Source organism: Dermacentor andersoni, chromosome 10 (assembly GCF_023375885.2).
Source record: "Dermacentor andersoni chromosome 10, qqDerAnde1_hic_scaffold, whole genome shotgun sequence".
In the NCBI taxonomy this organism is placed as follows: Eukaryota; Metazoa; Arthropoda; class Arachnida; order Ixodida; family Ixodidae; genus Dermacentor; species Dermacentor andersoni.
This window is the reverse complement of record NC_092823.1, coordinates 47727975-47872153: the sequence shown is the minus strand read 5'-3', so window position 1 is coordinate 47872153 and position 144179 is coordinate 47727975. Positions and strand designations below refer to the sequence as shown.

Genomic DNA, 144179 nt, shown 5'->3' with positions numbered 1-144179 from the left:
GTGCTGAGGACGATAATATTTTGTGTTGCATTGGGGCAGACGATGTCATGGCGAGCTTGCTCGGACGTGAGTCCTGCCGCGGCGGCGATGGCCCGACCAAGCCGAGCGGAGCCCGTTTTCTGAACATCCAGACCACCCCTGGGGCGGGCGATAATCTTCCAGTGTTCCTTCGGGAGCTGAGGCATTCGCGACGACTTGATGATCTTGTGCTTTAGGCTAATGGGCTTTCTGCTGCCATTGAGACGCTCGCGGTGCCCCTGGCTGCTTGCCGCTTCACGGGTGCTGTCGCGACGAGAGACGCGCAGGGCGTTTTTCTTGACAGCGGCGGAGCGCCAGCCATGCTCCTCACCAAATTCTTCCGGCGGAAGATCGGCTCCATCCATTACAACAACCATTCCCTCTGCCATGACGAGGCGGGACTAACCCTGCCTGGCGAGCGCTGGTTAGGCCTTGCCGTCAGACTGAGGGGAGCGCGGCGTCACGGAAGAACAGCAGCTCGAAAAACCAACGAGAAGGCCACCCACCGTAGAAAAGTTGGTATCCGTGGGTTCCTCTTTTCCTTATGCATCCGTTGGTGCAGAAATCATAGAGATTGAGATGAATTTCTCAACGAAAATATCGAAGAAAGCAGGAGCCGGTATGGGCACGACCGCACTACTCGGCGTCTTCTTCTTCCTCCTTCATGTGTCGAAATAATGGTTTGATTATGAGACACGCCATATTGGAAGGGTTCGTTTTATATGGATTACCGGGTTCTTTTTACCGTCGAATTAATACGGTGGACATTCGCCCAAGCATGAATGGGTTATCGATACCTTTGTGCGAAAATTCAAAACTTTCAAATAACGAAGCGAATGTCCTATTCGACTCGGTCATGGAGTCGAATAGTTACTATTTCTAAATGCGAATATTCTTCGAATACTTTTCAAATGTTACAAACCGTCAACTGCATCCAATTAAACATACACCTAGAACAAAAGTACGGTAAAGTCTCAACTCCGCGACCATAAGGTAGACATAAAACATGAGAACTTCCGTAGTGGAGCAGGCTGAGTCGCTTACGTAGCCATTCGCTGCAGGCTATACAGCGATTATCCGCGCTCTTTGAAGGATTATGTGCATGCGAAAAACAACCTATTTACTCCTAATGCTCCACTTCTGCTTTAATAAGCATCGCTTCATAACGTAAGTACGTATATGTCATTACAAAGTATTGACAGATACTTGCTTACTTTAGGAATACAAGGATGTGAACATCGTTTTATGTTAACTCTGCTCACGGCTGCTCAATATTGGGAAACTATTATAGCGCTATACGGTTCGCGTCGCACACTATTCAATTAGTATTCGATTCGGCCTCAAAAATTCCTGTTCGCACACACCTAGTAACAACAAGAGTGCATGCGATACAAAATGAACATAGAAACATCCACAAGGCTCACAAAACGACGTAATCTGGAATTATCATGCTTTAAACAGCCCGACTGAACACGAACAAAGTGCAAGGAAGGCAACACCACACTACAGTTACTTCCAATTGTATTCTTAGCTTACAGAAGTCAGCAAAAATTATTCATGTGGTTTCTCTTCTGTCCTTAGTGGTACCAAAATTTGTTGTTTCCAACATAAAGGCTGGATAATCGCCTCGTTTAAAAACTTTGTAAACAAATTAAGCAGCTACCCTTTGAATTGTTTCTACAATTTCATTACCAGCAACTCTGTGAGGAACTCAAATGATAATGCAATATTGAAAATAAAGGTATAATGTGTGTTTTAAAAAAGAGTTAATGTAACAAAGATGTTCAGTCTCCTAACTCAAATTTTAAAAACCCTAACTAATTTCCAGGTTGGACAGGATATGCTGTCAATGTGAGGCGACCAGGTCAGACTAGAAGTTAAACTTATTAATAAGTACTTACAACTTCCTATACTTATAATCTGATTGAAACTTATCCTGTACAAGGAATTTAGGTTTCGTGATTTTTTCTGTAATACACATATGCCGTGTTTTGTCGATACCAATAAGCATATGCCATTCATCGGACCATTATGCCAGTCTATTTAAAGCGGCTTCCAGAAAGAGTTATTTGGTGACAGATCAAATGGTACTAAAATAACAGTCATATGCAAACCACTTGACGTACACACCTTAATGCACAACTACTACTACATGAAAATTTTAAATTTTAAATAGGAAGGGACCTAGCGCCGATCGCTGAGGTGTACGCCTGGAGTAACCTCTGAAAATCAAAGTTTTATGAATAGCCATTATTTTTAGCCTTCTCACTTATTAGATGACTATTGCTTGTAGCTTTAAGACAGGCATTGCGTAGTGCCTGCAAACGTCACTCTCTCACCCAGGTGTTTTCCGTGTACAAGTATTAAGTATTGTTATTCCACAAACTGGAGTGCACTTCCAGCATGTTAAAATTTGCGTGCACCGACAATTTTCCAAGATCATTTCGTCCAATTTACGTGATCTCCCTGTGTTATGTATATTGCTGTGCTCCACTATCTATTTCCAACTAGAACATAAAATTCAAAGTTGTTTCGGGGAAATCATTTCCAGTCGTACAAGCAAAATTCTTCAACTGGATCAAATTTTCGAAATCATGACTCCTAGCATATTGCTATAATATTGCTATAATATAGCTTGTAGGTTCAATATTGCGAAAATTAAAAACTATTTCTCATGTGCAGGTTGGGATGTGTTCACGATGGTCATAGCGCACCTTCACATCTACAAAATAGCCCTGGTGCGGAGTCGTGTCCCCGTTTTGGACCATATATTATGGCTGCAGACATGCTTCCAAACAGAGAGCTCCAAATCTCAACATGTACTGTACAGCAAGTTCTTGCTTTCATGAAGTAAGCGTGCGTAACAATCGCAAGAAATAGTAAAGAACAAAATGGGTAACACGGACAAAAAAACTCATCATTAGTAATCAATTGACCGTTTCACAGAATGGTAAGAAATATATTTCTCAAAGCAAGGAAAGAAGAAAGAACTTCGGCATATACTACTGGTGGTTTGGCACCCATTCTGAACACATAAACACTAGATCCTTCAATGAGCACAGAGACATAAACTCGAAACAAAATAATACATACCTATAATATATAATACATAATTTACTACATACAAATAATACATACAAGGGTTAAGCATGTTTAATGTAAGCCCGTATACGTTCTCTCAAGTAAAGAAGAAGGGAAAGAAACGGTAGGTAGCCTATCAATACAAACACGCGCACATTCAGTACCGTCCACAAGGGCTGGGCGATCGAAAGTTAAGATAAATAGATACAGCCAGTGGAAGCCAGAGGAAAAGGGTCACATCTTAGCATAGAAATTGCGATGGGTCGCAGCTGCTAGAACAGTGTCTCCCTTATTCTTCGTTTGAAATTCTTGCAACTTTTGTAAGACCTCAAAGACAGTCTATACATCATCACTTGGTTATATGACACCCATGCTGTGACTTCGACTAACCACCGATTCACGCGAACTGGATTCACTGCTTTTTTTGCACAGGTGGTATCTTTTGTGATTGCGGGCAAACTGGTCTTTATACAAAGTCTATGGGTGTATGCAAAATATTATCAAAAATACAGCATGAATAAACATCAACGTACCACATGGGCAAGGATAATCTCTAATAAATCATGCAGAAATATACATGATTTCATAAACGTGCTATATACTTGATACAATATATATCCGTTAGTAAATGCATGAAACAGACAGGAAAAATACTCCATTGTGCACTAGACGTCTCCACTACCTTAGAAACACGTTTATTGCTAGTTGGGCATAGGCGTCAGCCTAGGTATGTTTAGTTGCCCGAGAAAGCGTGCCTAACACGAGCATTAGAAATTTGTCAGTTCGTGTCACACAAGTTCCACAGGCTTCATAGAGAAGTATATATATATATATATATATATATATATATATATATATATATATATATAATATAAATCAATTGCTTAGCCAGTAATTTCATTCGGAAAGGGAGGGGGGCTCATGCTGCAGCTCGGCCTCTTTCTCATAGAATAACCCGAAATAACCGATATCCGTGCTTCCATATTTTCTATCTATTTATTAAGTACAGCAAGTATCACACGAACTCTAGGACTATATCAGTTTTAAATCAGCAAAGTAGTGGATGGCGCTGAATGTATACATGTAAAGGCCCTGAAATGAACCAGTAGAGGACAACATTTTATTCAAATTTTCTTAAGCTCCCTGCCTTTCTCTCATATGCATCTGTTTCTCTCTGTGTGTCATTCAAGAATGTTTGTTACATTTTTGTACACATGCAACGACCAGGGCAAAATATAAATGACGCTGTCCTTTGTTACAATATATTGCGCTGCAGCAGCTGTCACCGGTCTTGCATTTTGAGTAATTGCTCCGAAATTAGAGTCGCAACAGAGGGCCCAAATAAAAAGCAGGAGTTCTGCAAAATATATGAGGGCGAGGCAAATTAAAGTGACCCAAAGCGAATGTATGACAAACGGGGTACTTTATTTAAAAGTAGTCTCCATGAGCATTTACAAATTTGTCTCACACGCTAACATGTCGCGTAATTCTACTCTCGTAAAAGTCCTTGGGCTTCTTCAAAAAGACAGTAACTGAGTGTTTCATGTCATCATCCGACACGAATCTAGTTGCCTTGGGTTTTTTTTTTTTTTTTCAAATGCTCCAAAATGTTGAAGTCGCAAGGCAACAGGTCTGGGCTGTATGGCGGATGTTGCAGCTTTTCCCACTTGAACTTTGCCAGCCTTATATTAGCCACATCAGTGACGTGGGGACGGGCATTGTCGTGGAGCAAGATGACCCCACTCCTCATTTTTCTATGTTGTTTGTGCTTCATTGCCACACTTAGCAGATCCGGCGTTTCACAGTATCGGACACGATTGATAGCCTCTTTAGGTTTAGCAAATTCGATCAGCAATGGCTTCTGACGATCAAAAAGACAAGTCAACAACACCATTCTGGCGGAAATGACGGCCTTTGCTTTCTTTGGGGGTGGTGAATTCGAATGTTTCTACTCTGAGCTTTGGCTTCGTGTTTTAGGCTACTAGTAGCGCCACCATGATTCGTCCCCCATTAGAATTGCAGACGAAAAGTGGCCACCCTCATTGCGATACCGGATCAGATGAATCAAGGCAGTGTCGAACCACTCCGTCTTCTGGCTGTGGTTCGAGATCTTGGGCATTCATTGCGCACACAAGAGCCGATAACTGAGATATCCATGCATTATTTGTGACCCGAACCATGACTGTTATTCAAACGCCCTCCGAATTCGTCGGTGCTTATTTTCGTTTTTGTCTAATCCGTCTTTGCAGTTGTGTTAGGGGTGATGGCACGATGGCTCTGGCCCGTTCTTGGATCATCTTTGCTATTTTCACGTCATTCTTTGAACTATTTCCTCCAACGCTCCACGGTGGCAAATGAAATGCAATGTTCAACCTACACGGCAGCCATACGATGACTTATTTGTTTTGGGGAAACATCTTCAGCTGTCAAAACCTCACGACACCACGCTGTTCAACTTTTGGAGTGCCCATTATGTCACGCAACCATGCTCAACCCAGTGCATGAGACTACTAAAGAACCTTTATCCTGACACCTGCGTGTCACTTGTGTAAATGAGAGATGCCTGCGTGCTACGTGCATGCCTCGCACATAATGAACCGAACCATTAATGCGGGGAGTGGGTTGGCTCACTTTCACTTGACTCGCCCTCATACATTAGAAATGCGAAGATAGAACATAATATACAAATGCAAATATACAGCTTGATAAACGGCAAACAAGTGTCACTGAAAACAAAGTTCATTGCACGCATACACAAAAGCTCGCGATGAGATATTTATGTATACGTATAAGTGTACGTTTCTAAGAAAAAGTCGACGTATATAACACGTCAAACATGGCAAATAAACATGTTACGTAACCACAAATTCACAGATAACAGCCCCCCTCCCTCCACTCGCCCAGATAATTCCCGCGCGACTGGAGGAGGTACGCTTCCTCCCCCTTTTCTCCTTTGCTCAAACAAGACTGAGCCACCATCATCGGTTCACCCATACAATCCCTTCCTCCCTACTCTTTCACTCACACATGCAGCGTGCGGCACGCCGTCACGATGTTATCGCCCTTGGACTTTTTGCGGAACATGAGGGAAATGGCGACGGTAGGAATGCGCCTGCAGTGTCCATATCAGTGCTATCGCAATAATATAATAAGAGTATCCGGCAATCGAACAGTCCCGTGACCCACTACTTTCCACAAAAGAAATAACAAAATTAATGCGACAATTTGCTTCGCCGCAACAGTGCCTTTCTTTTCTTTGTGGGGCGGGGGCACAGAAATAAAAAAAAAACGCATGGAAAGCATCTTGGCGAGAATGGAACAGCTACTTTGGGCACCTAATGTGGCTACCGAATGAATTTCGCAGAAAACGCGAGACGCTTGGTCCGCAGAGAACCATACGCATACTGCTCGTGTCCTACACCGGTGTGACAAAAGTTTCCGGAGAGGTTGCGCTCAAGCCAACACGTTGCGATCCGTCGAGGTGCCGCACTGATGGCGGTTAGCGACAATGCATTATTTCTTTTTTTTAGTCGGCTAGCGAGAAAGCTTCCAAAGCTCTGCCAGGTGAAAATCCACACGGTCAGAGAACATTGAACGCGCATCGAAGTTCGCTGCGGGGTGGTCGGGGCAACCCGAGAAAAACGCTTATGCTCTGGGTGGTTCCGGCAGCCCGCAGGTAGCCAGATAAAAAAAATGTACAGGCTCATTGTGCGCTCGTGAATAAAAGTCAAAACAGAAAATCGAATGAGAACTTAGTTACCTTTGCTGGCTCAAGTGTCTTGACATAGATACTCTGGCGCCGGTAAAATGTTGATATTCTTTTCTGTGGCATGACGGCACAAATAAACCACCACAATGCCTCGTCTCATCGGACCTCGCTGCGTGCTTTCTCAACTTCTGTGATAATGAGTTGAGTTGGCTTGTCTCGTTGTACGCTCCAATGTACGACTGCAGAAGAGTCAATGCACCTTTGGCGTGAAATGTTTATAACAACATTAAACCTACCAAATTTTTGAATTCTAAATCTAAACTACGGCTTTGGAAATTTCAATGCACCTTCCGCCTCAAAAGGTTAAGAGACCTTTATGCCCATAAAGTTTCAGAATTGAAATCCGTGCGCTCCGTTGATTCCGCGTCCTCCGCGATATGCCGCGACGAGCCCATTCTATGAAAACGCCCTGGAAACTTTGTGCTCGTATGGGGCTCCGTGTGCTACGATATGCGACTCCTGGTGCATGGGCGTTATCGCGAAATCCAGCCCAATTTCGCAAGTTTCGGGCCGAAATGCCTTTCGAGCTTGAAAAGGAACTTCTAGACGAAATCGACACTGATTTCCGGGGCTGGGAATTGTTTTCGTCGCCGGCGTGTGAAAGTATGAAAAAATTTCAGGGGTAGGTGCTGAAGCACCATAAGCCCCCCCACCCCCACCGCCTGGCTATGCCCCTGATATGTATATTATAAAGGAGGTTTATTGGGGTTCGCAGCGACCGCCGGTTCTACGATGCACCGAGCACAGTCCCCGAGCTCGAGCTTCTGCTGCGCGCTTGATGCTGCCGATGCTGCTGACTGCGCGCACGTTCGTCATCTTCCTTACAATGGCCCCGCGGAAATAAATGAGCCATCCTGGCGACTTAGTTTTCGGGAAGGACGGTAGAATTGTGATACGGCTTGAGACGCTGAACGTGAACGACTTCGCGGTTACGACGTCGCATGTCGGACGGTGGCGTTAGCGGCTCAACCACGTAATTAACGGTTGATGTTCTCTCGAGAACGCGGTATGGACCGTCGTACTTCGGAAGGAGCTTTGAAGCGAGCCCAGGCGTGCGGTGTGGCACTAACAACCAGATGAGAGCGCCCGGGAGAAAAGTGGGAGTCGAGTTCTGGGCATCGTGAACGGCTTTTTGGCGGTGCTGGTCGTCCGAGGTGAATCGGCGGGCAAGCTGCCGACATTCCTCTGCTTGTCTGGCGGCTTCCGTGATCGGCAGGCATTCGGATGGGTCCGGCCGGTAGGGCAGAATGGTGTCAATGGTGTGCCAAGGATGACGGCCGTAAAGAAGGTAAAACGGTGAGAATCCGGTAGGGGCCTGAGTCGCGGTGTTGTAGGCGTAGGTGACAAACGGAAGAACTAGGTCCCAATTAGAGTGATCAGGTGAGAGATACATGGCGAGCATGTCACCAAGAGTTCGATTAAAGCGTTCCGTGGTACCGTTAGTCTGTGGGTGATAAACAGTGCATTTACGATGAACAATAGCGTATTCAGCAAGCAGTTGTTCGATGACTTCAGATAAGAAGGCACGGCCTCTATCGCTTAGAAGTTCACGTGGACCTCCATGACGAAGGAGAAATCGGCGAAGTAGGAAATTGGCGACCTCCTGCGCTGTAGCATTTGGTAGAGCAGCAGTCTCCGAATAACGGGTTAAGTGGTCTACCGCAACGATTATCCACCTGTTGCCGGCAGGAGTCAACGGAAGTGGCCCGTAGAGATCTATGCCCACGCGATCAAAGGGTCGGGATGGGCACTGTAAAGGCTGGAGTTCACCGGCGGAGTTGTGCGGTGGCGCTTTCCGGCGTTGGCACTCGTGACAAGAGCGGACGAACTTTCGAACGAAATTATACATTCCGCGCCAGTAATAGCGGTGTCGAAGTCTTTCGTAGGTCTTGAAGACTCCCGCATGGTCACACTGAGGGTCGACGTGGAACGAGGAGCAGAGCTCAGATCGCAAGATTCGCGGAATGACGAGTAACCAGGTGCGTCCCTCTGGGGCATAGGTGCGTTGATATAGTAGCTGGTCGCGAATCGCGAAATGAGGCACTTGGCGCCGAAGCGTGCGTGACGCTGGAACTTTCGACGTATCCGAGAGAAGGTCGAGCAGAGATGCAGTCCAGGGATCATTATGCTGTGCAGCACCGATAGGGTCAACATCCAGAGAGGATAATGTGCACTCGCAGGGGGAGTCGTGACTGGCCTTCGGGGGAAGCGGTGATCGGTATAGAGCGTCAGCGTCGGAGTGCTTTCGCCCGGAACGGTACACCACGCGGATGTCGTATTCTTGGATTCGCAATGCCCAGCGGGCAAGGCGGCCCGATGGATCTTTGAGCGTCGAGAGCCAACATAGTGCGTGGTGGTCGGTCACTACGTCAAAAGATCGGCCGTATAAATATGGGCGAAACTTGCCAAGCGCCCACACAATGGCCAAACACTCCTTTTCGGTAACGCTGTAATTGGTCTCCGCCTTGGTTAACGTGCGACTCGCGTATGCGACGACGTATTCTGGGTGGCCAGGTTGACGCTGTGCCAACACAGCGCCAAGGCCTACACCGCTTGCATCGATATGGATTTCGGTTGGCGCTTGTGGGTCAAAATGGCGAAGAATGGGTGGCGTCGTGAGAAGACGGCGCAAGGTTGTGAAGGCGTCGTCACACTCTGGAGACCATGATGAGATATCTCGGGCGCCACCAAGGAGTTGCGTGAGAGGCGATATAATTGACGCAGAGTTTTGAACGAATCGCCGGAAGTAAGAGCAGACGCCGATAAAACTGCGTAGCTCTTTCATAGTAGCAGTTTTTGGGAACGCAGTAACAGCACGTAGCTTCTTGGGATCCGGGCGAATGCCCTCGTTTGACACGACATGGCCTAAAATTGTTGTCTGACGAACAGCAAATTGACACTTCTTCAAGTGAAGTTGCAACCCGGCATTGGTCAAGCAAGTGAGTACGTGCTGGAGGCGGAGCAGGTGGGTTGGGAAATCAGGGGCGAACACTACAATGTCGTCAACATAGCAAAGACATATTTTCCATTTGAGGCCACGTATCACATTATCCATCATTCTTTCGAACGTAGCAGGCGCGTTGCAAAGTCCGAAAGGCATGACGGTGAATTCATACAAGCCGTCTGGTGTAACAAAGGCAGTTTTTGGGCGATCGGCCTCTGCCATCGGTACCTTCCAGTAGCCTGATCGCAAATCCAGCGAAGAAGAGAACTCGGCTCCCTGCAAACAGTCCAGAGCATCATCGATGCGTGGTAATGGGTAGACGTCCTTCAGCGTGATCTTGTTCAACCGTCGAAAGACAACACAGAAGCGGATGGAACCGTCTTTCTTTGTGACGAGCACCACGGGAGAGGCCCATGGGCTGTGGGAAGGTTGAATGACGCCTCGACGGAGCATGTCATCGACCTGGTCTGCAATGACGCGACGTTCCGTAGCGGACACGCGATATGGTCTTTGTCGCAGGGGTGAGTGAGTGCCAGTGTCGATATAATGCTTGACTGTCGATGCACGACCAAGGGAGGTTTGCGCAACGTCGAAAGAAAGGCGGAAGTGCTGAAGGATTGCGACAAGTTGAGATTGCTGCGAAGGCGTCAGATCTTCGGCGATGAATGGGCTGAACACACCAGTCGATGTTGAGTCTGGTACGGAGTGTGCACTCAGTTCATGGGCAGCAGTAGAAGACACTTCGTCGAGGACGGAGACAATTCGTGTGGAATCGACCGACTCGACGTAACCAAGGCATTCGCGGCGGAGCAGTGATAGCGGCGATGAAAGATGATTGTAAATGGGTATCGTGCTCACACCGGCGGCAAGGTCAAGAGCTGCAAAGTGCAAAGGAAGCGCTTTTCGGGTAACAAAGTGATGAGAGGGCATGAAGAAGACCGTCCCATCGGATATGGTACTACAGAAGACTGGTACGAATGCTGACGAGCACGGGGGGATACAGGTGTCTTCTGTCACGACAATTTTAGCGGCAGGATGAGCATCGACCGAGGCCAGGTCACCAAGGTGAAAAAGTTCAATCTCAGCCCGAGCGCAATTGATGATGGCATTGTGGCGTGAGAGAAAATCCCATCCTAGAATAACGGCGTGGGAGCACGATAAAAGAACTATAAATTCAATCGTGTACAAAACGTCCCGTGTGATCACACGGGCAGTACAAGCAGCGGTAGGGCGAATGGGTTGAGCACTCGCCGTTCGGAGCGACAATCCAGACAGAGACGTCGTCACTTTACGAAGCGAACGGCAAAACTTGGCATCCATAACTGAAATAGTGGCACCGGTATCGACTAAGGCGACTGTAGCGACATCTTCGATAAACACATCAATGACATTGGCAGGTAAAGGAGGAGGACTTCGGCATGTCGACACTTGCGCAGTTCTTGCCTCAGGAACTGCGTCGTCTAGTTTCCCTCTTCGTTAGAGACGGGTCGTCGACGCATAAGGGAAAGCGATCGACGACGTGGGGAGGGTGACCGGAGGCGTTCGAAGCGAGGACGGCGATCAGTCGGGGAGCGAGCTGGTGATTGGCCGAAGGGTTCGTAAGACGCATTTGCATCAGGCGGCACATAGGGCGCTCGGCGATCGGCGGCGGCAGAACCTTGCGACATGACCGGGACACCTACATGCGAAGCATATATGGCGATTGTCCGGCGTACGCCACGGGTTAGCGACGGCACTGGTGGTCCAGGGGACGGGAGGGGGAGGGTGGTGCACAGGCTGCTGGAAGCGACGCACGGGCACACTGCAAGGGGCCATTGCAGCAACCGTAGCATAAGTGACTGGTGTTGTCACGACATCCTGCTGGTGAACAGCCGGCAGTGCTTCCGCGACCTCTTCATGGATCACGTTACGGATATGAGACGGCAAAGTGCTGGCAGACTCCTGAGTGATGGACACCAGAGATAGCTGTCGTGCGACTTCTTCGCGGACGAAATCCTTGATTTGCGTTATCAGGGAGGCTTGTTCCGGGCCGGTGGTAAGGCTGCAGAGTGATGCCGCATTTGGTGTGGGATGTCGCCTTGTCAGAGCTCGCTGCTTACGCAATTCATCATAGCTCTGGCACAAGCTGATGACGTCGCCAACAGTGCGCGGGTCCTTGGCCAGAAGCATTTGGAACGCGTCATCGTCGATTCCCTTCATGACGTGCTTGATCTTTTCCGCTTCCGTCATGGCAGCGTTCACGCGCCTGCACAAATCGAGAACGTCTTCTATATCGCTGGTGAATGTCTCACCCGTGTCCTGTGCGCGTGTACGCAAACGCTGCTCGGCTCGGAGTTTCCTGACGGCGGCTCGGTCAAATACTTCTGTAATGGACGTCTTGAGCGCCGACCACGTTCGGATATCCCTTTCATGATTTCTGAACCAGAGACTGGCCACGCCCGCGAGGTAGAATGAGACGTAAGCCATCTTGTCCGAGTCATTCCATTTGTTGTGAACGCTCACGCGTTCGTAGGACGACAGCCACTCTTCAACGTCGTTGTCGTCGGTTCCGCTGAAGATGGGAGGCTCCCGCTGGCGAACGGTGCCAGCGCAATGGACGGGTGGCGACGGAAGAGTCTGCTGGTCGGCGTCCGGCATGGCGGAGGGTAGTGTCCGAGAACGGAGGTCCAGGATGGTAGAGTGGAGCGTTACCCCGCACGGCTCCACCACTTCTAAAGGAGGTTTATTGGGGTTCGCAGCGACCGCCGGTTCTACGATGCACCGAGCACAGTCCCCGAGCTCGAGCTTCTGCTGCGCGCTTGATGCTGCCGATGCTGCTGACTGCGCGCACGTTCGTCATCTTCCGTACAATATATATATATATATATATATATATATATATATATATATATATATATATATATATCATTTGTAGGCGGAATAATTTTATAAAATTACTTTTAGGTGAAGTCTTCATGGTAAGCGCAGTTTTTTTTACAAGTGATGTAAAAGACTGCGTGTGTACCATAATCCACTGGTCACTGAAATGCCATGTAAGCAGCTTCCAAATCGGTTGCCATTTTACCTTATGTTCTCGCCTTTGAGAAGTATCAGCTATTTGTATAGCGTACGATACAGCTGTTTTGAACATATATCAGGCATATGTATGAGAGATTGGGAAAGGTGTATACCACTGCCTTATGAGAAATCTTAAGATACGAAGATATGTGCTTTGCGAAATCTTGTTATTACGGCAGTGAAAATGGTTGCGCCCGTTTCGTTATCTCTCTTGAACACACGAGTATTGCAATTTCAGTAGTATGACATTATTGAAAGTTTTTATTCCGACAGTTTTTGAAGCAGCTATGTATAAATTACTGCGACGGTGAAAGAACTAAGTGTTACAAAGTTTGCATACATTAGGCGAGTCTCTCGTTTCAGGTCACACTAATAACGAATAATACTCAAAAATTGTTCTACGGTTGTGCAATGTAATTGAAGATAAGGTGATGCGCCGAACACCTGCACCAATCATGCGCTCGAAAGCAGCCAGAGGGGAGAACGGCGGCATAAAATGATCTACTAACCGAGTCTCTCGCAGCAGCTCAAATTGTCACGCAGTAGCGGCTCCTAAGAACGCCGGAAAACTGTGAATGACCAAACAAGCGTTGAGAAGGCGTACCTGTGTCCTCAAAAACAGCATACACCTAAAGAACAACGAGAGTGGTTAGCACAGTCGGCGATAATCAAAAATGTTATGCGCCAGTCAAGAGCGTCGGCTTTTATACATGAGTCATCGAAGGTGCCAGAGTAGTCACTAGTGCCCGGGTGTCTTCCAGAACGTTCTACACAATTAGCGTCGCATATGAAATTAGATTACGTAAGCTTCGGTGACCACAGACAGCAGATTGAGTGATTGAGCCATCGATAACATTCGACAACTTCCGATACATGTGGGCGCGTCCCGCGCTCAGCGATAACATATGTTTAGCGGTGAAAAGCGGTCACCCCAAGAAGATAAACAAATACGCATGTCAATGGAATGCTCTCAAAAAGCACCGTCTCTTTGCTACAAACAGGAGAGCGAAAAAAAGACACACTTATTACAGAAAAAGCAATAAACCAAGAAAGAAAGGAAGTCCAATGTTCAGCTATGCAGTGTCCCAAAGTTCGTTAGCTCTGGTAGAGCCGCTTAAGTCGCACAACATTGACTATTTCTTAATAGGAACGGCGCCGCTGTGATAGCGAAATGCCGTCTGGCACGACATCGTAATCGAGTGCGTCAATGCGTCGGATGATCTCGTGGCGTACTAAACTTGCTTCTAAAAATGTTTCTAAGCCCTCGTCGGTGTATGCGGGTCTAAACCAAAAACATGGTGGCAAGGCTCTTATTCCACGTACCATCGTCGAAGATTTCAGCACCGGCTATCGGTCGTCTGCTGATTCTTGATGTGCAGGCGGGCAAGCTATCGGGAGTCTTCGTATTGCTGGAGTATAGGCGCCGACGTCAATATTCTCTTCGTCGGTGACGTGCGGCAGCACAGCGTCGGCAGTTGTCATCGGGTTCCTTCCGTGAACTGGCTTGAATGGCGTCATTTAAGTTGTTTCTTGCACTGCCGTGTTATAAACGAAGGTTACATATGACAGGACCGCATCTCACTTCTTTTGCTCGACGTCGGCGTATATTGCTAGCATGTGGCGAGGGTCTTGTTCAGGCGCTCCCTAAGACCATTCGTCTGCGGGTATTAGGCAGTTTTCCACCTGTGACTTGTCTGGCACTATTACAGAATAGCTTAGGGGAGCTTTATTATAATGGTCGCTCTTCTGTCGGTGATGAGGACTTCTGGGGCAGCACGTCGCATCAGGATGTTATCGACCAAGAATTTTGCCACTTCGGATGGGCAACGAAGCGGGTGAGGTAGTCCGTCGACACGACAATTAATTTATTTCCAGATGTTGACGCGGGAAAGGGTCACAACAAATACATCCTGATCTGCTGAATGGTCGGCATGGCGGCTCGATAGTCTTTAGTAATTCCACTGGCCTTGTGAGTGGTGTCTTGCTGACAGGCTCGCCATGTCTTGGCGGATCGGGTGACGTCAGCGGTCAGGCGTGGCTACTAATACCTTTCCTATATCCTCGATATCGTCCGGGAGAAATTGACGTGCCCAGCAATCAGATCGTGATGTTGAGCATGCAGCACTTCCGAACCCAGTGCTGAGGGAACAAGGAGGTAATTGGCGCCGACTGGTGAGAAACTCTTCTTTACGTCTAGGTTGGTTTGGTGCGAAAACAAAGGCAATGCTAGCTTAAATGTTTCCTGGATAACGTGGGTGTTCCCTTCCTAATACTCGATGAGGCTTTTTAGCTGCAGGTCTGCTAAGTTCTGTTGAGTGAAATCTTCCGGGCTTATTAGTCCAAGGAAGGCGTCGTCATCCTGACCTATTAGGGGATTGACTGGCAGTCGACATCAGAGTGTTCTCGTCTGGACTTTTCGACTGCAGTGATGTGATGTTCTTGCAGCCTAAAACTCCACTACACCAGGTGCCCTGAATGGTCCTTTCATTTCGCTAGCCAACACAACGCGTGATCGTCTTTGGACACTTTGAACGGCCTGCCATATAGATAAGGGTGGAATTTTGCTGCAGCCCAAATGATGTCGTTTCCCACTTGAACTCGACATCACATTTACATGTGGCAGCAGCACAGCAATGCTTGAAATGTCCTTGACGAAGCGCCTGAAATAGGCACACATGCTAAGGAATCTACGCACTGCCTTATTGTCAACGGGCTGTTGGAACGCTGCGATGGCAGCTGTCTTCTGTGGGTCGGGGAGGACACCAGATTTGGTGATAACATGGTCAAGGAACAGAGGCTCATCGCAAGCGAAGCAGCAGTTTTCCGGCTTCAGACTGGGCCCTGGTGGCTTGTTGGCCTCTAGTACTATTGCCCGCCCACTGAGGTGGCTGTCAAAATTTCCGTCGAAAACTATGTCATTTAAGTAAACAAGACAGGTCTACCTCTTCAGTCCTGCTCACAGCATGTCCATCACGCGCTGGAACGTCGCAGGCACCGAGTACACTCCGAAGGGCATGACTTTGAACACATAGAAGCCATCTGGCGTGATGAAGGCGGCCTTCTCGCGATCTCTCTCAATGACCTCTATTTTCCAGTAGGCAGACTTGAGATCCATCGAGGGGAAGTATTTAGCGTTGCAAAGCCGATCCAGCGCGTCGTCTATCAGTGGGAGGGGGTATACGTTTTTCTTTGTGATCTTGTTCAGTAGACGATATTCGAAGCAGAAACGTAGGGATCCATCATTTTTCTTCACCTATAGTAGATGCCTATAGGAGATGCCCACGGGCTTTTCGATGGCTGGATGATGTCATCGGTCGCGCTCAATTTCATCGACTTGAAATTCTTGAAAGCTGCTTGAAATTGATCTTGTTTGATAGCTTTACGTTCTCAATTCGAAACTTTTTCAAGGTCTGGCAGACTGGTCGAACGCACTCTTCGCTTATTGTGCGATGCCTTGCAAGTGGTGTGTGTCGAATCGTCGAGGACGTCGAAAAGCAGTCTTTGTATCGTTGGAGAAGACTTCTGAGGTTGTTGTTGCCTACTTGGGGGGAAAGTTGGATTTATGTCGAAGCCTGGTTTGGGAAATATGGCTGTGCGGTTCATGCGCCAGTATACAAAGGACAAATGGATTTCAGTTTTCGCAATGTTGTCGGTGTATGTGATCATCATGCCCTTGTTGTTGTGACTGAACTCCAGGTTGAAGCTTCTTAGCATCTGTTTCGTTTTCCCTCCGTGCAGTCGAGCGGTCCCTGTTGCGACGCAACTTTCGTGGCCGAGTAGTAGACATTGCCCACCCACGATGAGGCGTTCTACGTCTGCGGCTGCTTCGCTGCCGACGGAAATGACAATGCTGGAGCGAGGTGGGATGCTGACTTGGTTCAAGTACACTTAAGGCACGCTGACTGGAAGGTCTCTCCGTCGGTATCGCTTGGTCAGTGCACAGCGTTATCGACTTCGGCGTCAGATCGATGATTGCGCCGTGTTGTTTCGGGAAATCTATGCCTAGAATTAGTTTCGTGACTAGTGTTCAAGGAAAACGAACGTGGTAGGGTAGGTTCGGTTATGACCTGAAATTCTTGCCATCCTGATTCCCGTCGGCGTTATGAGGTGTCCTCCAGCTGTCCAAATTTGAGGGCCGTCGCAAGCAGTCTTGACTTTCTTCAACTTGGATATGAATAATCCACTGACAACTGAGTAGTCGGCACCAGTGTCTACAAGCGCGGTCACTTCGTGGCCATCGAGAAGCACGTGAAGGTCCTTGGTTCTTTGTTTTGCGTTGCGGTTAGGTCAAAGCGTCGGATCACGGCTGCATTGAGTTGACCTGTGGCTGGTACTTGGTGTGATCAATTCGTCTTTCGTCGGCGTATTCTTGGCTCCCATGCTTTGTCGTGATGGCGCATTGTCGTTGCCGCATGGTCGAAATGGGTCTTGAAGCGTCAACGTCGGCGCCAGATGTTGTTCGTCATTTCCGGGTACAGCAACAGCACCTCCTTCGCTTGCTGCTTTTAGTTCCCCCAGACAGGGGCTTACGGACCGCTCCGGGCTGGGCCATTGTATAGTCGGCGATGTATAGTCGGTCACAGATGTGGCCCTGAAAACAGCGAATGGGACTGTCCTCGAGGGCTTTAACGAGTGGCTGCGAGGCAGTCGGCGATATCACGAGTGCGTTCACCTCACTGCGGGCGCACAGCGTTCACTCCATGACCTAGTAGTCCCATTTCGCGGTACGGGCACCAGCGGCATACGTGGTCCGCTTCTCTGCTATGGCAGCAGAGCGGGTGGCGGGCGGCAGAGCGCGAAATGGCTGTCTTCCTCGGGGTGTTTTGCTGGCCGACAAGTGGCCGACATAGGGACGATGGTCGATGAGCGGGCGTCGAACGGGAATGTTGACGTCGAAATGACGGCGACGCACTGTTCCAAGGAGCACAAGCGTCACTGTTTGGCTGATGTGGTGCCACTGTGGCGTGGTAACGACGCTCACTCTGTTTGGGGCAATAATACTTGGTGAATGGCGGTCGTAGAGGGAAGGAGGCTGTGCGGTTGTTATAACGGCCTGCAATGTGACTCATACGCCGGCATACAAAACAGATTGGCCAATTGTCTGCGGTTTGCCAATCGGCGGGGTTCCGTTAGCATGCAGGATACCGTGGACCAGTCGACGGATATGGAGCGTGATACAGCTGCGAAGCGCCAACGGCACATACACAATTAACTTCAAGATTAGCTAGTTTTTGGCGGAATATTACCTGCACAAATGATGCTGTAGGCAAGTTGTTCGAATCACTGGGGGTAGAAAAAGGGGCTGCAGGAGCCATGGCTTCAAGTGCTTGCCATACTGTCCACGAGAGGTCATCCGATGATGATGGCCGCTGCTCTCCTAGCCTACAGTTACAAGAGGACATCGCAGCTGTGTTCAGCAGGCGTGCAACCGGCGTTGCAATGCGGCGACCCTTGGCCTGCTCAAAGCATAGACACTGTTTTATGATGTACAGCACTCTCTCAGTTGAAAGCATCGTCAACGATCCCCTTAAGTACATACCCTACCTGGTCTGACTCGGCCACATTTTTGCCGGTCACATGGCATAGAGCCAGCACGTCCCGGATTCAAGGGACGTATGATTTTGTGGATGTCTGTGCATGGGTCACTAGTTCTTAGCGGGGCTCTACCACCAACCGGGACGGCCCAACACGGCCCTCATCTCTCTGCATGTGTCCCAGTCGTTAAGTTCTTCCTCATGGTCGTCATACCACACCTTCGCCTTACAGCGTACGTAGAAGACGACGTTAGCTAGCATAATCGTTGGATCCCATTTTATGTGGCCACTTATAAGCTCATACGTGTAAATGCAGTCTTCCATTTCGAGGTGGTTGGTGCCGCAGAACGTGCCTGGATCCCGTGGTTGAGCTAACACAAACATCGGGGTTGTAGGCCTTGTAGGCCGCGCCATGTCGGGTACTTCTTCGTCCGCCATGTTTTCCAGCCCGAGGGGACAATCGCGTAGCTCTGATTTTGGTACTCGCGGGTGGCCCCTAACTCCAACAATTAGTTGCGTTGCAGAAGTCACATATAAAATTTATTTACAATACTTATAAGAGAGACAACGACGCATAAACAAGATGGCTGTCGTGACGGATTCCACCTACACTCGTTAAATAGTTTCCTTGTGACTGGCACCACTCTTAGTTGCGCCTCAACAATAAGTTTTTTAGAGAATGCTGAATTTCTGGAAAACGGCTGTTCTCTATCGCATCGCATAATCGATCATTTCTTCAAAAATGCCTTTCCTCAAATTACTGCTTATTAAAAGCATGTGTAGGTTGTCTGTGACTTTACACTAGAATGCTATGTTCTCCGTGTGTAGCACCTTTCTCTTCTAGTGAAAGATGCATATCTTGAGAAACTCTCGCGAGGCATAATATGCGAATTCAGAATGGCCCCTAATTATGTGAGAAGGCATCTAGCACTATGTATATCATTAGGTGACGGGTATGTCAAGGTAAGTATCAATACTTACGTAACATAATTCCGTTTTTCTATCTACGCTCAATAATAAATACCATAACAGAGCGAAAAAAATGCAACTATGGACACGCCCGGCTGCAGTACTTCCGAACCACTTTTCTGCACCGGTCATTGTAAATGCACTTTTTCATCCTTTGCAAGGACTCTAGGTTGGGATTTTCGTATGCGCGTACGATGAAAGACAAGTTATTCATCCTGAAGGTGCTTCAAAAAGATGTGCTGCAATAAATTACGTTCTTTGTATTTGTAGAGTGAGAAACTAACCTAATGATTGTGTTTCTGGTGCTTTAGTTCATTACACAATGAAATATGTTGCATTTAATTCAATGCTGCTTTCACGGCACTTATAGGAGCGAACGAGGAACCTGCCTGCGCTCCGTAATAAACCGCCACAAGCGCCATATCGCTGAAAGCACAGTAAAAGCTGCTCTTCTAAACATCAATACATTTTGTAAGCGAATCGCACCGGCGGCAACGGCAAGTATATATCGCATCTTTCTCCAGCAGACTTTCTGCTGATGTTTAGATCAGGCCTCATATGATTGGAAATACTTAGATACTTATAGTAACAAAAATCTATCATTTTAGGTAATGGGAAAATGTTCAGTAGTTGTAACATCAGCGTAGAAATTATTTTTGAGCAAAAGCCAATAGTTGATGGTTAGGAAGTTCGAGCAGGGATAAAAGAAGCAAATACCGGTGAATGGCCAATGTACTAATATACAGTGGTTTTTGTTTTCAGTACATATACAGAACAAGTGTTTAGAGAAATTTATGCACGTCGTCCGTTTGCATAATGAATGAATGACTGAATTAATTATTACTTGTGGGGGCTTATGGGCCAAAATCACAACTTAATTATGAGGCACGTCGTAGTGGGAGACTCAAGAATAATTTTGACCACCATGGGATCTTTAACGTGCCCACAGTGCGTGGGTCGCGGGCGTTCTTGCATTTCGCCTCCATCTCAAACGCTTGTTCAATCTGCACTGGTTAAAAACAAATTAAATGAATGGAGGGAAAGGCTCACTTCTACGAAATGCAATAACGGGCGTAAGAGAACTGGAAAATAAATAAATAATGCTTTTCAATAATACCCAAGCGCGCATGTCGATTGTAAAAAGGCGAATTAGAAAAGAAAGGGTAGGCGCTTTATTTTCAATTACGGATTAAATTACGGAAGCTCGTTCCTAGCAGCCCTAAACAAATCCGCTAAGCTACAACGGCGGGTAACCGTTTATAGCCAAAAAAGGCTTTTGCAGTGGGGCTGTTAGAACCTCGCTGGGTTTCCCTTGACGTTCACAGCTTCGCCAAGATGGGGCAGAGTGAGCTGACAGAGAGTGTAAGAATAGCACCAGAGTATAAAAATAGCATCACGCAGCATAACGACCCGGCGAGGTGGGTGGAGCTAGGAGGGGGGAAAGTGCGGCGCGGCAGGGACACAGGTAGTGTGACGTCATTGCACTTTCCTCTTTCTCGCAGTGGAAAAAATATGTGTGTCTCTGCTATTGCAAATACCACACACAAGCGGAGCTGCAGGAAGCCCAGCAAAAGTTACGCGAAGTGTGCGGTTTGGCACTACATTACGGGCCTGCCCCCAGCGCCACTCGTCTCTGGTGTTAGGGATAAGAGAACCACTCCTAATGTTTTTAAATAAAACCTTTGTAGACCATATAAACCCTAAGAAAGCTTAGCTCGAACTGGCGACCGATGACAAACCAATAAACAGATAAAGACGCGCATAACTACTAGCATAACTGTCAAATGTTTGTTAACTTAAGAGCGCTTACCGACATATACAGCGTATTAAGCTCTTCAGGCCCACATCATCATCGCCTCACTGCGCAAAATAGAAAAAGCACTTGGGAAAGAAATTGTGTATATCCATGCACATTTTGAAGCCATGTGAAGCGAATTGTTAGGAAAGCGTGTGATTAAATTCTTTATTACTAACCGCGATGAACACATTTTTTATTTACTGTCATGTTATGCGACATGCAATGTCATATTATGTTTGTCTTTAAAAGCCATAAATGCCACAATTTTATTATCTACTGTTTATATGATGCACCTAAAAGGTTTACCGAAATGCATACTCAAAATCATGCTGATGCACAGTTTCAAGCTTACACGCGGCGATGTCACAAAGACCAAGGCGACGATAATTGTGAAGAGAAAAACTGTGATGACAAATATATGCGCACAAAAGTACGACACGTGTCAAGCAACATTTAGCAATTCTGTACCTCTTGTGTCACACTCAGACCTACCTGTTTTGGAGGATCAACCAAGACCGCGTTGACCCCCTTATCGATGTAAAGTCAGGAAATAAAAAAAAGAATTAGTCAAACAATCCGTTACATACTGCAACGTATGCCGTATGTAGGTGACACAGACAATGACGGCAGTTTTAACGGGATTTGTCTTGTAGTGGGCAGAATCTGGAGACGAAAACCGCTCTACTCTTGATCCCTTACACAGGACCTCTTTAAGATTAGTGTCCTCGTCCACTAGCGCTACTTCACTGTGACACTAAATATTTACACCATTGGTGTGCTTCAGAGATTCCTGTGAGCGAACAAGTCATGTTCAGCAACTTTATATAGTATTATTCTTTTAGTTAAGTGGAGCCGGGCACATACTTGTACAGCATATGGACTCATTCAATGGTGCTTTAATTCAGCGCTCATCTTAGCCTTGTAATGAATTATCATATATGTCCACTCAAATCCTTAAATACCCAACTGGCACCCACACCAGGAGAGGCGGGGGAAGGGGCATGGGGGAATAGGAGAAGAACATTATAGTTTAAAATTTTCGTGCGACATAGAGGTGCATTCATAAAGTATAGTCGGAAGTTCACAATTTTTTGCGCGTTTTCCTGAAACAGCTGAAGGAATTTTTCACAAAAATACCCGCCTGCCCGCCCCACTTGAAAAAGATCCAAGGCGTGTAACTATTGCTTTTGCCTTTGCGATGCGACATGACCGTACATATCCTCATTCTACTTTATTTTGTGTCTCTATACTGCGTTCCACTAGGTTACAACAGTCAGAACGTAAAACAAACAAAATCAACTGTCTCCCTCTGTTCTGAAGCACATTTAATAATACTCCATTGGCAAACCTAATCAACTTGTGAAGTTTTTTTACAAGCTATCCCGGTGGCTTCGAAAGAAGAGCGTCTGTGTTACAATACGATGCTTCTCTAGTATACCGCAGAAACATTGACAAGACGGATACTAAGGGATGGTGTGCAAGTCGAGCTTCATTATTGAGCTCTTTTATTTATTTATACCTCCTTCTCATAAAAATACGGAACCTTCTGCATTTGTAGCAGCAGGAACAGTAAAGTTTACTTCATATGGTGCGCAAAAATACACTACCAAAAATACAACGAATTTCGGAGAAACCTTGTGGCGTCTTATCGCTGCAATTGAATTGCGAGCCTTACTTTCGTAATTAGAACGGGGAATAGGGGGGAAAATTAGCATGTTGGTTATGAGGAACGCCTATATAACATCAGAATATTATGTGGATCACGTAACATTCATTCCAAGCACAAATGACCTTTTCTGTAGCTAACCAAACAGAACAGACATGCGCACAAAACACTAGACTGCTTCAAGCTTTCAAGAACGACAAATTCCGGTTATAACTGATAATACAAGCACAGACAATACTTCTGAGAAAGGAATGACAACTTGCACTCTAGCCCACACAATACGAATCAACTCTACAATAGCATACGACAAGTTCGTCGTACTCAAATGCCCTGAAAGCAACCAAACGTATATTCAGAAATTAACATTAATTGGGTGGCGCACATAGAATATGTCTGCTTACACTTATATTGTAAGTAAAGGCACATACTAATATTATTTCAGGATAGAATTTAAGCACAAGATTATCATTTTGTTTGTAATATTAGCAGACATTGAGTGCATGTAGTTGAGAAACGGACATAGGTTTTCCTTTTCAGTTATACACGCCGAACATTCGTGCCAGAATAATACGTTTTCTTCTCTTTAACTAATGAAGATGAAACCATTTATGAAACGTGTGACGCCGAATTGTTCTCTGTTGCCGCTTATATTTCTTCAACTTTTTCATAACGGATGGACTACCAGTTTTGTTACGCACCTAATCATCATAGTATACTAGCAAAATTATCAGTTTTTTATACTGCTGCGCAGAAGATTTCTGAGGCGACATATTTGCCTTGGCGCGAATCACAGATCTTGCTTTAATGAGCGATTCTATCGAACGGATATTTGCGAATTGTTTATGACAAATATCCCAAATTTGTTTGCTAGAGTTTGATTATTTGTGGTGCTGACGATGCATGCGCGGGAATTGCTGTGTGAAGCGGGCTATTTAGTGTCAAACCATGCCTATAGACGCACTGTCCGAAGCTGCAACAATGAAAAGTTGAGCAACAAATCGGCCTTCTTTTAGTTTTGTCGGTTCACGTTCCTTAAATTTCTTGTCTATTAAACTCTGTATACCCGCGCATGATATTACGACAATTGCAATTTACTTGTATCTTTTCTTTCTTCTAACGTGTCTCCTTTACGGTTTTAGGTATAACGAAAAATTCTAATAACCACCTGCCTCATAGAAATATTTCCTAAGCACGTGTAAAATGGCTATTCATGACACTTGCTGCAATTGTAAAATAGGAATCGAGTAGAAGTGGTAACTGCTTCACAGACATATTACGTTTAACACCACATTGACGATATGAAACCCTTGAGTAAACTACATTCTACATTGACTTTCCAATTAGCAGTTTACCAAAGCTGGCGTCAAAGATTTCCGAATAAACTTCCATGACTAAACTACCAAGGACGTTTCCTTGGTAGTTTCCTTGGTAGTCCAAACTACCATTACAAATGTAACGATGGTACGCGTAATGTGGTAACGCTATATGTAAACTTCACATTGTGCTCGTCAGCGGCGCTGCACAATGTGCTCCTGCAGGGCCTAAATGACGCTCTTGCCTGTATGACAACTTGTGCGCACACATTTTAATGCCTCGAGATGCAAAAGTGTCAGACGGTGCCACTATTGATGTTGCCTTTTCAGTAGAAAACAGAATGCATTCCTGTTAAAGAATACATGCACAATATTGTCGATCATCGACTGCAGGGTGTGGACCCGGACGATCTAAAAAGATGTGTCTTGGGTTGCAAATGGCGAGACGAATTTTACGAGCACTATGAATTTCGGTCTGCCCCCAACTACGCTCCTTGCGGCTTTGAAGAATCAAAGGTTACAAAGGTGAGACAACTGCAACAATTATTTTGCTATGGGCTTTATTTACTGCAATATAAAAGCGTTATTTCGCCTTACTCCTTCTTGCCCTTCATTTGTGGCTAGCTTTGAACAGTGTTTCGAAGGAAACAAACCTATCAACAGGAGAAAAAAAAAATTTTCTCCGATTTGAATATTCTCACTGATTTGTAAGCATAAATTATCCTGGCCAGCCAGTGAGGAAAAATTAACGTCAAAGCTTATAAAAGTCGCTAAAAGCGTTTCTGTAATATATCTAACCCTGTTGTTTTCCAATTACTGTCATCAGGCACCCTCCTAAACGTCTTAAAAACAGGGTCGTTCCTATCTACAAATAAGGTAACAGTATGTCACCCTTACGATATCGTCCCAAATCCATAACTAGTGTCTCTTGCAATATCATGGAACACGTCATATGCTCACACGTAATGAATTTCCTAGACAGTTACAACCTTTTCCATCCGTCCCAACACGGCTTCCGTAAAGCTCTGTCATGTGACATTCAATCAGCTACACATTCACATCTCAGTACTAACACTGTAACCGACATCATTTCTCTTGATTTTGCAAAAGAGATGTATAGCGTAGCTCGTGAACACTTGACATGACATGACCAGAACTTTATTTCAGTCCTGAGGGACTGAGGTCTCGGGGAGCCAAAGGTGAATGCTCCTGAAGATGAAGTCGGTTGCTCCACCTGAGATGGGACCGGGAGATGAAGTCCAGCTGCAATGTCGTGGGCCCTCTGGGCAGCCTGGAGCTGAATGTAGAGATTGTTGCGCTTGAGGGATTCCTCCCATTATTCTTTCGTGATGAGTGGAGAGGCGTTAAGGGCTGGGCACAGCGAGAGCACGTGCTCAAAATAGCATTACTCATGATCACATTTGGGGCACGACTGTCAATGGTCAGGGTCCATCCTGTTGTGGGTCCGAGAAGTGGGATAAGGACGGGTTTGCAGATGCCTGAGTGTGCTAACCTGAGGTTTGTTCAGTTTGGCGTGAGGGGGTGTAAATGTCCTCTGGCCCAGTCAGTATTGAAAAACAATTTCATGGAAAGTACATAATGGATCTTTGTTGATGTTGACCTCGTTCCAAGCCTGGCTACCCATGCCAGCACAGTACGTGAAATCGCGCGCTCACCAGTAGGCGTGCTCGTTAGGATTACATCCAAGCGGATTAATTGAGCTATCTAGATGGGCGGGGAACCATGAGATGTGGTATCTTCCTTCACTGCTCTCCCTAGCTCTTTCAAGTGCTTTGTTCACAATACTGTGCGCCTGCTTAGATATGAGGGCGGACGAGAAGGATCTAACCACCGTGCGCGAGTCCGAGAAGGCGATGTCGGGAACTTTTGAGCTTTGAAAAGCCAGAGCAATCGCTGATACATCCGCCATGTGGGCAAACTTCGTATAAACAGAGGCTGCATTGACCAGGTTGCCCCTCGCGTCTACCACCGAGATAGCGAACTTATCCCCACTGTCATATCTGGCAGCATCGACAAAGAGGACATCTAGTTTCTGCTGATTGACCTTTTTAAAGATGGGCTTCGCTCTCGCGAATGTTCTACCCTCGTTATGCACTGCGTGGATGTTTCGCCTGGAGGTGCCAACCATGATGCGAGTTCTGGTTTCCCAGGTCAAGCTAACTTTGGTCGCTGGTTCATGTCTTGGTTGGATTCCCTCTTCTTCTAAAATCTTAATCCCTGGCTTATTGGATGAAAGTCTGATTATCTGAGGCGCTGTGTGAGCTTCTATTAGCCCATCCATGGTGTTAGGGAGTCCTAGCTCCAGCAGCTTCTCAGTGCTTGGACTGCGGAAGGCCGAGCACGCGTTTTAGGCCGGTTCTGATTAGGGAGTCGAGTTTGGCCTTTTCCGCTTTACCTCAATTAAGGTATGGCGTGATGTAGATGACATGACTTAGGAAGAATGCCTGATAAGTTCTGAGCAAATTGTCCTCATTGAGGCCACCTCTTCGATTTGAGACGCGGGCTACAAGTCTTAGGACACTACTAGCCTGTCCAGTGAGCCTGTTGAGGGCCATCGAGTCACAGCCCTTGGCTTGAATGAGGAGACCTAGAATCTTGACCAAGTCCCTCCTTGGTATGGGATGCCCATTTTTAGTTCGAATTTCTATCGGCATCGGCAGAGTTCCTAGAGGCGCAAGGTTTCTGACCCCTCGTCTAGACTGGTGGTATAACACTAGCTCTGATTTAGCGGAGGAGAGTTCAAGGCCCTGTGTGAAAGAAAGTCTTTGGTAGCCTCCAACGCGCTTTGTAAGCAGTGTCCGAGCATGGCGAGCGATGTTCAGATTCTCTAGCAGATCTGCATACGTCTCGTCTGGCGGGACTGGATCACTTCTGCTTTTTCGAAAAAGGTCCCAGTCCACATACTCATATCTGGCGGGTGGTCTGGGTTTGACACGCAACAGAATTTCAAGTCTGTAATGGTCACTGCCTAGCCCCTCCTGGAGGTTGTCCCACGTGCATTCGATGCATCCGAGGAAGGTGAGATAGGGGGTCGTATCTCGAATGACCGAATTACTGGATGAGGTGGGGAGCCTTGGGTCTGTGACGAGTATTAAGCCGAGCTCTGCAGCGTTGAAGGATACGTTCGTCCCTTTTCCACTTTTGTAACCGTACTCCCAATCCGTATTGGGTGCGTTAATGTCACCCGCAGCAACGACAGATGCGCTTCTCGCCGCCGTAGACGTGATGCCTAGTAATTTTTTGAAGTATCTTCTCCTATCCGGTGGTGCGCTGTACACGTTGAGAATTAAAACGTTAGAACTGATTGTTCTGTTGGGTATAATCTCTATTAACTGGGCCTCGAGGCCCGCTTTGTACGCGGGCACTACACGCTCAACGAACGAGAAGTTCTTTCTTATTAGGGTAGCGATACCTCTGCCCTTGTCTCTCCTGTATGCTACCATTCGGTACTCCGAGAGGGAAATTTCTGCTGTAGATAGCGTTTCCTGTAACAATTTAACTTGCGGCTTGTCCGCAATAGACCTAATAAGCTGTCACGATGGGGCCTTGCGTCGCTGGAAACTTGCGCGGTTCCACTACCAGATTTACAGATAGTTGCTATTCGCGTTCGCCATTTTGCCTACTGAGAATGTTCAATTAGCCCTTTAGCCCCAACTTTGTGATTCGGGTTTGCCTGATTCTGCACTGTTGACACCGTAAGCCTGCCTCTGGCTTGTGCCTTGCGTCCCTCTAGTTGAGTTAATCTCGCCTCCATCTCGGAGAGCATTTCCATCATGTGTCCTAGGGTCTTTTCTACGGCAGCTAACTTGCCTCTGCTGTTTGTTTTGACAAGAGGGTCAACGGCGGTAGCTGTCGCTTCGATCTCAACCTCCTCGTCTATCTCGGTCATCGGTTCTGGGTTGGCAGCTTTACGCTTGGATTTGCCAGCAAGGAGACCTAAAGCTTTAATTTTATTCTCATCGCGGTTCGAGATTTGCCCTCGAATGCTATTTAAGGCCCCCTTGGGCTCTGCAAGTAGGCGCCTGAGCTGTTGATTTTCCACCACTAGTGATTGGATTTGGGGATCATTCACTTGCTCTGACTGTGCCTCAACACTTGCTCTTTTGGCCTTTGTAGTCTTCGTTCCCATCGAGGGCACTGTGCCGGAGGTCTTGACTTTCTCGGCCCATGTGGCCCGCTTCGCGTGCTGGGAGCGAGACCGGCACCGATATCTCGATCTGGATGCGCTCCCGCCATTCCCTGAGCCGGTCTGCTTCCTGGAGTGAGAGCACCCCCTCGATTTCGAGCGGGCACGCAGGTTCAAGCCACTATATGCTGACGTAGGTGTCACCGAGCTCTTTGCGTAGTAAATGCTTATGTCATCGCCGCTGGCCATCTGTGCTTTTCACACCATTTGTCGTCGCCTTCTGCGCCGACGCCTTACGATATATGGTATCTGGTAGCGTTGTTCGCATTTCCTATCTCAAGTGATATGTGGACCGCCGCATGTTTCACATTTGGGTGTGCATTGGTGTTCCTCCTCTTGCGACTCTGAAGGCTTAATTTTCCCACAGCCGCGGCACTTGTACTTTTCCTCTTCGCTATTGGGACACACGTCGGCTCAGTGATTCACGTGGCCACACGCGTAGCATGCATCCGCCTGCCGTTTGTAGAGAAAGCATGGAACGAGGGCCGCTCCACTTATGACCATGTTGGGCACTCGCGTGTCGTCGAAGAGTATAACAACTACTTGCGTGTTATCGATTCTTCTGACTTCTAATACCGTGGGGTTTCTTGGGTTCAGAATCATCATCTTAAGTGCTCCTTCGTCAAATGAAAGGTCGACGTTTCTTATTACACCTTTGCACGTGTCATCGGGGGCAGAGATGTAGGCTGACAGCTCAAAGGCACCGAATTTAGTATGCATGTTGCTGATTCTTTCATATGCTCTCGCGTTTTGATCGTGAGTGGTAGAGATAACCAAAATGTTCGGCATCTTCTTTGGGCACACGGTGTCCTCGGCAGTCTCCTGTTCTGTCAAGGCCGCCGCCATGGCCAGGGCTTGGGCGAGGAGTATGATATCCGTTTTGTAAACGTAGACCCCTCCCTTGGGGCGCACGATGATGTTGATTTGGTCCTTGGGTAATTTCGGTAGCCTCGAGGCTGCCGTTCCCTGCTTGCTTCATGAAACTTTTGGCAGCGAGTTGGTCGTGCATCTGCCAGCCAGCATACTCTTGGTGACATGTTGTCCGCCATATGACGGCATACTCTTTGGTTGTTTTCGCTTCTTGCCGAGGGCGGTCATTCTTCCCGCTTTATCGAGTTCCTCCGAGGTGATTTATATCCCCTCGACGACTATGGTCCCCGGCGTGGTTTCTGTTCGGCAATAATTCGCTTGGTACACAGGTCGTCCGCGCCGGCGGGGGTTTAGGCCTACGCCTCTCGCACTGCCACGCCGTAAATAGGCGTAGCCCGTTAGGGTTGGCGCTCTCGCGGTGTGGTCGGAGATTCAAGGTGTCACAAAAGGGTGAAAATCCACCCACCAATAAGAGTCCACTATCGGCGCATTCCTCGGAACTTGCCGCTTCATAAAAGGTATAGCTTCCTTGGGTCGCCTTCCCATAACAGCTAAAAACCTTGAAAAAGTGGGAGCCAATGTGGGCGCGTCCGCACTACTCTGCTCATTCTTCTTCTCAAGTGAACCTCCACCTTAATGTCTTAACATGGATAAACAAATTTCATGTAATCATTGCACATTTCCTCTGAAATTCGTATGTTTGCCGATGATCGCGCAGTCTGTCGAGCTATCACTAACCGTAATAACTACACCTATCTGCACAATTCCCTGAACAACATCACCGACTGGTGTGATCACGGGTTAATGTTCTTAAACACTAATGAATGCAAATCTACGTGAATTTCCTACGGCTGTAACTGGTGTCACTTTCCCTACACAATGACATCCCCACCGACACTGTGCTTTCAACAAAGGACATAGGCATTACGATCACGCATGAACTAACCGGTGGTCGCATGTGACTAACATCACATTATCAGCTAACGAAACCTTGGCATTTTTGAAACGCTACCTCCGCAATGCTCCTCAATGGGTAAACTTACTAGGCCGCAAGTCGAATGCGCATCACCTGTGTGACATCCTCCCCAGATCTACGTCAACAATGGATTAAAACCCATACACAATCGTGCCCTAAGATCCATTCACTCATCATACTCGTAATGTATTAGCGTTGCATCATTAAAATAGTTTGTGGTATGGATACGTTAGGGCACAGTCGCCTTATCGCGAGCTTATCCTCATTCCGTAAGTTCTACAGCACTTTTCTTCGCAACACGCCGTACCTTCCAGCATGTTCGTACATATCTCTATGCACAGGCCATCCACTAAATGTTGCTTGCCCTAGTGTACGGACTGTCACCGGATCCTCATTTTTTTTTCACCGCACATCCTAAGACTGGAACGGCCTTCCACACCATATCGCTGCCGTGACAACTTCATCTGCCATCATGGAAGAAGTAACAAGTGTTCAGTAAAATAATGTCGTGAACAAGCATTTTCGTCACGCCTGCTGCTGCCACGGTTGCTCCCGCGGGTTTTTACTGATGCCTAATAATGCAGAACTTGCTCGCGGTGTTGACGCCCTTCGACAAGAAATTGCAGAAATGCGTGAAAGTGTGCGCATGATAAACCAGATGCATGAAGAGTATAGGGGAAAATGTGACGCTGTGAGCGCGGAGAACAAGACGCTCACAAAAGAAAACGGAATTCTGGCTAAAAGGGTAGCGGACCTTGAGCAGTATTCTCGTACAAACAATGTCGAGATCAAGGGCGTGCCGAGCACACTGGGCGAGAACTATGTCTCTGTTCTGCGAAAAATCGGTGACAAGACTGGCTATTCTGTGGCACCATCTGACACAGACATTGTTCACCGCGTCCTTGCGAAGAAAGGATAAACACATAATTGCACGCTTCTGTGCCCGCACTAAAAAGCCTGAATTCTTAAGTAAAGCATAGAAAGCACGACTAAACACTACCACTCTCGGCTTCCCCGCCTGCAGAGACCAAGGTTTTCATTAACCACCCTTTCACACACGTCTGTTTTCTGAAGCCCTCGAACTAAAAAGATAGTACAATTAGAAACTCCTATGGACGGCCAACTGCCACATCAAAGCGTGAAAGACAGAAAGGAACCGTTTGTACGCCATTTCTAACGCATGTGACCTTTCGCTAATCGCCTTGTGGATGGGAAAATATGTTTTCATGTGTAATCAAGTAAATATTCCAGACAATGGACTATTCTTGAGAACTAAAACTTACAATAAATAACACCAGGCTCACCGATATATCACTGGTACACTCTAACATACTTAGCTTCTCAAAGAACTCAATTTCCAGTAAATGTTTGGATAGTATGGTGCAATTGTTATGTTTTGATGGCGCTGAAACGAATCCGCACACTGAACGAAAGTTACTCGAACAAATTCTGGCTGAAATTAAAGGGTTGAAGACATGTGACCGACCTAAAGGCAACAGTTGCTAAGGTTGAGACTGTTGTGCCTAGTATTCCTGAGCTAACTAAGAAAACAGAACAACCAGAAATAGAAAGTGCTAACTTACGTACGTGTTTGGATGGCATGCAGAAAAAAAGAAGTTCTCGAAAGCCGCAGTCGAAGCAATAACCTCATCCTAATGGGACTCTCAAAGATAAAAAAAATGAAACGGAGAAATAGAAAGGTGAAGTAGTTGGCAGAGCATTTCTAGAGAAGCTCAACGTTTCTGCTACGAGTGTTGAGTGCCTGCGCAGATTTGGAAAGTATTCTTCAGGCAAAACAAGGCCGATATTCCTGAGTCTTAATAATTTTGATGAAAGCAGGCTGTACTTCGGAGTGCTCGGAAACTTAAAGGGTCAGATGTTTCTATTATCGCAGAACACTCAAAGGATGTTATACAGAAGCGACGGAACCTTTGTAACAGTGCTCTGAGGGATAGGGAGAGCGGCCACACATTTATTCTCGTTTACAACAAGATGAAGATTGACGGCAACACTTACGCCTGGGATGACGTGAAGATGCAACGTTATGTTATGTAGTAGCGAAAGACAGACCCGAACGCAACTGCAACTAGTGCGTTAACATCTGACTGCCGTTGCCAGACGCAGAGGCTTCACTTGTTCAATATTAATTCCCATAGCCATTTAAACAAAAGCTTTGAACTGGAGTATGTTTTGACCGAGCACGGGTCCGATGAAGAGATAATGACGCAAACATGGCTTTAGTCCAAAGTTTATGATCAGGAAATCTGTCCGCTGAGGTACAAAGTGACAAGGAACGACCGTAGCAGCCGAGGTGGGGGTGTGGTGATTTTCATTGACAGCAGACTACGGTATACAGTGTTTGAGTACTTTTAAGATATAGAAACAGCGTGGTGTAAAATTCTTTTCGGGGTAAACGAAGTTGTTATCGGTGCAGTGTATCGCCCAACTGGGACAATTGCAGCAGCTGTCGAGGGACTGAATGATGTCATGCATTGTCTGGGTGTACAACACAAGCGCGTTATTGCAGCGTCTGATTTAAATGTTCTTGGAGTATTCCTCCGCACTACCTACCACCGCACTAATTGAAATGTTTTTCGCACAATCACCAAGTTGTCAATGAATTCACTCATGTCCAGCAAGCCAGCAAATCTGTCCTCGGCCTTATATTTCTGAGAGAAAACTTGTTCCTCCGGCCACACAAAGTTGAGGTTTCTTCTAGAATTTCTGATCATTCCATCGTTGGCATAACACTGACATTGCAGCAAAAAGGATATGCATCCAGACGTGTTTCGACTTACAGGGACTACAATGTGGCAGATGATACGGTTACACTTGACGAATTCGACATTTGTTTTTAACAGTTTAAGAAGCTTTGTCCAAGAAATTACGGATATAAACAATGGCTTGGCTAATATTCAGAGCCTTCGTACACAAATGCATAACGCAGTTGGTCCCCTTGAAGTTAAAAAAGAAACTTGTGCATAACCGCTGGATATCACACGAACTTATCCATTTGAAAGGGAAGATACAGCTATCCAAAAGAAGGTACAAATGTGTGCGTGATTTAGATCTGTTAGAACAGTATATTGAGCAAAAAAGATTTGAAGGACAAAATAAGAGTTTAAACAGAAGTATTTTGTTATTACAATGCCAAAGTTCCTTAAACACTCACCACAGAAGTTCTGAGGCATTCTTCAAAAGATAAAAAGGCAATCTCTGAGTGGAGTACAACTCGACATTATTACTAATGAAGATGATATTGCAAATGAGCTTACCACTTCCTTCTCCAGTGTCTTTACAACGGACAATGGCGAAGAAGACGACTTTCGCGCTTCTCTTTGCTTCTTTCCTCCAAGCGCACTCCAGCTTTCCGACGGAGGTATATTTAAGCTATTGCTCAATCTGAAACAATGCAAATCGTCTGGACCTGATGAAATTTCTAACGCGTTTTAATGAGGTATGCAGAGTAGATGACCAAATACCTATTAGTTATCTTTCAAAAATCACTGTCATCGGGGACTCTACCTGACGATTCGAAATTAAGTAAAATAATCCCAATACCAAAGGGCGGAGGTCTTCAATGTGTTTCCAACTACAGGCCTATAGCACTGACGTCAACAGCATGCAAGATTCTTGAACACGATGTCTCTAAACAAATAAGAGAATTTCTTACGAGCAAAAATTTTTTCAGTGAGTCTCAGCATGGTTTTCGTAGTGGCCTCTCGACAGTGACACAACTTGTGGAAACAAAGCATTTCACCTGTGAAGTGCCAGATCGAAGAGAACAAGTAGATATAATTTATCGATATTTTAAAAAGGCATTCGATATGGGCAGTCACAAAAATATTTATTGTAGTTTAGAGTCGTGTTAGGTAACTTCAAAGTTGTCCAATGGGTCGACGCCTTTCTAATCAATCGCCGACAGTTCGTTAGTGTTAAAGAAAGCCAGTCTACGATACGTGAGGCTGTCCCTGCAGTGCCGCAGGGCTCTGTGCTGGGAGCCCTGCTCTTCCTATTATACATCAATGACCTGATACCACACCCATTAATTTAAGCCAAATTATTTGCAGATGACTGCGTTATTTTCACTGAAGTAACCTTCGCAGCTCACTAACTTAAACTTAATTCTTACCTAGATCAAATGCATGAATTGTGTAGGAAATGACAAATGTCACTGAACCTGGAAAAACTGTATGCATGACAATATCGCACAAACACGCCCCTTTACAGTTCAACTACTCCCTATCGTGTACTCCACTAACTCGAGCGACCGAATACAAGTACGTGGGCGTAAGTGTTATTGCAAATATGAGTTGGACGACGAACATTGTCAATATAGTAGGCAAGGCAAATAAAACATTAGGATTTATTAGACGGACCTTCAAATAAGCACCCACAGAATCCAAATGTATCGTATACAAAATGATAGTTCGTCCTATAAAGGAATATGCATGCGAAGTCTGGGATCTGTACGACCAAAAGAATGCACTAAAATTAAAAGATGTGCAATGGCGTGCCTTAAGTTTCATTTTTCCAAATATCGAAGGCAAGACTAGGTGTCACCACTTTATGAAAAGGCAAACCTTTCTTTACTTAATATGCGAAGGAAACAGAAAAAGCTTAGCCTTTTTTACAGCAATATGATGGACATGGTGCTGGTAAACATGGAACGCTACATAACCGAGACATGGCTGAATAAACGTACACTCGCCAAATGAAAAAATTCAACACACGGATTGACGTTTCGGCGCCCAATACGGGTGCCTTGTTCACAATGAGCGAATGCATGGTGGTCTTTATTATATATGCGCCACGTCAAACCCTAGACTTCATAACCGAGACAACGTCGCGGGTAGTAAGGAATAAACATTCAAAGTACGTGAAAGAGGGTAGATTTTCTAAGGATTGTTTTAAATATTCTTTCTTTTTGCAAACTGCGAGACAATGGAATAAACTGTCGCAGAGAGTGGTAAGTACGACTGACGGCGAGCAGTGTCCGACTAACCTTCAACAATACTCTTCCTAGTGGCGCGTGATTTAGGTTTTTGGTACCTAATACTAATATACTAAGTGCCACAAGTTTATCCACTAAGTGTCATGAATTGTTCTCAATACTACTTGTGTATACCTTATCATACGCACTGCTGTACGTTTAGTTTTTATTGTTGTATAGCATGTAATATTTTATTGTACTCATTCCTATCTTGGCCCTGCAAAGGGCTGATGGTATGTTCAAATAAATAAATGAAACTATGTTAACATGAAATATTTCTTTTCTAATCTAAATAACCCTTTCACTATCATCTGCCTCTCGGAAATATGACTGACAAACGCTGGTAGTAAGCTGTTCGGTATTCCCGGGTACACAATGGAAGTATGTGTGCGTAAGCATGTTCGGTGTCGTGGTTGACAAATTCTCGTCCATGAAAACCAGCTACATCGTCGTCGCCATGATATCTTTCTATTGCACTAAGGCTGAATCTGTATTTCTGGAATTTGATAAACCTTTTCTTTCAGCTAACAGTAGAAGCACAATAATTGGATCAGTATATCGCTCGCCATCATCTTCTTCCGTTATTTTTTGTTACGGATTAAGCTATATATCTTGAACACCATTGCAAACGTCAACACAGTGTCGTTATCTTCGGTGACAAACATAGACATTACTAACTCCTCTGTATAGTCAATGCCCCAATTAAACGAACTGCTACGCAGGATATGGCCTAGTTTCTTAAATAACCCTACCCACCAGATGCCCTCTGTGCGGATCTCACTCTTTAATCGACCATGTATTATCAAACTTACACCAAAGGCAATGTGCTGGCGTAGTCACTATTCCCATAACGAACCACTATCACCTGTCCGTTCCAGTAAAATCCATCAACCCACCATACCAAATGAACATAAAAAGAGCTAACTTACTCACCTCTAAGCTCAACAATCAAACTGCAGAAATCAACTGGAACACAATTCTTTCTATTACCGGCCCAACCCTGGTATTCCAACAATTTAACAACGAAATTATAACCGTGTAATTGGAGTGTATGAACCTAACACAGGACAGGTTCTCAGCCCCTAGAATCATCTGGATAACAGCATCCCTCTTACGAAGTTATAATACACGTGATAAGGTCCATAAAAAAATGAAAACGCAAACCCTTTATTGTAACTTTAAAGTCGCGGTACATAATCTATTCTAATACGCTTACCAGGCTCTTCAAACAATCCAAGCGCTCGTACTTTGAGAAAGTGATTGTTAAACACACGAATAATATCCGCAAAACCTGGGATATCATTACGTCCTGTCTTCATCTGTCTTCACCAAGCCGCACACTAAACAAACTTAATACAGGGACAAGGGTGGTAAGGGAAGCCACTGATATTGCAAATGAATTCAATGCTTTTTTTCTTCCCTAGAGATGATTATTCACTAGACAGTATACAACAGCCTGTACTCAGGCAAACCCCCAATTCATTGTACTTGTAGCCTACATCGCCCAAAGAAGTTTCAGATGATTCAATCGCTAGTTCACGAACTACAGGTCTCGGGCTTCACGATTTACAATTTTGCAAAGTCAAATTATTATCATCCCATATCGCCGACGTACTGGCGCACATTATGAACTGCATGCTTGAAACAGGCGTTTTCCTTGGCGAATTACAACATGGTAAAATAACTCCTACATTCAAAGAAGGTGACAAAGAACTAATTTCAAACTGTCACCCAGTCTCCGTTCTATCCTCCTTTAGTAAAGTTATTGAGAAATTACTTGTAAACCGCAGAAGAAACTACTTTCACAAGTTTAATCTTCTCTCGCCAGAGCAAAACGGGTTTTGTAAAGGTTATTCGACTGAAATAGCTATAACATCATTCACTGACCAAATAAAGCGTGCCCTTGACAATGACCGTACTTTTGGCTCAGTTTTCGTGGACTTCAGTAAAACATTTGACATTATCTGTCATAATATTATTTCCTACAATTTAAGGGAAAACACGGGGAATGCGGGAGATAGAAATTGAAGACGATGAGCAAAACGAGAACAAGGTGAAAGCAGGAGCCAACGCTTCGACAAGTGGTCTTGTCTTCTTCAAGGCGACGTATGCTTTCCTCGCCACAGTATATATAGGCGGGGTTCTTCTAAAGGGCAGAGGGTGTAATGCGGGTGGGTGCGGCAACGAGGGAAGGTGTGTTAGCGCTTCGCATTGAGAATAAAGGAATGCTGTGCACAAGGCCAGCCCCCCCCCCCCGTCTGTAAACCACGTGTCAACGCACGTGTGTTAACCGGCGTGTCAACGGCGCCTGACACGCCGGCTGAATATGACAGGAGGAAAGGAAAGGAAAAAAAAGGATACGCCAAGAAACGAAACTCAGTGTTGTTGCCTATAGCTTGAAATTTAGCATAGCGAATAGATTCTAAAGCTCCCTTTGAAACGTTTATGCCTACTGGTTGCAATGTCTTGAACTTATAGATAAGGCATGATTCTCTGTGTTTTCTTTCTCGTTCAGAACCGAAATTTGACTGTAAGATGCAGAGTTTAAATTCATCAAAGTTATGACCTGGTTGGTTGAAATGCTCGGCGATGGCTTTGGGAAGCTTTTTAGCTGTATCCACGCGATTTTCGCTTAATCTGACGTTCATTGATGGTCCTGTTTCACCGATATATTGTTTCTTACAGAAGGAACATTCAAGCATATAAATCACATCCGAACTTGTTCAAATGAAGCTAGATTTTACTTCATGTGTATAACTATTGGTGGCGCTTTTAATTTTAACGTCACTTGGAAGGTGCTTGCAGAATTTGCACCTGGGGCGACAACATGATTTTATTACGGGGGAATGCTGTTGGCTGACTTTTGCGTGCACTAAGATGTATTTAAATTTTTGTTGCGGCAATAGCTTGGCACATCATCCGGGAACACTTTTCTCAGACGCCCGTTGCTTGATAGTATTGGGTAGTATTTTCGTAGGATGTTATCTATGTTTGGGAGTGCATTGGAATATTTTGTTATAAAGGCTGGTTGTCTGTCAGGTTCTGGTGTAGGCGGTTTCTTCGCTAATTCCTACTGTCTCTCCAGTCTTGGCGCAATATTATAAGCTCTATCGAGAGCAACCTGTGGATAGTTTCTTTCTTTGAGCGTCGTTTTGAGGTCACTTAGGTGGTGGATATAATCGTGGTCATCGCCGCAGAATATGTTTACTTCTTTAGCTTCTCCGACAAAAATTCCTTGCTTGCAGTGTCGCGGGTGATGACTCTGTTAATCTAAATATTACTGGCTATCGGTAGGCTTCTGGTAAAGTGTCGTTCTCAGTTTTCCGTTTTCTATGTAGACCGTCGTGTCCAGCAAGTTTATCGGACTAGGAGAGTGGTGAGCAGTTAATTTAATACTCGGGTGAAAGCGATTGAAATGGCTAATTAAGTCGGCTAAGGCGCTTGTGCCGTGTTCCGATATTATAAATATGTCATCAACAGAGGCGCAGCCAGAAATTTCGTTCGGGGGGAGGGGAGGGAACTTACGTTGCAGCTAGCTCGGCATCCTCCTTAAGAGGAAGCTTTAGCTCGGGTGCTCCTATCTAAGTACATCTAGAAGGGGAGTTCGTTTTTCCCACCCACCACTGCACCAAATTCACGAAGTTTGTTGCATTTAACAGAAAAACTTGGGGAGGGGGGGGATGAGTTGAAGTGACTGCTCGTTTCGAATTTTTCATTTAAGTCGTAAATTTTTTAATAAAGATTGGCCAAAATTCCAAATTTTCAGAAAACGAAACTATCACATTTTAAACTCTGTAACTCCACAATCAAAAATGTTGTCACAATTCTGTGAATTTCATCTAATAGCACATCTACAGGGGACAAAATTCATTTCCTACACATAAATCTGAAAGAAATTAGTATTATGGAAACACGGCTTTTGCAGAACCCTTGTACACAACGTAACCAATTCACGTAAGATATAAAACGAAATACTAAATGTGTCCGCTTTGACTGTTATAATAGATGCCGTCAACAAAACCGCGATATATGTTCTTGATGCAGAGCTGTTAGTTTGTAAACGTCGTGCTCCTATTTTTTTCGTACTTTCAAATTTTTCGAAATATTTTAAACAGAATTCAGCCCCTAAATTCAAGTTCCGCTTCCAACAGACACTACAATTTAACTTTGTCTCCCAAATGCGACAAATTTCATTAAAAGCGATCCAGAGGCTATCTCAGAAAAGCGTTTCTGCATTTTACATGTATTCGAATAGGCCGCATCGGAGTGGGACCTGAGCTAAAGATTCCTCTTAAACAATTTTTCGATGGATGAAATACGTGAATAATAATTTAATTGCCATTGCCGAAGATGCTACAAACGAATTCTTGAACGCTACGCACCGTAAAAACAAGTAAAATATATCATTCTTCATAAATGAATGTACTCGTATGTGCTAAAACATGTGTCCAAAATAACTGATATCAATGCTTCCACGTTTTTCTGTATTTAATAAGAAAATATCACACAAACTTTAGAGCTATATCAGTTCGAAACCAGCAAAGCCGTGCATGCCACTGATATGAAAAATGTAATGGCCATGAAATGAACAAGTTGAGCACAAATACGTTAATGGAACTTCGTCACTCAAGAACCATGTTTACATTCATGTACGCATGCAACAGCAAGTGCAAAATATCAATGACGCTGGCATTTGTTGCAATGTATTGCGCAGGCGCAGCTGTCACCGGTTGTGTATCGTGAGTAATTGAACCTAAATTATGACCGTAACAGAGAGCACGTGTAAAAAGCAGGAGTTCTGCAAAATATACGAGGGCGAGTCAAATGAAAGTGAGCCAATGCGAATATCTGACAAACGCGGTACTTTATTTAAAAGTAGTCTCCATGAGCGTTTAGAGATTTTTCCCCATTGACTAAGGAGTCGCGTGATTCCGGTCTCATAAAATTACTTGGGTTGCTGTGTCAAAAAGTCTGCACGAATGTGGTTACCTTGAGCTGTTTTTTTTTTTCGGTTGCCCCAAAATGTAGATGTCGCAAGGCAACAGGTCTGGCCTGTGTGGCGGATGTTGCAGCGTTTCCCACTTGAACGTTGCGAGTTTTGTATTAAATTCATCAGCGATGTGGGGACGGACATTTTCGTGGAACAAGATGACCCCATTCGTCAATTTTCCACATCGTTTTTACTTGATTGAAACGCGCAGCCGTTCAGGCGTTTCACAGTATCGGAAACAATTGATAGCCTCTCAAGACTTAGCAAATTCTATCCTTAATGGTCCCTGATGATCGCAAAAACAAAAGTCAACAACACCTGTCCGGCAGAGATGATGGAATTTGCTTTCTTCGGGCGTGGTGAATTCGAATGTTCTCATCGTAAGCTTTGCCGTCGTGTTTCAGGCTCGTAGTAGTGGCACCATTGTTCGTTCCCGATCACAATTGCAGACAAGTCGTCACTCTCATTGTGATACCGGATCAGATCAGTCAAGGTAGCGCCGAACTTCTTCGTCTTCTGGCGGTGGTTCAAAATCTTCGGCATCCATTGCCCACACAAAAGCCGATGACAGAGACGTTCATGAATTATGGCGTGAACCGAACAGTGAATTATGTTCAGACGCTCTGCCAGTTCATCGATGCTTATCCTCGGTTCTTGTCTCATCACCTCATCAACTTTGGCAATTTTGTTAAGGGTGAGTTCACGATGGCTTTAGTCCCGTTTTGGATTGCCTTTGCAACTTCAATGTCTTCCTTTGAACCGTTTGCTCCAACGCTTCCCAGTGGCCAATGAAGTGCGATGTTCAGCGTGCACGGCAGCCATACGGTGACTAATTTTTTTTACGATATACCTTCAGCAGTCAAAAACTTCACGGCACCACGCTGTTAAACTTTGGGAGTTTTCAATAGGTCACGTAACCAAGTTCACCCGAATGTATGAGAACATTACAGAACCTTTATCCTCACACCTGTGTGTCACTTTTGTAAATGAGTCATCCCTCTCTTTTACGCACATGCCTCGCAGATAATGAACCGAACCATTATTGCGCGGAGTGGGTAAGCTCACTTTCATTTGACTCACCCTGGTACATTAGAAATGCGAAGATACAATGGGATATACAAATGCGAAGATAGAGCTTGATAAAGGGCAAAAAAAGTACCACTGGAAACAAAGTTCACTGCACGTATACACAAAAACTCCCAACAAGAGATTTAAATATACGTATAGGTCTCCAATAAATGTACGTATCTAAGAAAAAGTCACGGTGTATGATGCGTCAAACGAAGCAAATAAACATGTTGTGCAATCGCAGATTCACAGAATCCTAGATACCGCCCCCATTCCATCCACTCCCCCCAATGTATCGCGCACGACGGAAGATGACAAGCTTGCTCTCCGCTATTTTCCTTTGCGCACACAAGACTGAGTGACCATCGTCGGCTCACCCTTCCAGCCCCCCTTCCCGTACGCTTTCACTCGCACATACAGCATGCTGCGCTCGGTAACGATGTTATCGCCCTTGGACTTTATACGAAACATGAGGGTGACGGTGACTGCAGGAATGCGCTTGGAGTGTCCATATAATTGCTATTGCAATAATATAATAAGTGTATCCGGCAACTGAAGCGTCCCGTGGCCCATTACTTTCCGCAAAGGAAGAAGTAACAAAATCGAACTTTCACCCTGCAACAATTCGCTGCGCCGCAACAATGTATTTTTTTCCTTTTGTGTGGTACCGGAACCGAAATTATAAAACCCAAGGAAAATATGTTGGTCACAATTGAATGCCTACTTTGCGCACCTAATGTAGCTGCCAAAGGAATATCGAACAAAAGTAAGACGCTTGGTCCACAGAGAACCACACGCACTGCTCGGTATCCTACACCGGCGAGCCAAGACTTTCCGGAGAGGTTGCCCTCAAGCGAACGCGGTGCGATCCGTTGAGTCCCCACAGTGATGGCGGCGAGTGACCATTGTTTCTTTTTCTCGTCTGCTAGCCAGAAAGCCTCTAAAGCTCTGCCAGGCGAAAATCCACTCGGCCAAAGCAAACCAAAAACGCGCCGAAATGCTCCGCGCGGTGGTCAGGGCAACACGAGAAAAACATATGCGCTCTGGCTGGCTCTGGTAGCCCGCAGGTAGGGTAGCAAGATAAAAAAATTGAAGGCGCTCAATGTGTCCTCGTGAATATAAGTCAAAGCGGGAAAAATAATTTAGAACGTTGTACTTTGGCTTGCTTTAGTGTCTTACCATGTACGCTTTCGCGTATGTGAAAAAATTGATATTTTTTCTTGTGAAATGACGGCCCAAATGAACCACCACAACGCTTCATCTCATCGGACCTCGCGGCGTGCTTTCTGAACTTGTCCAATAGAGTGTTGATTTGGCTTGTCACTTTGTATATTCCAATGCAAGACTTAAGAAAAGTCAATGCACCTTTGGCGTCAAATGTTTATAGCAGCATTAGACCCTCAAAGTTCCGCAATTGAAAATCTAGAGCACTACTTTGGAAATGTCGATGCACATTTCGCATCAAAGATTTATGAGTTTTATACCCATAAAGTTTCGGAATTGATAGCCATGCGCTGCGTAGATTCCGCGGCCTCCGCGAGATGACGCGGTGAGCCCGTTTCTCATCAAAACACCATCGAAACTTTGTGCTCAGATGAGGCTGCTTGCGTTATCTGACTGCCGGTGCATGGGCGTTGCCACGAACTCCAGCCCGAGCTTGCAATTTTCGCGGTGAAAAGTCTTTTGGAGCATGAAAAAGACATTCTAGACAAAATCCAGAATGATTTACGGTGCCGGGGGTGGCTTTGGTCAGCGGTTCATTGACAGCACGAAAAAATTTCGGCAGGGGGGCTGAAGCGCCATAAGCCTCCCCCCCCCCCCCCGTGTACGCCCCTGGTCGTGAATGTTGCGAAGATTGGTGTGGGGGCTTTCAAGGGTAGGATTTCAACAAGTCTGCTTCAAGCCATCCCATGAAAATGTTCGCATACGCGGGAGCGAATGGCATACCCATGCTAGTGCCGAATGTTTGCAGGTAGTCAATAGAATCGAATTCGAGATAGTTGACCGCGAGAACTAACCTATGGAGCGATAAGTAAACTTCAGAAGCGTGCGCTTGGGGATTGATTGCGAGGTATCTAGAAAGGGCTTCAATTCCTTCACTCATGGGAACGTTGGTGTAAAGGGCAGAAACATCCAAAGTGCCTAGAATAGCGCCATCGGAAAGGATTTGGTTGGCGTTGATGCCGCCGATAATTCGAAGGAAGTGCGGCGTGTCTTGAACGAAAGATGGGAGCGTGGTGGGAATGTTTGACAGGTGATTATTTAAGACCTTAGATAGTGACTCAGTAGGTGTGTTGTTATTAGACACAATAGGCCAACCTGGGATTTCTGCTGTAAATATTTCTTTGACCGGAACTTGATGTATTTTAGGAAGAAGATAAAAGCTGCCTGCTTTTTTGTTCATGGGCATCAGGAAGCTATATTCAGATTGCGTGATTAGTTCCCTGGACAGGAGCTCCGCTACTGTCTATATCACAATATTGCTGTAACCAGAAGTTGGGTTAGAGTCGAGTTTTCTGTAATGGGTGTAGTTGCTCACTTGTTTAAAGTCCTCATTCTTGTACTTTTCTATTGGCCAGATTACGATACTGTTGCCCTTCTCTGCTGGTTTTATTACAATATCATGCCTTTTCGCACACTATCTCCCATTGCCTTCCCTAATTTTTAGAGATTTTATGTTTTTTGTTGCATAAGATATATTCGACTTGGACTTAACATATTGCAAGCATATTTCTGTTTCAAAGTATCTGCTACAATAACATCGTGTTCTTTAATATATGTCATTCCTATGTTTCATTATTGTCTCAGTTACAACATTTTTATTCACTGATACGCAGCATCTATTTCGCTTGCTTGTTTGATTTGAACTTCAATTATTGTCAGCGCATTTCTTGTACTAAATTATCTACTTCGCTACGTGTAATCTGATGTCTGTTACTGTTATGTTGCCATAATGTATTAATTACCACATTGTTAAAGTACTCATAGGAGGTCCCCCTGACGGTTCTTGTAACTCCGGGATCTCTTGTGCTAATGATGAGGGATTACTTTTTTTTTGTTATAACCAGCCCGTATGTAATACCCCGCGAGTGGTCTTTAGGGATAATAAAATGAAATAAAACTAAAATTAAATGTAATCGCCTTAGAATACAATAAGCCAAATAACAGTAAGCTGAGCACCAACCTAAAGCCTAGTCTCGAGCATTCCTTTGGTTTATGAGCTGCAGTTCACGTAATAAACCTCCCAGATCGCACTTTCTTCTGCCTTCCTTATATGTAAAGCAAATTCTTGTTTCGTAATGTTTAGCACTGCTTGATTTGAAATAGTGCGACAACTGGTTCACGAATTACAACCTGGACTGGTATTTGCTGTTATACTGCTTTCTATGACGCGTCATATGGCAGAAGGTACTGGGTTTTTTGGTTTAACAAGTTCTTTTTTAGTTTGGTATACCCCTTTACAAGAAAAGAAAAGGCACCTTAACTTAGAGAAGATCAAAAGTGAAAACCGCACTACATTGAGCGCCCCGGCTGATGCTAGTCAAATAAAGAAAAGTATAAAGCTTCATAAAATATGCATACAAATAACGCTAGCCTGATGGCCTCTCGTTCAGAGTGATGTTGGTGAGGTCAGAGTTATATTGTACTCTACGCCACAATTACCAACATTCTTTTGTAGAGCTTCTTTTCGCATATATTACCTTACAAAAGTTTGAAAAGTCCAAAATCATCAAACGCGGCTATTTCCACCAGCTTGAATGGCAACATCGATAACAGGTACAAAGCGCCCGTCAATTAAACATTAAAAGCGGTGTCTTGCTTTGTGCGCTAAAAGCAAACACAAAAGCAAGAAATAAAACTCGGTGCTAAATTTTCCAGGAAGAGCACGAAATCGCCTTCTTTAGAGGTGACTTATATTTATCAAAGCGGTGAGGTGCCGTCATTGAGCACACATCATTCACTGGTCTCGCTGAAGAATGCGCATTCAGTTGACCATCATTGTCGTGCTAGAATAGCATCTGAGAAAAGTTAAGGGGCTGTCGACATATTCATTCCTCGTCACGCTTGTTGCAAAATTAAATTATAGGGTTTTACGTGCCAAAACCACTTTCACATTGTGAGGCACGCCATAATAGAGGACTCCGGAAATGTGACCGCCTGGGGTTCATTAACGTGTGGATACATCTAAGCACACGGGTGTTTTCGCAATTCGCCCCCATCGACATGCGGCCGCCGTGGCCGGGATTTGATCCCGCGACGCCGTGCTCAGTAGCCTAACACCATAGCCAAAGAGCCACCACGACGAGCTGTCATGCTTATTCAGCTAACGGATATTAGTCAGAAAAAGCTGGCACGTGCAGGGCGTGCGCGAGAGCTTAAAGTGCGAATGCGTTGTACAGTTTTCACGTGCACCAAAGACACGTTAGATGGAATGAAGTTATTATGATACATATTTAGAGCAGCACATAGTAATTATCCTAACTGCGGCTTTACTCAAAGAAGCGTGTAAGGGGAACACAGCCTCTGTTTCCTGGGGAAGAAACGAAGCACAGGCAATGAGTGATCGAAAAGAAACTTCCAGCAGTATCCAAAGCTCACCACTGCTACTTATGATTCCCATCCTTAATTTTATTCGAACACAAGAGGCGGCGAATAAAGCGTGTCCCATATTTAAGATTTTATATTCAGCCGAGAACAGGCCATTATATTTTACTTACTCAACTTGTTTTGCTCGAACAATCATAATGTTCGCTCCCACAAAGTGTATCGCCTACCTACGCTAGGAATAGCTACAAAATACTCAATTTGATAAAAGATTGATTACGTAACCCCAAAAGGAAGTGTATTTGGCAGTTCTATGAAACACTCGTTTACTTAGATTTAGGCGCATTTTAAGTAACCCCCAGTGGTCCTAATTTCCGGTGGTCCACTATGGCGTGCATGCTTTTGGCCCGTAAAACCCTGTATTTAATGTTTTTTATAAGTTGCGTGAAAACGTGCTTTGTAAAAGCAGTAGATATTTGGGTACATTGTCCTAGTTTAAAAAGTTATTCTGCTCTACAATATACATTCAACGAGTAATCGATTGCTGTTTTAATGCAATATAGCAGTAGTAAATAAAAATCCATGAAGCTCTCTATCAGATGGTTATACATTATATTGCTGGTGCCTTGCTATTCAACACAGTTCACACTCAAGAAAATTTCCTCCAGGCATAACTAATAACGCTAAGACTACTTTGAAAAGTGCTTTCATGCTTGTCTCCTTTGCATTTTTAGGTTTGCCTACATGGAACATGCGGCCCAATGCCTTCTGAATGTCTTACTTTCCCTAAGGACATAACAATTGAAATTTGATTCTGATTCTTAGCTAGCATGCATCCAAGAAGAGATTCAGCTGATATTTAAAAAGACAGCGTCAAGAAATTTGCTAAAGCACAAATAAAGAAACTATGGGAAAGACGAAAATATGTTGTATTTTCTGTTTACTAAATTTCTTTGTAGCACTGAAAGACACGTCTGGGAAGAGTTCAGGACAGTTACCCCTTTATGGTCGTCGGACGAGTACCCGCATCCAAGCTAATGACTGTTCTGAGGTTTTGCATTCAGTCCGCAATTATAGCTGGCATACGGCCAACAATGGAAAACAGTACCTTGTGTTGAAAATGGGATGCCATAAAAACTGAACCACATGGTATGACAGCAGTAAAATGTGCGGGTAGATGACGTACCGGGACGGTTACACGGAAGGGAGAAAAATATAATATAGATTGCGAATGATCAAAATGCCTACGTCACAAACGTGCCCCCAATGGCTCTATTGAGTGAAAAATTGAGAGTCCCAATCAAACAAGACCAACGAAAGGGCTGGTCAGATGACTTGTTTGCTATTCGGAACAGAAGTGCTCAATAAAGACAACTATTGTAGAAAAACAAACAATTTGCCACAGGTGGGAAACAAATTAACGGAGCTCGCATTACACTGGTGATTACCAATTGGTCCACAACGGCACCGTCTCTGAATAAGCTTCCTTGGGTATTTGCGAACGTGTACAATATTTTCTTCCTAATAGGGAGGGCGTCGCTCGTGTAGTGCGAAAGATATGGGATACACACTATGGTGCAATGGCAAAGAAAGGGGTGATACATATTGTGCCCATGCCGAGTAGATTGTTCGGACGATCAGCAAGTGTTTAAGATGATTGTGGATTGCTGACTATGACAACTACCTGGAACGGCAGATTACCTGAAATTTGGCTTGCATACTTAAAATACGAGGAAATGAAGAAATACAAGTAAGTATAAGAGTGACATGTGGTTTCGAAAATACAGGCACTCGCGTTCAGTTTTGTTTACACCAAACAAACAGAAATTTATAGGCTAATTTATATCGTTCCCTCCCCCGCTCAACAAAAGCTATGCTTCATTTACATTACTAAAAGTGCACTGGATGAGCATACTTTTTTTAAGGTGGGGAGAAGTATAGTCGAGAATCAGGCCAACGGCCGATCAACCGATGAAACGACCCAGGCTAACTAACTCTATGATAGGCAAGAAAAGCTTCTCTTTATAGCTTAATTGCAGTAATGTAATGCTGAAACTTCACGACTGAGTGTTTTTACAAGCTATGTATCCTACTATGCATTCTAAGGAACTGATGCTAGAAACAGTGACGTGAACATTACTGTGACATTCATATATTACCACCTCCCCGAAGAGTAAACCACGAAAGCATGAAGGTTAGAAATTATTCGGTATTTAAAATGAAGCGCCAGCATCTGGCTTTTGTGTACGAATTTAAGGTGAAGTAATATTATGCTGTGCATGTAATCAATGTCTTCTATGAGTAGAATTGCGACTCACAAACTGCGGTATCCACCTTTCAGTACCTGAAGGCTTGGGTCTCTCCAACCTACCACTGTTGCTATTTCACTGTCCGCTCAGTACTATAGTTCATCTGACAAAGGGTGCGAGCGTGTACTTGTGCATGCGCAAGACCATATGTGGGGCCTGCTCGACAAATGTGGGTAATATATGTCTTAAAACAAAATATATAGATTCTATATAGCTCAGGCATTGTTGTAGCCAACCTATCCTCAGTTCGTACAATATCGTTGCCCGTATATAACCTTCCAGTGAGCACGACATCATGGAGCCCCTGGCCACGAACGAGGATCGACGACCAGGGAAGATAGCCTTGCCACTGTTCCGATTCACCTCCCGGCATTTTAGTCCTACAAGCCCGCTGTCAGGTTCATAGACGTGGAATTCATCTTTGATCTCCCATGCATAACTTCGCGGCGCTCGAAGTACCTTCACGTTGTATTGGCCCTCTCTTCCGAGGTGGTCGCCAAGTTTATAGAAGTCATAGATGTGTCTGTAATCATCAACCTCATATGACCACTAATAAAGGACGGTGCTGCAAAATAAGAGCGTGTAGGCGCGCATGAGTCTTCGGCAGCTTTTCAACAAAGAGGAGATCGGGGCCCGCCTCAGACGGAGCACATCGTATGCGGCAGCATTTCGGAGACCGTAGGCAGCACGCAGACAACCCGCTGCTGTGCGAGCCGTTCCTTCTGTGTCTGCTACGAAACTGTCACACACCGGCTGACACCTCTCGGCAAGCTCGCTGATATATCCGATTGCATCGCCGACTATTCCGCACCAAGTACCGTGGAAATGACGACACCTGCCGTCCCGCTGTGGTGTCTCGAAGACCGGCAGTCTCGACTAGAGCAATTGTTTTTACAGCTCGCTCAGTCCATCACAGCGCTACATACGCCAATTATCGTGACCGCGATCACGGCTCCGGGTTCAGTTCTGCCCTCGCCTTGGGTACAGCTGGTACAAGTTTGGCGCCAACATACGTCACTGCCGTTCCCCATGCACCTGGGCTGGAGAACGGACGCAGATATACTGGTGGCGGCCCGTTAGTCCTGCCCTACAACAAGCCGCCTGTTCTATGTTAGTAACAGGATTACAGGGTCCCAATTTTTCTTGGACACAGGCGCATAGGTCAGCATCATTTCTTCCGCACGGCTAGACTGTCAACGTGTCCAAAAGAGTGGACCGATGGAAGTCATCAACAGATCTTCCATAAAAACATAAGACTGCTGCTTTCTCTACATAGACTTGGTTCTGCGACGAACCTCCTAATGGATTTTCATAGTTCCTGACATGCTTCTTGTTATACTGGGCGTGGATTTCCTCACTCACTTCGGCCTTAACGTTGACCTCTGTCGCTTTGAATTGTAGACACAAGGACGAATGTGCCTATAGAAGGAACACAGCACCACTCAGTACTACCAGAAGAAGGGTGCCCCAATACCATCCCTTGCGTTCGCGTTCCCTCTTTTCCGGACTTGTCTGCCATACAAAACGGTACAACTATGAACTGCCGGTGCATCACAACATAACGCACTATACTGTCACCACAGGGCCTCCGGTGTTCTGCTAATCCCGACACCTTACTGGGGACCGTCTCGCATCTGCACGGCGAGAATTGGAAGCCATGCTGAAACTGGGCAACATACGTCGTCTGTAGAGTATTTGGTCTTCACGTCTTCACTTGGTGCCTAAACATGGCCCAGGAAATTGGTACACATGTCATGGCTATGGTACACCCAACACGTGCACTTTACTGGACCAAAATACGCTCTTCTGCACTTACAATTTCGCGGCCACCACAGTTGAAAGAATAATATTTAGTTAGGAACATTGCTTTAAAAAGCGCCTACCACCAGATTTCTATCGAGCCTCGTACATGTCAATCACATCTACATGCCATTCGGGTTGAGAAATGCTGTTGAGACGTTCCAGAGATTAATAATGAAGTCACCCATGAAATGAACTTTGTCTCAACTAATCCTAATTACCTGTTCATGGCGGCTTCCTTCTACAAGCACCACGCCGATAATTTATGCCTGCTCTCACTCTATTCCAGGAGCGCGGCCGGCTTACCAATCCCGCAAGATGTATATTTAGTGTAGGCGACATTAACTTGCTTAGACGCCGTGTGATTGGCGCAGGTACCAAGCCGAAAAGAGAGTTCAAGCCATGTTCGAGTTTCCTCGCTCAACCACTCTTCGGACGCTCCCTGATTCTCTTAGCCTCTTCAATATGCATTGCTGTTTCTACCAAATATCGACCTAACTCTTTTGCCAGTGATTGAGCTTTCCAAAACTAATAAAGCCTCTTCTACTCATCTAGACTGAACATCCAACGCAGAGGAGCCCTTCCAAACTGAAGGAAAATACGCCCTGGCTGACGCCACCCTTCCAGTGTATGCGATTCGTGATGTACCGATCCGTCCTATCACTGACGCATCCGGTGCGGCTGTTGGTGGCGTTTTGCAGAAGATTCAGGATATATCCTTATGCCCTCTCGCTTTCTTGCCGCAGAAGCTTAAGCCTCGAGAAATACGCTACAGCGCGATCGGTCATGAAGTGCTCGTGGTGCACTTGGGCGGAAGGTACTTTCGCCACCTCCTTGAACCGTATGAGAGATATGGCAACACCATTTCATCTGTGCGTTCACAGTGAACATTCGATACATCGAACGCCCAGTCAAAGCCACAACAGACGTCCTGTCCAGCATCTACGCACCCTCCACGGCCATGGTTGACTTTCAAGTAATTACCGCTGCCCAACTTTCGGACGCTGAGTTTCGATACCCTGCGTTTTGGCGCTACCTCCTAATGCGTCATGTTGGTTTCCTTGAGGACAAACTTGAGGACTTTCCTTGAAGACTAACAAAACAACCGCGGACTAACTTGCGTACCTGTGCATGTGCCGCCAGGCATGCGCCTGCTTCAATGAACATCTTTGATGCCAACTTAGGTCTTTCCGATAGTAGGAATTGGTATGTGCCACCCCTCAAACAACCTTTTTGAAGGTGCACTTTGGTCGCTGGATATGTGCCACAGTTATGTGCTTTTATTCAATTAACCTCTTTGAAATCAACTTGAGCCGCTGCGTATGTGCCACAGGCTATTTCCCGATTTTCAATGATCCATTTTGATACAAATTTGGGTCACTTGGTATGATGCAATGGGTATGTGTCCTCGCAAATGAACCTCTTTGAAGCAGACGTGAGTAACTGGCTATGTGGTACTAAGCATATGTTGTTTGAATGAACGTTTTGACAACTTGCGCGACTGGGTGTGTGAAACTGACTACTTTCCTCACTTCAATCAACCTCTTTGACGCTAACTTAGAACACTGAGTGGATGCAACAAGCGATGAGCCACTCTTCAATGATAAAAAAAATATTTGAAGTGGGCTGTGCGGAATCAAACGTGTGGCATATATATTCAGACAGCCTTGCGTTAGCTTATTTTAGGAAGTGCACCACGCACTGTCATCTCAGCGGCCCCGCTCAGTGACGCAGCGTGTCCTCAGCGAAGAGTGAAAGAGGAGCCCGGCAGCAGTACACACCTCATATATAGCGCCTTTCTGTGGTGGCAGTATTGTGTATCAGTAGATTGCCCAAACACTGCACGCATTAGAGTCGACAATCATCCCGAGATGGCACCTATCGAATTTTTTTGCCTTTTGTACAAAAACTGTCCTTCATAAGAACGAAATTTGAAAGCGAAAGTATATCATTCTCTTCGAGCCTCTGGAAGAGGTGGAATTGAAATCTTCTTAAATTACGCGTGTTATTACTCTACTGGAGCTAGTCAGGGTAAGGTAATGCCCTTCAATCTGTGCTGTAGCCAGGGCAGTACTATATTAGACTAAATTTCTGATGTCGTTTTGCATTACATGGTCCTCGTATCTTATTTCAACAACGAATGCCCATTCCGCTGGCTGATTCAGAAGAGCTGAATTCACAATCTGCAATAAAATTTGTTTCCTCTCGATTTTCATACTATTGGGGATGTGAGTTCTGCCTGGACAAGAGGGGCTGGCGAATTAAGTTGAATGTATATTAGTTGGAAAGCGAGCATGCTTCCCAACTTGATAGAAACATAAAGAGTTAATGACAAATAGCATTCGTCCTCCTGTGCACCTGGCCTGGGATCCGTGCTAGTAGGTACGTTTAATACTGCTCCCTGTGTTCACGAAGATATTGGTCGGGTAGATTTATTCCATACCCCGAACAGATGGTCAGCTTAAAAAAACAAGATCACAGGCCGCTGTGAGTGATCGCGTTGGCCGTTTCCGAGCCGGTTGCCAGGCGAAGGTAATTTTCTTGCGTTCTGCTGTAACAATTGCTTGTATGAGCCGATGGGAGAAGTAGCCAAATGACGCGAGGAATACTTGTGGGCAGAACAGCGTCTTCGGCGTGCAGAGTGCGCGTAACATGACAGCAACTGATTAGACGTTGTCAGCCAAAGCAGGAAGATAATCGAGGGACAACACGTCCGCAGAAGCCAGAACAAAGGCAGACGATCTGGGCATGCGTTTCAAGAAAATCGTAAGGAGCCAGGTGCGGCACGGGCTGAGTCCGCTCTCACAGAAAAACCGACGCATGGAGTTCAGTAGCTATGTTGACCCCCATTGGCGGAGTAATAATAATAATAATAATAATAATAATAATCAACCTGTTCTAGGTCTACTGCAGGACGAAGGCTTTTCCTGCCGATCTCCAATTACCTCTGTGGTGCACCAACCGATTCCAAGTTGCCCTGCGAATTTCTTAATTTCATCAGCCCACCTAGTCTCCGCCGTCCTCGACTGTATTTACCTTCTCTTGACACCCATTCTGTCATCCTAATGGCACACCTGTTATCCAACCTACGCAATTAATCACCTGCCCAGCTTCATTTGTTTCTTTTAATGTCAATTAGAATATTGGCTATGCCCGTTTGCTCTTTGATCTACACCACTCACTTCCTTTCTCTTAACGTTACGCCAGTCATTCTTCGTTCCATCACGCTTTGTACGGTTATCAACTTGTTCTGCAGCTTCGTAAGTCAAGAAGTGCAGAATTTTCTTTTAAATGATAATGGTAAGCTTCCAGTCAGGACCTGACAGTGGTTGCCGAATTCGCTCCAACCCATTTCTGTTCTTCTGTAAATTTGCTTCTCATTATGTGGGTCCCCTGTGAATAATTGACCTAGGTAAACATAATGCTTCACAGACTCTAGAGGCTGACTGGCGATCCTGAACTCTGGTTCCCTTCTCCGGCTATTGATCATTATCTTTGTCTTCTGCATATTATTCTTAAACCACACTCTTATACTTTCTTTGTTAAGGTCTTCAATCATTTACTGTAACCCGTCTCCCAGTGTTGCTGAGCAGAACAATCTCATCTGCGAACCGAAGGTTGCTGATATATTCGCCGTTGCTTACTCCTACGAAGTCCAACTTTAATAGCTTGGATACTTCGAAGCACGCAGTGAATAGCACTGGAGAGATTGTGTCTTTCTGTGTTACCCCTTTCTTTATGGGTATCTTCCTAATTTTCTTGTGTAGAACTAGGGTGGCTGTAGAATCTTTGCGGAGATTTTCCAAGATATTTACATAATCCTCCTGTACTCTTCATTACGTAATTAGTCTATGACTGCTGGTATCTCTACAGAATCAAATGCATTTTCGTAATCTGTGAAAGCCATGTCGAGAGGCTGATTGTACTCTGCAGATTTCTCGATTACCTTATTGATCACATGGGCGGGATCCATTGTACAGTGCCCCTTCCTAAAGCCAGCCTGTTCCCTTTGCTGAAGTCAAGTGTTGCCTCTATTCTATTGTAAATTATTTTCATGAAGATTTTATACAATACTGAAAGTGAGCTAACGGGCATATAATTTTTTTTAATTCTTTAACGTCTCCTTTTTGTGGATTAGTATAATGTTGGCATTCTTTCAGTTCAATGGGACCCTTGAAATCCTGAGAAATTTCGTATAAAGGGCTGCAAACTTTTCAAGCATGTTGTCCCCTATTGTCAGTTATACTGAAGATAGGAGGTTCACAGAAAGATTATTGTCACGTATACCCCTTGAGTTTTTGCTGGCAAGTAAACAGGTTAGAATAAACATTACATAATAAAACCATCCATTATGATTATTTCAATGAGCGCAAAACATTTTCGCCTACACATTCGAAAAAGCCCGAACGAACATAATTCCTCCAGGTAAAACGCTCAGTCACGGGCCGCGACACCCTGACGATGTACCATTGGAACCAGAGACGGTTGCAGACGCGCTCGCGGCTACAAATTTATATTGGACAAAGTGCTTTTGAAAGCACGCGTCGGCGTACCGCAAGTGGTGGTCCTCAAATCGTGACCTGTTAGTCTCGGCGACCTGTAAAGCAGCCGTCGACTTGGCATGTCACTGTTCTTTAGAATCCCTTCGCTTCTCTTGTTGCTCGCTCATCATAGCTGCCCATATGTCGTGGGCCCATCACTTCATCTTTTGCCTCATGACTTCAGTAAGCGTCGCATACCTCTGTAGTCTTTGCAGATACTTTTCGCTCGTCCGGTTGATTTAAGTGCACCATATTGTAACACTTAAGGTTCAATCAGAAAACCATGACCTTGTGTTAAATTACGGGATGGCATATTAAAGAACCAAACTCACTAACAGTGGTATAATTGTATAAGGATACAGCGCACACTGAGGTATTCCCGTGAGAGCTCAACAGTGGCATAAATGAAGTTTCGGAGCACTGAAATACGCTCATAAGCTTGGACTAATTCTCGCCTTATGTGGTCCCTTATTGAGCGACCTTGCCAAAATTAGTTGTGCAAATATGAAAAAGACGCTTTCAAATGCTCCACGGAAAATTAAATTTTATGCATTCCGGTTACGCACGTCTAAGATAATAGGTACTCTTACTACAAAATGCGTGCTGCAAACTAGCTTTCATGGATGAATTCGTTGTCCATAATTTCAGTCCTGCTTTCAGAGTTGTACTTTAGAATAGAGCCTAAGAAATCCGAACGAGTATTAGTTCTTTTCCAGAGCGGAGGGTCAATTATATTCCTCAGGAATCCTACAACCCCTCTACCCTGATAGGGTGATAGCAATCGCTGGAGTGCAACACTTACTATAAGGCGGAGTTTTATTACGTGTATTTACAGTGCTAGACCACAAACAACAAAAAAAAACTTTATTTTAATGAAGAAACCATCATTTATATAAGTTGTTTGTCCTGAATGAGTATGCCTTATTTATGTTACCTGGCTCTTTACAGCGTAGAAATTTTTTAGTAATTTTTTCGTATGTTTCTTTCTCACAATATATGGTAAAAGTGCTAGTCGCGCCACCGCTGATAAGTATCTAATAAATCTCTGAAGTGAGCAAAGCTTTGGCATTTATGTAGCTAAGCCTGGAAACTATGAAATGAATAAGGATAAATGTAGTGCGATAATTATAAGGATGTCATGTTTAAGAAACTATAAAGAAAATTGCCCATATGGACCAAATTTATTTGCGAGATCAGCTGTAAATTCAAAAATATTCCATCAATTTATCTTGTTCAAGGCGTTGCCCACATCTCTATGCGAGAATTGAGCGTGCAAAGTTGCATTCCAAATACTGATTGAGAAACACGTTATCAATGTGTGCGGAAAATGAGGTGGAGCAAGATTTTGTCCTGAGAAATACTTCAACCATCCAAACCACTTGAAACATATTAGAAACAACACAAAACGCCTTAAAATGCAGCCGATTCATTTCTGGGGCCTTGTGAGGTGCAATAGAGTCTGCTTTCGTTCATGTGGCTGTTCTCAAGGAGAGAAAATGACGAAAGTATTTTGAATAATATTTATTAACAGAAATAGTACTGATTCTTGCAACTAATGCAATGTGGTTTCGGCTTGCCAATACGACGGTATAGCTAAGAAAACATGCTGTAAATTTCAAACTAATGAAGATAGGACTATGATTTCTTTCGCAACGTGTTTTGGAATCTTTGAACATATATAAGATGTAAAAAACAAAAATCTGTCTTTGAAAAAAAAAAAATTTACTTCTGAAGTGGCCTCCAATCTTAAAGGTGTGAGGGCAACTTCAACTATTCAACAGAAGTGCTGTGACTCTTGGTTGAAATATTAATTTTACCTCCAGGACAGCTTAGGCACTCCCATGAAACAATTTTTTGAAAGGTCAAAAAATATATTTGGCACCAAAATCGGTTTTAGGAAACGAACTAAGGGAAAAGTTAGGTTTGGACGTAGGATTTGTTGCGCACAAGAAATCTATCAGGTAGCATTCAACAGCTTAAACAAAATTGCAGGTAAAAAGCCAAGTCAAAACACAATACACGCAGGTAGAAGATGGCCGCGTAAACTCTGTACTAACAAAAAATGTTTATTATGAGATATGCGTAACCTCTCCCATTCCTACGGTGCATGCGTCAAAACAATCACAAAACCACCTGAAAAAGGAACATTATCTAGAAACAAATAAGCTGATATGCTCCCACCAACCAGCAATCGTAATTCTTTGTCAATAAGATTTAAGAATGTCGCTCTAGCACACGTAATCTCCTTCATTTTAGATAAAGGTACATATCATATTACTTCAAGTATCTGTTCTTTACAGCAACAATGCTTTATTTTCAGCACGGTTTCAGGTGCAACATGGCTTGCGCCGCACATTTGTTTAAGTGTCCTTGAAACTCTGCTACCATATGCATTTCTACTTCTGTCTGCGAAACCCGAACTAATTTCCCGTTTTCTTTTACGCCTTTTCTAGCAGAACGGGTGACCTGCTTTCAGATGATATTTTTGCATTGGTTTTGCGATGATTTCCGAGAATCGGCAGCTAGACTGGAGGATGCTATTCATTTGTTATTTCTTGTTACAAGAATTCAATTAATAGTTTCCACCTCGCCCTATCATGTGCTACCTTCTCTATGTACGTCTTTTTCCTTCCGCTGGTTATTCGCTTTAAATCATGTATCGACTTGCACACCTTCCGACTTCGTTCTTTTCCAAGAATGGTGGCACGAAGAAGATACATCGTAGTAACTTTCTCAGTTCCACCACAAATGACAGAGATAATTCGGCAGAACTTATCTGACCACGGCTGTCGACGGTAAAGCACTTTCCATTGAATCAATATACCTACGCAGCGTATTGTCACCAGAGAACGGAGTTACTTATGTATGAGGCGTGCACTGCATAAGGACTCCGGTTTTGCCCGCAACCTCCGAATCAAAAGGTTCGCCGGTGCATCCGAATGCTGAGAATTGCGTCAGGCGGCAACTCGGGTCCTCTGTTTGCGCGTCTTTCAGGACATGCTGCGCCATCTAGTGACGTTGCCGAGATGAGCGAGCGCTTGTTCCGAGACAAAAAGCGAAACGCGCCAGTGCCAGTGAACGCTGAGAATTCTTCCCTCGCTTGCAGCGTGGCTTAACTCCAACCAAAAGTACCTTGTTCACAAAGGGGGTGGAGGAAACCTCAAGCCTTCATTTGAACGGCTTTTCCCTCCTCCTCCTGTTACACTATACTGTGACAAAGCATAACAATCAATCAATCAATCAATCAAGTGGCACATACCCCCTGACTCTAGTCGGCGAAAGATCCATTGACGCACGACACATACATGTCATAAGAAGCCAACGAACATGTATGATTAATAAAAATGGGGCCCCACGGTTAACTTCTTTTGTTCTTGTTCGGCACAAACCTAGGGCATTCATGACGCAGCTCGATAAGCCGTTGGCGGCGCAGAAGTGGCACGTACCCAGATGCACTTGCGGCTCATACTGCTAAAGCAGTGTGTTGTTGTTATTGAGGGATCCTTGTAACGAAGGTTTAAGTGCTTTAAGTCGGCGTCAAAGAGTTTCAATGGACAGCAGTACCTACCCATTCCCTAATGTCAAACGACCCAATTCCGCCAAACATTGGAAAATAATAAAGAATGCAAGGTGCCTCTACTTATCCCTAGGTGGATGTGAAAGCATTGCGACCACGTGAGTCAAGCGGCCACGCCAGCAGAAGCGCGGCGACGTCCGGTGGCGCCAGTGGCGGAGCCATGTGACTCTAGAATCGACGTCAGCAGAGGCAGCGCGACATCACATGACCAATGGTGTTTCTCACAAGGTGCGCACAACGCAAGGTAGTGTGTTCGACTTCCACTAAAGGTCGAGTGCTCGTTTTCCACCTTAGGTTGTGTGTTGCATTGCCTAATTTAACCCTTTCTTTATAAAGTGCACCTTAAATCACTTCGCCCATATTTACATCTAAGGTCGTGGGTTGCAGTGCCTTAGTTAACTTCATCTTGATTAACTGCGTCTCAATTACCTTGGCCTCAGTTAATACCAGCGTCGTTGGTTAACTCCCACCAAAATTTTAGTTTGATGACTTTGGTCACGCCAATGCCGGCAACGAAGCCGGATTTTCCGATTCATCAGCCCTATACTGCCTTAACATTATTGATGTTTTACCCACTGCGGACTGGCACAGAACGACGAGCACATCACCAGTGCTTTAAGTCGGCGTCAAAGAGTTTCAGTGAACAGCACTACCTACCCATTCCCGTATCTGAAACGAGCCATGTTGGCGTGAGAGAGGTCAGTTGAGTTAGTGCGACATATATTCACAATCCCGCAAACTCTGTGAGCAAAATTTCTTCAGAGTTTTGAAACCGAGAATTGACAGTCTGAGGGAGGGCAGAGATGTCAAAAGAGGTTTTTTTTTCATCTCCAGAAAGCAGTTTATTCAACATTTCGGCAACTGAGGGCGCGTCATTGTTATTTTCGGAAGTTTCGTCGGAGGAAGACTTGCCGGCGAATCGGGTAGCTGGTCTGGTCCCCTGTGCTTCACTCTTGGGACCAGGGTTGAGCTCAACGTCCCCGCTTAAATAGACTATTAACACAATGCATAAATCAAGCATACAAAGACCAAGACAAAGCCGTGACGATGTGGGCCTGGAAACAGCAGCAAAACTGCTCATTGGAACGAAAAGAACGTGCGTTTTCAAGAAAAACGTAACTGCGTAAAAAATAGGCAACGATCGAACATGGGCCACACGCGGCTGCCAGACGTCCACTGAATGTTCGAGGCACCGGTGTTGCCCTTATAGCTTCTGCTGCTGACGTCACAGGCGAAACATCCAGTAAGATTAGTGGTTCCAACCAAACGACGGAGGCGCTCTACTGCCTAGGGGCGAGGAGTGCGATAAAGGACGAGCCAGAACCATAGAGAAAGAAATTCAACAAGAGGACACACTTGAAGACAACTCCTACAGGAAACACATCCCGCCTAGTGTCAACCCCATCCGTTAGTTGACGCGAGCATCGGGAAAAAAAAGAATGTTTAATGAACTGGAAGATAGTGTTTTATTCTTGTTTTATTCCTTCCCGCTAAAACTAAAAAGCTTTGCGTATAAATTAACTTCTACTTCACGACTTATTTTTCTTGCGTTACCTTGCAACAAATTAGCGACACTCCAGACGCGCCATACGCATGCGCCATTCGATAGATATGCCACGAAAGCGAGCGAGGCCGACTGCGCATGTGAAGCTCGCCTGCTCGGCGACCTGTCTCATTTGGATGTAGCCCGTTTGTCGGGCTCCCGGCGTTTTATTGCGTTTCGTCTCCATTTAGACACGGCACCGCTGCACTACTGGACTACAGCAAGGTAATGAATTTTGTTTGACAGTCTGCGACGCATTTCAAGCACAAGCTCAAGACGTTCACATTTTTGTCTTCTGAGCGACTGAAAACAGGCTTTGCAGCATCGAATTTGTCTTGAGTGTGACTAGAAGGGATTCTGCGAGCGTGTAACATGGTCTGGCTGAGAGGCTCTGTTGTAGCCGCATCTGTGTACTTGGCCTACCGTCGCGTCGACTGAGGCCAAGTTGTTTTGGAAACGTGCAGTCAGCCGTGTATTTGTGTTCTTAAAATGCAGGAAATAATGCCCGGGAAGGGAGGGATGCTTGAAAATCGGATCTTTTCATCATATTTTCTGGCATTGTTTGAGAGGAGTCGAATTGTTACGAAATCAAAAAGCGAATTTAACTGTAATGCCGGTCATTCACCACTTCCGCACGTTGCAGAAAGGGTCGTGGCAGGTCTGTGTCGCTAGTTATCTACAGATCTGCTTAGCTTCACTAGTTTTTTTCTGACCCCTTTTGCTTGCGTAATTCTCAGGCACTATTTCAGTATTTGAGAGAGGAAAATCCTGGCGATTGTACAGCTTTTATTATGGATATCGAAGACCTGTTTTGCTCCTTGCCCTATGACGGGTTGCTAAATTCCGTAAACCAATGCATTAAAGAACAAGTGCAAGAGTCGGCTTTTATTGACAGATGCCGTGTTTCCACGGGAGCTTTTCTAGAATTTTTTTCGATGTACTTAAAGGCGACGCTGAGTGCGTGGAGAGATGGCGTATTTATGCAGAAATAAGACATTTGTATTCGCTCAAAGGCTGCACCTATTCTTAGCGATATTTACCTGAGTAAGGTAGACAGATGCTTAGAGAAATGCCTTAGGGGATTGCGTTATCAAGATATTTCGTTACGTTGATGATTACATATTTTTCTGCTATAGGGGAGAATTCGATTCCGCTGCTACCTCAGTAAGTGAGCAATTTAAACTTTATGGAGGAGGAATAAAATTTACCAAGAAATTTCCTCAGCCACGGGTGATTCAGTTTCTAGACATTTCCATGGTCTTCGAACAAAATCACGTTTGTTGGCAGTACTCGCCAAGATCTTCGAAGCCGTTGTTAAACTTTCAATCCTAGCATTCCAAAGTAGTAAAAAACGGAATTGCTATGTCGTGCCTTAAGTCTTCTCTCAACAGATCCTGCATGCATTGAATGAGCGTCAGTTTCAATGCGCAGGTCGGGTGTCTATTAGAAGCAGGTTATCTTAGCGTAGCAGTTACCACTGGGGCTGAACGCCTAAAGAAGTCGGTTTCGAGGAGGACGGGCGTGATTACAGAAAGCAGTAATAGCAAAAAAGAGTAGTGGCTATTCTGTACATTCATTCAGTATCACAAAGGCTTAAAAAAGTTGCAAGTAGATCCAGTGAAGCACAATAAGAACAACAGTTTTACTGACTGTCGTATGGGTGTGGCTTATAAAATTCCCTTTAGCTGTGGCCAGTTCTACGTACGGCAAACGGGGCGGTGTATGAATCAGAGGCTGATGGAACGTAAAAGGTTGTTAACCAGTGGATCGCCTTCTAATCTTCCCCTCCATTGCCAAGATTATAAATGCATGCCAAAGGTAGATGAATGCTCGATATTATACAGACATAAGAATAAAGATACGCGTCTTATGGTAGAGGCATGGCACATATATAATGGTGGAAGTGCGTGCGTGAGTCAGCCTTCGATTACTTTACATAAGGAAGAGGTCAAGTGCCTTAACAGTTGTACCCGGCATTTGTACCCGACTGACACGTGGTGATACCACTCCAGAGCTTGTGCAGATGTGGTTTATCTTCTTTCTTTTTTCGCCTAGCTGCTCCCTTCAGTTGGTAGTCGGCGTTCGTGATGTCCACTTCTCTACGCTTGTGTCCTGTCTGCGCGCCTCAACCCCCTTTTTTGCATAAATATGTGCACGTTAAAGAACCGCAGCTGCTCAACATTATGGCGGAGTCCTACACTACGACATGCTTCGTCATATCGGGGCATTATCAAAGCTCACAATGTTTAAACTGCTAATGCACCGGCTGTTAAGAGGGAGGATGAAGGTGATTGAGCAGTTGAATGTTAGGAATTGGTTCCGTGTGCGTTTCTCAGGTCTCTCTGCTCTAGCATATGTATGTCTGGTCAACGGTACGTCGAATGTCATCTCCGTCACACATATGTTTCTGTGGCCTCGGCGTGCTGCCTGTTCTTGTTGTTTTCCTTAGCTTGTTAGCCGTGAATTGTCACAGTGCTCCTTGCTCAGTAAATAAGAGAGAGTTCATGGTTAGACACGCTGGTTGACAACAAAGTGCAGAAACTCCAGATAATTTGCAAGCGCCTGGCTAGCCATTGTGTGGAATCTGCCTGAAGAGAAATATTTCTGTATCGCCAGGCACAGCTGTCTTGGTCTGACACTTCCATCGCGAAACAGCGTCACATAAAAGCCGGAAATTTCTTAATCCTTAAATGTCGTACTGTAATTTTCCATCTAATATCTTCATGCCTATGTTTGAATGTTGAATTCCTGGATTTCTAGTAGCGAGAAAAGAAACGTTTTTAGATGTGAATTTGACCTCCTCATTAAGAGCATCCGTTAAAACAACCAGGAGAAATGTTATGTTGATTTTCGTTTGGAATCACATTGATGACGTGTTTAGTGCGTTTACATAAGGCTTTCTCTCTATATACACCAGTAGCTTAGCTGCTGTTGTCCGTGAATCAGACGCCGGAATAAATCTTTCGTATTGATTCGTCGTACATGGGCCATTTCTAAGTAGAAATAACGGCTCATAAGCACTGGCCCACAACCTTTCTTTATCTTCAGGAACCTATTCAACATGAGGCAAGTCTTTCTTCAGTTTCTTTTGTGGAACGCCATCTCAGGTAATTACAATTTATTCTTGGTCACGTATGAATTCATACTTAGATTATTTTATTATTTTTGCGTATATGTCTTCCATACACACTGGGGCTACATACAAACCAGTACTTAGCTAAGTACGCATCATAGTGACACACACACTTGTTTATATTTTGAGAGATGACGATTTACCATCTGCTAACCGTTGTTAACGTTATTTCTTAACGGAAGATTTGCCTGAATTTATTGAAATATCCTCTGCCACCGACTTTATGCACTGTTTGATGTTCCCGTACGTTGTATAACCAGACTACATATGTGACGCGAATAGTGTTGCAGGAGGAGGAGGAAAGAAGGAAGAAAAGGTAGGGTGGTCCACCAGACGCACGGCTGGTTCGCTGCCCTGCACGGAGGAAGGGGTTTAAGTGATGAAAAGAAAGAAAGCAGAGGCAAAATGAGGTGCACTCGTGTGAACACGTGTGGCTGTCAAATGCGTGAAGCCTAGAATCGCTGACTGAGGCAAGTTGATTTCGTGATTCATAGCTACGCCCGCGTTGATTTGTAAGCGTGTGACTCGAGGGGCCACGGTCCAAGAAGTTTTGTCTCAGACAATGGTCTGCTGTCTAATCGGTTTACCGCACTCCGAAGAACGTCGCGTTTGATGTCAAAGATTACGAGAGCACAAAGGGTATTTGACCGTCTTTTGACAGCTGCATGAGTCACAGATAGGTGTGTTGGACATTCCAATAAACAATAAACACGCTTTCGTAGTAGCCACTACTAATCTTCTCTCATGTGCCGCAGCTGGCTCCCCTAAACAGATGCGGCGCAGTAAAGTCGCATCACGGTGGGACAGTTGCCATGGAATCAGCAAATTCAATGAGGGATCCAGCCGGTGGATAGGACCGTTCAAGAAAATTGGGGAGTTCCACGAAGTTGCCGTTTTTGGTTTGAACACGTAAACGAAGATTCCCCCGACAAGTCTCTCCTTGATTAGGGTATAGGAAATGGCAGGGTGGCATCATAAGCAAAGTCAATGCCGACAGTGCCACAGTGCCCCGGAAGTCACCGGAAGATGGTGTGATGTACCTATCTGAGGGCTTCGTGGAGAACCTCTCTAGTCTCAAAAACCAGTTGTTCATGTGTCTTGCGTCGTCAGGCTGACTGCAAGTTTCGAAGGGCTACCTTGGAGTCACAAAAAACGACTCACTTTCGGCGCTTTGCTATTGCGATGTAATTAACAGCGGCGCATAGGGCGGCATCTTCTGTTGCCGTAAAGGTCGTTATGTGGTACACTTTCAATTTCATCGGTACTTGTAGGCCGTGATTTTAATAGCGCTTACGGAGCTGGTGGCTGAGACTATTTCATCGGTGTATATGTACGTTTTTTGTCCATATGCCTCATTTCGGTACTCACAATGTCAAGTGTCGTAGAGCAACTGTTTAGTGATGGGGAATTACTCATAATTCCTAGGATTGTAAGATATACTTGTGGTGGCATAGATACCAAAGGGGTAAGAGTCGTCTTGCTGAGGGTGTAAAGGCCGACGTAGGGCTGCCTTGATGTGTCGAAACAAGTAAGGAAAATGTGCCTAGAGGTAGTTGCGCCGGCAAAACGGCAATATAGTTACTGTGTACGTGACACAGATCTCGAATGTGTGCTTTAAGGTTACCACTTTTGATGTATGTTGGAATGAAGCAATACTTATTGTTGCATGAGTCGAGGGGCGTCGTGGTAGTCTCCGACATATCCTTAGTACCTGGCCTTGGGTTTTAGGGTGTGAATATTTGTCTTGCATGTGTCCGCCAAAAGCAGCAAGCTGTACCGTAAAAAGCCCAGAAACAGTGATCTCTACAGCTGCAGCATGGACCGTACCAACATGCGTCAGGTTTTTCCTCACTAGAATTTCATTATGTGTGCAATCGACATTAGTCTGCTTGATGTTAATGCATTAGGGTCTGTATGAAAGGTCCCTGTGGATAATCACACCTAAGACGCGATGAGACTTCTGGTACGTGATTGAGAAAAACATGGAGGGAAGCGCGATTAACACGCATTTTTCTATGGCCCCATTAATGCCTTGTTGGTGAAGGTATGAAGAAGTTAGGGTGGCTGCCCGCTGAATTCTTCCACGCGCTTGAGGACGAGTGACAGCAGAAGACCAAAGACAAATATCGTCAGCGTACATTGATAAGGGAATTTGCTTGCGTAATACTCATGCAAGGCCAATCATAGGTTAAAAATAATAGGCCTCAACACCCCACCCTGTGAAACGCCACAGTATGTATTATAAATGGCAGAGGGGCCATTTGCGGTGTTCACAAAGAAGCACCTTCTCGTCAAAGAGTCCCTGATCCACTGAAACATTTGATTCCCAATTCCAACAGCCTCTATTAACTCGTATCGTACAACATTTTCACACCAGGAAAGAGCGTCACTAATATGTGCTTGCGTCCTCATTGGGTGATATGAAAGCCGCGAGGTCAGTAACATCGTCTATTGATGACCTGCTTTGCCTGTGAGCTTTCCAAGGAGACAAAGTACACAATATGGCGTTCAAGCCACGATTCCAGGCTGGTAAGGATAATCTTTTTTATTACTTTCTATGTGTAACGTGCCGGGCAATATAGCAATATGACGTATGGTCGGAAGGCGACTTTCCTGATTTGAGCAGTGGTACAAGAGGACTTATCTTCCATTGCTGAGCAAGAATGCCATCATGTCATTAGCGGTTGTAGTAATTCAACTGATCTTGCCTCCTATCTTTTTCAAGATGGGCTAGACCAGCATAAGTGACGCCTTTGGACCCTAGTGAAGATAAACGTCGAGAAGCAGCCGAAGAGATGTCAGGTTCTTCTATAGTAAATGGAATTTTCATTTCTGGGACGCGAGGAGCAGATACACTACCCACATCTTTGGCACTGGGGGTGATACACGCGCCAACGATCTGCGCGCAACAATCATTCGCCACCTCAAGTTGCGTGCGGAAATGAAGCAAGGCTATTGTCATGGAAGGATGTGCCTGTTGCGGACACGAGGGCAGGTGACAAACTGTCCTCCAGATGCATGACAATGGTTTACAAAGGTCCAGTGTTTCACAAAAGGATTTCCCATGATGTTCCTGCAATTTCTCCAAACGGTGCCGGATCTCCTGTGTTCTCCGTGGCATTTTCAGGTCACAAACTATATTCGTGCGCCTGTGTCTGATTTCAGCTCGTCGCCTAAATGCAGTTAGCTTCTCTAGTTCTACGTTGGGTTAGGAATGGTTCCCTGTGAATCTTCGGAGGCATAAAGTTTCTCTCATTGCCTCTGGGATGGTTTCCTCCAGACTATGGCTAAAGTGTTCTCTGCATGACTTTTCCATGTGTAGTCTCAATTTAGACTAGCCGGTTCCTGTTACTTCGTTCGACGAAGAGGAATTGTTCAGCCCCCTGATCGGCAAGCAAGTAGGAATACGGTCACTTCCATGAGTTTCTATCACTGAATACCAATGAAATTGCGAACTCAAGCACTGTGATACCAAAGTCAAATCCAGAAACTGGATTGCTTGAGGCATCGCAGGTAGATAGGACTGCTATCATTGATAAGAGAAAGGTCGCGTTAAGAGGCCAATGACACAGGATTCCTGCGTCTGGAATGGACTGCCGAGCTACCCCAGATTAAGGGATGCTTGTTAAAATTCGCAGTTATATTCCTAAGACCACCGGTTCGTAACAATATGTCTTGCAGTCTATCGCATTCAACTAGTCCTGACAGATATATGTAGGCACCAATGACACTTACTTGGCTGAGTTGTACGCACATTGACGAAATGAATGGTTCCTACCCTGACAGTTTGATGTGAGCAAGTACGTTGGGTTTGCAACTAATTGTTATGGGAATCCGATTTCTTTGATTATACTGACAGAATGATGAGATGCGGTACTTCAAGCCTACGGCGTCCCACCGTAATATTGAAGCTTGTGTGACCTCAATGCGAATTTACAGTATTGGACCTGACTAGGCGCCTACTCAAGGCTTGCAAGTACACGATTTAGAGCATGCAGTACCCGCTATTGTTGCTTTGTGGCTATGGTGTTGGGTCATAGGCAAGCACGAGCTACGCTAAGCTAAGTACGAGGTAACGGGATTGAATACTGGCCAAATTGGCCGCGTTCCGATAGAGGTGATTGCGAAATCACCCGTTTACTTAGCTTTAGGTCACGTTAGAGAAGCCCTGGTCATCCATATTTGCAGAGTCCCCCATTATGGCGCGCGTCACAATGAGAGCGGGGTTTTGGGACGTAAAACCCCACAATTAAATTTTAAGAGCAAGCAGTACCTGTCATGCCCTCTGAGTAGAACTTGTTAATGAGCGAGTTGGTTGGGATATAATGAATACATTGATGCGCCAAAAAGGGAAAAATAAAGACTTGGGAGGAAGAGTACGAAACGACAGATTGAGCACTGAACTTCAACTCATCCTATACTTACAGCAGGGCAGGGAGAATGAACAAATGCGCATGCGTAGATCAGTGTTGCCTAGAGCGAGAACAGTGACGTTTTTAACAGTTGCAACTCGTTTTCAAACAGAAAAACAGATGCATCACTAATACAACTCCTGCATCTCTCTTTTATGTGACATGCCTCCAAAAGTTCTCTCGCTAACGTATCACCACTTCAGTTTCTTCAGTTTTTAGATCTGTCTTTAGCTTTTGACAAAAACCATGTATGTTGACAGTATAGCCCACGTACCCAAAGGAATTGCTACCGTACGATTCGGCAAACTCAAAGTTAATTAAAAGAGGAATGACCACACATTGCCTCGAATCTGCTCTCACGAAGTCGTGCCCTCAAGCGATGCAGGCCAGCTTTGACAAGCAATTGGCGATGCTACACAAAGCCGGTTACCTGAGCTCGGTCGTTCGGGCGGTGTCAAAAACATTGCTCCAGAAGGTGAAGAGAAAAAGGCATACGCCTAGGCCCGACCGAAAACGAGGCAAACCCGCAGTGATGCCATACGTCCACAAGCTTTCCCACAACTTGAAGAAAGGCGCTACTAGGTTTGGTGTGCCAGTTGTTTTCTCGGCGCCAAGCAAGTTGGTTGGACTGTGACCGCGCATAAGCCGCGTTGACAAAAAGTCAGGATGCCAGAAAAAGAACACTATACAGTACGTGAAATGTGCGACGGGCGTTATATACGAGACACCGCTGAAATGTGGGAAATGTTACGTTAGACAAACGGGGAGATGTGTTAGTGACCGGGCCCGGGAGCATGGATTGTCTGTAATCAACAAAGGTAATGCGCATTTACCTACACATTGCATGGTTTGCCTGGAAGGCAGATGCCAGCCACTACTGCGTGAGATAAAGATACTTGGCAGGAGTGGCGATACGCTAGGAAGAGAACTTTTGGAGGCATATCACATAAAAGAGCGAGTCACGAGTTGTATTAGTGATACATCTGTTTTTCTCTTTGAAAACGAGTTGCAACTGTTAAAAACGTCACTGTAATCGCTCCAGGCAACACTGATGTACGCATGCGCATTTGTTCATTCTCCCTACCCTGCTGTAAGAATAAGATCAGTTGAAGTTCAGTGTTCAATCTGTCGTTTTGTACTCTCCCTCCCAAGTCTAGATTTTTCCTTTTTTGGCGCATCAATGTATTCATTATGCCCTCTTAACTGACGGCGTTTTAAAGCTACCGCTTTAAGGGCCCCGCTGTGCAGCGAGCACAGCGTCAGCGACGTTGACCCTAAGTTCACCGCGTTGAGCGTGACCAAAACGTGGTTACTAATCGCAGCACGGCTCGCGCCGCCTTTCTCCCATTCCCAGAGCGACGCACGCAGCACGCTGTCTACCAATCATAGCACGCCGCGCCACTTTCTAGCATCCGCGACAGCTGCGACGCCGGGGGGGAGGGGGGCGGAAAGCAAAAAAAACCACATAGCGAAGAAGTTCGCCTTCGTGCGTATTTTTTGCCGCAAGTGTTTCCCAGTAACAATTACGGTCGCATAAGGTGCAGTTGCCGTCATGCGTAAGAAGCAGTCCAGGACCTTTTAATGCTATTGTGTTCTGCTCTTAAAAGGCCTAGCTTAAGCGTCTCCCAAGTCATTCACCTTGCTGAGGAGCGTGCGAATCGCAGTCATGAGTCATCGAAGCAATATGATCACTTGGTTGTATCTCTTCAAGCAGTTTATCAAAGGGAGGTTCAAAATTCCAGGTTGCCGATGTGCACTGTCGATTTGCAGGTGGCTGCGGCTTCGACAAGCTAGGCCAAGCTGCAACAGCTGCAGCCTCACTTTTTCTCAGTATTTCTGTTTCTTGACAGCCGCGACTGGTCTGGGCGGCAAGAGAGGTGGAGTAGCAGGGCAAGCGACGGACACGGTGGAGGCATTGACATTGTTTAACGAATACTGGGTTTGGTGGTTTTGGTAGCCTGCCGATGAGACGAATGGTCCCACGTCATTTGTTTCAAGACGACCGGATGCTTCCTAATGTTCAGGCAATTTTTTCGTGAAGCTTCTTGGTATCCTCGACAATTTGAACATTTAGGAACAATGGCCCTTCAATCTTCCCCGAAGTGGGGTTCAGCGCAGTGAGAACGCAGTGTTGTATTCTCGCATAGGCTTCTCACGTGACGCATCTTCAAGCAGTCGAGGCATTGTAGTGAGTTCGGTACGAAAGGGGGCACAGGCTGTTGAATGTGGTCAACCTTTACACATGAATGTAGTGGGTGTCCAGTGAACACCATTTTCAAATGTGAGTTGCCAAGGCGGATCAAAGTAGCAGAATGGGAACTACTTCGTAGAACGCGATAGACGACACAGCAACGACACATCAAAGACAGAACACTCGACTAAGGAGCTAAGCGGTGGTGTCAATGCTGCCACAAAAATAACACCACCTGAATCTAACTTGGAGAAACGCAACAGCCGTCTTCTCCACATTTGGAAAGATAAGCAGACGGTTCAAAATAGACGTAGAGGTCAAAAACTTAACATAAAGTTAAGAAAGCGCATATCGCTACTTTACACAAAAATGGAGGAACCTGCTAAGCAATTGACCAAACAACAATAGTACGAGGTGTGTAATTCCATGGGTGGACAATTAAGCACCGCCAAAACTTGGCACATGCTCAGGTTCCTGCTTGATCATAAGAAGCACCTTCATCATAGAAGATGGCTAAGGTGCTCCCGTTACATAAGTCAGGTAGTAAGCAGCATCTTTCTAACTACCGGGTAATATCTTTAACACCATATTCATGCAAAATACTAGAGCATATAATATACAAGCACATTATGGAATTCCTTGAATCAAATAACATTCTCTCTAATGTACAACATGGATTCAGACGCGGTTTTAGCACCATAACACAACTTGTCGAGTTCACGCATGACATAGCTTCTAACCTGGATAAGGGATTTCAAATTGACGCTATATTCATTGATTTTTCCAAAGCTTTCGATACCGTACTTCACTGAAAACTGCTGTCCATACTAAACGCCATTCTTTACAACCCTCAATTATTGAATTGGATAGAAAGTTTTTTGTCTCACCGCACTCAATTCGTAAGCTTTAACTCGATCAGTTCTTCGGTGGTGGATGTGTCATCATGCGTCCCTCAAGGCTCGGTCCTCGGACCTCTTCTTTTCTTACTATATATTAATGATTTGCCACGCGAGATATCATCTAAAATTCGTATGTACGCAGATGACTGCGTATTGTAAGAGAATCTCCCTCTGAGCATGTTCGACTTAGTGAATCATTTGTCAGATTTTCTAAATGGTGTGAAACATGGCAAATGAATATTACCGTCCGTAAGGCTGTCGTTATGCCCTTCTCTAATAAAGCTAACCCGTTCCTTTTCAGCTACGGATTTAATGATAATTTAATTCAACGCGTTTCTGAATGTAAATATCTTGGTCTCACGTTCACCACTAACCTGTCCTGGTCAAAGCACAATGATTCCTTTACGACAAATCTCTACAAAAACTCGGTTATTTACGTCGTACTCTGTCTAATTCTCCACGCGACATTAAATTGCTGTTTTATAAAACTATTGTTCGCCCTATACTTGAGTACGGTAGTCTCCTTTGGAATCCTTACAAGCAGTAGGGAGGCACAAGCAGTAGGTAGGAATCCCTACACATTCTATGCGGACGTTACTACTATCTCGGTGTGGGATTGTAGCGTCGGACCAATAGAACGACTCCAGACCGCACGAAACACAGTAGAGGAAACCCTCATAGGAACAGGCCTCGCATGCTTTGCAGAGAAATCCAAACTTCTCTTATACCGCCCCAGACTTAAGGGCAGGCCTCCCAAAAGATACGAAAGAAACGAATATAAGGAAACCAAATCACAAACGAAGAACGGGCGAATTATCCCAATAGTCAACCAGCTCAAGGTGCTGGGTCTAGTAATCGAGAACGAAGGTACAAACGGGGAAACCATAAGGCATAGGGAAGCTAGACACAAAGGTAACAAACACCATGAGACTAATCAAACAAATTTCTAACAAGCACCAGGGTATGAAGGAAGAAGCGCTAGTACGGCTCATACAGTCATTCGCAAACAGTTCGATCACATACATAGCAGACTTACACAATTGGTTTGCTGCTGAAAAGACCAAAATTAACAGTCTGATTAGAAAAGTGATACAACCTAGCACTAAGAATTCGCGTCAGTACGAGCAGGGATCTCTTGCTAAATCTAGGTCTCCATAACAGAGTGTACAAAATCATAGAAGCGCAACAAACATCTCAGGCGAACGACTAGCCAAAAGCAAAACCGGACGGCATACACTACACATCCTAGGAATCAATTACCCCAATCTATACGAGGAAAAGAGGACGATAACAAGAGAAATTTGTGACAAACTTCTAGTACCAAATATTCCCAAGAACAAGCATGCAGGTTAAAACGAGGGCAGACGCACGAGTAGGGCAGACACAGTGATCCGAAGCTATGCATTAGATGAAAGAGCAACCTTGTAGACGCGGCTGAATACCCACACAGAAATAGCTACGTAGCAGCAGTGGTAGACCACGCCTGAAAACGCCCTAAAAGCGTGTCAGGTAATTACAAACATTCCGACACAGCAGAGAAGGTAGCCATTGCACCAGCATTAGCCTCCACGAATTAGTAATACATAATTAGTATAGAATACATCATTAGTAATTCTCAGGCGGCCACTAGAAATTATGTAAGGGTAGGATCTCTCCTGAGGCGTGCCCCATCATCACAGTTAACGAAGCAAAATTCTCTAATGCAGAGAACAACGGCAGGTAATTGCTCTGCTTCGCAGCGCAAACGACTCCACGCATTCCAGCAATCAACCCAAATGAGGTAGCATACCGCGAACCTCGACGTTTTACTCGCCGAGCTGAGCAAGGAGTGACTTCAATCGGTCAGCAGAACGCGGAGGAGAATATCTGGAGAGGAAAAGGCAGAATAACGAGATTAAGGAATGTTACGAAAATTCTATCAAAATCGGAGGCCAATATAACCACCGCCTCAGACTAAACTGAACAGAGCTGAGTCCGTTACTCGGAGGCGATTACAAACAGAAGCTTATGCGAGTCCCGTGCAACTAAAAACTTTGTACCCCGATATATCCGAGAGCGACATATCCAAGCTATGCAAGTCTACTAAAGCCACCCTACGACACATGTTGTGGGGATGTAAAATATATAAAGAACAAAATTGCAGTCTTCCCGGAAAATATACGGGTGCGGTGGGTGGCCGCACTGCCCAATTGAGAACAAGACCAACTCTGCGCCGTCCAGCGAGCCATGGAGGCTGTACGGGAGCAGGAGCTTCCAGTGACCATCTAGGTAGCCCCATGCTGAGGCCTCCCAATCGCCGGTTTCCAATTTATCTCGCTCTCTCGCCAAGGCGGGTACCACCGCATTTCAATGGGGGCAAAATGCGAAAACACCCGTGTACTTAGATTTAGGGGCACGTTAAAGATCCTCAGGTGGTCGAAATTTCCGGAGTCCTCCACTACGGCGTGCCTCATAATCAGAAAGTGGTTTTGGCAAGTTAAACCTCATAATTTAAGGCGGGTACCACTCTTGATGACAGCAACTAAACTCTGGTTTAAATGAACGAAGTCAGAGCTGGGAATGGTGCCATCATAAATGACAGAGGTGATGGCGTCAAAGGCCATCGGCATGAGGGAACGGACTTTCATTCCATCCAGGTCGGTTACGATACACACTGTATTCAGCACGGGCAAATACGTGACATCAATAGCCAGCCAGGACGTTCTTACCTGTATTCACTATGAAGTCGGTAATTTCATTCGGCACCAATCCCTTAGCAGCACTGATACAATGTGCCTATTGAGGCGTATTATGTTCCCGCCGTACGCAGCACGTGCAAAAGTAAGTGTTGACAACAAGCTTTAGTTGTGGTCTTTCATTCAATGTGCCCGACGACAAAGAGGTCCTGGTGTTACGTCGATTTGGCTCACTGCTCGCAACTTAGAAGTCGTCGTTGGAGGGCTGCACGCTGCTGAATGTGTAGACACGGTTGTCCTCACTGCTATAATCGCCGTGAGGGCCAGTGCACTTTCTTGACGGGGCCACCACGGACTTCGCCGTATCTAGCAGAAGTCCGAGGTCATTGACGTCCATCGCCCATGGACAATGAAGCAATGTCTCAGGTGTACACGCATAACTATAAAAACAGGCAAAGGCACTCAAAGAAAATTCTCAACAGATTTTGTAAATTCCGGAAAGCACATGAGCTCAAGCGATTATGATGAAAGCTTCGAGGACTCTTGAAATAACACACGTGCATCACCCGCACACCACGTCGCTGCTTTCATTGTGCTTGTGATTTGCTTCTTTTCCTGGGCCAATATTCTTGCATCGCAAAGTTATCTTTGTAACTTGTCGCTCTGCTTGAAGTGTTGTTCTTCAAACTTACTGCAACGTCAGTGGCGACTGCATTGCTAGGGGCGCAAAATCAAAAAAAGAACGTCCCTCTCCCGTGCAGTGGGGGCACGTTAAAGGCACTCTGTTGGTGAAAATTAGTGCGTAGTCCCGTACTACGGCGTGCCTCTTAATCAAATCATGGATTTGGCACATAAAACACTAGAATTCAACGCTAACTACAACGTGACAATATACTTAAGACTATATGGTGTTCTACTTTTAATACATTAAGCTAAAATGGCAGTAAAGCAGAAATGACGCATAAAGGATAATTAGAAATGCTTAACAAAGACAAGTGACATATTGAGCTCATTCCAGAGTTTATATGAAGCGCAGTTTTAGTCAAATGTTTCATTAAGAGCCCTCACCATGCCAACGTGGAAATTTCGGTTACACTCTGGAAGTTGTAGGCATTGTCCATGGACTGCGTTATAGCAAATATATTTATTTTAATCATAATTAGGGCCTGTCACGATAACCTAAAATGCAGCGTAGATTTGCCCCCAGTAGGCGAGCTTCAGTGCCAATGAGGCACTCACTGTTCGCCTTGACTAGGGTACGTAAGCCGCACAATTTCCTTCACTTGTTCACTAGAGTAACCCAGGACCAGCGTCACCGTTACATCATGCGGTTTTCTTTTCCTTCTATGCTGAGCAAAACACTTCCATTGACGTCATTGCACGTTCCGCATTGAATGACTTATCGAATTAAGGTGTTGTATTCTTTGACGTTGCAAGCAGTGCATCGTATATTGAGGCATATGTGCCTGCAACCATGACTCTCTTGCTAGAAGCGGGGATTCCTTGAGTCGAAAGGTGCGTGTGCTTTCGTGAAAGCTTTCACCTATTTTCATGTAGTGAGCTGTTTTATTTGTTTTCATGCCCTTCTAGACCTGGGACGCACCTTTACCGCCGCACAACCTACACACCTTATCTGTCTCCTGGCCATGAGCAAACTTGGTCTTAGACATTTTAAGCACTTTACCACGGAATTCAATATATATAATATTGCTTATTGCCGCAGCTCGGACGACAGGATAGCTAAAACGCTGCATCAATTTTGTATTGCAAAAAATACGTGGTGTACTAAACATGATGTTTGTGACGTGCTTCGAGCTTCATAAATCGCGTCTGAGGCCCATAGACGTTAAAACTGGAATATTAAATCTAGAGCGCGGCACCCTTTGAGGCCTGGATTTGTACACCGCCTATTGTTACAAGATGTTTGTGGTACCGACAGTTGAGACACATCTAAAGGCAATGAAGGAATAAAAGTGAAGAAATAGTTTTCAGTTAGAGAATTTTTACAAGGAGTAAGAAAAAATTACAAACTCTTACCCTACCGGAAAATCGGGGTAAGCGCAGCTTGCCCTACGTGCGCCTGACCTTCGTCACGGTTTAGTAACCGACAGGTAACGGTATCGGATTGCGTCGGCCTCCCGCTCCCTCATCTTGGGATCTTGTTCTCACTGCTGTCGGATTGCCTGGGCTAGGGTGGCCCTAATGGCGGGATCAACGCTCCGACAGCAAGCCCTTTCACAGACATGTTCTGACCACCTCTCGTCGAAGGCTGCCAGTTCCTCGGGGGAACGCAAAACCTGTGGCCATCCCATCCGTTTTCGGTAATGAACTGAACAGAAACGAAGCAGTCACCGCGCGCTCGAAACCCTTTCCTGCGGTTTTCCTTCAAGGCGGAAGCGAAACGACCCTGACTGGTTGTGCACGTGTTGTGAGCGCGCGCCTATGCAGCTGGAATCCTTGCGACTGACTCACGCGGTGGCGCCGGCGCAGCTGTGAACTCATCAAACCGCCCTTTCCTACAGCTGCTGTGCTCTAGGAGCAACTGGGTTTGTGTGTGACCAGACCACTACCCAAATATTAGCAAATAAGTTTGCTTAAAAACATGTGCACATACAGAATAACCTGCTTATACTTATATATATATATATATATATATATATATATATATATATATTTACTTATGAATGAAAGGTTGTAACACATGTTTTAGACAAAAATATACTGCAGTTTATTATTTTCAGCGGGTCATACTTATTCTTATAGCACTAAGGTTAATTGAGGTGCAACACATGATGACATTGCGCCATAGTGCTGCAACAAAAAAGCACATATGCACCAGAAAAATGCAACGGAAGATAACTTTTTTCACAACATCGCGTTTGGTCTTCGCCACGCTTTTGTTATCTCAGTGATTACCACGCACCGTCAACTTTTGCGTTGCATTGCCTATTAGTGTGCGCAGAAAATCATATTTTCCTTCTAATTCTTGGTTCACAATAATTCACGGCGATCCGCGGTCAATCAGTGATCTCCATTCGACTGTGATATTTGTCAATGCCTGCGACATTAAAGATTCATTTCTGTGATTTTTCATGATTGAAGCATGACCAAGTTACAAGTAAGGCAAGCCAAATAATTAATTAATTTTTAATAAACCAATGTAATAGTGAAAGGAGACGGTTCCCGATGACGTCTATTTCTAATAGAAGTCATGTGCTATGATAATTGGTGTGCTATTTTTAACAGCAAGTTTCGCTGTGCCCCTCGGCACTAGCAATAAAAATGGGCTTCTTCTAAATTGGATTATTTCTTGACACCCTTAGGTACTTGCTCCTTAATTTGAAATGTCTTTGCTGGTACTCAATCTCATAAACGTTTGCAGTGTACTTCGCAACAAGTTCATCATCACAACCACCAAGAAAGGATGGTGAGTATGATCACTTATGCAGTCGTGACTTTATCACAGTCATAACTATAGCTAAAGATTTACCACGCGACTGGCCTGTCGCGGCACTTTGCGCGTAAGCGGCAAATATTGCTTCAATTTTTTTTTCTCTGGGCTTCTCTCAATTGAAAACGGTCCAACGGATAGCCTGTACTTCCTTATTTCTGGTTTTACCGTTGGCTCTCTACAACATAGCTTGTTTCAACCACACACTGCAACTGCGAGCATTAGCAGTGCACCCTTACTCCTTTCAAATCGCAAGCAGCATATCATACTGACACGTGTACTTGCTTATCTTTCTCGAGAGACCATTTTTTCGCCGCCTAGCAAATGTTAAACATTATCGCTCAGCGCAGTAAGTGGCTGCATGTACCGGAAATTTCTGGAATGTTAACGGTAGTTTTGTGCATTGTCTGTTGTAACGGCTCCTTGCGTAATCTGTGTGTTTGCGCGACGCAAAATGTGGTGCTTCTGGAATTTACGTGGGTACCAGCGATCAGTCTGGAACCTTCAATGACTCGTGTATAAAAGCCGACGCGCTTGACCCGCAGATGAGATTTTCCACGATCCCCGACTGTTTTCGCCGCTACACTATAAAAACAGTTGCACTCTTTGGGGTGTATATGCGCCACATAACAATAATCGTCATCTGCCTTGCTTACGTTTCCTTTTCAGAAAACGCCGCGCCCGCTACTTTCCTGTCGACATTGCTACATCATGCTGATAACGCGCGTTGCGTTCGTCACTGGCAGGTACCCGACTCGCAGCGTTAAGGGAAGAAAATGCGGGCAAGACAGATGGCGTTTATTGTGTTGCAAGATACGACTCAAAGGGCGTGAACTTATTGTTTAACGTTGTACTTTGCGTGTAACTTGCTTATCAGGGCGCAGGTTAGCCTAATAAAAAGTTAGTTTATCCATAGTTTTCCTGCTGTGTTGTTCGCCGCCACTATTCTGTGTCTATGTATATATATCGTAGCCCCAATGTTCCCTATCTTTCATTAATACTGTATTCCGCTTCCCCTTTGTTAGGATATTATCTTGGCGAGATTGTTAAGTACTGCCACTCAGGCCTTGGCGGCAGTTGTGCCAGGATGCGGAAACTCCCTATACCTCCCTGGCGAAGCACGGTCCCATGCCCATACCTGGCGGCAGCGCCGTTTTCACCACTGGCGGTTGCTGCATATCCAAATGAAAATAATTCACAAAGAAAACAATGCCTCCATGACGTCACTGATATAGTTGTAAGTTAGATGGAGAGGGCGCGAATCTGCGGGATGAGGATTTCCCCGGAAGCCCTCCTTTCCCAATGCGCATTCAAGCGGGCTGTGTTCGTGCTCTCTTGTAGGACCGCTGGCCGCGTGGCGACATTGGCCAACTCGCTGAGCAGAGCGCCTGAAGTGTGCCGCGTTTGCGAAGCGCTTTTTACAGCAAAGCTGTTAAGGCCTACTTTCCCAACTCTCGAGTCTGCGTTTAGAAAAAAAAAAAACTACTATGAGCATTGGTTCGAACTTCGTCGTCTTCCACGTCTTGCTTATAGAGATAGAAATTCAATAAGAGAGGACACGCGGCGAAAACTGACAACAGGAACAAGCCTAGCGTTAATCCCATCCGTTAGTTGACGCGAGCATCGGAATGCAAGAATCTGAAAAGTACTTACAACGTTTTTTTTTTTTATTCTTTCCCGCTAAAACTAAAACGTTTTGCGTATAAGTGAACTTATACATCGCGACCTATATTTTTTGTGTGTGTTACTTATCAACAAGCTAGCGACATGCAAGACGCGTCACCGAAGCGAGCGAGGCCTGCCGCGCATGTGCAGTTCGCCTTTTCGGCGACCCGTCTCTTTTGGATGTAGCCTGTTTGTTGGGTTCCTGACGTATTGTTGCGTTCCTCCTGCACTTCGACACGGCACCACTGCACTATTGTGCTACGGCAAGGTGAGAAATTTTGACCGTCTTCGCCGCATTTCAAGTAAATTTAGGCACACGGCACAAATGCGAGACAACTGATGCAGTTAGTGCAAAACAGCTCGGCTGTTCCGGCGCATGTAATTTGAGTTTGTGACCCGTACTGGGAAATGCTTGCGACTGTTTCTATGAGCCCCAATGTTACTTTAACTTATTTTGGTAGTTTTTGGGCACGCTTGCTGCACCCGGCTATGTGACGAAGTTAGCGAAAAGCAGATCGATCGTGGTGACGGTTTCACGTGTACTGAATCTTACTGGGACAAGTTCGTGATGCTTTCCCTGACACCCAACATCACTGTATTTCGCTACTTTGTGGGAGACTTATGAGGTACGCTCGCCGCGCCTGGTGTCGCGAAGTAGTTAGCAAAAAAGCATGCCAGCCGTCTTGACAGTAGGTCTGACGTGTACTGAATTTTAGTGAGACAAGTCTGTGACAATTTTAATGGCCTTGCAACAACATATACCTTCTTTCGGTACTCACGCTTGTCGAAAACGCGAAGAGCGATTGGCGAGAATGATAACACAGGACTGTGTTGCTTGCGCCGGCAGGACGCGCAAGAGATAACGCCGAGGAGCTCAGAAACCAAGAAGTTGAAAATTATCTCTTCTGAGCGACTGCAAACAGGTTTTGCACCCACCAAATTATCGTCAGTGCAACTAGACGGCATTCTGCGAGCGTGTAACATCGTGTGGCTGAGAGCCTCTGCTGTGGCCACCTCTACCTCTGTGTACTTGGCGTACCATCGTGTTGACTGAGGCCAAGTATTTTTGGAAACGCGCAGTCACCCATGTATTTTGTGGGGTGCTCAGCCGTGCTCTTGGGACAAAGGACCGACAACACAGTAGTGCAAACCATCACAAGGAAATTTATTGAACTTTTTGTAATATAATGCCTGCTAGCCGAGTTGCTGTTCACAAAACGTGCCGATGTGGGCGCGTCAAATCGCGGAAGTCCGACTCACCGCGACCGGATGACAGGCGAGTATGTTCGCCGCATGCTGGAGACCAACGCCTGTTCGTTCGCGCGTACTGTCACGCGAATGGTGACGCGTTCGAACGATCGTGTTGTTCCATTTCGGGGTAGGCCTCGCGAAACGATATCGAAGAATCATAGATTGGCGCGCGCCCAGAACAGCACCACTCCCCACAACATCCCCCAAAACAACATCCCCCACAAACGCGCCACTGATCCAGCGTTTGTGGTCGTCGTCTTCTCGCACAACTGGCTCCCTTGTGCAAAGAACTATCATCAGCAATGGCTCTAGCGTCGTCGTCTTTCACAGCTGGCTCGTTCGAGCCCATTCGCGCGAACACGCTCCTGTCACTACTCACGCGTTTCGCCTTCTTTCAAACCTGGCTTGCTTGCTGCTCATCATTCCAGCGTAAAATTTCACTTCTGTCGCCCGGTCTGCGTCAGCGGAGGTAGAGACCTTACCCTTCACCTACTCGGCGATCCTTCAACATCACAGCCTAGAACGCAAGATGTACCCACCACCTCACCCAAAGCTCAACAAAGAAGAAAGCACTACACTCAGAAGACTACAAAGTAATACTTACATGAACGGAATCCTCATGCATAGACTTTACCCAACGCTACAAGGATACCACTGCCCAATGTGTGGCGTACCGGACACCTTTGCATTGCACATTGCCTTTGCACAAGCCGGTATAAGTCATTCATTGTCTTACGTGTGGGACACATTTATTAACAAAATGATACGCGAAAGTGTGTGCGTACCTACATCATCACGATCACCATAGACCAGGACCATAAATGTGTTCGTACCTTCTTCGAAATTCTGCGTCAACTAGGTGTCGTGCGTTAAACAGCTTCGCTAGTCGTCAGCCTTCAAAGACTGGAATGCCTCATGATTTTTTTTTTTGTACCGCAATCACTGTGCAAGCTCCTATATATCTTTTAAAACACGGGTACATCACACCAATGCTAAGAAAGTCTAATGAGATATATTTATATCGCAAACTGTCGTTAACTACCGATTTTCGCGGTTAAGATATTACACTTTGTTATTTTGTGAGTCACTTTGAAACGCCAAACTTGTGGTTAACATTAGGGCTATACGGTTCAACTAGTCCAGAGATATGGCGAAGGTGAGTGTAAACCTTCCACCACAGATGGTAGAGGGTAGTATAAAGAAAACTTCCTGGCACCATCAATTGCTTATTTTGTTCATGTGGTATGAAGGTAGAGTACAATGCATTCATTTCATTGTGAGTATGAGAAGTGAACACCCACTAAATTTTTAACGGGCTACATGCGTCTGTTTGAACAGGAAGCAACCTGTTTGCCCTCTTTATGGGAACTACATGCCAAATGAGGGAGCACGATTTTGTTACTTTCTGCTCAGTTTCCATAGCGCTTACACATGCATATAATCTGCGTGTCGTCATATATATATATATATATATATATATATATATATATATATATATATATATATATATATATGACAACACGGTTAGCAGTAGGACACTATTTTGACACAACGGCGACGCAAGGAACCAACCAATCATAAAAAAAACTTCTCATCACTCTTCATCGCAAAGGGGATTACTAGTTCTTATACAATTAGCATTAGGCAGCGCATAATTGTATTACTGGTATTATTAAAGACAACTTGCCAGCGAATCAAATAACATTGCGCCTCGTTTAAATACGGGTGCTCAAAAACATGCACACATGGAAGCTGAGATTAAAGCAAGGTAACTGAGCAAAAGAAAACAAATACAGCATACTTGTTTGTGCAGTAGAAGAAGAGGATTTGCTGATCAGTTAGCACTGTTAGAGTTTCTACATTATAATTTTCTATATTGTAGATACCTACAGGTACTTACATATACTCCGTTAATTAATGTCAAACACTTCCGTACTAGAGACAAAGCTAGTTTTGAAGCCAAAAATATAAGATGCAATGAACTCGCTCAGCCTTTCCGTTTCGCGAAGTCTCGCCGGTTAGGAAAATAGGTCTTCAGGGTATTCACACTTCAAAATCACCAGGCGTTCTGGAAATTCAAATTATAGAGGCTGCAATGTGGTAAAGAGAACCTTTAAAATTAAACGAAATTTATTGATTTGCAATACTAATCTGCGAATGGAAGGCTCTCAAAAAGGCTGGACAACCAGTAAATATCGCAGATTTGCCCAAGCTGTTCCTTTGTCAAGGACGTATTGTACCATCTACACTCGGAAATCGAGAGAAAATTGAGATCTTAAAGATTCTTCAGTAGGATATCCTAGAAGCACAATGCGTTGGCGGGCTAGTTGGTGCCAATCCGTGAATACTTTGTTTAGCGCAAAACCCAAGAAAGCCGACCAGGACAAGGCGCTACTCTCAACTGACATCATTTTATTGCGTAACTCCTTTATAGAACAGATGAAACTAGAGGAACATGCGCAGTGAGCACCATGCGGTAGATCCACCAACATCCAATTCCAAGAGCTCACTCATGCGACAAAATCCAAAAAACGAAATTCAGCGCTGTACAAGGTTAAGGAAGACACACTAATGCGCTGTGACCCCAATGGCTGAATGAAGAATGCTTCGGATAACTCTCGGGCGGTGGTGTCGCGGCTCTTTTTCAAAATCGTGGTATCGCGAAACATGGGTTTGCACTTGCATATTTTACAATGCTGAGCCAAATGGGAACCTGCGCCTGTTGGTATGGATCGCTCATGCTCTCTAAGGCGCTCGTTAGCACAACGGCCTGACTGCCTTACATACACTTTGCCATATGACAAGGAAATCTTATAAACCACACCGACGCTGCAATCTACAAACTTAGCGTGGTTCTTTTCACAGTCTGGTTTTTTACTTGTTTTACAAATACGGCTGCACAACATTGACATTTTCTGAGGAGCAGAAAACACAACCGGAATTTGGTATCTAGTGGCAACATTCTTTAGGCTGTGAGCCGCTCTATGGCTCACAATCTAAAGAAAGTAAATGCATCACACAAAAGAAGAGGCCTCAAGTTGTGCCGTATTGCCACAGAGTGGCTCACAATCTAAAGAATGTCGCCACTAGATACCAAATTCCGGGTGTGTTTTCCGCTCCTCAGAAACTGTCAATGTTGTGCAGCCGTATTTGTAAAACAAGTAAAAAACCAAACTGTGAAAAGAACCACGCTAAGTTTGTAGATTGCAGCGTCGGTGTGGTTTACAAGATTCCCTTGTCATGTGGCAAAGTGTATGTAAGGCAGTCAGGCCGTTGTGTTAACGAGCGCCTTAGAGAACATCAACGATTCATACCAACAGGCACAGGTTCCCATTTGGCTCAGCATTGTAAGATATGCAAGTGCAAAGCCATGTTTCGTGATACCACGATTTTGAAAAAGAGCCGCGACACCACCGCCCGAGAGTTATCGGAAGCATTCTTCATTCAGTCATTGGGGTCACTGCGCATAAGTGTGTCTTCCTTAACCTTGTACAGCGCTGAATTTTTTTTTTTATTTTGTCTCATGAGTACGCTCTTGGCATCGGATGTTGGTGGCTCCACCGCTTGGTGCTCACTGCGCATGTTCCTGCAGTTTCAGCTCTTCTATAAAGGAGTGACGCAATGCAATGATGTCATTTGAGAGTAGCGCCTTGTCCTGTCGTCTTTCTTGTATCTGTGGTTTTGCGCTAAACAAAGCATTCATGGATATCCTCGAAGTTGTTCATCAAAACGCAACAATGAAATACGTGCATGTATCGTTTTGCTGTCATTGCTCTTGAAGTTTGATAAAACCGCACGGCTGGGTCTTCTTTTCATTACTTTAGCCGTGGCTGTACCTGTCGACAGCGTAAAGAGTGAACAAAATGCATAGCCCAACAAGCGCGCACTCAAGCCATTCATAACAAGTATTTCACCTACAGCAGATGGGTTGCCGTCATGACGAATGGGTTGAGCGACACTGCTCTTATGTCAGCCCACTCAGGCTTGTACAGAACTGGTTTACTCTTTCGAAATAATTGCTTGCTGTGAAAATGTGAAATACTTGCGCTTACGTGCTGTCGTCCGCAAACCTGCCAATGTTCGCAGAACTGCGATTCCCCGTGTTGGAACACCAAAGATCCGCGCAGGGCATGTGACTCCCCGATTTGGCCATCTTTGTCTAATGATTACTTGACGTGTTTGCTGCAATTTCCGTTCGTTGCGCAGCCTCATGAAGGTTGTGCGTCGTATCTTTCCCATCTTCATTCTTTGGGCGACAAGCCACGCAGATGAACAAGTGCAGTCCGACTTGTGATATTGCTGAGATAGTGGCAAGGGTGAGAGGAGGCAAGCCCGACGTACTCATGGAGACAGCCACTTTCCGAGCTGTGCCCGAGTTTAAAATGCGCCAAAAGAGCAATAAAATAACAAAGCGAAAGGCGCGTTGTTTGCCCTTCACTCAAATTTATTTACTTCTGAAAGCTTGTGAATGGCAAGAAATGCGAACATGCACATCTACTTTATTCCATTAGATCTTGCAATGCCCGACAACCACTTGGAGCGCGCATGTTCCCTGAAATCTAATCTAGCACTCGCATTCCAGGGGTCGGTTGTGCTACGTCCACCTGCCTGGTAGTTCCACGTGAACTTTATAAGCTACTTTCTAACAATATCTCTAATGTAAACGAACCCAGATTCATATGATGCTTGCTCATATCGGGAGAGTAGAGACCTCGCTTATTCATTACGACCGACTGCCAGCCAACCTTGCACAGGCTAGAGTTATCAGTGACTAAGCAAGGAGGCCTTGTGACTATGCCGTTGCGCTATAAGCCAAAGGGAGCGGAATCAAATCCTGGCACATGCAGCCGTATTCAATGGCGTGAAAAATGCACAAATGTTCGCTTACCAGGCATTCGTAGCACGTTAAGGAATTCCAGGTGGCCGAAGAAATCCGGAGTGCCTCACTACGATGTGCCTCATAATAATTTTTTTATTGCGCACGAAAAGCGCCTCAATTTATCAAGGGGACCGTTATCAGTGTAAGTGAAAACGCGACTGTTTCGTTCTAACTGTATTCTTCTTAACCCTATAACAGGCAAGAGTTCATCACCAAGTTTTGTAATAGAGTTCTACATTATTGTTGACAAAACACTCGCGCAGAAACTCGGCAATAATCATGCAATGGTTCAGAAGTACGTTGACGACATTATGGGCAAGGTAAGCGCAAGAAAGGAGCTTTTCTTTGCAATACATATGTTGTTTTATTCTCTAGTTATAAAATGTAGATGGAGCTGTTGAATAAGGCAAAAAAAACTGCAAGACAGTCGCATGCCTGCTGGTCTTTCCTTATAACTCTACCGCGAAATCACAGATATAAAAGTTGGAATTAACTATTCTTCCCACTGTGGCTACATAATTCACCATGCGGCGGTATGCATAAAGCTCATGAGAAGATAGATGTCTGAATATTTCTATAAACCTAAAGAAGTGTAGCATTTCCACAATATTTCTGGTTGCTTGAACTCTTGAAATCAAATTCTAAATTACCTTGATGTGACACTCTGTTTAGAAGAAGTTCATTTTTGTCACTCTATACTGGCAGGTAAATGTTATTCTGATGAAGCTTCAACCTCCTGGCTCTGTCAATGTAACGGGAATCCAAATTCCTGGCTCGGTGAGTAAAATGGGCGGTGATAAAGGTTTTGCATAACAAAGTGGACCTTGCAGGAAGAAGCATACCTAAAATTGCAACCAAACGGCGAAATATCCGCCACTGAAACAATGCATAAACTAAGAAATTATGCAAAACCGCAGCGAAAAATTTGGGATTCAGATATGGTCTTGCTTTTGACAAGGTAAGCAAAAATTGGATTTTGTTGTTCCTTACTACAATGGTATTTAGGCTCATATATTTGATGTATACACATACCCTTGTTGTTATAGCCTCTGTTATGGCTGCCAAACGCAGCAACAAAAATTCTGACTTAGGGACTAGTTTTGTATCTTCAGTTTACCCTTAAACCTAATGTGGGATGATATTTCACTGTTTCTATTTTCCATACAAATATTTAAAAGCTGGGGTGTTCTCAACAGCTAAGGTCAACAATGCGGACACAGAGAGGCTAGCACAAAGCTGTGTTATTTTTCTAATCGCATTATATGTCGAAGAATTCAAGGTGATGATTTTGTTATCGTTCGTCAAGACTGCGAACAACATTTGGGGTCCCCTAATTCATAAATGTGGCAAGAAACTCGTAAATTATCATGCAATGCCGGCCTTCAGACTTATCCCTCAGAATAGTTGACACCACTGGAAACTCCTTAACAGGTTTGGAACCGGTCTCATAAAATATACATAGGAATATAGCAGCTTGCATTATGCAGCAGGTGAACACTCTTGTTGGCGACCAACACGCATAGTCTTATACCTCGTGTGATTATTAATTCGGAATTTGGGCAACCTCTGGAATCAAGCAATTAGCGCCTTATTATTGCGGACGAGCAAAGCGCTGCAAAAGTTCCACGAAAGGCAACAAAAACTTTCGAAGGATGGATTAGCATATTTCGATATTGATTATTGTTCCATCAGTGCAGTTGTACGCGCATGCCTCGTAGGTAGCCTCGCTAATTCATTCATTCAAGTTACGTTGCTATGTCAGATTTTTATCACTAACTTGCAATTTCATGCATGCGGTGATGAACTTTGTCACGTTGAACGCACCTGGACTTCTGTGTTTGTTGCCAGAAAAGAGGCTGAACTTCTACGACGTTTCAAAGAAATGCTTGACCGATGATACAGTAAGTTAGCGAGTGAGTAACGACTTTATTTCAAAACAAGGTACTGACGGATGACCTTGTCGTTAGGCAGCCACGAGCCCCTGGGCCCTGGCGGCTTCTTCAGCTCTTTTGATGACCTTGACCAATCGGTCAGGGTTGGAGCTCAGCAACAAGGCCTTCCACTTCTCAATATTACTTATTTCGTGATTTGTGTGATTTTTCGCTGGGCACGACCACATAATATGGAACAGATCCGCTTTTCTCTTACAATGGTTACACGTATTAGGGTATTGGTCTATGTGGTAGTAGTAGTGATAGGCTACGCGGTTGGGTAGGTGTTCGTTTCGCCCGGCGGCCCTCTGAGCTAGCCTTTCGTATTGAGATATAAGGTGTGCTTCCACAAGTTCCTCGAGGGTGTTGTGCACACCTAGGGCTAGCAATTTAGCATTGGCCGTTCTTATAGGTAGCCCAAGAGCCTGTTTATAGGCGCTCCAGATAATTCCCTCTATTTTCTCTCTCTCAGCCGCTTTGAGGCAGAGGTACGGGGTGAGGTAGGTGATGCGGCTGAGCACCAAGGCTTGTACCAACCTTATGAGGTTGGCTTCTTTCATACCAGACTGTCGGTTGGCAATTCTTGACATGAGTCACACCGTCTGTTGAGCACTTGTTTCTAGTTTACGAATTGTGTTGCCGTTGCACCCGTGAGCTTACGTGAAGAGGCCGAGTACACAGATGGGGGTCACCACTGTGATCGCGTCTCCTCGGGCCCGCACAGTGATTTCTGGTGGTGGTGCAGTGTCGTATTTGCGATTTGTAGGGGCTCTGAGTAGGACGAGTTATCATTTTTGCCGGGAGCAGGTGAGGTCTTTGTCGGTCATGTACTTTTCAATCATGTCTACAGCTAGTTGTAGGGTGGTTTCTACATCTCCATCGCTACGTTTACCCACCCACAGGGTGATTTCGTCGGCATACAGACTGTGGTGCAGATCTGGAATCTGATTAGGTTGTTCCGGTAATCGGAATATTAATAAATTAAAGAGGAAGGGGCACAAGACTGATCCCTGTGGATCAGTCTTGTCCCCCTTCCTTTTTCACTACTTCCAAGAGGGATCTTGTCCGAATCTAGTTCTCCTATTCTTAGTGTCGCTGTGCGGTGGTTGGGGAAACCTGTGATGTAGTTGTAGGTCCTCTGGCCTATACCTAGGTACTGCACATTCTCCAGTATAGCATGATGCGCTACGTTGTCAAAGGCCTTTGTAAGATCAAGGCCCAGGACAACCCGGGTATCATTCTTGGATATGTGGTCCAGAACTTGATGTTTAAGTTGAAGCATGACGTCTTGCATGGAATGTTTAGTACGAAAGCCAATTATGGAGTTCGGGAATAGGTTGTTGTCCTCCGCAAAATCGTGGAGGCGGTTAAGTATGACGTGCTCCATGAGTTTTCCTACGCACGAGGTCAGAAAGATCGGGCGTAAGTTCTCGAGCTGTAGTCGTTTACCATGTTTAGGTATGAATATTATTTGTGCATGCTTCCATTGCGAAGGGATAGAACCTGTTTCCCAACAGCGGTTGAAGTACTCTGTTAGGGTAGTGATAGATGCGTCGTATATATTGCGGAGGCACTTATCTGTTATGCCATTGGGGCCTGGTGCAGATTTAGTTCGAAGTTTCAGCAAGATGGCTCCGACTTCAGCCTCTAGAATGGGTGCGTCTAGGTTAAGGTTCTCCGGACCAGCATATGGCTTCTGGGGGATTTGTGCATTTGTGCCTATGTACCGGGTTCTGAGCTTTGTCAGGAGCTCGTCGTTCGTTCCCTTGTGTTGGTGAGTGACCTTATCGAGGTATTTCCTCTGTTCAGATTTACTCTTTTCCGGGTCTATAAGATATGGGAGGAGATTCCACGTTTTGGCAAGACCGAGTTGTCTCTGCATGCTGTTGCATACCTTCTCCCATTGGTGTTTCGTTAATTGGTTAGCGTATTCTTCGATTTCCATGTTGATTTGCGCGATGCGCAAGCAGAGTGTACGGTTTAGTATATTCTTTTTACAGCGGTTTTGCATGCTTTTTTTGGCTTCCCATAAGTGTAGGAGGCGGCTATCTATCTCGAACAGACCATCGTCTTCAGGGACTTCCCTCGTGGCGCGTTTCACCCAATCTCTGAGTTCTCTGATCCAGGCGTCGAGATCGCTTATATGCTCGATGGCAGTTCTCTCTCGAATCTGGCGGAAGCGGTCCCATTGCGTGAGCGAGACACGTTTGCCCTGCTTGCGGGGTGGACCCGTCTGAATGCGGATTTCTATGATATAATGATTCCTACCGAGGCTTTCCTCGGTATTAGACCAATCATAATAGTAAGAACTTGTTTTCTTGTGGCATCGGAGCACAATGCACTAATTATTAGGTGCCATGTTCGCACAAATCGCACCGTCCCATGGTCGCTCTTTAAAATGTATAGCACGTGTGTCACGTGCAATTTCCTTTCGTTCAACCCTGTTGACAGCTGGCGCCTTAAGATGTTGTAGTAGACTGCATTGTCCAGCAGGATCTACCCACATTTTCGTAATCCATAGTTTTCCGATCCAGCATTTAATCCCAATATTTTCGGTTATATACCTCATACCTCCAACGGGCGTGAATCCCCTTTCTAATGCTATCACATTAAAAATGCTTCCCGTACTCATTACGCATGTATCTCTGCCAATGAGGGGCAAGAGCAAAGCAACATGATCTTTGTATGCGGTTGTACTTTGTACACGCGTCTGTGCCACATAGGATTTGCGCATGCGCGCTGCAGTGCTATCATACTGGTGAAAGCCTGCGCTAGCTTTACAGTACCACCTTATTTGCCCTACTTAGGCCATTCAATCAAATAACCTGCTTGGTGTCTCAGTAGCAGGAATCAATACTCACTGGTTTTTTATTGAGATGAAAATAAAAGAAAGAGACGTAGTCACCTTATTGTGGTGATGGCACTCTTTTTCTCATAGCGGAGACAATACGGTCAGAAATCCACAGCGCAGTCCTATACGCCCATAAACATAACAATATAAAAGTTAAATGCAAGTTGCATCACAATCAGTTTGTAAATAGTCACAAACACACAAACGGCCGTAATGTAGACTTCGATGAGCACATGAACAGATGAGGAATTACACAACGCTAAAATATTGCACGCACAGAATACAAAAAATATAACACTAACTATACCAGCATTAATAAATACAAATAATAGAAGCACGTTTTAGTAACATTGTGTGATTATTCAGTGCCATATCTAGCACTTGTTAAGGTTGCTTGTTTCTACAAAAAATGTACAAGTACGTTCAATGCTTTTCGCCGTGCTATTTTCGGTAGCCAAGAGCCGAACAACATTGCGAGAGAGAAAGGTCGGTATGGATCAATGGGATGTAGCTCTTGTTCTAGCTGCCGTCTTTGCATCTCGTATATGGGGCATTCAAGGAGTAGATAACAAACATCATCATCGTCATGGTCATAGGAGATAGTCGGGGAAGGATCACGTTTTACCTGTTGACGTGGTTTTTTCCTGGAGATCAAGAGATCTTACTTTTTTTGGATGGCACGGTCAAGCGGGTTTCGAAGCATAAAACGGGCAGGTTTTGTTGGATAGAGCTTCCTGCATTGACGACTGCGTGGTTGTTGAAGTTCCTAAACTTGTCATCTTGGCCGCATTATATAGAAATCTGTTTCGTAGCTTTCGACTAGCCAACAAGCGTCTGGCCCTCGTTCAAAGAAGAGCTGAAGTCTTACGAGTTCGTCAAGGATGACTCTGAAAAATCAGCGTTACCGCTTTCTTCAACCTCATTGGCACGAACACCCACACTTTCCTCAAATTTTTGAAAGCACCACGTACAGGGTTCGGCGTTCTGGTTAATCTGAGAAGTACAAACCTTAGTCATTGCTAAATTTGCGGAAATTTTCAATGCGTGCAAGCGATGTAATGAATCGTCTGCTGAGTTCCTGGCTCAAATTCGAGGCCTCGCATCTAATTGCGAATTTGGGAATTTTCTTCACAGAGCTGTCGCAGAATGGCAATCTCTGCGCCCTGCATCGCTATGGTATTCAGTGTGTGCTTTTCACGTAAGATGAGAAGCTAAATATTTTGAGAGGGTCGTAGAGTGGGCTTTGGTAATGGGCTGCGGTCATGGAGCCCACAGCTCGATGTTCAGCGTTCGCGTAAAGCAGGGAACCAATACTACAAGATTTCAAAAGACCTCAAGTTATAAAAGTATCAGCGTACATGAGCGATCTTGCAGAAAACAACCCAATTGACAGTGACTTTGTTTTTGAGTTGAAACGAGAGTTTTAGTTACCAGTAAGAAAATACCACACTACACAGCGGTGCCAGTGTGTGAGTGTTTCTTTCGAAGCGTTACCCGCATAAATACCTTCGAGCCTTTCTGAGGGATTAATTAGAAAGGTATAATGATTCGTCCACACACACTTAACACTACCGGAACCTTGGCCAATGTCCCTTCCCTTACATTAGTTAAATTTGATCTCGGTTCTGGTCATAGTTCTCCAATGGGTGGGGCGTAAATTCTGCTTGGTATGCAGAACGCGCCTGTGAAGCTCAAAATTATTTGAATACGAAATTTATGCAAAGCATAAACACGGTATGTTGTTTATTTCAATGAGCCCACCTGAAGAACAACTATCAACGTCGTATCACGCATCAAAACAGGAAACAAAAAACAAGGTTTCAATATTCTTTTCTACCCTTTATCTGGACGAAAAATATGAAAACATTGTCATTGATTGCATTTACCTCAACTGCCATTTCCATCAAAAATATACATTATGGAATGTGCTGTAATGTTGGGATATTGGAACCCGCCGTGGTTGCTCAGTACCTATGGTGTTGGGCTGCTGAGCACGAGGTCGCGGGATCGAATCCGGGCCACGGCGGCCGCATTTCGATGGGGACGAAAGGCGAAAACACCCTTGTACTTAGATTTAGGTGCACGTTAAAGAACCCGAGGTGGTAGAAATTTCTGGAGTCCTCCACTACGGCGTGCCTTATAAACACAAAGTGGTATTGGCACGTCAACCCCCCTAAATTAATTTATTTTTAATTAGGATATTAGCAAGCACCGTTTATAGCCGCCGTACGACACTTTCTGGCAACTGATTAGGAATCTTTATTTCCCAAAGCCTGTAGATATATTGCGCATGTTTAACATCTCACGGAGATTTAAGATGGTCATCGACACATTCTAGCTAAATTTTATTTCGTTTGAATTGGCGTTTCTGCCACAGGAACGGGCTGAATTCGGCGTCGCTCATAGGACCGATTCGAAACGTTCCCGAGCGCATATATAAGTAATTTATTTCCAAGGCGCCTATTACTTTACTCACTCTCATCTTTGCCTGCGCATCAACCAACACCGGGCACTTACTTTCACCAATTCTTCGGAATCTGAGTCGCTTATTTCACTGAGGACACCACGCATGCTTTGTTTCCAGCTTGAAAAAAAAACTGCACAATATTTTTTTCGTAGCGCTTCTAATTATGCCATAACAGACGATTTTTTTAATTCTCACACATTTTACTAAAGAAGCCTCCGACTTCTTCTATCTGTAAAGTTGGTGTAAAATCGAGTGCGCTGTTGACATGGGGAAACCTAGCAGATAACTTCAGCTGACACTGTTGGACACTTGTTTAGGAATTTGTTCGTGAAAGGCGCTTATCCTTCAGAGGTATTTCACTTCGAAGACAAATTGGCTGCAGTGGTGAACTCCGGTTCGCTCCATGACAGAGTTCATAAGCGCGACTGAACGAGGGCGTAGAAAGAAACAGATACAGAGACAAGCCCTTTCTCTGTGTATCTGTTTCTTTCTACGTATTCGCTTAGTCGCGTTTATGTATGCTAACCAACTAGCCAGCCGACGGGATCAGTTTGGTTAATTTTGATTTGGGTGGCAGCTGTATATACATGGCAGCGTATTCAATTTTGCGCCGCTCGTAAAATGCACAAATTCTCCGCGGTTCTCGTAAACATAATAAACTGCAAATGGTGCGTTTAACCCATCCATGTGGAGCTTTGGCAAAACATCAGCCATATTGTTTGCGTTATTTCTGCAATTATGCAGAGTAAATGTTGTATAGGTCACCGAGGTCACCGGAGAAGCATACTGCGAAATTCGCATCACGCGTGAAGATGGCGAAAAAAGGATTGAGTAATTATTTGTTGCACCTCTACTTAAGCCATGTACTTGAAGCCTTTTCCACACTTTTAATTTCCCAGTTTTCCTTTGACTTCGTGCCTTGTACAGTTCATTAAGACATTTGGAAGACAATGCGAGAAACTCCAGCTTGAATAAGTAACGTTCTACAGGGAGTGTTAGTGACGAGCGAAACATTTTGTATCTATGTATGTTTTTAGCATAATGCTTTCTACTTCAACCAAATATAAACACCATGCCTCGCATAGTTCACCGAAGAAACCGGTGAATAAGCAATGACACGCCAAGTATAGCGCTTAAAAGTGGGCAAGGTCAGTATTCGGTAAATCTTTTGGAAACAAGTAATTACCTTACACACTTGAAACAGTCGATGCACGTCACCGTTTGAGTAGCCCGTATTTCCGTGAAATGAAAATTGTATTCCCTTTTTCGTACTCCCAGCGTAGCGGATAAACTTTTGAAGCTTTTTATTCCACGTGTCTAAACGGGCAAAAATGATAGCGGTAGAATTTTTAATTAAACCGTAATTGACACGGTCAATTCAAAATGTGGCTGCCTAGTATCCCTTACATTTTTCGCATTTCGCATTTACAAGTGGTACAGCGTTTATAGAAAATTATGAAAACTGTCATATAATGTTCAGAGCACTAATACTCTCAATAACAGCTTCTATGTAAACGTTGGCAATGTGGCGAGGTGGTTCATGTGAGGATCGTGCAATCATGCAAGCGAAGTGTGATGCCTTCGATTCGGTGATAGCTGCTACAAAAGTAGCCGGGAAGGACATATTCAACGGGCTCCCCGTAAGGCACAGATGAAAACTTCCAAAATGCAACCACGGAAAGAAATGAAGGTGCATTTTTATTTGAACTGCCTGACAATCACCATCTTGTTCATTTTTTTTAAATTGGGGAATCCCGTACTGTTAACGCCACACCAGTTTGGTTTGCGTAAGAAAAAGTCAGTCAAGTTAGCATTAGTGGAGCAAAAAGAATATATATTAACAGAGTTTGAAAACAAAGCTACAGTTGTTGGTATTTTCGTAGACTTTTCTAAGGCCTTTGATATAGTTAATCATAACATTTTATTGGATAAATTAAACTATTATGGAATACGAGGACAGGCACTATCTCTTGTCAAATCCTACTTATCTGACAGAACACAAATTGTGAAAATCGACACCTTTACTTCTAAAGCTAGAGCTGTCCATTGTGGAGTGCCACAGGGAAGTATTTTAGGGCCTTTGCTTTTTAATATATATCTGAATGATATAAGGTTTATTATCTACGCGGAGGACACGAGTATTTTCTTCACTGGTAATAATATTCAAGTTCTTATAGTACAATGCAACAATGCAATGAAATCCTTAGAGGAATGGTCGAGAGTGAATTTAATGAAGATATATGCAAACAAAACAAAAGCAGTTATATTCAGGCCGAAAAACAAGCAAATACCTCCCCATCAAGACATTGTATTAAACTCAAGGACTATTGAAATAGTCGAGACTTTCAAATGTCTGGGTGTCTTTTTTTCAGCGAACATGTCTTGGGACAATCACGTCAAACACGTTCTAAGCAAAATAAGTAGAATAAGTGGTGTAGTAGGCCGTATGAGATACATTCTTTCCACGTGTATTAAACTCTTGCTGTACAATTCAATTTTCCAATCATATTTTAACTATTGCCAATTAGTGTGGCGTAATACAACATCCACCAATCTAGAACATGTTCACCTGTTACAAAAGAAGTATCTCCGCCACGCATATAACGCTTCCTACACAGCATCAACAATAACCATCTAATAATTCTGGTGTGATCCCAGCTCACAATCTCTATAGATATCGTCTGAGTCATGTATATAAATTGGAAATCCATCGAAATATCAGCAACCTGCGTACTCTAGCCCAACTTCAGAGAAAATCTACAAATTACGTTACAAGACACTTTGAGGATTGGTTAGTACCAACACCACGTTCAAACTATGGGAAACAGTGCCTTAAGTACATAATACCAACACAGTTAAATTACTATAATTCGGTCCGATTTGATCTTTTCACCTCACCATCCAAGGAACTGAAACTGATGTATACGGTTTCGATGTAATATCTGGTAGCGTTATGTATCGGTGTTATTGCATTTCTTTGTTGACATGAAGCAAAGTGTGAGTGAGTAACATGTCACTGAAGCTATGTATACAGCTATATATATGTATGTGCATGTATGTGCGCATATGTTATGCTGGCTCCCTGCAGAAAACAAGGATTGTGGACACGTCAAGCTGTTGAAACACAGCTTTTTATCTACAGTCCCTCCATCTGTAAATGCACATGATGGCAAATAAACAATTTCATTTCATTTCAATATCAGCGCTGTACACTGCTTTGTATCATAGCGCCTGATAAATGTTTGCTGGTCATTTAAAGCAAGATTGCTCATTGTGCAATCTTGCTTTAAGTGCAACTACGATAGCAACATTGCTCAAGACCCTACGGCAATACTGTGTCGACGCGTAATGGTAGAGCATTCAATATATAAGAAATATTTAGGTTTTATCATATAAATAAAGACAATTTGTTGTTCAGCAAGTTACGGCACAGTTTTCTCCATCGGGTATGTGTGTCCGCCGCCTCTTTCGTTGGCCGATCCCAGATATGGTTGCAGTCAAGATATTGCTACGGAACAGCCGCCACAGTGTGGCTGCACTGAGGAGAAAGAAGACGACGTGGGCCTGCTTGATATAGCGTCGCCATTTTGGCCTTCCGTTAGCTTCCCTATAAATAAATTGTATGTTACATTGGGCTCCCGCTAAACGTAACATTAATTTGTTGGAGGTGGGCGTTCCCCGTACCCGTCATGGAGCTTCGTCGCAGCGGTCGCAACGGCGACAGTGCAACTTCGGCTCCAGCTGGCGGCACTACATCTACGCAACCGTCTGCGCCTGCAGCCCAGACCCACGTCGCCGTTTCACCCCCCGGGATCCTATTGTTTTCAACGGAGTCGGCAGTCCTGATGTTGACGACTGGCTCCGCTTATACGAACGTGTCAGCACCAGTCACAGGTGGATCTGACTATTATGCTTGCGAACGTTCTTTTCTACCTCGACGGAGCTGCACTTGCATGGTTCCAGACTCACGACGAGGAGATCTCGACTGGGATTGCTTCAAAGAGAAGCTCCGTGACCTTTTTGGCAATCCCTTCGGTCGCCAAGTCAATGCCAAGAAAGCCCTTGCCATTCTCGACGTCTTGGCCCTTTGTGCCAAGGCTGACCCTACCATGTCTGAGGACGATCAGGTTAATCATGTCGTCAAAGGCATTGCTGACGACGCCTTCAATTTGCTGGTGTTTACGAACGTCACCAGCATCGATACGATCCTCAAGGAGTGCTGCCGTCTTGAGCATGCTAAAAGCCGCCGGGTATCCCAGCACATCACACCACTTCCCAATACAGCTGCTACGCCATCCTGTGACGACCTCTTTTACCAGCCGTCGCGATGTGACAACTTGAACCGCATTATTCGTCGTGAGGTCGAAGCGGCACAACCGGTGGCCCCTTCATTCCCGTCACCTGATCATTCTCCGGTGACAATCTCCTTGATCCAGGCCGTCGTCCGTCAAGAGTTGTTCACGCCGGCCGGCAATCCATTCGTTCTATAGGCTCGGAACCTCTTTCTCCACGCACGTCCCCACCGCGCTATTCTTACCCCTCTTATGGACAGCGCTACCCCTCCGAATGGCGACGCTATATCAAGCGGGCCCACGTCGTCTTCTTTCTCCTCAGTGCAGCCACACTGTGGCAGCTGTTCTGTAGCATCCCCCCGGCAGTAGAACTACCGTCCCAGTGCTTAATCTACACATCCGCAGTGAAAGGCGTCTCGACACGTGAATGATGTCACTTAACCGACGATGATGCTGAGAGGTTGGCGGGGATAGCTTCATACGTGACATCGATCACTTGTCGCACCACACGGTATGGGCCAGTGTAGCGTGACAGGAACTTTTCCGAAAGGCCCACACGTCGAATGGGTGACCAGAGAAGCACGAGATAACCCGGAGTAAAGTGCACGTCGCGATGGTGGCAATCATAGAGGCGTCTCTGTTCCTGCGAGGCCTCGAGTCGGGTGCGGGCGAGCTGGCGCGCGTGGTCGGCGTGTGCGATCGCGTCGCGGGCGTATTCAGTGGCTGAAAGTGCGGCCGAGGGCAACAAAGTGTCTAAGGGCAACGCGGGTTCTCGGCCATATAGGAAATAGAATGGTGAATAGCCGGCGGTATCGTGACGCGATGAATTATACGCGAACGTTACATATGGTAAGTGAAGATCCCAGTCGTGGTGGTCGGTCTCAACGTACTTCGAAAGCATGTCGGTGATGGTCCGGTTGAGGCGCTCCGTGAGGCCGTTGGTCTGTGGGTGGTTGGACGTGCTGAACTTGCGCTTTGTCGAGCAGGAGCGGAGGATGTCCTCGACGACTACCGACAGAAAGCTGCGGCCACGGTCAAGTAATTGGCATGGAGCACCGTGCACTAAAATGATGTCATAGAGCAGAAAGTCAGCAACGTCAGTAGCACAACAACTGGTCGGGAGGACTCGGGTAATTGCGTACCGCGTAGCATAATCAGTAGCGACGGCAACCGATTTTTTTTCCGGCGCCCGAGAGAGGAAAAGGTCCAAGAAAGTCTAGACCAACACGGAAAAAGGGTGCCGGTAGGATGTAGATCGGCTGGAGACAAACACCTGGAGGTGTGCAGGGCTTCTTCCGGCGCTGACAGGGCTCACAAGCGGCAACGTAGCACCGCACGGAGCGGACGAGACCCGGCCGAAAGAATCGACGGCGTACACAGTCGTACTTGCGTGAGACGCCCAGGTGTCCAGCCAAGGGAGCGTCGTGAAGTTGTTGGAGGACAGTCGAACGCAGGTGTGATGGAATTACGAGCAGAAGGTCAAGGCCGTGTGGATATAATGGCGGCGGTATAATGTCCCCTCTTTAGGAGAAACGTCCGGAGAGAGGCGTAGCCAGGCGTTGACTGCAGATGGTCGATGAGGGCTCGGAATGAAGGATCGCGGCGTTGCTCGTTGCCAATTTCAAACAACTGGGACACAGAGAAAACGCAAGCGATGGCGTCCGCATCAGCCGGTTCGTCGACGGGGTAGCGGGACAAACAATCGGCATCCTTGTGCAAGCGTCCCGTCTTATATACCACGGAGAAGGTATATTCTTGCAGGCGTAACGCCCAGCGAGCGAGTCGTCCCGTGGGGTCCTTGAGCGAGGAGAGCCAACAGAGCACGTGGGGATCAGTGATGACACAGAAGGGGCGTCCGTACAAGTATGGACGAAACTTCGCAACAGCCTACACAAGAGCGAGGCGCTCGTGCTCTGTGATTGAATAATTGCGCTCGGCGGGTGATAGAACCCAGTTGAAAATGACAACAGAGGTTGTGTTCAGTACTACAGAAATTTCTGTTGTACAACAGGATTTTTCTGTAGTAACTACAGATTCCTGATGGAGCGACAGACTTTTCTGATGTACAACAGACATTTCTTGTTGTGACTACAGAAGTACACTCTGTCGTATGTATGTTGTTACAACAGAAAGCTGAAGCTCTACAACAGATTTTTGTAGTACTACAGAAAAATTTGTCATCACTACAGGCACCCTGTTGTCCCAACAGAAGTGTTCCTGAAGTAACCCGAAAAACTTCTGTAGTGCTAGAGAGAGCTGTTGAAATACTACAGAAACCTATTGTGGCAACAGGCCCCCAATTGTCACAACAGAAGTGTTCCTGAAGTAATGCGACCAACTTCTGTTGTGCTACAGAAAAATGTTGTTGTACGACAGAAACCTATCATTGCAACAGCCCCCAGTTGTCATAACAGAAGTGTTCCTGAAGTAATGGACAAACTTCTGTTGTACTACAGAGAACTGTTCCACAACAGAAACCTATCGTCGCAACATGTACCCAATGATGACAACAGAAGTGCACTGAAATTGTGCGATGCGACAAGCTTCCGTAGTGCCCAGTTGCAAAGACAAGAGGAATTCCTGTCGCAACTACAGAAATTCTGTTGTACGACAGAAGTTCTTGACATTTCTTAATTGAGAGACATTTCTGACGTTACGACAGAAATTTTGATGTCGCAACAGAAGCATTCTGTCGCGAAGGCCAATAGTTATGAAGTCGCAACAGAAACGTTTTGTCGCGACAACAAGAGTTCTGTAGCCGGAACAGCTTTATATCCTGACAGCGACTCCAACGTTACGACACCAATTCTGACGTCGCAACAGAAACATTCGTTCGCGACGGCCAAGAGTTCCGATGTCGGAACAGAAGCGCTTTCCGTCGCGGCCCTTTAAATTTGTATGTCAGTTTTGCATCGGTGGTGTACAATGTACTTTTCTCTTGCGCGGTATTCAATCGCGCTTCTCTGAAGCCGGCAATGCTGATGGCACCGACACCGGTATTAAAGTCGACGTGGCGAATAGTTATAATTGTGCCGTGACGACGCGGCACCAGCAACGCCCTACCGGCCTCCTCAAAATCGGCCGCTGATCAAAATCATACCATCTGCGAGAATGGCTGCGTATCAGTCTTTTTTTTTTTTTTTTTGGTAAGATGTGGCACACAGGCCTGTGGACTTACATGTGCTGTTACACTGACACATTAGTTAATTTCCCAGGAATATTTCACAAGCTTATGCGAAGCGGGAAAGAAGATTTGGGTTGTTCCACAAAGTTGCGTGAAAAGCTGTCTCGCTCGGGTCTCATTAATCTGGTACAGTGCTGCCGTGAGAAGCCAGTATGCTGTCAGAAAGAACTCTCATGCACGAATGTTTATGTAGCTATTTTGCATTGAACACACGAATTATATGCGCGCTCAAAAGTGTAAAGAACGAGAGACAACTGTCGAAACTAGCAGTAATAACGCTAACAGTCAACGTTGTCTATTTCTGAATTTCTTATTTAATATGGATATTGTACATCAAAATCGATGTTCTAGCACTCCATGATGTACCTGTCGATGGTACGAACACTGTTGCTCTTCTAGAGATGCGCCACTTGACGCGGTGGAGTGATAGCTGATCTTGGCTCTTAAAAAGCAAATGTAAACATCAGCGCATCAGCACGTCGTACTGTTGATATGGCCGAAATGTACACTGGTAAGGCATGGCAGGGGTGGTGCAGTGACTAACACGGAAGAGAGGCGAAACCTTTTTGAGATAGTCGGCAACCATTGTGACACAGACCGTCTGCTTGTCTTACTCGGCGATTTCAACTGCGTAAGCATGGCACGAGACAAAACCAGTGCGACGCCCTACCGAGATGCGAGTACTGCCTGTTTAAGTGACATAATTGATCGCTGTCATCTAGAGGATGTTGGTGATTGTCTCGGATGTGGTTCTGGCGTTCGGTTTACCCATTTCCAAGGAACGAGTCACGCGCGTCTGGATCGGGCGTACGTATCTGTTGAACTGATACCGTACTGCGGCGAATACAGCGTACAACCAGTGCCGTTCAGTGACCATTGTCTCGTTGTCTTCCATGTAGGTAAAAGAAAAGGAACGAAAAGCAAATTTGTGTGGGAAAACTGGAAACTTAATGAGAAGCTTCTAAACGATGATATCTTCGTGGATCGCGTTACGTCGGCGATACACGAACTGCCAATGGCGGACAACGAACTTCTGGGAGCGAAGTGGGAAAGATTTAAGCAGGCAATGAAAATGATGGCAATTGAACGATCGTGCGCTATAAAGCAAAAGCAAAGGCTGCAGGAAAACACGCTGAGAGATGACCTAAAGTTTTTGATAATGCAAGAAGGAAAGCAGCCAGGCACTTGCACCGAAGAAATGCGCACCGTCAAGCAGAAACTAGAGGCAATAGATACGGAGCGATATCGAGGAGCGATCGTGAGGGCGAGGGCACAGCGGCTGTTAGCGGGCGAAATGCCCACAAAACGTGCTTTCGGCTTGGAAAAAAGGCACGCCCGCAAGAATGACATACCAAAAATAGAGTGGAACGGTGTAATCTTCGTAGACAAAGGAAATATAGAAAGGGCCTTTTATGAATACTACAGCGGGCCCTTTGGTTACACCAAAGTAAGAACCGAAGACTTCAAGACCCGTTTCCTCTCTTTAATGCCGCGGCTTAGTGATGATACGAAAGAGCGGCTAGAACTGCCCATTTCAACAGAAGAAGTGCGGAAAGCCATAGAAGACCTCAACCCGGGAAAGTCCCCAGGACCAGACGGGCTAGTAGCACCGCTTTATAAGGCATTCAAAGATGATTTAGCACCGGTTTTGGCTACACTGTTTAATGAGGCTTATGACAAGGATATGCTTCCTCCTTCATTTTTAACATCCCATACAATTTTAATACCAAAAAGCGAAGATGAAGCTAGACTGCGACAGGTTACCGCTTACCGACCCATATCCCTGACTAATGTAGACTACAAGATCTTCATGAAAATTCTGGCTAAAAGACTCCAAGCCGTGATGCAAGAATTAGTGGGACCACATCAGACCTGTGGTATCAAAGGTCGCACCATATATACCAACATACACACAGCCCGGTCCGTGCTCGAGTGTTGCGACGCTTTGCATGAAAGCATCGCAATGCTCCAGCTCGATCTAGAGAAAGCCTTCGACAGGGTGCCGCATGACCTCTTGTTCTCTGTTTTAGAGCACGTTAATGTCGGATCAGTCATCTGCCAAGGCGTAGCCATGGCGTACAGAGGATGCACGACGCGGTTGTTAGTAAATAAGGGGGTGGGAGCGCGCATCCAAGTGCAACGCTCTGTGCGTCAGGGTTGCCCCCTGTCACCATTGCTTTTTTGTTTGTATATTGAACCTTTTTGTTTGAGCGTTATTGAAAGCAACAGCGTTCATGGTTTTCGTTTGCACGCGGCGGAGGTCCGCATTCTCGCGTATGCTGATGACATTGCCGTATTCTGTGCTGACTACGAAAGCGTTCGTGTTGTGGTTCAAATTGTGAAAGACTTTTGTTCTGTGAGCGGGAGTGCTGTGAACTGGGCTAAGTGTTTGGGGTTCTGGCACGGCGACTGGCCCTTAACCCCAACGAACTTCGCAAACATGACTTGGACAGCAACCCCAGTAAAATATTTAGGAGTGCCGCTGGAGAATTATCGCGACAGTGAGCCATATTGGAAATGCCAAGTTGCTGAAATGCGTGAGAAGGCCGACAGGCTCAAAGGCTTCAGCTGGTCTATTTTCGCGCGTGCCACAATTTGTAACCTTTTTTTTGTAACCAAGCTGTGGTATGTCTTGCAAGCAATTCATTGTTCTCGCGTCAATGTGCAGAAGCTGCACCGTGTATTTGCGGTGTTTGTGTGGGGAAGCACTTGGGAGCGGACACGACGCACCAATCTGTTTCACCGCGTCCGCTCTGGAGGACTAGGTTTGGCCCATCTATATCTGCGCCAGTTGGTTAACCGATTTATGTTTTTTCGTGACACGAATGACCCCTTTTTGCGAACTGTGTGTCAGGTTAGGTTGGGCAGGGTTTTGCCAAATTTGGTTGTTAGTTCGGAGAGTATGCAAGGGAGCATTTTTGGCTTCCTTAAAGAGGTGTACATGGCATGTCGCGTCTTGCAAGTGCGATTTTCGTTTGAATATTTGTCAGCGGTGTCGCGAAAGAAACTTTATAAGGACCTGTGTGAGGTCTTTCTTCCGGTACCGTTGTACAGGTCGTTGTACTGTGCAGGTCCATGGCAGTCAGTTCTAAAACGTGTGAAAAGAATGACTGTACCAGGCGGAGTTAAAAGTTTCTTCTTTAAGCTCCATACGAACACTCTTGAAGTCAAGACGTATTTGGAAGCGAAGGGTTTCTTTGTGCCTTGGGGAAATCATTGTTTCATATGCCGGAAGCCGGAAACTATCGAACATGTTTTCTTAGATTGTTGGGAAGCCCTTTTCTTTTGGGACATTCTCCAACGCACGATTAAAAAAGACTTACCGGTTGATGCTTTCGGAATTAGATTTCTACCCGTCGAGAGTGAAGACGGGGTTCCTTTTGACATGATTATGATATTGGGCCTGTACAGTATTTGGCGATCCAGGATGGCGGTCAGCCACGCAGACATTGATGCCAGGCCGATAAGACAGTATTTTTGTGAATCTGTTAGCAGAGCTATTGAAGGATACAAGATACAAGACCCAGTGCCTGAGTGGCTTCCAAGAATGGAAGCTTTGCTACACATGCGTGAATTTTAATCTCATCACGTAACCCCAAGTGAGGGTGACGTATTTTTAGCATACGTGTTGTGTTCTTCGCGCGGACTGATTTTGTAAACTGACGTGTTGAAGTCTGCAATAAAGAAAAAAAAAAAAAAAAAGGGGTGGTGCAGTGGTAACATGTCGGGCTGGGAATCGTGAGGTCACAAGTTCGAATTCTAGGTGGGGTCGTTTTTTTTTTTCAAAAATTTTTTTTTACATTTATATTCTTCTTTTTTGTACTAACAAATTTACATAGCCTTAAGGAGGTCTCTCAATTTTTAATTAAATATTGACCAAGAACTACAGAACTTTCTACTACAGGACGTCACACTACAGGCAACAGAACTACAGAAACAACGCCCCAAAATACGACAGACTGTGAAAATTTCCTGTTGTGTTTTTCAACTGGGAAGTCAGCTGGCATAGGCTATAACACGATCATGTTCACGCTGGCGCTTTGCTAACACTGTTCCAATGCCGTGACCACTGGCATCAGTTCGAACTTCCGTTGAGACGTCAAAGTGGGCCAGAATTGGAGGCGTGGTAAGGAGAGTAGTGAGCTGCGAAAAAGATGCGGCATGGTCAGGTCCGCGAGAAAATAGGGCGTCTTTATTCAAGAGGTCGGTAAGGGGACGTGCGATGGTCGCAAAATTCTTCACAAAACGTCGGGAATAAGAACAGAGCCCTACGAAACTACGAACGTCCTTGGTAGACTTCGGAACAGGAAAGTTCGTAACGGAGTGAATTTAGTCCGGATCAGGTCGCACGCCTCTGGCGTCCACGAGGTGTCCAAGGACGGTGATTTGGCGGCAAGCAAAGTGACATTTTGACGAGTTCAACTGGAGACCGGTGCGGCGGTAGACGTCAAGAATCACTGAAAGACGGTCTAGATGCGTGTCAAATGTGGGCGAATAAACGATGGCATCGTCTAGACAGCACAAGCAGGTGGACCACTTGAACCCCTGAAGCAAAGTAAACCAATCCTGCAGATTCTGCAGTGTCATTTCCTAGCTTGCGGTGTACAGTAAGCCCGCCTTCAGCGCACAGAGGAGCGCAACATCATGGTTACGCAAAAAGAATTTCAATACATCATGGGAGCTGCCTGGTATCATCTAGGAGTTGACTTGTCATCGAATCCTGCGGAATGTTCTCTGCTCGAGATGACGAGGAAAAGTAAGTTAATCATGTGATAATTGTGCTGCAAGATAATAGGTCCTTACTCTTCACCGAATAAAAATTATACAGGCCGCCGTAATTGACTGCGCATACTCCATGAAACCATGACATGTGTTGAATGCAGCCGCCGTGGTTGCTCAGTGGCTATAGTGTTGGGCTGCTGAGCACGAGGTCGCGGGATCGAATCCCGGCCACGGCGGCCGCATTTCGATGGGGGCGAAATGCGAAAACACCCGTGTACTTAGATTTAGGTGCACGTTAAAGAACCCCAGGTGGTTGAAATTTCCGGAGTCCTCCACTACGGCGTGCCTCATAATCAGAAAGTGGTTTTGGCACGTAAAACCCCATAATTTAATTTTTTTTGTGTTGAATGCAGTGAAAGAGAAATTCCCTCTCCAACTCTGAGGGGGCGGTATTTGTGGCTTCTTCAAAATACCGTAACGCACACAACATTGAATCAGAAATACGAAGTCACGCATTGCTATGTGAGGGGGTTTTATAACCTTATTAAAATGTTGACTCATACTTGTAGTTCACTTTTTTTTCTTTGGTTAATTTTAAATTTTGCAGGCGAGGTATGATTGGCAAGACCTCAAATGGACAGGAGCAGAATGCAATAGGTAAGGATTGCACTTGCGGCTAACACCATGTAAACCCTTGGACTGGCGTGTTTTGCGTTTGCATCTGTTGCAGCCATTTGAGCTAGAATAGCGTAAGTGTTAGAGACATTTAGATTAGGGGACGCAAGCCGCAACTCAAGTGCAGGGAGACAGGAACCTGTGGGCGAACAAAAAAAATACAAATTGAGCATAAGAAGTCCCGTCATACTTGCGTGCGTTTTCGTCTCCTGATGAAAATGTCTCCCTGATAGCGCTTTGCGTTGGCGTCTGTTGCAGATACTTGCGCTAGTATACTCTAGGCACGGCCGCCGGATAAAAAATCTTAGTGTCTTTCCATTCTGTGAAGAAGGATGCGCAGCGAAGCTGTGTAAGTGAGCCGTTTAATGGCGAACTGCCCCACCGCTGCGGTTCGGCTCGGCATTTCACTATCTTCGGGATCGGTCCACGTATGAGGAGCGCTTAACGCCTGCTTCACCTCCGCCGTGGTTCGGGCTGGTATTGCACTGTCTTCGAAATCGGCCCACGTATACGGAGGCTTAAAGCCTGTATCAGCTCCGCTGCTGGTCGGGCCGGTATTGCACTATGTTCGGGATCGGTCCACGTATGGGGTGTGCTTAACGCCTGCTTCACCTCTGCCGCGGGTCGGCCCGGCATTGCACTATCTCCGGGATCGGGCCACGTATGGGCAGTTTTTTGCCTACAACGACACGAAAATTTCTTTGGACGGTAGAAGTATCCAGCTTTGCTAGAAAGAAAAAGCGTGGCCTGCCACGTCAGGCGAGCTTCAATGAGAGGGAATTCCAGAGCTGTAGTTGCATTCTCGGCCGCTTGGCTGGGCCGAACGGCGCTAGCTGTAAGAGACGGGACGCGTCAATATGGACGGCCGGCGGCATTCGAAGTGTGATTCTCACGCATTTTCCCTGTCGATCCCAGACAACAGGCACCGGCTGGTCGCGCTGCGGCGGATGACATAGTTTTCGATGCACGTGCTAGACCACACATTTTTTATTTATTTTTTATTCAGCAGCCATGCTACAGCTAACTCGCCGTGGTTGCTCAGTGGCTATGGTGTTGAGCTGCTGAGCACGAGGTCGCGGGATCGAATCCCGGCCACGGCGGCCGCATTTCGATCGGGGCGAAATGCGAAAACACCCGTGTACTTAGATTTAGGGGTAAGTTAAAGAACCCCAGGTGGTCGAAATTTCCGCAGCTCTCCACTACGGCGTGCCTCATAATCAGAAAGTGGTTTTGGCATGTAAAACCCCATAATTTTTTAATAATACAGGTATTACAGCACGTTCCTTTATCTAAAGCGTTCGTTGTGGATATACACCGCAAAGTAATATATGCGTCACAATCAGAAACAGCAAGCCGCGTGGACGTTACTGGTACGGCTACTGGATTCAAACAATTTGTTGCGTGCCGGCGGCCCATCGACAGCAGTTTAGCTCATGAGCGGCAAGATCTCAATGCCGCATAGAGGGCGGATCCTTCAGCTATTCTAAAGAGAGCCGCGCAGAGACATGGTGAAGGAATTACATCATGTGGTGCCCATGGCTACGCACTACACGTAGTGGGCAGCCTCACTGCTGCTGATTGCTCGGCGCGGATATCGTGACTTGGGCTATCCTGAAACTCTAAGGAGCTGTTGCCGACAACGCTTCAGAAAGAACTCCCAACGCTTAAAGAATGCAACGTTTTGTTACTCTTGTTGCGACTTACCTCATCCTTGCAATTATTTCAGGCAAATAATGAAGTGGGTGGAAGGTTATAGCACCGTCAGATGCGAAGCTGCCATGACCGAGTGGGTTCGCTGTGCAGTGTTTCACTTTGCTTGTATGGCATCTGTCATTCACGCTAAGCATTTTATAGTGGCCGTAGCTTTTCCTTTATAAGTACAATTTAAGCATTGAAATATTCAAACTACCGTTATGTTATAGGAAACATTGGTTGCGCTTTCTAGACAATCACATGTAAGAAGACAGGACAGGCGCAAACTAACAACTGAGGTTTATTCCAGAAAAGACACTTATATATCAGACCATACCAGCGCAGGCGCATCAGGGTATCAGCAGCATAACAGAAGAACAACCCAAAATCAGAAAAAACCAAAGGCGTGGCTCACCTAAACATACTATCAAGAAAACGTGCCTCCCTATTGTAAAGTATGACTGATGTGTCACTGATGCATGCTTGTCCTTTCTTTTTTATATAATATGACTCAAGAAGTTCACGTGCTTTTTCATTATTGCACTTGCGCAGGATCTTAACTTGGTTGAGCAGAGGCCTGCATTTATGCTCTAAGCAGTGCATTGGTAAATGACGTTGCTCCCGGTTTATAATTGATCTTTCATGTTCTCGGATCCGCACGTTCAAACATCGGCCCGTCTGGCCTATGTAGGCTTTGCCGCATGTCAGGGGAATCTGATAAACAACGCCAACTTGGCAATCTAAATAGGGGTTCTTGTGTTGCACGCCGCAGCTACCTTGCCACCTTGCTGCGGCATGAAACACAAGAACCCCTATTTAGATTGCCAAGTTGGCGTGGAAGATATTGTCACAACATGGACGATATTGTCACGAAATTTCAAACATATAGCGCTGTTTGGTTTTACTCACGCACCAAATGTTGATGTATTGACACATTTCATCTGCCTAGCAAAACCCACTCTCAAAGGTTAACGTTTCTGTTATTATTGGACCATTTGGCCAACAAGAGATAGAATTTGGCATTGAATAGTTACCGCTTTTCAAAACGCCAGGTCCTGATGGAATCTACAGATAATTTTATAAAGCCTTTAGGTTTATATTTCTAAGAAAAGGAACCCCGATGCGCCTCGTACCCAATATCCATGTGGAAAGTTAGTGGTAATCGCGCCGGCTGGTACAAATGTCGAAGCTCCAGGAGACAGTCTACCACTTCCTCTTCGTCTCCCTCTTACGCGCCCGGTCCTGTCCAAATGCTCCTTAACATAACCCCCGCGGGCTGGGCGGTCGTTCCGTCGCTTTTTATAATGAGAGCAAACTAGATGAAAAGTGCGGTTTTTAGCGGGACACGCGGACGACATCAGTTCGCAGATGGGACGAGGACGGCGTGTCTTCAACAGGGGTGATTTCATAATTTGAGGCACCTAATCTCCGCAATACTCAGAACAGGGGTAATTTCGTAATTTAAGGCACCTATTCGTCGCAATACCCAGTAGCGCTCGGTATAGCGTGACAGCAGTTTTTCGGACAGGCCGACACGACATGAAGTCCACAGAAGACCGAGGTTTCCGGGTGAGAACTTCATGTCCGGCGGCAATAATCGCAGTGAGCCTTCAGCGGCGCCTCAGCAGTCAATCACAGGCAATCTGGCGAGCTATACAAGGCTGACAAATGCATCGTGGGCGTAATAAATGCTATTTCGCGACACCGACAGTAGCAACGTGCCAATATGCAGAGTGGGATGGCGACGAAAAAAGAGGTAGGAAGGGAATAAACCGGTCTTAACATGACGTGATCATTTGTACGTAAATGTCAAGTAGGGCAAAGTCGAATCACGATGGTCTGCTGAAACGTACATGGACATCTGTGTAAGGGTGCGATTGAGTCGTTCAGTCAGTCCGTTCATCTGCGGGTGATAGGCGTTTGCGAGCTTGTGTTCGGTGGACCAGAAACGAAGTATGCCTTCCGCAACTTGGGACAGGAATTAGCGGCCACGCTCTGTTAGCCGTTGCCTTGGCGCACCATGGGGTAGAATCACGTCTTTACATAAAAAGGCTAGTACATCTGTAGCACAGCTGGTGAGCATGGCCCGTGTAAAGGCATGGCGCGTCACATAGTATGTGGCAACGGCTATCATTTTGTTCCCTTTTGTGAATGTGCGGAAGGTGCCAAGAGGGTCCATCTCGGTATGGAAGAAAGGCGCCCTAGGAACACCGATTGGAATGGTGGCCAGCAGGTTGAGCACGTGACCTCTTTCAAAGCTGGCCGCGTTCGCAAGCAGCAACGTAACGTCGCACAGAGCGGTAAAGGCCTGGTCAGAAGAAGCCACTTCGAACTCTTTCGTAAGTGCGGAAGGTGCAAAGGCGTCCGGCATCGGGTACGTCATGGAGAAGAACAAGAACAGTAGAACGGAGATGACGTGGCACAACTAGCAGCAAAACTGGTTTATCAGAGCTGATGTTGCGTCGATAAAAAATGTTGTCACGGAGTACAAACATTCTGGTTGAGCCATCTGATTTATTTATTTATTTATTTATTTATTTATTTATTTATACAATATTGCGGACAAGAAGTCCAAGCAGGGTGAGCACGAAACAAAGATGATATACAGAGAAAAAATTAAACATGTGTGTAACACGTTTTTCACACAAGTTGTTTGGTCGCAAGTTAGACGATTAAGAAAAAAAATTTAACTTGATTACAATACAACTATAATTAATACACGAAATAAGATTGTTAACACAAATGATATACAGCTCACGGGCGCTGGGGGTATGTTTCAGTTAGTTTCTTCCACTCGTCCATTGTTTGCAGAAAAAAAGAGTACCGAAAAGTGTCAGCCCTTGCGAAAATAGGTGTTAGAGAATGAGGGTAGTGATGTCGAGTGGGTCTGCTTATCAAGGGGGATACGTATTTTGCGGTGTCTAAGGCTATACAATGATTAATTAAGTTTGAAAGAAACTCTAGTCGACTTTTCTTTTTCGAATTTGTAGTAGTTCAGTGCCGTTATCGGTTAGTAATGCAGTAGGGGAGTCAGTAGCCTTAAGTTTACTGTAAATAAATTGTACTGCTTTTCTTTGAATTCTTTCTAGGTTCTTAATGTTAATTTTTGTGTGAAGGTCTCAAACTATGGAAGCATACTCAAGTTTTGGCCTAATTAAGGAAAAGTAAGAGAGTTTAACACTAGACGGAGCAGTCTTGAGTTTGTGGCGCGGAAGGCATAGTTTCCGGAAAGCGGCAGAGCAGATGGTATTTATGTGCAAGTTCCATGATAAGTCACTCGTTAATGTTAAGCCTAAATATTTATAGCATGTTACTTTCAGTAAATGTGCTGCAGCTAAATTGTAAGTGTAGTCTAAGGGGACTTTTTTGCACATTATGGGGAGATAGACACACTTAGTTGCATTAAGAAGCATTCCGCATTGCTCACACCATTTCAACACGTTGTCTAAGTTAGAGTTAAGGTCATATTGGTCTGTAATACAGGTAACTTCTCTAAACAAAACACAATCATCAGCAAATAGACGAATCTGAACTGGGGTGTTAACGATATTGACAATATCATTAATGTATAGTAAAAAAAGTAGAGGGCCAAGTACGCTCCCCTGCGGAACGCCAGAAGTTACCGGAAGGCAGCCAGAGACTTGTTCTCCCACCTGAACATACTGGTTGCGGTCGTACAGATAGGCTGAAATCCAGGAAATGAATAATTCTGGTATGCCAATCATCCGAAGCTTAGTAATTTGTTTATCGTGTGGGACTGTATCGAATGCTTTGCTGTAATCTAGGAATATTACATCAATTTGACTGTTCGTATCTAGACAAGCTGCAAAGGTATGAACTATAGTAACCAACTGTGTTGTGGTAAAAAATCCTTTTCGAAATCCATGTTGACGATTTGATAAAACTGAGTTTTCTTCTAAGAATTCGTGTAATTTGTGAGCTATTATGTGTTCGATAAGTTTACAACACGAAAATGTTAAGGAGATCGGGCGATAATTTTGTACTAATAGACGGTCACCTTTCTTGAATATAGGCACAACTCGGGCTGACTTCCAGTCATCTGGCGATTCCGCTGATAGAAGAGAGACACGAAAAATAATATCTAAGTATTTAGCAACAGACTCCGCAAAGCGACGAAGAAATGTGTTCGGTATATTGTCGGGACCGCAAGAAGTTTTAGTCTTAGAGTCAAGCAACATAGCAAGGACGCCAGGATAAGAAATGAAGTTTACATTTACAGCATGGTCCATGTTTCTGGTGGGTGCAGAATCACTAGCGGCAGAAAATCCACCATGGAAATAGTCATTGAAGTATTGAGCAATGGCGGTCAGATCAGATACCAATGAACCATCGATACGAACCTATGGTATGGGTTTCTTTCTTTTTTTGCTGATGTAGTTCCGAAACTTCTTTGGATCATTTTTTATGAAGTTTGGGAGTGACGTATTGAAGTAGTAGTCTTCCGAGGTAAGCACCGCACGTGCAAGGTTATTTAGAGTGTCGGATATAAGTTGGGGATCAGCATGCTTTTTCTTTAATCTTTTTACTTTACGCTTGAGGTGAATGATGCTTCTCGTCATCATTGGTGTATGTTTATGTACCTTCTTACGTTTAAACGGTATAAAGTTTTCAATGCAGTAGAACCATATGCGTTTAAATTGGTCCCACGAGCTGCAAACATCCGTATTACCAAAATCTGTTAGACAAGTTTCTAGGAGGTCGATAATGCGTTCATCACGGGCACGTGTATAGTCTTTCACATAATGAAAGGACGGGTTTGCAGTCTGCGAAAGCGGCACCAGGGGAATAGAAACTGAGACAAGGCAGTGATCAGACAGCCCTTGATCAATCACAATGGTGGATGTACCGAAATCACGAGTAATAAACACCAGATCTAAAACGGATTTAGAGGCACCCTGATAATGCGTTGGTTCATGAACTAATTGTATCAAATTATGTGCGAGCATTATGTCAAACACAGTATTTGCATGATTGGTATTGGTTGAAAAGGTATCAAAACGTTCCGAGTCTACTCCAGGTAGATTAAGATGGCCAATCAAGAGAACTTTGTTGTCCTGGTATTTAGACATATGTAGCTTTAATTTTAGTAAGTATTCAAGAGGTGAGTCAGGCGGTCTATATAATTCGTATAGGATGAATGAGTGGCACCACAAGGTTGCTTTAATGAAGATGCATTCAAGCTCCGGTACGTCCTCCAGCAAGACAGCTTCAAGTTTGTGTTGGATCAGAACGGCCACACCACCTCCCCTTGATTGCCTGTCCTTACGAAAAATCGTATACGAAGGCGGGAAAATGTCGTCATCGTTCACTTGTTCATGTAACCACGTCTCGGTTATTACGGTAATGTGAGGATCGTACTGCAGCAGCAAAACTTCGAGGGGCCCCGTTTTATTCCTAATACTACGGGCGTTCAAATTAACGAGACGAAGTTGCTTGTCGTGCGCATGCACATTACGTCAAGGTTTTCACGGTTGAAGGGTGGAGCTTTTGTAGCTTGTCATTTTCACCTGTCTGTTTTGCACTTCGTCCCAAAAATACATATCCTTATCGATATTTAGTTTGTCGTGTATCAGGTTGATTCTTTTGCCCCGTTCTATCTCGGCCTTTGTGCTCTTCCAGAGCAGACTACGTTTTCTTAACGTTGATTTAGAATAATCATTCTTAATAAAGATATTTGAGCCCTTCAGTTTGCTTGCGTTTTTCAGTATTTGTTTTTTCCTTGAAGTCTTGCAGAGGTACTATTACAGCCCGCTTTCCCACCTGCTTACCAAGTCGATGGATACGCCCAACAGATTCGCATTTAACCTCAAGTTTGTCGTGAAAAATACCTTTCACAACCTTGATCGTTAGTTCCTCTTCCGAATCTACGGAGGTCTCAGGTATACCATGAATGATTAAATTAAAGCGCCTGCTATGGTCTTCGAGGTCTGTTAGCTCTTTAGTTTGAAAAGACATCACGTGTTCAAACGATTTCAATGTGGCTTGCAATTGATCAGTATTTTCATGCTGCTTTAAGCGCTCAGACACCATATTTTCAACAGTACGCCTAAAGTCGTGCATCTGTTCTTTCAGTTTAGCAAAATCAGTTATTTCTAATAGTTCCTTGCAAATTTCTATCTGACCACCAGCCCGCCAGGCGACAGCAGCCGGCTCTGCTGCGCCATCTCTGAAGGAGGGTCCATCGACCTCTGGGTTGGTGGCCTCCAAGGCCCTGTTTTTCGAGGCAAGGCCTAAGGTGAAAACATCCCGCTTGTGTGAGCGGAAGTCCAGTGGCTCCCAAGAGTCGATGGACACAACCCCGAACCAAAAGGCGCATCCAGCGCCTCGGGAGCGGCGCGGGTCTCGCGAACGCTCTAAGAAAGACAAAACCCGTACCATAATCACGGAGCCTGAAACCGCTCCGTAAGTCATTTCTCTAACTTGACTCCTCTTGACACACAGCACATGAACACAAACAATATGGGCACACAAATGGTACACTGGAACGTGAGAGGTCTGATCCACAACCTCGATGATATCAAAGAACTCTAACACAAATGCAATCCGAAGGTGCTGTGTGTTCAGGATAAACATCTTAAATCTACGCAAACAAACTTTCTTAGGCAATACGCTATTTTCCGGAAGGATCGAGATGATGCTGTTGCATCGTCAGGCGGGGTAGCAATAATAGTAGACAGAGGCGTTGCTTGTCGGCAACTGGAACTCCGAACTCCTCTTCAGGCAGTTGCTATCCAAGCAGTGCTATTGAATAAAAGAGTTACTATCACGTCTGTATACATTCCCCAAGTTATCAACTCTCTAACACAACATTTCAAAGCTTTATTGATGAGCTGCATCACCCTTACATAGCCGTCGGTGATCCAAACGGGCATAGCCCACTGTGGGGTGACACTCGCTGTGATGCGAGAGGACGGCTTGTAGAAAACATCCTATTCTCTTCAATTTACTGCTTGCTGAACAAGAAAAAGCCAAAATTTTACAGCTCTACACACAAAACATTTTCTTCGATAGATCTAAGCATAGCGTCTAGTACAATTGTGCCATATCTGGAGTGGAATGTCATTAATAACCCTTATGGAAGTGATCACTTCCCCATTGTTCTAAACCTTAAAAAACAAAGTGAGTGTCATGCACATCTTCCTCAATGGAAAGTTGACTCAGCCGACTGGACTAAGTTTCGCGAACTAACGCAGCTGCCCTGGAATGATATCTCTGAACTTAGCTTAGACGACGCAGTAGTATGCATAACAGCGTTCATTATTGATGCTGCATCAGTATGCATTCCCCAAACAAATAGGTCGCCCTCGAAACGACGTATTCCATGGCGGAATGAGGAGTGTAAGGAAGCCAGAAAAAAGCAAAACAAGGCTTGGAACCTCCTCCGTAACTCCCCAACCACAGAGAATCTGATTAATTTCAAAGCGATGAAGTCGCAAGGTAGAAGAACGCGGCGCCGCGCTAAACGCGAAAGTTTAGCAGCATCAATTCATCACATAAGCAGCATCAATTCATATACAGATGAACGAAAAGCCTGGAACAGGGGGAAGAAAATAAAAGGCCGCGAAACTCATCCCTTACCTTTAATAAATACACAAGGAGACACTCTTGAAGATCAGGCCGATTGTCTAGGATCATATTTTGAGCACAATTCCAGCACATCTCATCACACACATACATTTCTAAAATACCAGCTACTAGTAGAACAGATGAATTTGGGTCGGAACAGCTCATCCAATGAAGTATACAATCGTCCATTTGGAATAGGTGAGTTCCAGGCCTCCCTGAACTGTTGCAACAAGTCCGCCCCAGGAAATGACAAAATAATGTATGAGATGATCAGACACCTACACTCTGAAACCCAAGAAACACTACCGTCACTCTTCAATTCTGTGTTCTCCGCAGGCTACATTCCGTTTGCCTGGCAAGAAGCAATCGTAATCCCCATTCTCAAAGAGGGCAAGGACCCATCCTCACCCGACAGTTATAGGCCTAAAGCTCTGACAAGTTGTCTATGCAAAGTGTTTGAGAAAATGATTAACCGTCGCCTCATCCATTTTCTGGAAAGCAACAAGCTGTTCGATCCCTTACAGTGCGGTTTTAGGGAGGGTAGATCCGCAACAGTTCACCTTGTTCGCATCGAGACAAATATCCGTGATGCCTTTGTCCATAAACAGTTTTTCCTGTCAGTATTTTTAGATATGGAAAAGGCATACGACTCAACCTGGCGCCTTGGAATCCTCCGTGACCTGTCTGAAATGGGAGTTCGATGCAACTTGTTGAATGTGATTCAGAGTTACCTCGCCAATCGGACGTTCCGTGTCAGAGTTGGTAATGTTCCGTCTCGCCCATTTACACAAGCGGCTGGTGTTGCACAAGGTGGTGTGCTGAGCTGCACTCTTTTTATTGTCAAAATGAACTCGATCCAGACTGTCATACCACGTACTATGTTTTATTCTGTATATGTGGATGACATCCAGATAGGTTTGATATCATGCAATCTAAGTATGTGCGAGCGACAAGTACAGCTTTGCATAAATAAACTGTCTAAGTGGGCTGACGAAAATGCTTTTAAGCTAAACCCTGAAAAAATTACATGCGTCTTGTTAAAGAACAAGAGAGGCATACTAGCGGACCCCGCAATAGATCTAAAGGGAGAACGGCTATGTGTGAGCCATGAACATAATGTTTTAGGTATCCTTTTAGTCAGCAAGCTAACCTTTGTACCACACCTGAAGCATCTTAGGCAAAGTGCCTCAAGACTATGAATCTGCTGAAGTTGTTGTCACGTACATCTTGGGGAAGTGACAACGGATGCATTTTAATGCTTTACAAAAGTCTAATGTTAACGCGGCTTGACTACGGAACAATAGTCTACAATTCTGCTGGACCTAGTGCTCTGAAAATGCTAGATCCTATTCACCACTTAAGCATCCGCCTTGCTACAGGCGACTTTAGGACAAGCCCTGTGCAAAGCCTCTACGTCGAATCAAACGAATTGTCATTGCAGTACGAAAGGACATACTAAACTTTTTCCTATGCCCTGAAAGTTACCTCAGACGTTAAACATCCTTGTCATTCGGCTATATGCGACTTGTCCACTGCTAGGCTATTTCGTAACCGCCCAACCACTAGGCCTCCTCGGTCGCTCCGGTTGGAAGCACTCTCAGAAAAAACAGGGGTCCCACTTTTACACAATGTCCTTATGGCTCCTACACGGCTTCCACCGCCTTGGGAGTGGCAGACTGTCCAATGTGACATCTCTTTCTTAGAAATATCGAAACGAGCCCCGGAGGCACGCATATATTCGCATTTTCTGGAACTCAAGAAGTACTCCTGTGATGAATTTTACACAGGTACTTCGAAGCCTCCAGCTGGTGTTGCTTACGCAGCTCTGGGACCCTCACTTTCAACATCTCGAGCACTAAACCCACACACCAGTATCTTTACAGCGGAAGGATACGCCATTCTTAAGGCGATTCAACACATACCGCTTACAAATATCGCTAAGGATATTGTCTTCACCGACTCATTAAGTGTAGCGTGAGCCCTAATTAGCCTACGAAAACACAAGAACACTGTTTTGAATGAACTATATACCTTGTTGTGCTCTGCAAATATGTGCAACCAAGTGATCGTCTTATGCTGGGTACCTGGACACAGGGGTATAGAAGGAAATGTGGCTGCTGACGAAATGGCTACGTCAGTGAGCTTTAGCGACAAAGATGGAAGTACACCTATCCCTGCCACAGACCTAAAGCCTATTCTGCGCCGTAAATTGAGGAAACATTGGCAAGGCGGCTGGGATACATAAGCAATTAATACGCTTCACATTGTAAAACCAAAACTGGGGAACTGGGTCACTGGAAAAATAGCACCGTACAAGGAAGTACTTCTTTGCCAGTTAAGGATAGGCCACACATACGGCACTCACTCTTATCTCTTGACGGGGGGCGATCCTCCAACTGGTAATAAGTGCGGCAATATTTTCACAGTCATCCATGTTCTTATTCAGTGCTCTGCCATAGAAACAGAGAGGAAAAAGTATTTCCCTGTTTTATATCGCGATAATATACGCCTTCATTCTGCATTTTTTCTTAGCGATGAACTGCTTTTTACTCTGCAAACAGTGTTGGATTTTTTAGCCGAAACCGACACCCTGAAAATCATTTGGCCAGGCAACATTTAGCACACCACTAACAGCCCTGCATTCAAGCGCTCTGTGGAAACTCTGGTGTCAGTGTTATGTTTTACTGCATAATGTTTTAACGAAGGCCCATTGCCATAGCCCACATCACTGCCTAGCCCCCGCCATTTTTTACCACCTATATATTCTACGCCACTTGCAGCTAGATGTTTTAGGCCCTTTTATAGCCATGTCACATATACCATCAGGAATTCATTGTGCACGCCATCTATAATACATCGTCAACATTACCACTTGTCATGGCGCTCTTTGGTCAAACCTGGCCCTTGCGGCATAATACCCCACATATAATCATCAGCGCTGAGTGGTCCGATAATAAGTGGAGGCCGAAGATCAAGTCATAGGAACACCATTGTAGAACAGCAATAAAAAGGAGGTGTTCAAACCAGTAACAGTTATTGGAGTAGTGCACATGTCAATGATATCAAAACGAGAAGAACACACATGCGAACTGAACCTGCTCGAACCGCTACCGCACCCTGACATTTGAATTAATGTAAATCAATTCAAATTTCAGGGCGCAATGGCGGTGCGACCAGGATCTGTGCAGATGTGTGAGCTTGTTCTTTTTTTATCGCCAAGTGTTCGCTCGAAAACAAGCTGCGCACCGGTAAAATTGACATTTTTGTTGAAAGTTAGCGCTGTGTTTGTGTACTTCATGTGCCTCCTTCGTCTTGGTCGGCTTTCGCGCTGTAGCCTTCCACTTTGCTCACTAGCCACGGCAGCGGAGGGAAACATCCTCCTACTTTAATACAAAAGAAAGCTAACGCACTGAAACACAACACGTGGTACCCGCCTTTGTGTTAAACCTGTTGCCATATGCACACAAAGACAAGTATCATATAAATATATGCAATTGCTTGCTATATATTAGGGCAAACCTCCCTCACACATGATTATGTGCCTACAAATTTCAGCATAATATTCCTTCTGCTTCTCCTCAAACAGGGGTAACTCAATTTCGGGGAGTCTGCAGCGACCAGAAAGTAATGATTGTGTGCCATTCTGATTACCGAGATTACACTAGTAAACGCATTGCCCACGAAATCGGACATGCGTAAGTACCATAAACACAACTTCTGCATCTCGTTGATGCTTTCTTTTGCTATTCTTTTTTTCTCGTGTCGTTCCACAACAACGGGGTCAGATTACGAGGCAGTACATTAGGAATATTATACGCAACCGGGCCTCTAACATGAATTCCCGTTTCTTGACATTCAACAGTCACATACCTTGTAGTTAATGCTAATGCTAACCCACATGCGCTAACATGTGCCAGATAGGATTAGGCAAAATAGAACGCCTATTTAGTCAAATATACATTGTTTTTTATGACACTGTACCCAAAATAAACTGCTTACCTGTATTTCTGACAAATAAAAATGTCGCAGCTTCGTCTGAAAGGCGAAGCATCGATTGGCATAACAAATTAGTGGATAGCTACACTCTAAAAAAAAAGGAGTGACCCTTGCTCCATTAAAGAGAGACTAAAGTGAAAAATGATTTCCTCTGCATCAGTAAATTACCCTTTTACAACACCAAAAACACAACTCTTACAAAGATAAGACGTTTGGTAAGCCAGAAAAAGCCCAAGAACCAAATAAGGATGGCGACGGCTACTTATGTTCCCGCACCTGGGGGCTGTGACGTCTTGAATTTTGGTGGCATCTTCTAGGGCCTACTAATTATGTTTAGCGGTACAGATTGACTACATTGTGTTCTAAAGGAACCAAATATTAAACATGCCAATTTTCGGGAACCTTTATTGAGCCAACGCGGCCCAAATGCGAAAACATACTTTGGAATCCCTGACGTCACGCTGACGTACCGGCGCTGTATAGCCACTTGTACTGACGTACCGGCGCTGGGGTTTCGGCGCGAAATTCAACTACTGATACTTGGAACTTCATTCTCTCATCTAATAATCAAGCTATTTTTTTTTAGATGACTGCCTGCAGGGTTCTCAAAGAATGCTTCATTAGTCTAAACTGATTTATTGTTTCGCTTTAGTGTCCCTTTAAGGGAGAAACGAAATTGTCCCGTATGTCCGTCTTTAAATGGAGCAAGCTTCCTGCCTCATGCACGTGAGCAACGGTTCCTCCCTTTCCAAAACCAACATGGCCAACTCCAGGCAAGCAAAGCGATGGATGCGACTAGGCCTACGAACTGTGCTAGTTCGCCGCTGGAAAGCAACGTACGCGTCATAAGCGTAGTGTACGTTACTGATATTTGCAAAAAAATTAAGGGGACTGATGAGAATGGAGAAGGAATTGAGTCAACCAGCACACACTCTGATGTCAATACTAGGCTGCAGAAAATGGAGGCTTTCCAGGAAGTGTTTGTCAAACAGGTGGAAGAGCTCAAAAATGAGCTAAATACGGAATGTGATGCACGGAAGGTAGTAGAAAAAAGATATGAATCAGAAAAGGAAAAGCTGAACAGGGCCCCCCATTGGGAACGAGAATGTGTGCGACAACGGAACGCAGTCCCCTGACGTTACAGGATAGGGAGTGCTAGCAAAGTACGCGGAATGCGTGCAATGTGGCGAAGGGTTAGCTGGAAAGAGCGCCACCTACCTTGAGGCCGCCACGCGGAAAAAGCAGGAGCAAAGGGGTCAATGCCCCTTGTCGAGTCCGAATCACGCGGAAAAGGACAAAGGGAAGCAAGGAGAGACAGGAGAGAGTGAAAGGGTGATTAAGGGTGAAAAGCTGCTTAGGTGCTCAGAAGCAATTGTGGAGAGGGTGAAAGGCGATAAAAGAGCGGTGGTAGGGACATATCCAGGGCGAACACTGTGTTTTGTAATGGAGCGAGCAAAAGAAAAGTTCCCGGAAAATGCCCACGTGCACAACCTTGTCATAGTAGCAGGTAGGCTAAATGACGTCCCATCCGGAAAGGGACAGCACTAGCCCAGTGCTTGCCGAAGGGGGTGGGCGACTTGCGCAAAATATCCCCTCAGGTGCAGATCGTGATGTGAACGGTACCAGAGGTGCCTGTACGTGACAGCCACGTAAAAAGAGCCGTAGTGATTGCTAATGAGGCGATATGGAAAATGAGCCGAGTGGAAAGGCTTCGAGGTTCTCGAAGTAAGCAGGAAAGTGAGAAGGTGGGGTGGTTTAAACTAGAAGGGAAGCACTTCAATTACAGACTGGCTGGCCATTTGGCGGTCGCGCTGTTCCTTCTTTAGGGGGCCCACGGGTGCTCAGGAGGCCGGAGTAGATAGTAATGAAGAAGGTCCCCTAGGGGAACCTCAGAAGAGCATCGCCGTCGATAACAAAAAAAGGAGGAAAGCTCGCCGTGCCATCGGCTTCATAAACATGCAGGGTGGCAGAAGAAAAAAACAGTGGGCAGAGATTGAGGAGCAGTTAAATGGAGAACAAATAGGGGCGTATGCGGTTACAGAACCACACCTTAGAGATTCGGAAGAGCCGCCAGTGACTGATAATTATGTTTGGGAAGGGTGCAACCGAACTAAGTTGGAAAGAATGGGAGGGGGAGTCGGAATGCTTCTTCATCAGCGAGCCAAATGGAAGAGTAAATTCAAAATATCAAGATCATCTTTGGTTATCAGGTACAATGAGTAGGAGAAAGCTTGGCTGGGCGTTAGGTATTTGTGGACCGGAAATAATTGCACAGAGAAGAATAAAGAGTTAGTGGAATGCATAAGCGGTGAAATTAAGGGTTTCGGGAATGGTGCTGAAATTATCCTATTATGTGACATTAATGCCGATATACAGGATCTAGATGGTTATACCGACAACAACGGGAAGTCAATACCTTAATGAGAAATGTAACCTCGTTATCGTGAATACAGGGCCTCAGTATGAAGGGCAGATCCCGTGGGAAGTGGGAAACCGGCAATCAACCACTGATTACTGTCTGATGACAGAAGGAATTCATGATAAGTTGAGAGAAATGGTCATTGATGAGGAACCCCTTCAGGGGCGTCTGCGTCAGCAGGCGTTTGGTGTCTTGCGACACCACGTACCCGAGCACACGAGGGTTGGACCCTCCCGCGTGTAGCCGTGCGCGGCTTAGCCGTGTTCGGGGAAAAGGGGAACCTGTGGGTTGAGCCGATTCCGGGTGTTCGGACCTTTAAGGCCCCCCGGTGGAGGCACCGCAACTCTTTGGCCTCTGCTTCACGTAGACGGCACCCCCGTACTGACCCACCCGGGGGAAATCGACAGTCGCCATTTCCTGGCCTCCTCTCCGATCTTCGTCTTTCTCTCTCGCCTTTTTCAACTTTCCTGTCTTCTCATCACTTCTCCTCACTTCCTAGTTTCTCGGCGGCAAGGGTTAACCTTGTGTGGCTAGCCAGCCTTGGTTATGCTGTATTTGGTTATAGCAGCGATGTACGGCTGGCGTTGGCAGGGTTTCTCTAGCAGGAACTTCTGGTACGTCCCCCTGTTGGGCTCCATGGTGGGTGGTTGGCATCGTGGCCGAAAACCCAACTGTACTCATGGAATATGCTTTTCCTAAACTCCCTGAACGCCCTCAGAAACGAGGGCGCACCGAAGAGGTCTTTCAATTTTTCGGACGCCAAGTCCACAATTTTCCTCGTTTCCACATGATCCATTAAGAAAAACCAGCTAAACCAGTGCGAATAATATCACCGTTCCTTGTATCGAAGTCTCTTACCGAAGTTTTTGGTCCAGGATATAAGGCGTCGAGGATGGCTAGCGGTGACCTCCTCCTGGAGCTCCGCGATCAGAAGCAATTTGAGAAGCTGCCTAAACTAGTATCATTTGGGGAGACCCAAGTAGTAGTAACCCCGCACCGCACGATGAATACCACCCGTGGCGCTGTCTCGGACGATGATTTGCGGGAGCTCAGTGAAGCTGAACTCTTGGAGGGCTTCAGGGAACAGAATGTTATAAATGTCAAAAGAATTAAGATGAGGCGTGATGGCAAAGAAATCCAAACCAAACACCTGATAATCACCTTCGGTTCGAGTGTCCTGCCCGAGTCAATCGAGGCCGGTTATATCAAGCTCCGTGTCAGGCCGTACGTACTTAATCCTCTTAGATGCTTTAAGTGCCAAAGGTTTGACCACAGTTCACAGAACTGTCGAGGCCGGCTGACATGTGCCAAGTGCAGTGGCAATGAACATTCCTCCGAAACGTGACGAGCATGCCGCATACTCGTGGTGCTTCCCGTCTCAGAAAAGAGAAAAAGAAATTGTGACAATCAAAGTCAAAGAAAAGAAACCTTTCAAGGAGGTACGTAGGCGGGTGTCATACCTGCCTAACAGCAGCTTTGCCGATGTGACGCGTCAGGGGGCAGCGACACCACGGCTTCCGGCGGCTGTCCGACCCGCAAGTAGTCAGTCGGCAGTTATGCCACCTGCCCCCGCGGCGGTTGCAGCTAGCGCTGCTCCGTCACCCCAGCAGACGGGGCCATCTACCTCCGGGCAGGTGACCTCGAAGGTCTCGTTGAACGTGCCGAGGCATTCACGTCAAACAAAGCGCTTGGAAGAGCGCGTGTCCAGTGCCTCGCTAGAGGCGATGGACACAACCACCAGCAAGACGGCGCCACCAGCGCCCAAGGAGCGGCGAGGATCTCTCGATTGCTCCAAAAGAGATAAAACTCCCGTCACGGCGCCTGCAAAGTGCCGGTGAACTAACCTTTCCTTTCCAGAACACACAGTATCCAACTCTACCAAAATGGATACACAAATTATGCAATGGAATGTGAGAGGGCCCCTCCACAATCTTGATGACGTAACCGAACTTCTACACAAATTTAATCCCAAGGTACTGTGTGTTCAGGAAACGCACTTAAAAGCTACACAGACAAATTTTCTCCGGTCGCACACTATCTTTCGTAAAGATCGTGACGAGAAGAACACCTCATCCGGCCGTGTAGCCATAATTGTGAATAAAACTATTGCTTGCCAACACTTGCCGCTTTGGACGTCCCTCGAGGCAGTTGCAGTTCGAGCAATTCTTTTTGGTAAATTAGTAGCCGTCTGCTCTATATACATACCTCCAAACTATCACATGAGCAAACTAGAATTCTACGAACTTATTAATCAACTTCCTGAGCCATTTCTTATTGTCGAGGATTTTAATGCACATAACAGTCTCTGGGGAGATTCTAGGACTGATTCGAGGGGACGACTGATCGAATCTTTTCTTGTTACATCCGGTGTATGCCTATTTAATAGGAAAAACCCACCTACTATAATATTGCGCATAATTCATACTCCTCGATAGATTTAGCGCTTGGATCTTCCATACTTCTTTCCTACTTAGAATGGAATGTCATAGAAAATCCGTTTGGGAGTGATCACTTTCCTATAACATTAAACTTACTAACACGACCCGACACTCGTCCACAGGTACCTCGCTGGAAACTTGACTCCGCTGATTGGAAGCGTTTTAAGGAATGTACTTACTTATCACAAGATGTTATACGCGATGTTAGCATAGATGATGCTGTAGCATATTTTACCGCTTTTATTATTGATGCAGCTGAAACGTTCATTCCACAAACAAATGGTCACTCATCTAAGAAACGTGTTCCTTGGTGGAATGGAGACTGCAGAGATGCACGAAAAACACAAAATAAGGGACAGACTGCACCAATATCATACAGCGGAAAATTACATTGCATTTAAACATATCAAGTCGCAAGGACGGCGCACGAGACGGCAGGCTAGAAGAGCAAGCTGGGACAGGTTTCTCTCAGGCATCAATTCCTATACCTAGGAGGCTAAATTATGGTATGGTCTGAGAAGGCTAAAAGGGCAGCAGATCAACCCATTACCTTTTATTGATGAGCGAGGAAATACCCTGGAAAACCAGGCCGATGCCCTTGGATTACATTTTGCGTGTGTATCAAGTTCCATAAACTATTCACAAACATTCCTCAGGCCAATAAACCGTAAATGCAGACCAAATCTACCGTACAACTGTCCTTTCAATATTGCCGAGCTTAGAGCTGCGTTGTGCTCGTGTATGAACTCTGCACCTGGAGTTGACAGAATCATGTATGACATGATTAAATACCTACACACTGATACACAGATGACACTTCTGGCACTTTTTAACTCTTTTTGGGCTGCTGGATACCTCCCATCCTCATGGAAAGAAGCTATCGTAGTGCCGGTCTTGAAACAAGGCAAGGACGCATCCGACGTTTCAAGTTACCGACCAATAGCACTCACAAGTTCTTCGAGAAAATGATAAATCGTCGTCTTTTACATTTCCTTGAATTGAATAAAATGCTCGAGACTTATCAATGCGGCTTCAGAGAAGGTAGGTCGACTACTGACCAGCTCGTGCGCATTGAGGCAGGCATTCGCGACGCCTTTATCCATAAGGAGTTTTTTTCTTTGTTTTCTTAGACATGGAAAAGGCATATGACATGACTTGGAGATATGAAATTTTACAAGACCTCTCTGAAATGGGTATACGAGGGAATATGCCTAATGTAACTGAAAGTTACCTATCAAATCGTACATATCGCGTTAGGGTGGGCAACGCTCTGTCCAGGCCATTTACACAAGAAACTGGTGTGCCGCAAGGAGGGGTATTAAGCTGTACCCTTTTTATAATCAAAATGAATTCCTTGCGCTTATCTATACCGCAAAGCATGTTTTATTCTGTATACGTAGATGACGTACAATTAGGCTTCAAGTCATGTAACCTTTCTATTTGTGAGCGACATGTCCAGTTTGGCTTGAATAAAGTTTGCAAATGGGCAGAAGAAAACAGCTTTAAACTGAATCCCGTTAAAAGCTCATGTGTCCTTTTCACACGAAAAAGAGGATTATTTGCAGAGCCCAGTGTAGAAATACATGGACAGCACATACCAGTTGTCAAACAACACAAATTTTTAGGAATCATATTAGATTCAAAGCTGACCTTCATTCCACACTTAAAGTACCTAAAACAGGAATGTCTAAAATCAATGAACCTTCTTAAACTTTTATCACATACAACATGGGGCGGTGACGGACGCGCGCGAGGACTTACGCACCGCGGCGATCGTGGCGAGCGAAGTGGCGGGGAGGGAGGGGAGCACCGAGACCCGCTGCTCACCTTCAACGAACTAACAACACATTATCAGCTGTCTAGGAGGACCTTCCCGCTCCCCCACGCTAAACTTACTAGACCACAGTCATCTATATTCAGAATGCTGCAAACAAGGTCGTTCCCCTCGAGAGGCAGAATGATCCTTTATTCACCGGACGTAGAGCCGCAATGTCCGGATTGCGGCGAATCGTACTGCTCGCTATCGCACATGCTTTGGCAATGCTCCGCGTTAAGCGGCACCGTGTTCAGCACAGAAGAAGACTGGATGGACGCCCTGCGAAGCGACGACCACCAGACCCAGCTTCGGGCCGTCCAGAGGGCTCACGAAAGGGCGGAGGCTCACGGGCTTCCCGTCCCAACGTGGGTGCGGCCCGCGACCCCTGCCGACCACTAAACCAAGAGTGGGTGGGAAGGGGTTCCTCAGGACCCAATAAAGTTCTTTCCTCCTCCTGGGGCAGTGACAGGAAGTGTCTGATGAACCTGTACAAAAGCCTTATACGCACACGGTTAGATTATGGGGCCATAGTATATCAGTCTGCCAGCCCAAGTTCTTTGAAGATGCTTGACCCTGTTCACCACTTAGGTATCCGCTTGGCGACCGGTGCCTTCAGGACAAGTCCTGTAGAAAGTCTCTACGTTGAAGCTAATGAGTTGTCGCTTCATCTTCAGAGGTCATACTCCAGTTTCATGTACTTTCTTAAAGTGAACGCAAACCGCGACCATCCCTCTTATGTAAGCATAAACGACGTGGCATCTGCAATGCTCTTTAATAATCGACCTGCAGCTACACAACTATTCTCTCTGCGCATTAGAAAGCTTGCTGAGAATATGCAAGTCCCAATTCTACAGCAAAACCTGATGGCCCCAGCTAAGCCATTGCCGCCATGGCAGTGGAAGCCCATAGAATGCGATATATCATTCGAAGAGGTGACGAAACACGCCCCAGAGGCACATATTCGAATGCCTTTCTTGGAACTTCAATCTAAATACTCGCGCATAGAATTTTACACTGACGCTTCTAAGTCGCATGCCGGCGTGTTTTATGCTGCAATCGTCCCATCCTTCTCCCAGTCCGACGGACTGCATCCGGAAACAAGCATATTCACTGCGGAACCTTATGCAATTCTGTGTGCTGTTCAACAAATCAAGAAAGCAAAGTTGCACAAAGCCATCATATACACGGACTCTCTAAGCGTCTTAAAAGCCCTAATGTTCCTCCACAATCATCGAAACCCAGTACTTACCGAGCTTTAGTCCGTCGTTTGCACATCGTACATGTCTCAGCAGCAAGTCATAATATGTTGGGTACCTGGAGATAGGGGCATTGAGGGTAATATGCTGGCTGACCAAATAGCCACGTCAGTAGCATCACAAGATATCCATCCTACCACTGCACTACCTGCCTTAGATCTAAAGCCTTTCATCCGAAACTCAGAAGCCACTGGCAGTGCTTATGGGATGCTGAAACAAATAATAAGCTTCCCTTGATTAAACCAAAACTAGGTTAATGGCTCTCCGCAAAAAAAACACTGTGAACAGATGTTCTATTCTGTCGTCTTAGAATAGGACACACGTATGCCACACACAGTTTTCTGCTAACTGGAAATGAACCACCATCTTGCGGTAGATGCGGTCAAAGGCTCACCGTCCTCCGCGCTCTCCTGGAGTGTCGGGAAGCCTAAACAGAGAGAAATAAACACTTTCCGCTAGCATACCGGCAGCACATCCCCCTTCATTCTGTAATGTTTCTTGGTAAAGAACCGTTGTTTGACACCAGAGCAGTCCTAAATTTCCTAAACGATGTTGTCTTACATGTTGTTAGCCCTACGAACTTGTAGCACATCCTCTCTCCAGAGGATGCCGCTGCGACAATATATTTTTGTATAGCACATGCCTTCAGGCCCTTCCGTTCCAAGGGCTCTCTTAGGCAGTAGTGCTTCTTGCAAACGTTTACCTTCATGTATTTTTAGATATCATCATTCTATCACAATGTATCTTTTGTGTTCTTAGTAGTACTCTCTAGTCATTGCCATAAATTAATTACATATAGCTTTTATGCACTTTACAGAGATTGCTTTTAGGCCCTTTACAGCTACGTCACAATCACTCACGGAACTCATCTACCCACTGCAAACCCATCAACACTGACCTGGCGCTCTTTGGTCATAATTGGCCCTTGCGCCATGAAACAACAAATTAATCATCATCATCATTGATGAGGAAGGGTTAGCAGCATAGGGAGTGACCATTAAGGCATAATTTTGAAAATGGGATATTTTGTTGGGAAAGAGAGCAAATTGAGTGTGAAGAACGACTGAGGAATATGGAAGAAAATAAATGGGGTCGGGAAGTGTTGTTATGTTTACAGGAAAAACATTTATACACAGTAGAGGAAAAGAACTAGGAAGCTTACCAGCAGGTATGCGTCCTGTAGTGTGGGCAACAAAGCCACAAAGAAGGTCTAGCGGAAAGTCATAGAGGCTCAAATAATCTCATGGGTGGCGGCAATGAAAAAAAAACCAGCCATGAGTATTTATTTAAGATGAAAATACGAAATCAGGAATAAAACAACTTTGGATAACTCAAAGGGAATCTCATTACTTTTCGAAGCGAGGGGATGCCTTAGAACACGCACCTATAAAGCGAGATATAAGAAGGAAGAAGAAGCATGTACTTGCTGGGGTAAAGGTAGGGAAACGATGGAGCATGTTTTATTAGTATGTGAAGACGTCTACCCAGCAGTCGATTTAGTCACGACTGGCCTACTTGAAGCCCTTCGGTTCAACGAGAGCAGTGGAAAAACAAACATGTGCCCAATAGGGATTACTAAGAGGCGATTGGTGGATTGGTGGAAGAAAAGTAGGGAAACGACAAAAAAATGGAGACGTACAAAAGCACAGTTCGCAATAAGAGATCAGAAAATTTGATTGTGGGAGTGCGTAGCACGTTTTCTTGTTCTTTTTGTATTGTTTAACCTAGGTAGGACATTGGGCAGTATCATTGCAAGAGCTTGGTGGCGCAACCCACCGCGCCGTTCCAGACGGGACGCTCATAACATTCATCCATCCATGCATCCATCCATCCAATCTACCGCTTTATTAAACAGTTTCCCTTTGGCAAGGTCACGATCGAGCAACACAACACAGACATACTATGCACAACAACACATCGCATACACTGGTCGAGTCACGATTGCTCCATTGTCAATCGACAGCAGCGAGGACGACATCGTTTGTGATGCTGAGGACACCTTCAAAACATCCCTAGAGAGCGACTTCTGTGGCATTTCCGACGAGGATGCAGGTTGTGTCATCAGTTAGCGACAACCAATTAGCTTGGCTTACCGTATATAAAAGGGCTTCATGTTCAAAGTTTATTGAGTTTCTAGAAAGACGTGGATCGACCTATGTCAATTGTAATTTCTTTTTATTTCTCCACGAGTTGAATATAAATGTGATCCACTTCTGTTGGCGTTCAACCTAAATTATATTGCATAAGATACCGCTTATTCTTACTGATACTGCTGGCCATCCTAAATAACAAAACGTTTTGCCGGTACATGTAAAAAATAAGGCAGACGGGGGCTTTACGCCAACGCGTACACTCTAAAAACGTTATGCCCTGTGGGTTGCATTTTGTCCCCATACAATAATCGTCATCTGTCTTGCCCGCATTTCCTTTCTTTAACGCGGCGAACCAGGCACTTCCTAGTCACGAACGGCTTGCGCGTTATCAGATTGAATCAGCGTTCTCGACAGGAAAGTATCAAGCGTCGAGCTTTCAAGAGAGGAAACGCAAGCAAGGCAGATGACGATTATCGTTTGGGGACAAGCTAACCCCCAAAGGTTGTAAAAATTTTTAGAGTATAATACGCCACGGTTTTTACTTTGTTCATGAAATGTGTTGATTTTTGAATCACGGCGTTTCCGGTAGGTAGTCGCAAGAAAGAGAAAGTTCTATGCACTTTATTAAATAATTTCACCGTAGGGGTGCACCCCTTGTTTATGCATGCACTCGTTCTTTACATACACTGGGTCGCGTCTGTTAGCGTCGCAACGGTTAGCGTTTTTGTCACCCATGATTTAGGCATGACTTTAGTGCATAAACACATCACGAATGTGCTTGCCCTCATGACGGGAACAGCTCAAATATACATGGATGATAATCATTCAGTACATTCCAATAAGCAAAAGAGGAAAGATGCGTAGTCAGACAGTACCGTATATTTAGTGTGTCCAAAGCTTGATTCCTAAACATTGCTTGAGAGCACGCAATCCAAGAAAAATTTCATTCATACAAATGCAAATAAACGGGCGTAAAAGCACTAAAGTAAGCAAAACCACCAAGAACGACCAATTGCAGATAAATAGGGTAGTAAAACATATATTTTTAATAAGTGGTGCTTGAATACCATAAGTGACTGTAAGTGACTTACCTGTGACCTTTATATTCAGGATAACTGGCAGAAGAAGCAACGAAGCATGGCTAAAATTACAGTTCGCCAAAACTAGCCGGAAGCATCCCTACCACCCTAACACCCACTTGAACTGCAGCTCGGGCAACACAGTGCCCTCAATAAGTGCTTCTCGTTATTGGCCCTTTACAGTGTGTGTGCGTGTGTGTGCGTGTGCGTGTGCGTGTGTGTGTGCGCGTGTGTGTGTGCGCGCGTGTGTGTGCGCGCGTGTGTGTGTGCGCGTGTGTGTGTGCGTGTGTGTGTGTGTGCGTGTGTGTGTGTCTGTGTGCGTGTGTGTGTCTGTGTGCGTGTGTGTGTCTGTGCGCGTGTGTGCGTGCGTGTGTGCGCTTGTGTGCGTGCGTGTTTGCGCGTGTGTGTGTGTGTGTGTATGTGTGTGTGTGTGTGTGTGTCACCTTAGAATTGAAAGCACACGTAAGGACGCTTATTCACTTCTGTGTTACTTCCTGGGAGCCGCCTTTATCGCGAGTGTACTGTTGAGGAGTAAAGACTCAAACTTCGTATAGTTGTGACACTCTCCTCCTCCGCCTTCACTCCTCCTCGTTTGTCCTCTCTTTCACGCTCCCTCCTCGAACATGGCGCCGCCTACACTGCTCGAGCGTAGCAACGGCGCCACCACGCGCTCCTCGCCACTTCGTAGACGCTCCTCGAGCAAAAATGGCGCTGATGCACGGCGCGAGGGCCCACGTGAGCCTATTAGGCTAATAGCGACGCGGCGTCGGCCTCGGCCAGAGCGCGCCAGAAGGAGGCGTCATTCTTCAAAGCGTGGCAGCACTTTACGAAGTTTAAGAGGCTTTAACGAGAAGTGGTCCCTGACGAACGCAATGAAAAAAAAAATTTTTTGCTTTTGGTTGTCTACGTGCACATGCTATTTTTACGACCTATTACGCACAGGACCCCAACACAACAGTACTTCATATATATATATATATATTTATATATATATATATATATATATATATATATATATATATATATATATAATATATATATATATATATTCGATGAAGCTGTTTCTGTACAAACGTGTCGGCCATTTCATTGCATTTGCATTTGTACGTTGTACGTTGCATTTCATCTCTGCCACAGTAGCCGTGTAGGCGGAATCAGCCCGGAAAGGGCTGGTTTGTAGTGGCAGTATTAAAAGAAACATTCACTAAGTCCCTACCATGCACGAAACGTTTGTAGACATTTCCTTTAAATGTGTGCCACCAGCATAATATTCCATTAACACAAACACTAATACCTATACGATATATTCGCGCATGCAAATAAATATATGAACGAGTGCAAGGGAAACGTTCGGGCGAGATTTTTGTAAATGTAATTCCGGCAGGCCCGAACACAAAGAAAGCATGTGCAGGGTGTCCTAACTATCATGCACCCAGATTAATATATATCCAAATGGCATGTAACTGGACAGAACCAAAGTGATGCCGTTTGCCGTAGCTTGCAGATATTTAGCCTATTTTTTGCACTGAGGCTAGTGTCCTATTTTGTCTTAATTAATCAAAGAACGTCTATAAGAAATAGTTGAAAAGTGTGAATGATAAAATTGTAGCGCAACATGAGAAACTCGTGACACGGATTTTTGCTGTTTAAAACGTGCCACAAAGAAGTGTTTTTCGGAGTGTGGAAGAAGCCCTTAAATTCACGTAAAGCTGCCGCGTGACAGGCCACTCGAGGCACTTTGGATTTGTTCGCGCATCACTTTCACGCCCTGAACGCACTTTGATGTAGCACTTATTGTGTAACAGAAAGCCGTATCGGGGCATTTAAAGTGAAGCTGTATACGCCTAAATGAAACAATGGTCGTCCGACCACAGAAACCCTATTGCGGGGGCATGAGCCATTGTTTAGGAGGGTATGAGCCATTGCGTCCGTCTTACATGGCGAACGGACAAGTTCCTCCTTAGGCAGAAACAGAAGTGCTCGCACACCTCAAACATATACATTTGTCTATGCATTAACGCAGCGACGGAACACCGAGAGGGACGGGGTTAAGACAATATCATTATGACACAATTATCTCGCAGCAACAGTGCGGCTCGCCATTGGCTAGACCGATAGCGACGTCGTTTCTCTCTCGTAGCACAGTGCGCTTGGCAGTCTCTCTCCGACTTCGCAATAGGCTCAAAAATGAGTCACTGTCTTTAAATAAATGGAATATGTAGCCCCGTTCTGTCACTTCGTAACTACAGTGACTAACCGAATCATACGCACTATGATTGACGCATGACGAAACACAAATGCGTAACATTATTCAGAAAGACTGATGAACCCGCTGAATTAACACAATGAACATTTCAGTGAACCCCTTCGTGATGATGATTATGCCAAGCGCCATGTGTGGCGTTTCAAATTAAACATTGTAATAAACCTGAGCCAAATGTGTGCGTAACCTCATTAAGAAACAAAGACAAAACAAATAATTGAGAAAGACTAAGAAACCGTCGGAATTAATCCAGCGATTAACACCTGGGTCGCACATTTCAGGTTCGTTGGTTTACCATCTGTTCGGTATGCATGGGTAGTAATTTTTTTTTTCATGTGGCTCTACGGTTTCCTCCTTTAAACTTTTAATCTAGTTATAATACTTGAGAAGTTGTATAAGTAAGTCCGACTAATTATGTGGTTAGGCGGAATGAAAAAGAAATGAGTATCTCCAAGCAACGACAAACTACATTACCTTTGTTCTGTCCATGTACGTGGAATTTGCATATTTTTTTTACTTTGATGCAGGATTGTTGGTACGTCCTTATATGTAAAGCAGTAAAACCGGCCAAGCTAAGGAGACCGAATGAAATTCATCAGGTGACACAGAGAGTACATACATTTAGAGCACTCCTGATATTTATGACAGCCAACTAGTTTGTTTGGAAATACTCCTAAACTGCTTGGACTATGTGAAACGCTGTTACGCGCAATAAAGTTTGTGCACATCCCATGTGCTGCCGCTTCGCGCATTTCAGTATCACGCTAAGCGCAAGGTCTCGCGAGATAAGACGTGTTCAATCTGGTATGGACTGCGCAAGCACAGGCAAACTTTTCTTGCAGACTTGGATCTCCACATGACGGTGAAGATACCTCAAAGCGCTGCCAAACTAATAAATATATAATGACTCCAACAGAACAGCTACAATTGCATCCAGCCTTCTCTAAGTGGGATCAAGCCTACTCTAAGTGCACCATTGATGCTGTTAAAAAGTTTTTGGGGTAAGTTTTTTTTTATAGTTCTGCTTGTACATCCCGTAATGCAATGATGTTGGTAATCTACACTGACACTGCTGTTACAAGGGCCAATAAACCCACGAATCACATCTTTATTATCGTACGTGAAAATTGGTGCTTTATGTGCGGGAAAATCGGCCAAGCACATCATTTCGACGTTCTTGTGGCCTCTAGGAAAAATAATACTTTCCAACTTGTGTGAATTTGGAAGGACTGCCGAAGCAACAGAAACGAAGTATGGAGAAAGATTGAAGGGAAAAAATACACTGACGATTACGATACTCACAGATGTGAAATTTGAGCGCAGCTTCATACGTGTTTTTATTCGATAATATATTGAGGCAAAGAACTTGAGAGAGACCTGTAGCAGAGTCGGCAATCGTCGAAAATCTTATCTGCAGGTCAAGCGCGCGGGCTTTTATACATGACTCTCGAAGGTTCCACAGTGATCGCAGGTGTCGCTTAATTAGCTTCCATCAAGTACTGTGCAATTTGCGTGGCGCATACAATCAGATTGCGAAACATTCACAAAACATGACAATCGAAAGAAGTGCGAAGGGAACCAAGCCAACCAAACCAAACAAGGCCGAGCGAGAGCTGACGCGAGCAGACAATAGTACGAAACAAGCGGCCCTGGCGAGTCCAGGTAAGAGTACGCATCTAGCACTCGGGTCGGTCCACATAAAATCAGTTTCCCGTGCACGCTTCACGGGTCGCTCTCATTGGTCTCCGCTGTTCGCAGTTCGTGTATTTCATCTGACGCTCCGCGATCACTCTTTTATCTTTCGCTGTGGTGTTCGTTCACTCGATTACGCTGCCGCCGCCGACGCTCACTGCAGGATCGGGCCATTAAGAGCTGCGCTCGTAAACGGTAATAATAATAATAGTTAATAACCCTACCAGTGTGTATGTGTTACTCATGAAAAAAGTAAGAGCACGTTTCGTGTTCTGAGAGAACTTAATGCGGAATTATTTCGGGTTAGAGGGGGCAGGCATTATCGATGAGAGGCACCGAAAGTTTAGTGTGTATGGTATTTGCAATTGGCAAATAAGTACTCGTTTCATCTTTTGGAAAAGTGGTGTTCTCGTAGGACTAAGTGTGGCTGCCAGATAGCGCCTGCTAGCTTAAGGGATAAACTGTAGATTATATATTTTAGGCATTGATTAGAGAAATATGAATATTTGTTCCAAACTATGAAAATTTCCCTCTAGGTCATTGGAACGGCGAACCTGGTGACGTGACAACATGCCAAGGCATCAGTTTCTTAGAAATTGAATTGGCATTAGCATGCCAATTATGACTTTTGATCGTAGAGCACCACAGTGAATGTTTTTCACTCAGTCAACGGCAGCGTTCGGATGCCTTGGGTTCTATACGATGTACTGCTGCTGCGACTTCGCCGTCCCTACACACTAAACATTTAACACCCTTAATGGTGATAATAGGAGTATCTTTGTATTTTTACCCACGATTTCACCTTTTTAGCACGTATTTTACTCAGAACGCCTTATGATAAGGAAGTACACATTCCAAAAACAGTTGCACCCTTTCGAGTGTATATTTGCCACACAACAATAATCGTCATCTGTCTTTGCCCGCATTTCTTTTATTAAACGCTGCGAGCCCGGTACTTCCAAGTCACGAACTGCATGCGCGTTGTCAGTATGACAGATCATTGTAGACAGGAAAGCAACGAGCGCAGCGTTTTCAAGAAAGGAAATGCGGGCAAGACAGAAGACGATTATTGTTTTGTGGCAAATATACACCCCAAAGGGAGTAAACATTTCTTAGGGTGTACCACGCATAAGGTGTAACTATGCGCGAATAAGGGCGACAAATGGACGACAGAAGGGTGTTGAACACATTGATGCATAAATCCTCGCGCAAGAACATGTGTACATCCGCGTATTGGGCAATGTGTCTGTACTGGAGTTTTTAGTAAGATTCTCATGCTTATGTTACAATGGTCATTCCAAAATGTATCATCCAGAAAAAGTAGGAACCTTCACTTACAATTTCATTGATTGCCATTATATTTTGTACTCGCAATAATATTTCAGTGCAATTAAACACTTGTAAGACAAACTGCAGTAGCAGAATGAAAACACGCATGAAACAGTTCTGCAGGAATTTCGTGGTGCACTTACGAGCACAACAAAAAGAGGCGAAACGAAACAAGCTATACTCATATATTGCTGAACGAACAGGGATGTGTTGTTACACGAGCGTCTGCTGTAGAATGAGATCGGCAGGCGCTTTGCTTCGTGAAGCCACAAAGAAAACGATCATAGCGGCGAGGTCACGCTCGAAGTTCTCAAACTGCTCGGGAATCCCTGCGTTGCCAGCCCAAGTTATTAGGAGCTTTACTAAGCTACTCACGTGCTTTCTAAGCACAGTTTTAGATACCGTTGGTAAGTTTCAGCCTTTATTTTAGGGGCTGACGTCGTCAAAACTCTAACAGCTAATCAACAGCTTACGTTCTTATAAACAGAGCCTCCGATGTCCTGGTCTCTTTCCACAAAACAAATTTGTATTTTGGAAAACTAGGTGACATTGCATAAGTTTCATGGTTCTAGTGATCCAGAAAGAATCTCGAGCCTGTTCCTCGTAATAGAAGCCGTAATACTAACACGAACTTGAAAATGTCAGACCTCAAGCACTCTCCAATTAGGTGTTTCTGTTTCACTCAGAATTCTGCCACATACCAAGGAGAAGAGTATATTGCGGTAAATGCGTGAACACAAATTCATTTTTAGTAATTTGAGGGACAGAATATATCGAAACTAGTGCTATCCTAGCGATACTCTCTATATAAGCAAGTATCCTTTGAGCAATAATTAGCTTTCATTCAGCAATTTCAACTGCTGCTCAAATATGTTAAATTGCTCAAATATTATGCTAATTAGGGAATGATGAATCATATGAAAATAGTTAAGGCCGAAAATAGATCAAGAGGTATGGTCATAGCTCGATGCATTATAGAACTTGCGCATTTGCTTGCTAAACGTCCTTGCTCTCTTCCGTCACATCACGGTGGCCTCACAGCTCTTGTGGTTCTAGTGCAGGATGTAGGACTAACGGTCACCATATTTCGTAGAATCATGTTTGTAGTCCTAGAACAGGAGCCGCTGTGGTGAGCGGCGCTCACTGTCCAATCATTACACGTACGAAAGCACGGCTCCGCGGATGGTGTACGAGTTTCTTGGTAGCTGTACCTCTAGCGCGAGGAGGGAGTGGGGTTTCGAACTTTGGTGTGGGTTTTGTGACCTTCGTGCCCAGTGGACCCAGCATCCCCAAATTATTGCATGGCCATGCGACTCCCTTGAAAGAAGCCTTAGTACACTGGCTTCGCAGACTGACTATTTTCGAACTACTAATTAGGCGTAACACTTCACGCTTTTAAAACTGCAAAATTAACGTGTTTTTTTTTTTTAACAACATTCTACTTCATATATTCTCACTATATACGGGGAAAATTTGACAATATTAGGTCTAGTTTAAGGCTGTATCATTGTTTTGCCGAATTTGTGAGCGCAAAATAAATTTTTATGTTTAGAGATTCCTATACAATGCTTCGCAATAATTTCTACCACACATTCGCTAACGTCCGTTGAATATAGTAATCGTTTGCGGAACAAACAATGCTACCTGTTATAACGATAGTCAGATAGGTTTGGTCTATGAATGTTCTTTGACTCGTGCAACATTAAAACCAAGCATCTTCAAATATATAAAATCACCACCCAGAGCAACTATTTGACAATTATTTGAAACATTTATGGAATGTGGCCTTCAAGCAGGTGACTACAACTGCATTTATGGTGGGCAGAACAAGATGAGTGGTAAAGGTATAGTCTACATACTATAAAAAAACACTTGCCATAATCTCTTTCCGTATCAGCTTTCTCTTGGATAACAAAAATAGGAAACAGTTTACTCGTGATATAATCCAGAAGTTCAGCCGCAAATAAACAGAAGCACTTGCCATTCACTACCAGAAAACAAATTGCGTTCATAAAGCAGAAGCAAATAAAATATGCCATTCTGGAGAGTGATTTCAAAAATCAGGCGTTGCAAAACAAATGTTGGTATTGATTTCGCTCACACCTCAGCCAAGCCCATTGTACAGCTGAAACAATTATCCGTGTTTGCGTAAAAAGTATTGGCATGGAACTGTGTCGAGAGCAATCAGTTGTCGAGATGTTCGAAAATTACCTCTAACAATAAAGAATACAACATAGAACAATCAATCTTTACCGCGTATTTTTCGACATCAAGACTAACGACCATATGGGAAAGGACGTTGAATCTCGGGAACCGTTTTGATTCTATCTGATTACACCGTGAAAGGTAGCCAATCGTAATAAGACATGGTGGGGCACACGTGCTTCCACAGTGAAGATATGTCTCAATTGAGGACGTATAGGACAGCCTTACAAATTGCATACGATGGTCATACTTCTTTTGCCTACATTAGAGTGTGCAACCGGGACACATATTGTCTGTCCAAAACTTTAGCGCAAATCTTTCTCAGTTAAAAAAACCACACATGTAGTTCAAGGATTTTGGCTTGGAAAATCAGAGAGGCAGAAGGTGACGCTCAGGCGCTTCTGAGCATTGTGAAACCTACCAAACACGCTGACTTCGTCGGAATTGCTGAACGACTCGACATCATCATCACCGTTCTATGGGACAAACACTTGAGCACCACGATAAACACTGCTGAAGGCTAAGAGGAAAATTGTTAAGAGGGATAAGAGGGATAATCTGGTTAGTTGACGATCTGAACAACGTTGCAGTGAGAAACGGCGCCAGTCTTCGGCGAGCGTGAGGCGCCTCCAACTTTTTCGAGGTACCACTTTCATTCCTATCAATCCTCGGGTACGGTGACAATGTAGAGGCGCACCGCGTTCATGGTGACGTCTGCAGTTTTGGAATATAAAAGTGAGAACCCACAGTGGATCCAGACGTAAAAATTAACATAAGAGCTTTTAATGCGTTTTTTTTTTCTTTTCAACGCAGGTTCAGAAGTGTTGACATTATGACATTTGTTTTTGCGCAGCACCCGAGACGCTAAGTGCTTGTTTGGAAGCAAAAAGGAACTAGTGACTACGAGGAATCCTGTACGTGAGCAACAGATGGCTGAAAGATGTGGCAGACACCTTCCGAAGGGTGTGCAACTCCTGCGTACTGAGGTGCGATAATTTTTTTAACAAGATAAAGGGTCATCTGTTGTGTAATTAGGGTGCACGCTGCTTTCTGAAGCCGCTACATGGAGAAGTGCTCACTCGAACATACGGAAACGACCTGTATGTAAGCTAGACGTCTTGTCAGGTTACAACAGATAGAGCATTGAAGAATCTTCAAAGAAGGCACGATGGCGCGCTTATGGGTCCGCTGCCGCCGAAGTTATATTTAGGGCTTTTAGCACCTCTGAATGTGGCGCTGATACTGCAGTTAGTATTGTCAAAACAGCAGACGTATATCTTTAAATGAAAGGCGGCACGGCGGTAACGTTACTGAAAACGGAACGTTTGACTATGCGATTGAGGAATTATGTGTTCTGAACTTACCGGACCAGGGAAGGCAAGTGAAGGGCTCGTAGGCTCTCTAACAAGTTACTCTTTTTGTCAGAAAAGGGCGCAATGTCCTTGCGCAGTCGGATATTGTTCCAGGCGAGACTGTTTGAATAAAGACACAATTAGAGTGTCCAGTTTTTACTTGGTACAATATCTGTTGCAGCTATGTGTGGCATGTTAGTAGCTTTGCACAGGCACTGCACATAGAGCAAATTCAGCAGCCGCTGAGCAGACAACGCGGCACGGATGAGCACATCTCGTGCGGCAGGCGGTCGACCTTAGTATTGGGCAACGAATCAAGGAACCCTGCAGGTTCTGCAGTATTGCGACTGACTCGGGAAGTGAATTATAGCCAGGTAGTTTACCTACGCCGTTGTCAAAAGCACTCAATGTTTGCTCCTGACAGCCCGGATTCCTCAACTTTAGACCATTAAAGACTCCTTTTCAGGCAATAGATTTCGATCTGTATGTTTCAAGATCGCGTTGTGAGGTAAAAAAATAACACGGTGCCCAAAAGGCCAGAAGTGACTGAACCAAAGCATGCCCAGCCGTGCATAAGACATGATTAATGATTAGCAAAGTAATGATTGATTCGTTATTGGGCTAAAGTGGATTAGGGTGGACTCAGGTGTATTAGGTGGGATTATGATCAATTGCCGTCGATTAAGGTGGCTAATAGTGGATGAAGAATTAAGGTGGAATAGGGTGGGTTAAGGTCGGTTAAGGTGGGTTAGCCTGGATTAAGGTCGATTAAGGTCTATCAAGGAAGATACAGGTGGATTAGGGGGATAAAGATGGATTTACGAGGATTAAGGTCGATTAAGGTGAGTTGCACTACGCTTTCAAGGCTTTCGCGTCTCTTTAGCGATAACTATGGACACGTGGGAATTTTATTCCTAAGCACCATGTGTGATGGTGGTTGCGCACTATTTCATTGATTCTCGGGAAAGTTCGTAATAAATTTTTCTTTACAGATATTGCCAGCGCTTTCTATGAATGGACCAGGCAAGATATGTAAAGTGTCTTCGCGCCAGCCGAAACACTGTACAAAACGTTAGTTGAGCTAAAGCTTACGTCCCCTCTCCAGTCACACCGTGCGATTTGAGCACGGGACCTTTTTTGCCCTTATATCCCCTGATGGCAAAGAAAGAAACATAGTTTGGAAACTGCGCATAAATCAAATTCACTGTATTTTAAGAAAGGCTCAATTTCACTTGCGTGTTCGGAGTCTTTCAACGAATAAACACCTGAGCTAAGACACTGGCTCATTTGATGCGCTGTTTCATGCGCCCAGCTCCGTTAGTAAGGGTATAATGATCTTATTTTGTAGCAATATGCGAGGCAACCAATATTCAACCTGTACAGTTAAATTAAACCTGTGAATAAATTGCCTTGTCACAAGAACTTTCACTGCACATTAACTAGACAAATAGGTCCGGTGTATTCCGGTGACTTCAAAGAAAGCGTCACCCTAACGCTTTGACGTAATTTTTGCACACTAGCGACAGTTCATTTATTTCTTGGCAAACATATATACTTATATATATATATATATACAAAATAGCCCCTGGCCTACTTTACGGTACATTATCAATTTAATTCCAGACGATATCTAAGACAAAACAAGGCTACAGGAAAGCGCGAGAAATAATAATTATGGGAATAGCAAGTGTATTTTCTCATAAGTTGTCTACTGCGTAAAAAGAAACAACATTATGAAAAATCGAAAGCAAGAAAAGTGCCTACACCTGAACAACACGGTTCTCCTGCCTCCGGTAAGGAGGGCCTATCACTTGGCTCTACGTACTGTGGCGCTGCTGTAACGACATTAGCGCCAATTTCTAATTAGTGAGTGGCTTCCTCTTAGCATTCCTCTCCTAAATTTTTCTCTTCCCACCAGAACGCGCACAGCTCTTTGCGCCAACAAATCGACCCTGCCGAAAGCTTTCTTCGTGCTGGAGAACGAGAGAGGGAGAGCAAATGATCAATGAAAGGCAGGGAGGTTAACCAGGACTGAGCCCGGTTAGCTACCCTACACTGGGGAAAGGGAAAAGGGGATGGAAAGATTAAAAGAACTTTAGAAAGTCCACTGGGGATATCATTTAGTCAATCAGTCCGGATCACACACGCTGACTCAATTCTGTAGCTTTCAAATATCGCAGCAGCGCTTTTGTGGCCTTTTGTAGCTGGATATGCGAGGCCACTGTCCCAAGATCTTGTTCAAGGTGAACGGTTTTCTATCCAACTGGTTGAGAGCTGTGCAGAGATCTTGTCTTTCATTTTCAAAAGACGAGCAGTAGCATAGTAGATGTTCTATTGTTTCCTCGACACCGCAGGCATTGCACTCGGCGCTATGAGCCATTCCAATAAAAAACGTATATGCATTCGTGAATGCGATGCCGAAGCGTAAGCGGCACAGCATTGTTTCCTCATTATTCGGAATCGCTGGTAACAGCCGTAGTTGCATAGATGGATCGAGGATATGCAATCGATGTTGAGTGAGATCAGACGTGTGCCACTTCTTCATTGTCGATATGGTGTAGTGTTACATATGTCAGTTCATATCAGTTTTATGCTTCTATATGAATATATATTGCAGTATCGCGAACTCTATGACCCTTACCTGATGTTGACGCATTTCTATTTATGCTGTCGAAATTTTTTCAACAGCCCCTGGAACAATGCTCATTTCGTTGCTTCACCGGCACCAAGTCATACTTCGTGTTAAATGAGCCTGACGGTAAACCCTGTAGCAAGACTAATCCCTCTCAGGTAACTGTTGCTTTCTTATGACAACACCTTTCAGTAGCAAAAAAGTCAAGCCCAAGTGCTTCGGCCGTTGGTTACCCACCGTTTGTCGATATGGCCGCAGGCGTCCCCCGGTATGACATTCGGCTTTCTTTAAGGCTAAACCATCCTCGGAAGGGAGCCTGCGCCATGAAAATTCGGGCTAACTCTGGGCCCACAAAAAAACCCTGAAGAAAAGAAGGATTGAGGCCGCTGCCATGGCCGTAATTTGCCGAGTGGCGCCCCAAATACACCTATGGTGGTGGGGACGCCTTCAAGTTGGTGTCACACAAGTTTGTGTGAAACACCGTTTTCAAAGCGTTCAGGTATCATAATTGTCAAGCACCATGCAGTGAGAGCACTTATACCTATTTTATCGGTATGACCGGGCGGCAACATTTGCCTTCCGCAACCCCGGCGGATACTCTTGAGGAAGGCTGTCTAGGGTTGCAGAAGATGCACTCAGTGACCGCTCCTCTCATATAAAGGCTCTATTGGGCCTCGTGTTGAGATGCACCCCCCCCCCCCCCCCCCATAAGAAGCCAAGCGCCAGGCCGGGGGAAATTAACCAATATATCTAAAAAACAATCGCCTGCCAGTGGCACAGGGCTTTGAACTAATTACCTCCCATATTACGAGACGTATGCCCTATCGCTACGCCACTGCTACGGTAGAGCATCGCCTCGGCAATTTCAGGTTGTGGGTTTCATTCCCGCAACTGCGGGCAATCCGCTGTGACAAATGGTCACAAGCGTACCTGGGCCTGATGCTTAGCTTTCTTCAGGAGTTATACGTTTCGGAAAGAAGCGTGCGCTCGGAATTCCCATCAAAACCCTCGTGCATATGCAAAAATTGAGGTTTGGCCTGCATTCAAGGCGGCAGTTTCCCATGTGGCGCCCCAAATGCACCTATTGAGGTGGGGATGCCTTCGGGTGGTGGTCAAACCCCGCAGTGATCGCTTAGCGGTAGAGAATCCGCCTCGTATGCGGAAAGAACTTAGTGGAAATACCGGTGCCGCCGGAAACGCACCTGCTTTCTCTAATTGGTAGAGATGTTCCCTTGCCTGGTGCTCAGTTTCTTGTGGGGTTTCACATAAAGAAAGAGGGCCCAGTACAGATTTTCTGAGTGGTCTCTGGACGCCACTTGTCCAACCAGAAACGGCCTTGTGAAAGATCTACCCCCACGGCTGTGGGAGGCAAGTGCTGCCGACCGGTACCTACGAATAAAATAGGCACAATCACGTTCCCGTCCTGGTACGCGTTGCTGCTCCAAGCACTCATGCTCCTGGCCACGTTTTTGTTACCAACCAGAAGGCGCCCCCACCTTAATAGGTGCATAAGGGGTGCCACATGAAAAATTCGCGGCCCAAACCTCCTTTTTTGTGCGCTCAGGGGGGTTTCGACGGGAATTCAGGGCGCAGACTCTGTTCCGAAACGTATCAGTTCTGAATAAACTTGAACAGCACACCTGGGTACGCTTAGGGCCATTTTCTTTGATCGGCTCTAGTTTAACATTTATTAGAATGACGAATTCCCCTGTTCTTTTCTTTTTCTTGTTTAGCGTAGTGTATCGATACACTCATCAGGTCTCTTTCTTTTCAGAAATGCAAAAAGGGCAAATGCGTATGACATTGAAAAAGTCCTGAAAATGACAGAATAAAGATGGCAAAGTTGCGCCTTTACCTTTACTTCTGCTTAAATCATGTTTCTTGTTGTATTTGCCAAAGGTAAATAGCCTTCATAATACTCGTTCCCGAAGGCTCCAGTACTTACCTTTTGGATTAGATTGTGTCGTTTAACGTGCCAAAACCACGATATGATCTTGAGGCACGCCGTAGTTAGGAAGTATGAAATAATTTTGACCATAAGGACATCTTCAACGAGCCACCAATGCACGAGACCACAGGCATTTTTGGAATGTGACGCCATGGAAATACGGCCGCCCCGGCCAGGAACTGTTCGCGTGACCTTCTGCTTAGTAGCGCTACAGCATAGCCCTTAAGCCACCACGGCGGCTCGCAGTACTTAGCTGTATACCGAGCCACTGCCTCTTCCCCGGGGTGTTGCGTGCCTATTTCTGCTACCTTGCTAGCTCAAACAGCATTCGCATCCTTTAGTTTGCGGAATGACATTAGATAAGCGTGCCTCTTTATTCATTTATTGAGGCATAAAATACAGTTACCATGCGCTTACAATACAAAACGAACTCTTTACTCTATGCGATCACGTGGGACTAGTGAAAAATTCACACACTATGAAAGAAACCCACACGTTTTAAAAATATATATGGTGAGTGTCAGGCCTGGGGGTGGCTGAGTTTGTTTGCTTATGAACGTGCACAGATATACGTGAATAGTTCACCTATTCTTACTTAGGCTGTTCTTATTTAGACTATTCTGTTTCTAGTTAGGCTATTCTTATGTATTTATAAAACATAAAGAGGCTGGTCCTTGTAAGGTGACGTCTGTATGACGTTTCGCTTCTGGCCACGTATTGGAATGCTGTCTTCAATCCTTCGCTTTTAAACTAATTCAAAATCCCTTTTCCTGGCAATATTGTCAACAAATATTAGTACCCTTAAGTAGCACTGGTAGTGTAATTTAAAGCTTCTATATCTACAAAATTCCAAAGCTTTTTTTTTCAGCAGGACATTAAAATATCAAAGGATACCTGATTTCCAAACCACAGTCTAAGGCTCACATGCCCATTTTCTTTGCGCTCTCCAACGAATCAAAGACCAACATATTTCGTCGGGTGGGAACATCGGCGCAGGCACTACAAGCCTACGTATTCCTGCATCAGTGTCTACCAGCACCTTTCGCTGTTCACGCCGGCTCAGAGCACGCAATCTCTACATCGCCTTATACAATCGACGCATTTCGCACTATCAGACTGCGCAGAAAATGAAGGATAAATATGATATCGGCTCAAGCGCTGCTATTAAGCGCTAAGAACGGCATTCGATCAAAGCTTAAGCGCTCCATAGTGAGAAGTATAATGACGGTATGCTTGTTTAGAGAGAAAACAGGATAACAATAATAATAAAATAATATAATGATTTATTTCCATCACCATTACATTGATGGAGGGGATGGGAATAAAAGCGATTGACGCTTGACTAAGTTCCCCCCCCCCCCCCCCGTACAGCAGGTGAGCAGTGGCATGCGACGGCACCTCTGTCACGACAGCAAATACAAAGTCAAAGAAAGCATTAGTATAAAAACAAGTATGCAAAATACACAATCACCTGTGTGTGTGAAAAAAAAATATAAACCGATTCAAAAGAAATACAAGTACAGCAACTGAGAGCAAAAACGCTTACGAAACAGCGAAAGAACAGCAACCAAAAATGCGCTTATAACACAATTAGACACAAAAACGTTCACAGATGTCTAAATGTTGGACAATCAAAGGGACGCGTTCATGAGAAAGTAGTTGCGAAGGTTAGAGCAGCTAATACTTCCCAAGTCTATATTTTCATCAATTAATTTGTTAAGTAAGAATGGAAGTTGAAATGCTACCATTTGGCGCCCATAGTTTGTTCTTACTTTTGGTATTACCCAGTGTGGTTTATGCCGGTGTGGATATGTGCAATGAAATAATTCAATCGGGGCTAAGTCAGATATATTACTTATGCATCTTCTTTGCTCTAGTTTGTAGGTGCGTAGTAGTCTATAGGCATAGAGGCTGAAAACGTTAATGATCTTGTTCTTGAAAAATAAGTTTTTTGTTGAGTGTCTACTTGGCAGGTTATGAACTAATCTGAGGGCCCGTTTTTCGAGAGTTATTAGTTTTTTCAGACCGGTTTGTGTAGCAGTACCCCATACTAATGAGCAGTAGTTTAGATGTGAGCGAAATAGTGCATGATATAGAGAGAGCTTTACCTTTTGTGGGAGATAATTTTTGGAACGC

At 45.0% G+C, this 144179-nt stretch overlaps 1 long non-coding RNA gene across 1 annotated transcript; it reads left to right on the top strand.

The window, feature by feature from the left end:
* Positions 1-59720: 59720 nt before the first annotated feature.
* On the top strand, positions 59721-140247 carry LOC129388262 (uncharacterized). Its single transcript, XR_008615273.2, has 3 exons — positions 59721-59793; positions 136965-137097; positions 140152-140247. It is a non-coding gene; the product is annotated as an uncharacterized lncRNA (long non-coding RNA).
* Positions 140248-144179: the final 3932 nt, after the last annotated feature.